Source organism: Crocodylus siamensis, chromosome 1, assembly GCF_052110815.1.
Source record: "Crocodylus siamensis isolate JL-2025a chromosome 1, ASM5211081v1, whole genome shotgun sequence".
Lineage (NCBI taxonomy): Eukaryota > Metazoa > Chordata > Crocodylia > Crocodylidae > Crocodylus > Crocodylus siamensis.
This window is the reverse complement of record NC_143395.1, coordinates 398,620,768-398,739,063: the sequence shown is the minus strand read 5'-3', so window position 1 is coordinate 398,739,063 and position 118,296 is coordinate 398,620,768. Positions and strand designations below refer to the sequence as shown.

Here is a 118,296-nt window from a genome sequence, read left to right as displayed (position 1 = left end):
TGTGGACTGACTTGGGACTAACAATAACCACACACAGTGTTAATGTGCTTCAATGCCTGCATGTGTAGACCCTGGCCTATTCCCACTTACTGCGCAGTAAATTTAAGCCAGAGTAAAAGCATGTGTAGACACACCCTGAGAAGTAGAGGTACAGTCTTTCTCTCTACTTTCATTTGGCATTACTAGGTAATGGAGAAGTGTACAGGTAGTACAAATACTGGCAAAGCACAGGTAAATAGCAAATGCCTAAAAGATCTAGAACTTGCTGATGATATTCCACTACTGAGCACCAGCTCTGAAAAGCTACAAAGACAGACAACCTGGCAAAAACAGAAGGCAGGATAGATTTGCACCTTACAGATCAATCAAAGTATGTATGTATGCATGTATGTATTTCTATACATACATCACAGCTTTTTTGGATTGAAGCTCACTTCACCAAGTGCTGTGAAAGGACTTACACAAAACAGTGTATAAAAAGGAAAGAGAAATTTGAATACAAAAGGCAGAAATGAGGGGGAGAAAGGGAAGAAGGGGTAGAAAGAAGTATTGGGAAAAGCAACAAGCAAGCAATAAACCCATAGGAACAAAGAAGCCACAAAAGCTAATGGGATAGGAATCCATAATACCTTTAAATCCAGTCTGTGGATGATTTGTTGTCCACATTCCTTGTTCAAACCAGTTTTTAAAGGTTTGCTGCCTAGGAACAGCTATCCTTAGGCCATTGATGGAATGTTCAGGGAGGTTAAAGCGTTCACAGGCCTGCCAGTCTTCCTGTAGCTGATTTCAGAATAAAATAGAAGGGCAAATGGGGCTGTGAATCAATTATACGAGAATATACATCTTTGAAACCCAGATGTCTAATGGTAACATGACAGAGGGTAAAACATCAAGATGAAGAATTCATTTAACTTGGCAGTACTGGTCTTGCCAGGAAAAGTCTTGAAAATGAAGTGACATCACTGATAGGAAAGACATCAACAATATTTACAAACTTCACAACATATACACTTTATAACTAACAGTGCCAGAACAAAACTCAGAATTTTGAACTCTTAAGTAATCTTAGTCTAAACATTTATTTGTGAGATCTGAAGATTTACCAGTGCAGGAGACTTACCAGTGCAATAGACTGGAAATCAGATGCCTATGAAAACAAATGTTCATGAAGGTTTTTAGTTAGTGGGTAGAAATACCTAGGAATGTGCACCCCTATCAAATTTATTTGAAAAGTTGCCAAGCAACAGCTTGCCTCCACCAGAATGAGAAGGAAGCCCTGGACATTTGGGGGTAGGCACTTATTTCAACACAAGGTCTCCCACATGAACCTGTAAAATGGAATCCAACTCATCTGAGGAAACAAGGATGATAGAAACCGTAAGGGCTAAGGGCAGACATTCAAAAACCCTGAGCCTGAATTGATTCAATCTTTGCAGGTTAGTCTAATCTGCCTCGATTGAACCAGTTTGCAACTGCACAGACATTCTCTCTGGACTGAGGAAATGTAGGCACTTGTCTGCAGTGGCTCAGGCCAGAAGCTGGGGGATGCTAGAGCAGCCCTTTATTCCCTTCCAGAGTGCTGAGTTGACGGGGTGGCCAGGACCCGGTAGGAGCTCTGATTAGGGATGGGTGTAACCCCCGCCACCCCAGCCTGCACCATCCCAGACTTTTGCCCTGCTCGCTGCTCAAAGGGCAGGAGTGTTGCCAGTCCCCAATCCTGGGCTACCAGTCTGAGGCAAAGGAAGGAGTGTTCAGTGCGTTCATCTGTTGATATTGAGCTTTTCAATTTTCTTCTCCCTGCTTCTTCATACTGTCTGCAAACCTGACAGGCAAGGGAGCTGGCAAAGAGCTGATAACACAGTCTTGCTTCCCCCTGGGTAGGGCAGGGGGAAGCCAGGCAGACTCTGCTGTGCCTGCAGTCTCCACTAGAGCTCTGGCTAGGATGCGGAGGGGAGGGGCCAGCCCTGTTCTCTGGAGCAAGCAGCCCAACCTGGGCTGCAAAGCATCTGGGGTGCTGGGGGACTCTGATTTAACTTAAACCAGGAAGGGGTCTGGGACAGACATTGCATAAACTGGTTTGACCCAAATCAATTCAGTATGATAGTACATTCAACCAGGTTTATCTTAAACCAGTTTCAGCCATTTTGAAACTGGTTTATGCGCACTGAATTTATGTTCTGTTACAGGTTTAAATTAGTTTCTGATCACATAAATGGCTTTATATGTAATGTCTGTCCCTAGTGAAGAAGAACACTTAATAGGAAAGATAAAACAGTACAGAGCAGATGCATGCAACAACAAATGAGAGGGAGGAGTGGAAGAAACTTCTTTCCATACAGTGTGCCAATATTGGCATTGGAAGGATGAATAAAAGAATAAATGTGTTTCTAAATGCAGGACAATAATTCCTGCTTGATCAGGAAGTTAAGTATTTAACAAGAGGTTAGTTTGTATCTCTCTGCAATCTCCTGTCCTCTATCTCTTCCCTTGCAACTTCCCCAGCGCCCCAAAGGACAATTTACTTGATGAAAGTTGAAGAAAGATATCAAGCCTATTCAACTTCAAAAGCCCAAGTTGGGCCACAAGAAATCAAAACAACAAGATATTAATAATATTGCTCAGGCATACAGGGATGAAATCAGGAAGGCCAAAGAACAACTGGAGCTGCAGATAGCAAGGGATGTGAAGGGTAACAAGAAGGGTTTCTATGAGTATGTTAGGAATAAGAGGAAGGTCAGGGAAAGTGTGGGTCCCTTACTGAATGGGAGAGGCAACCTAGTGACAGACAATGAGGAAAAGGCTGAAGTACTCAATGCCTTTTTTGCTTCTATCTTCACAGGCAAGGTCAGCTCCCAGACTACTGCACTGGGAAGCACAGTCTGGGGAGAAGGTAAGCAGCCCTGAGTGGTGAAAGAACAGGTTAGGGATTATTTAGAAAAGCTGGATATGCACAAGTCCATGGGGCTGAATGCAGTGCATCTGTGGATGCTGAAGTAGTTGGCTGATGTGACTGCAGAGCCACTGGCCATTATCTTTGAAAACTTATGGCAATAGGGGGAGTTTCCAAATGATTGGAAAAGGTCAAATATAATGCCCATCTTTAAGAAAGGGAAGAAGGAGGATCTAGGGAGCTATAGACCAGTCAGCCTCACCTCAGTCCCCAGAAAAATCACAGAGAAGGTCCTCAAGGAATCCATTTCTAAGCACTTGTAGGAGAAGGAAGTGATCAGGAACAGTCAGCATGGGTTCACCAAGGGCAAGTCATACCTGACTGACCTGATTGCCTTCTATGATGGAATAACTGGCTCTCTGGATATGGGGAAAGCAGTGGACATGATATACCTTGACTTCAGCAAGGCTTTTGATACTATCTCCCACAGCATTCTTGCAAGCAAGTTGAGGAAATATCGGTGGGAGGAACGGACTGTGAAGTGGATGGAAAGCTGGCTGCATTGTTGGGCTCAATGGGTAGTAATCAATGACTCAGTGTCTAGTTGGCAGGTGGTATCAAGTAGAGTACACCAGGGGTCATTCCTGGGGCAGTTTTGTTCTGCATCTTCATTAGTGATCTTAAAGATGGGATGGAGTGCACCCTAAGCAAGTTCATGGATGACACCAAGCTTGGGGTTGTAGTAGATATGCTGGAGGGTAGGGCTAAGAGTCAGAGTGACCTAGACAAATTAGAGGATTGGGCCTAAAAAAATCTCCTGAGGTCTAACAAGGACAAGTGCAAGGTCCTTGTGCATTTAGGATGGAAGAATACCGTTTCCTGCTACAGGCTTCAGACCAACTGGCTAAGCAGCAGCTCTTTAGAAAAAGACCTGGGGGTTACAGTGGACAATAAGATGGATATGAGTTAGCAGTGTGCTCTTGTAGCCAAGAAGGCTAACAGCATACTGGACTGCATTATAGGAGTGTTGCCAGCAGATCGTGGAAGGGCACTGTTGGTGCCTGCCACTCAAGGGGTGGAGCTGGCAGCACCCAGGTGCTTGAGAACAGTGGCCATTTTGAGACCCAGCATATATATATAACATGAAGCAGCAGTTTGCTGCTGGCAGCCATGAGAGAGACATCAGCTGGCAGACCTGAGGCTGAGGAACAGCTTGGAGGTTTATAGGCAGGGACTATGGGGATGGAGGAGGCTCTTGGTCCTGGGCATGACCTAAAACTGCACCCTGCTGGGGGTTGGTGACCTGGTGGGGCTGTTCGTGGTGGGACAGCCCCCAAGAAATGCCAGGACATTTACCATCCTGGTGAAAGGTGGGTTGGGGTGCCTTAATAACCCCAGCTACCACAACCAGGTGGGTAACCCCCTAGTAGGGCCCGAGAAGGCAGACCCGTGTAAGAAAGTATGGGCTAGTTGCTCAGAAGCCTGACTTAAGGCACCCTCAACTGGTCAATGCTGGGGCCAGGGGCCGCTGCAAGGGACCCCCATAGCTGAGGGCCTGGGCTTCCAATTGGCTTTGGAGGTGAAGCCAGGGCCTGTGTGGCCAAAGGTCCTGGGGGGGCCACACCTGAGAGGCAGAAGAGTACAAGGAGCTTGGGATCCCAGAATGAGGGTGGAGTAGGCTGCCTGATTAAGAAGGGATCTAGCTGGGGTCCAGACTAGAATGTTATGGGGCCCAGTGTGGGGCCAGAGATGGTAAGAACTGCGATGCCATCTGTGAGGCATGGGCTGCAGTGTAGGGGAGGTTTCGGAGCTGCAGATAATGCCCCCTGGCATCAGGGCAGGAAATGGGCAGCCTCCCGCCTATGTAAAATCCTAATCATTTTCCAATAAAGTGTGGCAGGCTAGAGGGGCTGGTGGTTAGCCCAGAAACAGGTGGGTGGGCCAACATCAAACTGGCCCTGGGAAGACCCCTGTTACACAGATCAAGAAAAGTAATTATTTCTCTCTATTCTGCACTGGGACAGCCACATCTGTGTCCAGTTTTGGAGCCCCCACTATAGAGAGAATGTGGACAAGTTGGAGAGTCCAGTGAAGGGCAATGAAAATGATTAGGGTGCTGGGGCACATGACTTCTGAGGAGAGACTGAGGGAACTGCACTTATTTAGTTTGCAGAAGAGAGGACTAAGGGGGGATTTAATAGCAACCTTCAGCTACCTGAAGGGTGGTTCCAAAGAGGATGGAGCTAGACTGTTTTCAGTGGTGGCAAGTGACAGAACAAGGAACAATGGTCTCAAGTTGCAGCAAGGGAGGTTTAGGTTGGTTATTAAGAAAACCTTTCTCACTAGGAAGGTGGTGAAGCACTGGAACAGGTTACCGAGAGAGGTAATGGAATCTCCATCCTTAGAGGTTTTCAAGGCCTGGCTTGACAAAGCCATGGCTGGAATGATGTAGCTGGGGAAGGTCCTGCTTTGAGCAGGGGGTTGGACTAGATGACTGCCTGTGTTTCCTTCCAACTATAATTTTCTGTGATTGTGTGATTTATGTCATTAATTCTTTTGTATTATTAAGATCAGTCTACTAATATTGTTCTATTAATGAACTCCTTTCATTCTCAAAAAGAGGACGTGGATACAGGATTTTAAAAATTTAATTTTGAGACAGAGGAAGGAGTCAAATTGCTGACAATCTAAGCACAGAGGAGTCTGAAAGAGAATGGATGTCATTTTATAAGATGTAAAACCTGCAAAATATGTGTTTTTTTAGATAATTAAGTTTAGGTGAGGTGATCCTGCTGAGCTCCACAAAGTATTTAGTGAGGTAGGTTATGCAAAACGGCTTCCTTTTGCTTTACTATCAGTTTCTATTTTTCATCAGACAATGTGTGTTTAAGCACTGCTTGAGTAATATCTTGCACAAGGAGATCAAAACACCTCATCCAGTGGTGAGAGGTAATGAAAAATGCCAGGATTTTTTTTCACCTCTTAGTCATTGTACATTCTACATATCTTAATTTAATTCCTTGCTCTGAATTATATTTCTTGTACTATACTAAATAATTCCTTCCCACACCTCAATCTTTGCAAACTGAAATGAAGATTGGCACTGTCTTGGGCACTGATTCTGTAAAATAGTGGGACTTCACAAGCATGTGCTGAAGGTAAGCATGTGCTCAAGTGCTTTGTGCAGCTGGAGCTATCATTTGGAAAGTAGAAAGAAAACAGAGCCATGTATATTGTCTTTGTCATTTTTAGAGTATGTGATTTGCCCAGCAGATGGCATCTGAACCCCACACACTGTAAACTAATACCCACATAATTCTAGCATATATTATTTTTCATTGCCAAAGCGATTGTTAGTTAACATATACCACTATGTTTTTATTAGTACTGGCTAAATGAGGTCACTCTGTCCTTGATTAATAAAGTGTATAATCCTTTTGGAAATATTTAGGCAGATACTTGTCAAACTGCTATTTTTCTTTTCCTGAATTGCACTCTAATCAATAACTCAGAATTTAAATTGCAAATCATGCATGTTCTATTGAAATTTATGGTTTTTTCTGCATTTTGTACATTCTGAAAATGATTTGCAGTTGTCAGTATAGGGATGAGAAAATAACAAGCTTAACTTGCCTTTTCTTTTTACTTTTCAAGGAGAATAAGCAATTCAAATGTACTGAAAATTATTACTGCTACAAAATGTGGCATTAATCAAGCACCTACCAATTCCGTTCGCTGTGCTTTGGTATGTTCCCTACCAAGTTGGTTGACTCAGCCTTCTCAGCTTAACATTTCAGAAAGTAAGATCCAGGTAGGTTAAGGAATCTGAACATCAAGTACATTTGGTGCAATTGCTCTGCTGTACCTCCAGAGTGCAATGCTTACTCTGTCTTATACATGCTTTGTTAGGCTAGTGTATACAGTGCTGTAAAAATAGGATCAAATTCTCTGCTGTTGTAAAGTGTCTTTAAGGCAATGATACTATACCAGTTAATACCAGAAAAGCTTCTGGGCCCCAGTATTTTATTTAATATTAGATAATCTTATCACAAATGGAAGAAGTGAAGGATTGACATTGCACAATACACTCTTGGACAGCATACTCCTTTTGTTATGCATGTGTCTATGAGAAAACATTCTAAGTCTCTCTTCTTGTTCTGGATTAAACTTATAGACAGACTTGTTTCCTTCTAAACAATCCATTAATTTTCTGCATTGTACCTGGTGAAGAGAAACTGAGAAGCAAGCTTTTTTGAAAAATGATTTTAAGTGTTCTATATCCCACTGTCTGTGTGGGTTTAACTCACTATTTCTATTATTGTGAAAGAAGTAGATAAATCTAGTAACCTGCTAGTTGTGTCTGTTTTTCCCCCCCTCTGGAATTTTCCATCCTCCTTCATAAAAGTCAAATATCTGTTTAGATTAATTATGAATGATACACCTGAAGATTAGCTCCTTGATCGTTCCTGAAATTCCACAGTATAGTGCTTCTGTGGCTGGTTGTATAACTTTTTTGACTGTGTGCTCGTCAAAGCATACAGGTTAATGATAGTTATGTCTACATCTTCAAGCATTTTAGTACATTTGACTTTAGGCATATGAATAGTTCCACTGAAGTCAACAGGAATAGTCAACTATAAGTTTAATTACAGGCTCATACATATAGGCTTTAATCATTAATAGATGTGAATCTGTGAGATTTGTGTGCTGTCATCCCTGCTTTATGGTTAGGGAAGTAGACTACATATATTAGGCACAAAAAGAGACTAAACAGCTTCCACATGAGATGTCTGTGTAAGATCCTGAAAATACAGTGGGAAGACAGAATACCAAAAGCAGAAGTACTGGAGCACGCAGGACTGATGCACTTAGAAATCGCTATCAAGAACAGGAGGTTGCGATGGATTGGACTTGTCAGGAGAATGGGAGGAGACCACATCTCCAAGCATATTTTCTATAGTGAATTCGAGACAACTCTAGAAAGTGGGTTCATCCTCTATGGCTGGTGGTACCAGAATGTGTCCAAAATGATATGAAGTCATTCAACATCAATGTAGAAAACCAGGAGGAGCACACAGAATCCCATCTGATCTGGATGAAACAGTTGGCACTAGGTGCAGCTCAACACAAAGCAGCTTTGATTCAGAGAATGTAAGCAAAGTGAGAAAAAAGAAAGCAGCATGCTGTAAACTTGGACTCCAACTCAGACAACATACAAATCTGTGAAAATTGTGACAAGCTGTGTCACTCTTGAATTGGGCTTGTCAGTCACAAATGGATTCATCAGGCATCTAACTAGACCTTCTCGTGTACACCATGATCCAAAAGATCAACATTTGTCTACTATTAGGAAGCTTCCCAGAAAGACCCAAGGAGTCAGGTTGGTAAACATTTTGGTAAGCATGAGTCAATATACTCTGGATTGAGACCCTAATCCTGCAGCACTAGAGTTACCCCGCACTGAAGCCTGCACCTTGTGGACACCTACGAGGTTCAGGGATCCATGCTAGAGGATTCTGCCAAGATCAAGGCAATTGTAAATTTGTGTTTCTCCAGGAGATTAACAGGGATTCTACTGCTAGCAGGTTATAACATTATATAAACCAAAGTCTTTCTGGACCTCATGTTGTTACTGGAGACCCTCCTTGTTAGGATCTGTGGCTTTAAAGTTCATGCTGTGCCAAATTTCCTTATGGATTTCTATGCCTATATAAATTCCCCCTGCAGTTTCCATTTTCATTAGATTTTGTAAACTGATCAGAGTAGAAGTCAGTCAACAGTAGGTGTGTCTACATGAGACACTTAATGCCTATTCGATTAATTCTACTGCGTGTTTGTGCAGCTGGCAAAAAAGCTGTGCCAATGCGCAGTAGAATTTGCCTAATGCACATTAACATCACATAAAAAGTGTTCATCTATGCTAATGTGCAGTAGTGCTGATTGTGATGCATTAATGAACATGTAGATACACCCCAGATTCATTTAAGAGGATAATCGCTACACAGTATTGAACCCCACATAAAATAAGTAAGGAAGAACAGCAAGAACTTCCTTTGTAACAGCACCTCCTAATGGTTTTATTACATTTTCTGAGCCCCATTCAAACATGCCTTTGACCTGAACATTTGACTTAAGTGCATATTTCCCACTTCAAATCAGAAGTTTTGGACAAAAAATAATCCCTCGTTTTCCTTTCTCTTTAATAGTGTTACAATCTTTGCTCTGTTAAACAGCTACTCTCTTCTACTTCAGTAGTTTGTTTCAGTGATCTGTGAAGTGATTCCTGTATATTCAGGGCTGAATTCTTTTATTTCACTGTCACAGAGGTGTAAATCTGGGTAGAATTTGTGAAGTAATTTGGAATCCTTCAAGGTTGAAAGCAGTATGAAGGGCTAAAAACAGACACACTAAAGCAATTATAAGCATTTTCTGATTCCAAAGAAATTAGTATTTCAGCATCTTATTTTCTCTTCTTTTCTAACAAGGCCACTCATTTGACTGATACTACCTCAGAGAGGTGTTATAAAACCTGTTTGTGACTGTGAGATGCTATGGTGACGAGGGCCGGGTGAATATCTGATAGAAAAACAACAGGATAGTTTAGACTGTCTCATGAATCTATGCATCAAAAATAAATTGCATTAACATTAAAGTTGATATTAAACTGACACGCACAGCTAATTTGTACAACCCTTCATCAGGAAGCATGGAAGTACTCCCGAGGAAAGTGTTGTGTGGTTACTAACCTAAAATGATCTATCACCCAAGAACAGTTTGCTGCTGCTATGGTCAACTAGCTCCCAGTCCATCTGGGAAAAAGACACTAAGGCTGTGTGTAGACGAAACGAGAGGCTTGTGTGCACACCACTTTAAATGGTGTTGGTGTTTGCATGCCTAGGCGGTGTATTACACATTAATTTCAGCCTCTGTAGGAAATTTGGTGGCATAATGTGCCTTAAATGATTTGGGGCACAGCAAACTCCTTCAAGGAGTTTTAGCTTGCTGTTCCTACAGCTGTGGAGCAAAGCGCTGGGCTCTGTGCAGCTCCACGCTGTGCAGGAAACCCTGCAGGCAGCAGCCCAGAAAAGCAGGCTCCACGTAAGAAAAGTGGCGAGCCTGATCTTCTCCCCTCCCCCCTGGAGCCTACCTGCCTGCCTGAGCCGTGGGGTGGAGGGAGCTGCTGCTACCATGTAGGGAAACACCAGCCCCCCCGCAGCCCAGGGACTGCTCTGCCCACCTCTCCCTGCCGGAGAAGCAGGTAAGTCAGTGTGGTGTGTGTACGACACAGGGGTTTAATCAGCTCTAAATTGAAGTGGTGTCTTTTAAAACCCACTGCTTCACTTTAGGGGCCCTGTTTCATCTACACATGCCCTGAATTTGGGATCCCAAAATTCTCATATCTGCATATTACTGGTACATTGTTGCTATGTTACCTAGCCAATGCTCATTCAGAATATATTAGCACACAGTTTATTTTTTTGTGTTCTACTAGTTCAGGCACATATATATGCATCTACATGCTGCAGGTCAATGATATGCTGAGACATTTTGCGGCTGTTCTGTGTGTGCTTGCTCTCAAAGCTAAAATTTGGGACTTAAAATCCAGGTTTTGGGGGAATGCAATTAAGTGACTTGATTTTTCAGAACTGTTAAGTTACAGAAACCAAGTTTGAAAATTGAGTAATTGATTCAGTAATGTTTAGAACTTACCCAAGAAACCCGAGAGAAAAGGTACTATCGGCTGAGGTACATACAAAGAATTATTTTTTAACTTGATGGTGCTATTAAGGTGTCTAAGCAAGAAAAGAATATTCTAAAAATGACCTGCTACCGAAGTATTAGACTTTTTTTAAAGTACCAAAAAACACCTATCTAAAGTAATCACAAAATGCTACAAAACCCTATTGAAACATAATGATAGTGTTATAAACCCACTTAGAAGACAGCTCTGCTAAAACTATAGTGACATAGCCAATAAGATATGCAAAGAGTGACTTCAGGCTGATTCAAGTTTATTATAGTCCTGACTAACTCATCCACAGAGAGTCTCACTTTTCTGGCCCACCTGGTAGATCTGCTGTCTGTGGACTACAAAATGTTACAGATCTCATCTCAGCTGCTCTTAATGTACATTTTGCCATCACATTGGGGACTTTGCTAATTGGTTAAGTATGTTCTAGTGCCTGGCCACCAGCTGCCAGACACAACATTGCCTACTGCTGCCTTAATGCTGTTTGTTACAATAGTTATTTTGTCTGTCTTATGGACTTCTCTGCCACCAGGAAGAAAAAGGCAGTCTGAGATTATTTTGACCCTTCTGCTCTTCTTTCCCCGTCAAAAGTCTAAATTGCAATTAGGAATTTCAGCAACTTTCATGGATTCAGACAGCAGTTGAATAAATTTCCATAGAGATTTTTTTCCCCTAGTAACAGAGAGATCAGTAGTCCCCAGGAAACCAGTGTTTACCAGAAACTAGTAGATTGTGGTATTATTGTTGTTTAGTCATAGATGAGTAACAAAACTGCAACAAAACTTGCAACAAAACTGATCACTTAATATGTACAAATGGCTAGATCAGGGGTAGACAGCATTTTTGGCCAGAGTGCTGAAAAAATGGTTATGTGTACCTTGTAAAGTGGTGGAGTGCTGGCATGCCAGAAAAACAAAACCAGGGCAGGGGGTACATGGCAGGACACACTGCATATTGGTATAGTTAACACTCGTAAATGCTGCTTTTCTATGGTAAATACCAGGTTTTCTAAAAATTCTAAACCTGGTGACAGTAAATAACACTTCATATATTACCTTTATTCTTGGGTATTATTTTTTGTTAAGCATGTTGTGATGAGAGAGAGAAAAAAAGAGAAAGAAGAGGGAAAAGGAGAGGAGAGAGAGGAAAAAAAGAGAGGAGAGCAAAAAAAGAAAGAGAAAGAAGTAAAGAAAGAAAAAGGGGAAAGAAAAAAGAAGAGAAATAGAAAAGGAGAAAGAGAAAAAAGAAAAAGAGGGAAAGAGAAAAGGAAAGAAAAAATGAGGAGAGAAGGAGAGAGAGAGAGAGAGAGAGAGAGAGAAATGGAAAAAGAGAAAGAGCGTACGTCCCTCTCTGCCACTGTTTCCCATGGCTATTGGCTATGGCTTGGGCCCACTGGTTCAGCACAGTGTCCAGCAGATGGAGGCAGCGACACCCCAGAAGCAGCCATTGGGGTGCTCAGGCCTCCCAGATGGTCCTGGAGCAGGGGAAGCCTAGGGCCAGGACTGGGAGAGAGGGCCCAGTCAGGGCTCAGGCAGACAGACACCCCATCCCACCTGGGGGAGGGGGCAGTACTAGGGCACCAAGCACTGGGGCAGGTGCTCAGGGCAGGGTCTGGGCAATGCAGGGAGATGCAGGTGCAGGAGGAAGGTGCTGCAGGCAGGCTGGCCCAGCTGGGCCCTTGAGAAGGTGGCAGCTGTAGGAGAGAGGGGACTGCCCTGGGACTCTGCAGACTCGGGCTGTGGCAGGCAGGCAGGGGCACCCAGGAGCACCTGAGGTGGGACCCAGCCTGGACTGGCCATCCCCACACTGCTCCGTGGGGATGGGCTGCAGCCGCCCTGCCCTTGAGGGAACACTCCCTGGCCGAGACGGGACATTCAGGGGGCTCCCAGCTCCGGGCTCGGCCTCCCTGTGCACTGGGCACAATGAGAGCAAGGCGGAGCTGCCCCCGGTGCAGGGGCCTAGCTGTGGGAGCCCCCTTGGCCCTGGGAAAGGCCGCCGCAGGCAGTGCTGAGGACTGAGCTGGCTGGGAGCCTGAGCACAGCAGCCCTGTGCAGCACTTGCCTCGGCCCCTGGAGAGGAGCTGTGGGTGGGCAAAGCTGGGGCCCAGGCAGGCTGGGGCAGCTGTGGCAGTTGTTCCTGGGGCCTGGGAGGCTCCCACAGCCAGGCTTCTGCACTAGGGGTGGCTCTGCCCCGCTCATGCTGTGCCATGTGTGCAGGGAGGCTGAACCCGGAGCCAGGAGCCTCCCAAATCTGGTGTCCTGCCCCAGCCAAGCAGACCGTCTGCACCGCATCTCTGTGGAGCTGCACGGGCTTGGCTGGGTCCCACCTTGGGTGCTACTGGTCACCCCTGTTCACCTTCCAGCTGCAGCCTGAGCCCATCCATGGAGCCCTGGGGCAGCCCGCTTCCTGCCCAGCTCCTTTGTTCCCAAGGGGCTGGCTGGGCCAGCCTGCCCACTGTGCCTTCCCCCATTCCTGCTTCTCCCCATGCTGCTGGACCCAGCCCTGAGTGCCCAGCCCTAGCACTCGGTGCCCCAGTACTGTCCCGCCCAGGTGGGATGGGGCACCCTTCTGCCTGAGCCCTGACTGGGTCCAGGGCTCACCCACCCGCTGGGAGCCTCCAGCGCTGTGGCCCTGTGCAGTGACTGCTTGGGCCCCGGCCCCACCCACCCGCAGTTCCCCTCCAGGGGCTGGGCAGTGCGGGGTGGCCCAGCCCAGGGACAGGGGGCAGGTCATCCAAATGCAGACGGTGACCCTGCCTGAGTTCTCCTGACTCTACCTTGGTGCCTTCTGCAGTGGTAGGACCTGTGGCTACTCTGGAGAGCCTGGAGCAGAAACTTAAAAATATTTTTTTTAAAAAACAATTTCCTTGCACACATCCTGGCGTGCCAGGGAAAATGTCTCTGTGTGCCACTAATTGGCACATGTGCCAGGGTTTGCCTATCCCTGGTCTAGATTGTGCTTGTATGGGCTGGTGGTGAGTTACAATACCTCCAGGGGAAGTCAGAAGAATTTTTTTTCCCCTCAGGAATGCATAAGCCCTCTCCAAATTCTGTAGTGCACAATCTTCACAACTACATGATCAATCCCTGGCTACTGTAGAAGAGGGGCTGCCACCAGCGGACCAGAATGACACTCCTGTTTTGCCTGTACTCATCCTATCAGGTGCTGACCCCCTCCTGAAAAGTCTTCCATTTCCTCTGTTCCAGATTACTTCCACTGAAGCCAAAGACACAGCCATAACCAAGAGACGCTCAGCACCTTTTAGACTCTGGCCCTCAGCTATTAGCTGTGCCATTCAGTATATAGCTTCCAACTCCAATTTTCTATGATACTGTGTTTCTCTTAATATCAGTATCAACACAAATTCAGTTTTAATTCAATATTAACCAGTTGTATAAAACATTATTTTTAAAAGTTAAAATGTAGGGACAGATTTTCAAATGGGGCCTCTGTCTGACCATGAACTGGAAGCTCCTGGGTGCAAACAGGTGTTCCCTGCACCCTGTGTAGGTTTAGGCATCTTACTTTAAACTGCCTAAACCTAGACTGGGAGCAGTGTTTGAAGCTCCTTGCTGCTGTGGGGAGCCCAATGCAAGTTACTTGTCATTGAGGTAGGGGCTGGCTAGACTGGGGGGAGGGCTGGCATGTGTGTGGGGGGGGATGGCAGGTCTGTGGGAGAGGGTTAGTGGTCTGTGGGGAGGAGGAGGGTTGTCCAGTTGGGGTGGGGGTTGGAGATATGCGGGGAGCTAAAAATAGGCCACGCAGGGAGATGGGAATACCAGAGCCCCAGGGCTTGGGTGAGTGGCTGAGGTTTCTCAGCTCCAGGGCTGGGCTGCAAATGTGTACAGGTGTTTGAGAAATCAGGTTAATCCCTTCCTGGATCTTAATGTAATACCTGTACATACCTCCATGAAAGATAATTGTAGGAACTATCAAAAGTAGGTTCCTTTAGATGTTGATCTGCCTGATTTGTAAATACAATCTAATAATTGGATGTATATGAACTTTTAAAAGTGAGTAGGGATTTTTGGGTGGTTCATTTTTATGTGTTCAAATTTTAGCCATATTAAAAGTCTCTATTTACCATGCCCTGACTCTCTGAAAAGCAGGCCTCCCTAAGTGGGCAATCAAAAACTGGAGAACCCAAAATCAACTTTGAAAATCTTAGCTCTTTGTTTTATTTTGTTTTGTTTGTACCTCCTTTTATTCAGCAGAAAATTGGAAACACTGAAGAAAAAATTAGGCGTGTAGTGTGTATATTACAGTAACTGTATTTCAATATGCTATCATGACATTTTTATTTATATTTTTATTTCAGAAGAGTTGTAATGACAAATTAGTAACTTTCTAATGGTTAAATGGCTTGCCATTGCCAATCAAAACAGGCTACCTAGTCTATTGAGCTTGTAATTGCTATATGTTGAGCATTTCATAGCCTGCTTGGTTTTCTGTTAGAGTTCCCTGAATGTTCTCATCTCTGATTTCTTCCAATCTAACACATTATTTTAATAAATGTTTCAATACCTGTATAGTGGATAAATAATATTTACAGTAATTCCTTAAGAAGAAATACATGGCCTAGGGACAAAGGCTAAAGGGACTGATTTTCATTGCTAAATCCAAGTCCAGCACTGGTCAATAGCAATGGAATAGCAATTGCCATCTGGTTGTAGGCCGAGGTTCTCTATGAAATGAATTGGTAGCCTCATTTAATTCGAAGTAGGCAAGTCACCTATATCCTAAAGTCACTGGTACAGAGCTGGAAATGGCTCTAATGAGCACAGAAATTTCACAGGCAAAGTGCTGAATGTACCAGGATACTGAACTACTGTTTCATATCTAAGGGGGGCTCCCCCTGGATAAGGATAAAGAACACTGTTAAACAGCAGCTGTGTTTCCATTGCTGCTGTATACTCCGTTTTGCAGGAGAACCCAGTTGCTGGGCTAGTGATCAATCTGGCAGTTTTTAAAAATACCAACTTCTGTCTACATGCACCATGCCCTATTTTGAGTTAAGTGGTGCATCAAAATTCAAACTAGAGATAGTGGGCCTATTAGACAGGGGGCTAAAGCTCAAATGATGGTGACAATGGAGCCAGTAATAAAGAGGAGAAAACAGTACATCAAGTTATGACTGCAGTTACTCTGTGCTGTTAATCAAATCAGTCTATGTAGACCAATACTGTGTCACAATTGGTGTGTTGACATGTGCAATTTGACGCGATAAACTTTGGAGCACTTTGAACCAGAATGCACTGCTCCTGGGCGCAACATCTATATGTGCTCCCAGGATAGCAGCCCTTTGAGCTGGGGCAGAACAGCCACACGCTGGCGGGGGTCACAGGGAGTCAACCCCAAGCTCCAGATGGCAGCATCAGGCAGTGGAGGAGCTGGCTGGGGCACGAGGGTGCAGAACCTGCAGGGCTGTGTGGCTACCTGGCAGGTAGCCCCCACACTTTAGCACTCTCATGCCCCAGCCAGCCCCTATCACTGTCTATATGTGCATTTCAGTGCAGTTACTTACTCTGCCATACGGTAGTACTGTCCTAATACGGCACATGTGTAGGCAGTGACACTACTGCGGAGCTAACTAGTTTACTCCATGGTAAAGTGCATATGTAGATGCACCCAGTGTGATTCACATTCACCTGAGGTGGGCTAATGTGAAGGGAGGAAATTGAATTTACTATCTTGAGCTAACTGTAACAGTAAAGACAACCCAACAGAAAAAGGTTTGGTATTAATCCTGGGAAGTCAACAGAGCTGTTTACAACTGGATGTTGAGAATGGGAGGGGAGGGGGGGAAATGCTGTTTGTCATGCTTAGTGCTGGGACAAATTTGTGAGTTACAAACCATTTAAATCGATGGGAGATCTGTAGTCAGACGGAATAATAGGTATTAAAAATAAAATAAAAGAGAAATCTGAAAACAGTCCAGGAGAGTAAATGCTGTTGGCTGTCAGCCATAATTTGTTTAGATAGAAGAGGATATGTCAAGCAGAGATAGGTGAGTTCTGTAAGCAGTCTTTTCAATTTCTGAATAAATTCACTTTGTGTTCACACCTCACTTGTATTTGCTTTCCACAGCTATTCTAGCCATGGGTGTACAGACAGCAACATTCAATGAAACAGGGAGTTTTAAGCAAAAATTGCAGAACATTGGCAGAAAGTAAATTAATTTGAATATTCACAACAGAAAATGGGTTTTCAGGATTATTCTCATTGAAATATGGAACAGAAACTTGCCATGTGACTTAGGTCTATTCAGATTAGTTCACATTTCAATAATAAACCATACTGAAAGAATTCCTGATCAAGTAGATGAGGCCCTGGAACAAGGAGATGGAAATTCCTGATCAAGAAGATTCATAGATTCATAGATTCAGACTATAAGGCTGGAAGGGACCTCCAAAGATCATTGAGTCTAGGCAGGAAAGACAACCGTCCAGTCCCCTCTTGAAGATTTCCAGGGTAGGTGATTGCACCACCTCTGACCGAAGCTTATTCCGCAGTCTGGACACCCTGACTGTGAAGAAGTTTTTCCTAATGTTGAGCTTGAAACAGTCTTCCAGGAGTTTCATATATTTCATAGACATTAGGGCTGGAAGGGTCCTTGCAAGATCATTGGGTCCAGTCGCCATGAGTTTGTGGCCATTACTCCTGGTTTTCCCCAAGTGTGCCCTGGTGAACAGTTGTTCACCAAGTCCTTGATGTACTCCCCTGATGTAGTATCAAGCTGCTACTAAGTCCCCTCTCAGCCTTCTCTTTTTCAGGCTGAAGAGTCCCGGGTCCTTCTGAGACTTCTAGAAAAAATAAGCAATTTCACAGTTTGATTTTCTTTAGGTAATGCTGCAAAGGCATGTTTTTTTAGAAAAGCTGTCCAGTATTGTGAGAATGACATTTGTAGTACTGACATGGTTATCTACCCAACATTGTTAATTGGGTAGATAATCCTCTTTCTTCCATAAAAAGCAAAAAACAAAAAAACCCCCAAACCCACACAACCCTAACCATGAACAAATTCATCCAACAAAAAACCTCTACCCCAAGCAGAAAGAAGAATCAATGGCTCTGTTAAGCCTGTTAGGGACTTCACTGTTGCTAATGTACATGGAAGATCCGCTGATATTGTGGAAAGGGATGGCAAGATCCAGTCCTAATGGAGACAGATCAAAATTTATTTAAAGAAAGTTTGGCAAACTCTTTCAAATATGTCTTACAGGTTCATAGTTTCTTCGCAGACAAGAAAGAGTGAAAATTCATCAATTCAACTATGCAACACAAATTATTCTTTCAGCTTTAATGTCCTTTAAAGTTAGGGGATGCCACATATAAGCTACCACAAGACAATATTGGAAAGCAGGTCAGATCTGTCCATTTTGTTCTACATCTCCTCTCTGGCTGTTATTTAGATAATCACTTAAGAAACTACCTATGAACTTTGCTGAATAAGCATAAACTTAAGCAAAGTGTGAAATACTTGCTTAAGTTTTTTGTTGTGTTGACACCTCAGATATTAAAGAAGAGAAACACAGATTGTGCTTTGGCTTTGCTGCTTGCTATTTGACATTGCTCTTGAATTCTATTCATTAGCCAATATGTTGTTTCATATTCCATCCTCAATATTACTAATGGTATCCAAGTGATCCTTTTGCCTCTGAGCCAGTCATAATTAATGCCATCACTACAAAATTTAAGGCAATGACAGGAGACATGAACTTCCAATTGCACAACTTGGAATTGGGAAAGGAGTGGTTTGTCATCTTATCCATTCCTTGAGGATTAATATAGGATTGTTTCTGGAATATGGTTTTGAGCATGAACAACTCATGCCTCCTGAGGCTGGGGGAGCATGGCGACTGCCCACAGGTGGCAAGGGTCATGTTGGTGGCAGGGGCATGGTGGTAGTGAGTGGGGCTGCCTGCTGGCAGCCATGATGATGTGGGTGGCAATGGTGGGCCGAGTGGGGACTGCCTGCAGGTGGCCGCGGCGGTGTTGGCAGCGAGGGGGCGGAGGGTGAGCGGCAACTGCCTGCAGATGCTGGCAGCAATGGTGGCAGCAGCCAATCTCAGGAGGTGTACACGCTCCCCCATTCCCCCCCACCCCCCATGTGTTGCCTGTGGTTTTGAGTGTTTTCTTTCATCCATGCTGTGACATGCCCCAACCCCAGATGTGGTTGTTTGCACCTCTGGGACATACTCCTCGGGTTCTCCCACACCTTCAGGATTGTCCTTCTGCCCCAAACCTCTCCCTGTTGTCACTGCTTGACCACTGAGAACTGGCTAGGGTATGCCAGACCAACTCCTTGGCCTTGCCCGTCTTACCCAGCCTTGCCAGATCTTAGTAGAGGGAATTTTGTTTGGTCATGTGTTTAAAAAAAAAAAATCCTTCCTTCCTCAGATGAAGCTTGTCCATATGGTCAAATGCTCTGGAATCACAGTTATCACTGACAATAAATGGGTTAGAAAGATAACACAAAAATGTATTATGAAAAACAAGAACAACCATAAGAAATCAGTAACTGTATTTTGAGATATAGGCAGATATATAAGAATAAACAAACAAAAGAAAATGGCAGAACAATAACTTGTTCTTACCTTGCAACTTAAATCCAAGATTGCTGTTCTTAGCTCAACAGGTTAGCAAACAGCCCCTGCCCCTCCTAGTAGCTTGCTTTACTCAGCCCATGGTTGACAGCCAACAGCCTTCCCTGTGCCCAGGAAGACTAGACAGTGCCCTGCTCTCAAGGCAAGCCTTAAGTACAATTTCCTTTCTGGTCATTTCTATAGCTCCCTCATTGGATTCTCAGGGCCCCCAGTATACATATAACTTCCTGCACCCCCAAAGGTGCATGTTTATCAGACTGAAAAGTTTTCCCAATCTAATTAAGACCAGGAGAATATGTGCATCCTTTCAGATGTGGAGAAAACTAAGCAAGCATCCCTAAGATGCCATCTCTCATTGAATTTCCTCCTCATGAGAAGTGTTCTTCCTGTTCCAAGGTGCTGCATATATTAGGGTTTCTCCTTTTAAAATGTAAATTTGTCATTGTCTGGAAGGCATATTTCTGAATGAACACATTCCTGTCAGATGCTAATTCTTCAGCCATTTAAGCTTTCAGCCTTTCCTAGGAAACTCATTGTTTATCACTTGAAAGTCATTATCATATCTCGCAATCCTGGCCCTAATATAACATATAGGAAATACATTTTAGGATGCATATAAGGATGATATACCTTGATGTTACCTATCTGTAGAGACTACTCATGCTGTATCAGTGAAACAACCCCAAGTAACCATGCAAGACACCCCACAAACTCCTCAGATTCATGACACATGCCATTTTTAAACTACTTAGGCAATAAGGCTTCCATCATTTCCCTTGAGAAAACTCCTGCATAATTTAATAGATCTCACTCTTTAAAAGTCTTTTCTCACCATTTTGGCAACACATTAATTCTACAGCTAGCACTATCAGCAGCAGCTTCAGAATGAAATAGAAAGAAGAGACAAAATGGGAACAGTGAGCAGAGAAAATTGGTTCTTAATTTTGCTCTCGGCAGCCTCTCTGCTAGCATTTCCTCTAAATAGAAGGGATTAACCTGCGGCCATTTCTCTTTAAGACACAGCAAAGGTAAAATGTGAACTGTACCTGTAATGATTCTGAGACTGTCCATATTAAGATATCACTGCTGCCAGCTAAATAATCAGCTTGTGATACAGATAACAGAATTTAGGACTTCACTCCTGGTGGGAGTAATATTTGGACTAGACACTAGACCGCTGCATAACAACATCTTGGAGAAGGCAAGAGGAGGGGGCGGTGGTATACATATGTTTGTAACATATGCCGGGTCATCTAGCCCAGTCTCCTGTCTCTGACAGCGGCATATACTGGATGCTTTACAGAGAGAATATAGGATGGAATGATCCTTCCATCCCTTGTCCACACCGTTCTGGATATTCTGAGTAGGTTATTTTCCTAACATGTGTTTAGTGCTTCTATCCTCCATAAATTTGTCTAATCCCTAATTGAATCCCATTATACTATTGATGCCACAGTTTCTGATAGCAATTCATTCGATCTACTAATTATACTTTAGGTAAAAATGTACTTCCTTTTTTTGTTTAAACGTGCTGCCTGATAATTTCATTGAAACATTATAAATAACAATTCCCTACCCCCTTTCTCCACATCATGCATGATTTCATAGGCTATGATCATACCTTTCTCTACTAGCAAAGGTATTTCTCCTTCATTAAAGTCAATGGGATTAGTTACATGCTTAAAATGAAACATGTTCTCATGTATTTGTCTTTACTGTGCTACAGTTCTCAGCATTTTGCAGGTTCAAAAACTCAAGGCAAAATCCTACTCTTAGAGTGCAATAACTTACTGCTCAGTAGAGTTGGTGGGCACTAACCATGATGTGACGCTACTGTGCAGTAGAGTCTGAAAAAAAAATGGGAATGGTACTGAGCAGTAATACCAGTTACCATGCAGTCATTTAGTACTTGGTTATGCAAGTAATAAATGACTGCACAGAAACAACTGCAAAGTCCACTGCTTCTGTAGACATGGCCCTAATTAAGTAAATGCGCATTGACTTCAATAAGAAAAGGAGTAATTCCCATAAGCAGTTTATGGCTGAAGTGCCTAAATATGAAATATAGTAATAATAAAAACAAATTTAGATTATAATGGTGCCCCAAACTTGGCAGGAACTTTATAAATGTAGAGGAAGATACCATTGGAAAGAGCTTTCAGCAGAAGAGGAAAAGAAATATGAAGGAAAACAGAAAGGGATCCAAAAGGCAAGCAAAGTGTTCGCTATATGGACAAACACAGGGCCAGTGAGTTCCAGTTTAAAGTAAGTGGGTTCAGATCCGTGGTGGGTATAAGTAGTCATGGCTCTGTTGGAGTTAAGGAAGTCAGCAGACATCAGATGAGAATATGTCTCAAAAACTGTAATATAATTAGTTTATAAGTTATAAAAGATAATTCCTGTAAGTATTCCTTTCAGAGGTGTAGTTTCTGTGCCAAATGCTAGAACAGCCCTGGATGACAACTGCTGAATATATTGTATACTCCAATATGCACTGAAGTTAATCTAATGGTGGCACATATGCTATGAAGGAGAATCGGTATGGGTAAGAACACTCTAGAAACACTCATTGACTAGTATTACTATTGATCAGTGTGGGGACCAGAATTTCCATTTCACAGGGATTTCTGATATTTTGAAATGTGTTTTTGTTTTGAATTGGAATTTTGAAATTTTATATAAAATGAAACTAGTAATTTATTCTTTATTTTCAGTTTCAGTTTTCTCATTTTTTGTGGAGAAATGAATTTTGAACAGTAATTTTGAAAAGATAATATGAAACGTTTCAAATATTTAGACCTTACTAAAATATTATTTCAAATTTTGTTCAAATTGACACATTTCTGCAGAATATATTGATTTCAGTAAATCATCAATTTCCAAGAGAAAAAATTCTCCATCGTTTTTAATTATCTACATTTATTACAATTTTTACTCAAGAACATTAATTATACCCTACATAAGTTGAAACTCCTCCAGCGTTTCCACAAATCTTTCTATAATCGCTGCTTGTTTAATAGTTATTATTTTTTTTAATTTTAATTTTTATTATTACCACCCTGGTTTTACAAATGTAAAGTAAATGTAAATGGTACGTCAGCTATAAAGTCAACATTATTAATTTAATTCATGCTCACTGTTGATAGAAGCACATTTATATTTCATGGTTTCTAAATTCAAAGTACTGTAATATCCAGATCTGGATGGTTGCTTTCAGGGCAAAATGATAAACAGCATTGTCTCTTGCAGTTAGACAGCAATACTTGAGATCAGTCCATTCAGCAACAAATCAAAAGATTTATATTAAGTAGGAAAGTCATATTAATCTTGCCTAGGTAGCACCAATGTAGGAAACTTGTTTAAAACCAAACCTAGAAACCTATGAGAGAAGCAGATTATATTTCAGCCTGGAGAAGTCATATTAACATAATAATGTAAAAGGAAGTAAACTGTATGTAATTTTAGATTTTTTTTTTGCTTGAAAACAGAAAAATCTGTAAGTACAGTAGTGACAAAAATAATGTGGTTAGCTGGTATTCTGCAGGTTCGCTACCCTTGTGGTCTTGACAGAACACATCTGAAAAGATGTATTACAGTGCATAAAAAGTCTTTGTTATAGGTATAATGCTTCTCGACCTAATATTTTATCTTCTGTAAATTTTTATATAGTGGAATTTTAGATATTATATGGTATAGTAGCTTGCTTTACTTATAGTGAAGAAAAATGAGTATTTAATGCAATGTGATAAATGCTGCAGAGATGTTATATATATATATGCATGTTGGGGGGGGTGTGGGGGTGTGTGCGCACACACGTGTGCGTGTTTGTATTAGGGTTGCCAACTCTGTCTGAATCTATTTCAGGAGGTTTCATCACATGACATAATGACATTCATACACAATGCAGTGTAGCTTAGTAGACTAAAGAGACAACACCAACATGCCTGTGACATATAATGCCAATATGCCTGTGAGAGAGAATGCCAACATGCCCATGACACACAACATGAACATGCCTGTGTGCTTGCGTACATTATGGATTATGGGGTGTAGACTACATCAGGAAGGCAAATGCACATTGCTATTACATTTTAAAAATGCACTGGACCACTGTATAAATTGGATTCAACATTTAATGTTTATTTTAATTAGTGCCCTGTCATTTATCTCTCAGGTGACTCTCAGCAGTTTCCTGGAGATTTATTTCTAATTTCTGAAGACTCCAGGGAGATCCTGGAGGGCTGGCAACCCTAGGGTGCTTCCAGACGAGCATGATTGTGTGGTATGTGGCACTGCAGACCTGTCAGGTGTTCCCTGTGCTGTGAAAAAAAAGTGGGGAGGTGCACAGGGGAGCAGCTTGCACCACCCAAAACCAGAGCATGGCCAGCTGGAGCCACAATCCAGCTGGCGGACAGGCTGTAAGCAGCAGGATCACCACAGCTGCAGCACCCTGAGTCCCCCAGGACTCTGGGTAAGGTTTCTGGGGCCTGCACAGTTGCTGGCCCCAGCTTCCCCTCCCCACCTGGGGTAGCCTGCTGTGCTCCACAGGGTGCATGGCACAGGTGTTCCCCAGGGACAAGCAGCAGCAGCAGCAGCAGCACAAGGTGTGCCACTGCTTTTTGTCTCCAGGGAAACAAATATCCACATTCATGTGGATGTGGCCCTAGTGGGTATGTACACAGCTGGCCTTAGGGAAAACGGCTCCCCTGGAAAAATTATTTTGGTGCCCCCACAGTGTCCCACACCCAAGTCACCAGTGCTGCTGCCCTGCTGCAGAGGGGCCCCATCTGATGGACTGGGGAGCTGGGCAGGGCACCTGCTTGTGGGCAGGGACTGCCATCTGTAACTTCATGGAGCCAAAGTGCAGGGAGCAGGAGCCTGCAACGAGTGGCTGTCTGGCATGGGAGGTCTTGTGCCCTGTGGCTGCCATGGGGCTCCTCTAGGGCCCATTGGTGATGTGTAAGGGCTGCAGGCGGGTACATTTGCACCCCATGAGTGTGGTGGTGCACCCCCTATGGAAAGGTGCGCCTGTGGGCAGTTGCCACTTGCCACCCGTCCCCCCTCATTGCTGACACCACCGGCAGTGTCTGCAGGTGGTTCATGATCGCCACTGGCCACCGCCAATGCTGTCGGCAACATCTGTGGGTGGTTGCTGACTGCTGGTTGGCACTCGCCACCCCCCACCGCCACCGCTGACAGCACCACAGCTGCCTGCCACGGCTCCCCACTTACCATCGCCACGCTCCCACCCCCAACAGCGCTGCTGCTTGGCATGCAGCATTCATGCTAGGGCCTGGCATGCAGCTGGATGCATGCAGGTGAGAGACTACTTTGCTAGAGCCCTCCTCTACTCTCCCAGGCTGGAGGCTTCCTGCATACGCCAGTCCAACCCACCCTATCCCACCCTGCCCTGCCCCACCTAGGTGGAAGCAGGTGCTACTGCCATCATAGGTGATGTGTAGGGGGAGCTCCGGGGGCACGTGCCCCCCTGAGCTTGGCCTCCACTGAAGATGCTGCTGGCTTCTGTGGCTGGTTGACACTTCCCTCCCCCCCTGCTGACAATGCAGTCACCAGAGGATGCGGGCAGTCCCTGCTTGCCACCCCTACCCCTTGCTGCTGGCATCATTGGCTACGGGCAGTTTCCGCTCAGTGCCACCAATACCACTGGTGGTGACTGTGGGTGGTCCCCGCTTGCCACCATGGTGCCCCCCAGTTGCAGGAGGCACCAGTCATTCATGAGTGCCATTACTACCCTGGCACATGGAATTTTGGGCAGTCCGCTCTGCCCCACCAAGGCCCCCGCATTATGTAGGCCTCTGAGCAAAGGCCCAGGCCAGCACCACTACCTGCCACTTGCAGCACCCATGTGTGTTGTGTGTGTGGTGGCACCCTGACCGTGGCATCCTGAGCAGTTACCCACATCACCCACAGCTAATATATATCTATATTGATATCCATATTGCTATCAATATATATCTATATATAAAATATACTTGTTCATGAACTTACAGCTCTCTCTCTCTATAATATACATATTATATATTATACTTATACTTGGAGCTCTGTATATATCGTATACTTATTCACAGACTTAGAGCTTTTTCAAACTACATATATGCATAGAGGATTGGATAAAAAGAAATATGACTGATATACAGATATCTTCTTTATGCTTTCTTGCTATAACAGTGGCATGTTTTAGAGAATTCTTTGTGGTTTTTTTGGTTGATTTCCTTATAAGTTTACAAGATAAATCAATTAACAACAAGACAGTTTGGAAAGAATCCAGCACAGAGCAACAAAAATGATTAGAAGCCTAGGAAACATGACTTATGAGCAGGGATCCTGGTTTTCTCTGATAAAAAAATCCCCAATTTTCAGACTAAAAAAAAGTAACTCAAAATCCACATTTGTCTATGATTAAAATCAAACACCACATATTTTAGTATTATAAAAGTCTAAGTCTGTCCGTCTGTCTCTAACGCTTTATTCACACTCTGACTGGCTGATGTAAACAGCCAATCAGAGTGCTCCCACCATGGGGGACCACCGCCATGATTCCGAAGCTGCGCTGAGGACTGGACGGGGGTGGGGTAGCTGAGGCCAATGTTGAGGCCCAGACAGGGGTGGGGGAGCCAGGGTCAGCGGCGCTGGCCTTGGGTCCCCCACCCCGCTTCCTGCAAGAGGCAGAACAGCAGCATCGTAGGGCGTTAGGTGGTGGCTCTCCATCCCAGCCCTCTCCCCCTGTCATTCTTGACAGGCAATTGGCTAGTATATCTATACCAATCACAGAATCATAGAAGTTGGGTCGGAAGCGACCTTGTAGATCTTCAAGCCCGACCCCTGCCTGGCCGGGAGAAAAAGACTGGACTTAGATGAGTCCAGCCAGGTAGTCATCAAGCCAGGGGGCACTAGGGGAAACAGTGTCTCCCCTAAACCCTTCTGGTCCCCCCTAGTGAGTTTATAGACAGTCACCAGGTCCCCCCTCAGCCTTCTCTTGTGAAGGCTGAACAGGTTCAGGTCCCGCAGTCTTTCAATGTAGGGTCTGCCCTGTAGTCCCCGGATCATGCGTGTGGCCCTCCTCTGGACCCTTTCAATGTTGTCCACATCCCTCCTGAAATGGGGCGCACAGAACTGGACGCAGTACTCCAGCTGTGGCCTGACCAGTGTTTCACAGAGGGGGAGGATCACCTCCCTGGCTCTACTTGAGATGCATCTATGGATGCATGACAAGGTCCGATTAGCCCTGCCAACTGAGACCTCGCATTGTCGGCCCATGTTCATCTTGGAGCCAATAATGACTCCAAGATCCCTTTCTGCCTCCGTGCTCTCAAGAAGGGAGTTTCCCATTCTATAAGTGTGCTGCTGGTTTCTACTGCCTAAGCGCAGCACTCTGCACTTGCCAGTATTGAAACGCATCCTGTTTATGTCAGCCCACTCCTGTAACCTATCCAGGTCTTATTGCAGTCTTTCCCTCCCTACTAGTGTGCTTACCTCACCCCAAATTTTGGTATCATCAGCGAATTTAAACAGGTTGCATTTCACCCCGTCGTCCAAATCGCTGATGAAGATGTTGAACAGCGCAGGCCCAAGGACCGAGCCCTGGGGAACTCCGCTGCCCACTTCCCCCCAGGTTGAATATGACCTGTCCACCACCACCCTCTGAGTATGACCCTTCAGCCAATCTGCAATCCATCTGACTGTGTAGGCATCAATGCCACAGTCGCCTAGTTTTTTAATGAGGCTGGGGTGGGAGACGGTGTCAAAGGCCTTGCTGAAGTCCAGAAAGACTACGTCCACAGCAACACCTGCATCCATTGCCTTTGTGACCTGATCATAAAAGGCAATCAGGTTGGTCTAACAAGACCTGCCCCTAATGAAACCATGCTGGTTGCCCTTGAGCACCATCCCTGAAGCCGGCACATCACAGATGTGCTCCTTGAGGATCTTCTCAAAGAGTTTCCCAAGGATAGAGGTAAGACTGATGGGCCTATAGTTGCCCAGGTCCTCTCTCTTCCCTTTTTTGAAGATGGGGACCACATTAGCTATCTTCCAGTCATCTGGCAGCTGGCCCACCAATCTTACTATATATTAGATATATAAGTATTAGATAAACATATCTATATATCTATATCTATAGATCTATATCTACTTATGTATATCTATAGATATGTATAAGTGGTGTTTTATTTTAATCATGGACAAATGTGGATTTTGGGTTACTTCTTTTAGTCTGAAAATTGGGGATCTTTTTATCAGAGAAAACCTGGAATCCTGCTTATGAGGAAAGGCTGAGAGAGCTAGGGTTATGTAGTCTGAGAAAGAGAAGATGGGGGTGGGGGGTAGGATTTGATAACAGTTTTCAAATACCTGAAGGGCAATGAAGAGAGGATGGAGGTGGGCTTCTCTGTGGCTGTAGGAGATAAGGGTAGGAACAATGTCCTCAAGCTGCACCAGGGACAATTTAAGTTGGAGGTTAGGAAGAATGGACTATGGGGGAGGTCAAGCACTGGATGAGGCTACGTAGAGAAACTGTGGAATTACCATCCTTGGAAGCAGGTTAGGCAGACACTTGATAGACATTTGGTTTAGTTAGGGATGATCCTGCCTTGAGCAGGGGGCTGGACTAGATGACCTTGTGAGGTTACTTCCAGCCCTACTTTCCTGTGATCCTGTATTGTGCAGAAATATTAGCTAAGGGACATGAGAGAAGTAGTGTTTAATTCTCACAGTCAAGGGTGGATCCAGAATTTTGACAAATGAGGTGCAAATGGTATGGCACATTATCACATAAAACATTTTTCCCCAGTTAAAGAGAAACTAGATGCTTTTCTAATACGCTAGGGGTTAACACTATAGTATTCAGTTTAAGGTTAAAGCAAAAACAAATATAACTACTGGAATGTGCACTCAGTTGCTAGATTTTACACAAAGTTTAAAAAGAAACATAAATTAAGCAAAAATAGTCAAAAGACATTGCATCATTAGTCCTGTAATCATTATAGTTAAACATCTACCTCATTCAGATCATTAAATAAAATCTAGCTTTTTCAAGTGTCTTGAGAGTACCTCCAATACGTCACTATCAGTCATTTCTATACCTCAGTTAATATTACCATACCTGAGTTAAGGTTTTCTACTTAGAGCTGCGAACAGTCTGCAGTGCTGTGAAACAGAACAGAGATATTACCAGAAATGGCTAACAGACTAAGTTTCAGAGGAAAGGATAGTTTGAATAGTAGAACATCAAGACCACTGAAAACGATAGAAAGTTGTTAACACCTATGGTGTAGACAGAGATGAATCTGAATCAGGGAGATGACAATGAGCCATGAAGATAATTGACTGCATGAATTGAATATGAGCCGGCAGTGTGATGCTGTAGCCAGTAGGGCAAATAACACTCTGGCATGCATCCATTGATGCATCTCCAGCAAAGCCAAGGAGGTGATTCTTCCACTCTACTCAGCACTGGTCAGGCCACAGCTGGAGTACTGCGTCCAGTTCTGGGCACCGCACTTTAACAAGGACATGGACAAGTTTGAGAGAGTCCAGACAAGAGCCACCTGTCTGATCAGAGCCTTACACAGCAAGCCATATGAGGAAAGGCTGAGGGATCTGGGACTCTTCAGCATGAGGAAAAGAAGGCTGAAAGGGGTCCTGATAGTAGCTTACCACTACATCAGGGCAGTACATCCAGGGCTCAGTGAGCAACTGTTCACCAGGGCACCCGAGGGGAAAACCAGGAGTAATGGCCACAAACTCCTGGAAGATCGATTCAGGCTCAACATTAGGAAAAACTTCTTCACAGTCAGGGTGTCCACTGTGCAATAAAATCCCTCCAGAGGTGGTGCAGTCGCCTACCCTGGAGATCTTCAACAGGAGACTGGAGAGTCACCTTTCTGGGGTCACCTGACCCCCAGTTATCTTTCCTGCCTGGTGCAGGGAGCTGGACCCGATGATCTTCCAATGTCCCTTCCGGCCTTACAATCGATGAATCTATGACTCTCTCAGCATTGTCTAGCAGTAGTGCAATGGCACCTTTGCACTCGCCCCGCCCCGCCAAATCTTCCCTCACCCACTGCTGCCTTAGGCTTTCTGTGTGCTCCAGGGCAAATGACTAGTCTTCATCACCTCAGTGTCAGACCTAGAAATACCACTGAGAAGCCACCACCCACTAACTTGCTTCCACTCTGCGTGCACCAAATCCCAGAAATGAGGCAATGTCTTATCGTGGCTTAGAGTGAACACCTAGGTTGCTCTTAGGTTGTCTCTCTGGGGGGTGCTTACTGGCATGTGTTCAGCCGCTACTCCAAGGTGGGGGCGGTTTTTGGGGGGGTGAGTTAGGGGGTTTGGAACATGCAATGTAAATGGCCAGGGAGTGCTTTTTCAGCCCCTCATTTCAATGTGTCCTTTTATAAAATGAGGATAATTATAATTTCTTCCCTTTCACTGTCTCATACTTACACTGTAAGATATGCAGTGTATCAGCGATCTCTTACTATGTGTATATGCAGTTCTGTCAGTATGGGGCCACGATCTCATTAGACACTATGTAGGTGTCACTATAAAAATACAGTAGGGATGCCCATTTATTATTATTAGCAAGCCACATAGCAGTTTCTGCTCAAAAAAATGTAATCACCTCAAAGAATGAAGTTTTCTTTGGGAGAGTGAGAGAAGATTATTGCTTCAAAACTGAACAAGTGCAGAAATTTTGGGGATGAAAAAGTGGAGGCTGAAGAAAGCTTTCTAGGGGCTAAATCATTCCTTTAGTTAAGCTGCTCTAAAGGGCCCTGTGCTCATTGTCATTGCATCTAGAAAAATATGTTTTTCCCTGCTACAGACCAAACAGTCTGTTCTTCAATATGGTGAACTATTGCATCTCCTTTAGAGTTGTTAGTAGTCTTGAGGAAGATGCATGTGAAATGTTTCTAGTGTGTGGCACACATAATGTGACTGTCATGATGAAAGCCAGCCAAGGACCTCATATTTTTAGATCTCCTTAGTTCTACGTAGGAAACCCTTAGGCCAATGCCATCAGTTTAGATTTACTGATTTTCATTCTGGATTTCACCAAGGGGTATCCAGATCAGAAAACTTTGCTCGTCCCAGTACATGCTTGCTGCAATTACTGTCTTCAGGGATGTTACCCTAGGAGGGAATTTAGCTCAGTGATCTTCACTCAGCTTGCTAGCTTCAAGTGGAACCTAGCAGAAAGATTTGTACTGTATGATATAAAACAAAGATTTTTTTTTACATAGAGTTCAGCATATCAGAAGAGGAAGAAAATAGACTTTAGTGGATGATTTCTGGTCCTGCCTTTCTAATCTCCCCTGTTCTATTTACAGTTTTGTCTTGCTTTCTCCCAGATTTATTCTTTCATTCATCTGTACTTTTTCATGGATTAGCTGCAATACATACTTACAAACCAGAATGCATTAGTCAACCCTTGACTCAAGAACCACAGGTAGGGTAACTGGCAGCTTTCAGTCACTGCTGAGATGCTACAGCAAGGAAGCAGGGTGCTTGCTTCCAGCAGCTCCAACAGGCTTCCCGATTAGCGACAGACTGCAACAGTGTAGGCTTTTCTGGTCTGCAGCAATCAAATGTATCAAACCCCAACCCCCACAAAGAGGCTGAAAGGCTACCCTCTGTGGCAACCAAAAAGGCAAGCAACAAGCAACAGAGTAGGCTCCTGCAGCAATCAGCATGACCCAAGCACAAGCTCAGGGGCTCCATCCATGACATTCAGCTGCAGAATAAGGGACAGGACTGAGTCCCCTCTGGGGCAGTCAGTGGCAGAGGATCAGCAGCACAGGCAGCTCCCAGGGGTCGTTTCTTTAAACCCCTGCTCCAGATGACTGGCCAATCCCGCTCTGAGTGCTGGCCTTCGCCCCAAGCTCCCAGGGGCCCTCGTCCAGGCACTCTGCTGCTCCTCAGGATCCCAACACCTTGCCTGCTGCTGTCCCCCTTCCCCAGGGAAGGGAAGGAGTTTCCTCAACTCACTGGCCCATCTCCCTGCTCCAGATAAGGATGCCACCTGCACTCCTGGCCACTGCTTCTTTTCCGCAGTGGAGTCTGGGGGGGGGGGCGACTGCCACCTCTAGCCTCCAGGACACCTGGCATGTCCAGCACACAGCAATGTGGCCTTGGGGCACCAGCTCTCAGCCCCAAGCCCTGGCCGCTGTTCCCTCTCTGCTGCAGGGCTGGAGGGACGGCTGCCTGCCGCCTTCTCTCTGGGCCTTCAAGGCCTTCAGAGGGGTCTCTGCTCCCTCTGCTGGGTTAGCTCACCTCAGCTCTTCTTAGGCCTCCTGCATCCTTCCCCGGAGTCACTGTCAGCAGCCCCCACGCCAGTTCGGCTGCTACTTTTATCCCTTCCAGCTTGCAGACTGGTCAACTAGGGCTCCAGGTAGCTGGCCCCCAACTCCAGCCATCCCCCTTCCATGCGAATGAGGGCATTGAAAACCCCTTCTTTCGATTGGCTTCTCCTTTTCCACAGGGCAGGGGTCCCTGCTCCACCCTTGGTGTAACTCAGAGTTCACAGGCACTGTTTCTAGCCCAGGGTAAGTATCTCAAGCCAATCTGGTGAGCCCACGTTGGCAGTCTCTTACAATAAAAATACTGAACCAGTGTTATATGGACATGGTTTAGCTGTAGCTCTGAAAAAACCAGATTTTATTATGCAACTGATGCAAAAAATAAAGTGAAAGTCATTATTAAAGTACTGTAATTGAAAAACTCCCATTGACTCTGGTTTAGACATTAAAAGAATGTTCTGCTGCATTTATGATGTTCATCATATTTTTATTTGTGTTTAATATACACATTGCAAAAATGGATGAATGGCAGTATTGGGGGAGAAGTTTGGGGACAAGGGACCCGCCTAAGACCCTCTTCCTTCCAGGCCAGTAGTTACCTCATTGAATAGCACATCCTCTGGCTTGCTCTCTTTCTCCTAGCTCCAGATATCTCCTACATACCTCATTCTCTCCCTGGCCCTCCCATCCTCTCTCTCCAACCTGTCTTCCCACCCACTGTTCATAAGGTTTCGTTTGATGACATCCCAGGTGGCTGGGAGGCTGCAAGCTGTGCTGCAAGCAGCCCAGGCTCAGCTACAGAGAGCCGGCGCTGGCTGCAGCCGGGGGCTACAAACAGCTGCGCTAGGCTCTGGCGCCATGCTATCAACTCTGTACCAGCATGTGCACACGTGCCTCGGAGCGGGTGGTAGGGGAGGGGTCTAGGCAGTGCAATCCCAGTCTCTCCCCTGGTCCCAGCACAGAGCTAGAGACTGGGCTCCAGAGTCCAGTGCAGCCTGGGCTCTGGGCAGCTGCAGCAAACAGCAGGCAGGCTGCAAACAGCTGTGACTGGGCTCCACAGCTCTGGCGTCAGCTCTATGCTGGCGACGACTGCACATGCACCTTGGGGCAGGCTGTGCTGCCCTGCTGTCTGCCCCAAGCACATCCTGCCATGTACCCCCTGCCCTCATTTTGTTTTTCTGGCATGCTGGCACTCCGAGCATGGCACATGAGGCCATTTTGCCTGGCACCTTCCAAGGTAGGCATTGTGGGTTGTTTCGGCACTCCGGCCAAAAAATGTTGCCTACACAGAGCATAGGTAGAATGACCATATATGTCTTGTTTTATCCAGGACAGTACTGGATTTTGGAGGCCAGTCCCAGCCCATTCCAGAAATGTAGAAGGAGGGAGTGCAGATAAATGTTTTGGTACTCCTATTTTTCTTTGCAATTTTTTCTATGTTCTCTTTATAGGTTCTATCAGATTCCAGGGTTTTTGGTGATATTTTCTGAAGCAATTTGAACTTATTGATCTGCACAGGTTTAGAGTCTGTGTTTGCACCTGACACATGTTTCTAAAGCATTTTTAGAAGGAATGAATCAGTGGAAAGATCACTAACCAGCAGTTGAAATTGCATTTTGTAAAATAAATCTCTTAGAAGATTAAATGAGGCATTTTTTCTAGAGAGCAAAATGTAAGGAAGAACTTTTCTACTGAAGGATTTTTTTATTGTACAATTGTTCACCTTTGTGAAGATGGCTAGTATATTAAATGGCACTCAAATGTATTATATTATGGAAATATGTTAAAAGGTGTTTTTGGGCTGAAAAAGTCTAGAGATGAAACAACTATGGGGGAATAATACTCACTATTGTGCAAGGAGACTGAGTTGCACATTTCCCATTGCAACTAAATCTTTGCCTAATGTTATGAAGATTTACCTTATTAGGTCTTGGGGAAGCAAGAATTTATGTTACTCAATGATCACAACGAAATAAATACAGTAGTTTAGAGATATATCATATGATTAGTGGGGGCTAACCCTTTGGTGGGCATACCACAAATTAGCCCCATATCATCTGCAAGTGCCAGTTTGGTGCCCTTCCCCTGCCTGATTGCTTGCTCTCCTTTCTTCTCTTTGCCCTATCTGTTGTTGTGCTGCCTACCCTCTCCATGTAGGCCTGGCTGCTTCCATACTGTTAATACTGAAATAATGTTCAGTTGTGCACATGCACACTGAGGGTCATTCTAAGATCTCTCTCCAGAAGAGGTGAACTTTTGAGCCAGGAACCCACTTAGGGATGTTGTTCATGTGCAGTTGTGTGTACAAAAGTGGCAGGAAAGTGGAGAACGAATCTTGAGGTAAATGTGAACAACAGCTTTGAGTGGCAGAAAGTGAAGCAAAGTGAGACTGGAGATGATTGGTAACGTACATGATGGACTGGTGGTAACCTGAGAAGCTTGGTCAAGGAAGAGTGGTGTGATATGGAGTGAAAGAAGGTATAAAAGATAGCTGCGAATGCCTGGGTGTTGGCTGTTATGGGGTGTGTGCAGTCTGGTGGCATTTTGTTGTGGTGTGTGGGTTGCTGGAGAGTTTCATCATGGAGCTGGTTGGCAGGTCATTTCTTGTTCTCACCCTTGGAGAGTGGTGATCTCCTGGGCTGCAAATGTCTTGTATCTCCATGGTGAAGAGAAGAGCCTCTGCCCCATTCAGTTGTGGAGCTGCTGAATCTTCAGAGGGCTCCATAGCGCTGGTGAATGACAGACTCTTTGTGTGTGCTTGGATGTATTTGTATGTGAAGTGCAGCTGCAGCACTTAGTCAGAGGAGTGTGACCCTGTGGTGTTTTGGTGTGTTGTCAAAGCTCCATATGACCATCTCATTGAGACTGGCCATCCTCTCGTCAGTTGAGAGAGTCGCTTCATCTTTGTTGTCTTCGCTGTTGATGGATAAGGTATTTTTTATAGTGTCCCATTGTTCTTCCTCATTTCAAAGTTGTGTCACAACCCATTGTTGCTGTTTTCCTTGTTTTATGTTGTTATTTTTACATTCTTATGTATTTTATTTTTAATTCCTTTCTTTTATCTATCTACGGAGTGAACCAAGCCAGGCCTCCGGGTCAGCGTTGCTAACTGGCATTGCTGGTCAGCTTGGCTAACTTCATTCTTTTGTCCACCCCTTTCTGGGTTTGATAGAAGAGGGGTTCGGACCTATCTGAAATCCACCCCTCAACATCCCTGGTCTGCTGCATGCCACACAGAGAGTGCCTGTGCCAAGTATGGTATGCATGCCAGTTTGGCCACTCCTGCTGAAGATGGTAATGACTGTGTTTCTTTGCCAGTTCAGACAAAATCAAACAATTTTCTTTATGGAGGGTGCCAGTTGGAATATATAAAATGAGGTATTTGCATGCCTAAGCCTGTTGATTCCAGGAACAAAATGATCTGGACAAAAAGATCCTTTCTATCAGAAGGTTCGATTGGATTTATGTTCTTCATTCTGATAAGAACAAAGGGGTTCACCTGCATACACACACCCCTGTCCTTAAAATTAAATCGGTGTTTATTAACTTTCATTGACTTGTAAAAATACTTCTAAGCAACTAATGCACTGACAAGAGCTTTGCTAAGCAACATGAAGTCTGAGGTTGCAAATCTACAAGAACTAGAGAATTCAGAGTTAAGGTTGTCATGACAACCTTACTTCTACCTGCTCTTTACTTTGCATATACTCATTAGAAGAAAAGGGTAGAATTAAAGGGTAGAGTTAAAGTTTCCATAGGAACCTTAACTGAAATCCCTAGCTTTTTATGGATTTAAATTTCAGTCTTAAAGTTCCATTAGTATAATTCTTGGCCTAGCATTGTTATTAGTCCTATAAAATCTCTGTTATATGATCATGTAATACATGATCATGTTTCGTTTCAGGACAGTATGGACAAATTAAATGCATATTTGGAAAAATTTCAAGGAAACTCAACAAATCCCGGAGTTCTTGCTGCTACAAAAATGTACATACTGTAACTGTAAAACCCTAAGCAGACCTAATATAGCAAGTATAGGAACCTTAACAAAACCTCTTATAGGAAATATTTCAGTAGAAGGTAGAGGCAAGTATTTTTGTGGGCAATATCTTTTATTGGACCAACTGTGTAGTCAGGAGAGACATAGACCAGCTTTTGGGTACCACTGTACCCTGCCTTATGTTTCTGAGAAAAAAACAAACAGATAAAGCCATGTTAAACAGCAGATACAACAAAGCTTTCTGCAATAGTCAGTATGTAAATAAAAACAGGATATAAAAGGGATTATCAGGTTTCTAGGAGACAAGAGAAATGTAGTAACCTGAGAGTGACTTGATTTGTGGAAGATCAAGACAATTCAGAAGGGTCATTATCACCTGTGGAGAGAAGAAAAATATTAGAGGGGATCATTTATGTCTGTGTTAAGTCCTTGGTTCTTAGGGACAGATCCAACTGTCTGGCAAGGGTAGTCGATTTTCTGTCCAGGCAGCAATGAAGGAATCACTTGACTTCATGGCCCACTATCTCCTACCTGATTCCTGCTAATCTCTCATTACTCCACAGGCATTAACAACATTAACAAGGAATCAGTGTCCTTGATGTACCATTGTTCAAACTATTTTTTGTTATGCAATGTTTCTGTCTGTTAGCCATTCCTGATAATTTGTCTCTTCTACTTCACAGCGCTGCAGACTGGTTTTAGCTCCAGCTAAATACCCTAACTCAGATGTGGTCATATTAACTCAGGTATAGTAATGACTAACAGTGAAGTATTAGAAGCACTGTAAAAGCACTCAGGAAGGCTAAATTTTAAGAATGTCAATAAGAGATGTACATACAACCCTAATGACTCCAGGACTAATGATACCATTTCTTTTGACTTTTTGGACCATTTTACCTAGTTTATTTGCTTTATAAATTTGCTATATAATCTAGCAAATTAGTGAATATTCTAATAAAATTTATTTTTTTGCTTTGATCTTAAACTGAATAATATAGCATTGGATCCCTGGCATGTTAATAGAGCCATTTCTCTTCAATGGAAGAAAAAATATATGTCATGTTTATATGCAATTGTGACAAGGTGGTGTTGGATGTGGAACAACTCCTCACTCTCAGGCACAATTCCCCCCTGCCAATGTATGTTTCACTTGCCATACCTTGATGAATTTATTGGAGGTTGGAGAAAAATTGTGTCCTGGAAGGATTTCCTAGGGTAATCTTCTCTTTGGTCCTCAGCTGTCTATCCCGCTCCCCCTTCACTAGTAATGAAGTGTATTTTGTCCAGGGCTCCTCCACCCCTACACCCTGGGTCTGTCACTCACCCTGCTGATCTTGACAATGCTGACTGTCCCGTAGAGAGCATAAATCTGTCTATCTCCTGCTATGCCCCACAGTGGGACCACAATCAGAGACAGTTAACCGATTCATTCAGTTCATAACACATAAACTGAACCATGTACTGAAAATAAACAAAACAGTCTGACATATGCTTACTCATGTTCTTTTTATGCCCTCTGTCTATGTGGATCTTTTTCCCTCAAAGGACCATCTTTGATTTGACTCTGTCTTCAGTTTATTAGGTCTTCAGTGTTGTCTCTACCTGACTGTGGCTTGGGATTGGGTCCTACCCTTTTGCCTCTTCCCTGGGCCACAAGTATTTGGCCAGGTACAGGATGCCTTCCCCTTAGTCAGACTGTCACGGGTGGACCCGCGAGCGGCCGTGAGCTCGCGAGCGCCCCTTTGCCGTGCCAATTAGGGTGATCTGACACCCTCTACTCGCCCGCCACGTCTTAGATCTTATTGGTTCAGTATGGGAGGCTGCCTACTCGCACCTAACGGCACCTCAATGATCTCACTACCGCTCCAAAGTGGGGTCCTCTCCCCCAGCCTTATGGGCAAATGCGTGCCTCCAAGCCTCCCCCTTAGCACGCCCCAAGCCTCGCAGCTGTCCCGGGGGACGTTGTCTGGTCCCCTTCCTGTTCTGCGCCCTCTCCGGGCCTCGCCCTCTCTCTGGGGCCTGTACCGCGCTCTCCGCGCTGCGCCCTCTCTCTGGGGCCTGTATCGCGCTCTCGGCGCTCCGCCCTCTCCGGGCCTCGCCCTCTCTCTGGGGCCTGTATCGCGCTCTCGGCGCTCCGCCCTCTCCGGGCCTCGCCCTCTCTCTGGGGCCTGTATCGCGCTCCCTCGCTCTGCGCCCTCTCCGGGCCTCGCCCTCTCTCTGGGGCCTGTATCGCGCTCTCGGCGCTCCGCCCTCTCCGGGCCTCGCCCTCTCCGGGGCCCGTACCGCGCTCTCTTGGCGCTACCCCCTCTCTGGGGCCTCGCCCTCTCTGGGGCCCGTATCGCGCTCTCCGCGCCGCGCCCTCTCCGGGCCTCGCCCTCTCTGGGGCCTGTGTACCGCGCTCTCCGCGCCGCGCCCTCTGCGGGCCTCGCCCTCTCTGGGGCCGGTGTACCGCGCTCTCCGCGCCGCGCCCTCTGCGGGCCTCGCCCTCTCTGGGGCCGGTGTACCGCGCTCTCCGCGCCGCGCCCTCACGCGCTTGGGGCTCAGGTGGCCGCAGCCGTGCCTGGCCCCCTGGCACTGTGCCCCTACTGGGCACCCGGAGCCCCCAAACTGCTGGGGAGCCCCGCTGAGGCCTCCTCGCTCCCCTACAGCCTCACCCGGTCCTCCGGTGTAAACTGTAACTTAAAGCCAAGCCCGAACGGCTGTAACAAAATCAACGAAGAGCCTACCTGCTCGTAAAGCCAATGCTCCGTCCTACCTCTCATCAGGGCGATCTTGTTCCCTGCATCATTGCAGCCTGTTAGGGGTAAGGCTGCAACCCCCGACTCTGGCCGCTCAGCTCAGCCGCAGAGCTCCTGCTTCTGCGGCAGCCAGAAGGGAACTGCTCCCTAGGCTTTGGCCTAGCTGTTTATAAGGGCCTGGCCCTGCCCCTCTCTGGCCACATGACCTGCCTGGTTGCCCTAGCAACCCCCATCTGTGTTGCTTCAGGCCTCTCCTCTTCCTGGTCTCTCCTTAGGAGCGGGGCGCGGGAGTGCCCCGCGACACAGACATTGCCCTTGAACATCAATTTGTGGGCAGCATGAGATTCTCTCCCCCGTAAAGTTCACAGTTCAAAGTTCACAGGCACCTTTCTGCTGTTCACGGCAGCTCTGTGGGCCATGAACACTGCTTTAATTATAGTTTGTACAGCCTCCTTTGCCTGACCTTGTCACAAGGACTCTAATACCCCTCTAAGTAGATAATTTTGTCTCCAGATATCAGCTTCTCACCATTACTCACAGTTTCTCCCCCCATCTCTGTGCACTTCTTTGTTTCTATGAAAAATTCTGCAGCACATGTGTTCAGAGGCTCATGAACTGCACATCCCCCAAAGCCAACACATGCACAGCAGATGAATTTTCTTTTGACCGGCTGGTTCTCTCCCCCCACAGCCAACACATGTGTAAGTCTTCTGTGAATATCTCCTTGACAGAGCTTATTCAGTAGCACTAGCATGGAGAACTTCCTTCTCATTATTCCGAAATTTTCATGGCACACAAGGGAACTCATTGCAAAAGTTGTTATTAAAACTATTTTTTGGCAAAGTGGACATTTTCACTAAAAACTACTGTCAAAACAGTTGTAACCTGCAGTACCTATTACCAAGACTATTTGTGTCAATGGAGACACATAGAGCACAACAAAAAAGAATTGGCCTTTTAATTGACCATTGGGAGTTGGACTAGATGACCTCCTGAGGTCCCTTCCAACCCTAATTTTCTATGGTTCTGTGGTGAGTGCAGCTATGCTTGGTGTGATGGTGGACCTTGCCTCTCTGTATCCTTTTATAATCTCCCAAAGAGCTGTAAGTACCCCGACTTTCCCTCCTGCCACGTCTTGGATGTTATTATAACATGTTCTGCTTTATGATGTCACTTGTCGGGAGGGTTGTTATATATATATTTGTTGTTTTATTTTGCTCTTTGGGTGTCTCTGTTAGGAATCCCGGTTTTATAGAGGAAAACTTCACTCGATTATTCCCACACATTTGCTGATATATATATTCACAATCAATGCAGATTAACACTTGTCTTTATCTTTATAACACTATACAAACTTTCGTTATCTTTAAACAGAAGTGGTCCTTTTTTTTTAACAATTATATCAACTTTGTAATTCTATCTACATACTGTTATTATTTAATCTTTATCAGTTTGGTTGGACTGAAATTGGTGTTAATAAACAAAGTCCCTTTAACTCTGGTTTGTCCGTTTATTTCCTTTTTTTTTTTTTTTTTAGAGCAGGCTTTTCTCTTCAAGCCTTGTTATTTCTCTCTCTTTACTCTTGCTATGCTAGGCTGCACCTTTCATCTGGTGGGTGCCTGAAGCCTTGAATCCTTGTGGTCAGCACTCAGTTGTTTTCACTAAGCTTGTGGGAGTGAGTCAATTCACTCTTCTCTTTTTTTCTTTGTCTGTTTACTTTTCAGCGCGTCTGCCAGCCATGTCTCTGGTGTCACTTCAGGGATTCGCCCCTCTTTCTCAGAGCTCTGCTCTCTCCAGCGGCGAGAAAAATCCTGAGGTAAGTGTCTTATCTCCTGGAGATCTTCTTTCTCCCTCACTTTCTCCTTCAGATGCTCTTTCTTTCTTCTCCCTTTCTGAGACTCCCTTCTCCTCTTTCTTTTCTTTTTCTGGAGTGTCTATCCTAATATGGTAATAGCTCTGGAAGCAGCGTTCTCCGGCTCTTTTTGCCGTGTTGCTGTTTACTCTTTCACACAACTTCCCCCTTAAGATGCCACTAGTCCCTTTTTTTGTTTATCTTGATCCTCATTGCGGAGGGAGTTCAGATCTTCCTGAGTATTTGAGGCCTCTAGGGAATGGGTACCAAGATGACATCGAGATAGGAAGTCTGCTAGCACGTTGGCATGTTCCGGCCTATATTTAATATCAAAGTGGAATGTTTGTAAGGCAAGTGCCCATCTGGTGATTCATATATTATCTGTTTGGATTGTCTTTAATCACTTCAAGGGCACATGATCAGTAACCAAAGTGAATTTATGGCCCAGGAGATAATACTGAAAATATTCTCCTCCCCACTTTATCGCTAGGCACTCGCGTTCAATAGTGGCGTACCTTTGTTCTGATGGGTTAAGTTTCTGGCTAGCATAGGCAACCGGGCAATTCTATCCCATCCACTTCCTGCATCAACGCAGCGCCCACAGTATAACTTGATGCATCCTTCTGTAAAATGAAAGGATGGGTGAAGTTGGGTGTATGAAGGACTGGGTCATTACATAAAGCTTGTTGAGTCCTACGAAAAGCTTCTAAATGTTTTTCTTCCCATTTTATAGGCCCATTGCCCCGTCCTTTTAATAAGTCGGTGAAGGGGGTGGTTATCTCAGCAAAATGCTGTATGAACCTGCGGTAATAGCTGGTTAAACCGAGGAAAGCACGCATTTGTTTTCTTGTCCGTGGAGGTGAATAATCCTGTATCATTTTGACTTTATCTACCAAGGGGCGAATGTGTCCTTGTCCTACTAGGAAGCCAAGATATTTAGTTTCTGCCTTACCTAGGGCAATCTTCCCTGCGTTGGCTATGAGGCCTGTTTGCCTGAGTTTTTGGAGAATGGCATGCAGAGCTTTTAAATGTTGTTCCCATTCGTCTGTATAAATTATAATATCATCTATGTAGGCTGCTGCATATTGTTGGTGTGGTGCTAGGACCCAATCAGTGAATCTTTGGAAAGTGGCTGCAGTCCCATGCAGGCCAAATGGCATTCACTTGAATTCATACAAACCCCATGGTGTGCCGAAAGCAGTTTTTGTTTGGTCTTCTCCTCGTACAGGTATCTGCCAATACCCCTTTGTCAAATCTAATGTATATATGTATTTGGCTTGTCCTACTCTCTCCAGTAATTCGCTGATTTGGGGCATGGGAAAAGCATCGAATTTTGAAATTGCATTTAATTTATGAAAGTCAATGCACAAACGGAGGGACCCATCTTGTTTTGGAACAATTACCAATGGGCTTCTCCATGGGCTCCATGACTCTGTTATTATTTCTTGCTTTAACATCCTGTCTATCTCTGCCTTCACTACTTCGTATCTATGATACAGGATTCTCCACCACCTTTCCCTTATTACCCTTCCTTTTGGTGTAACAATGTTCTGGCTAATCCCTGTAGCACAGCCATGATTCTTGTTAAACACGTCTCCAAACTCTCATATCAGCAGTTTTAATTGATCTCTTTGTTGCACCATCAACCGGGTCCCTAGACAAACTTCTTGACTTTTTGGCTGGTTTTGATGTTCCGTATTCATTGTACCCTCATTTTCTGCTTGCCCTCTCACAGAGGAAGCTACTAAACCTTCTCGCTCTTTCCACAGTTTTAATAAAGTAACGTGAAAAATTTGTTTTTCTTTTTTTTGTCCAGGGCGAAGAACCTCTTAGTTGACAGGTCCAACAAGCCTGGATATTTTGAATGGACCTTGCCAACAGGTTAAAAATTTACTTGTAGTATCTGGGAGTAAGACTAACACTTTTTGTCCCGGTTGTAAGTCCCTTTCACTCGTATTTTGATCATACCTAGTTTTTTGTTTCCCTTGGGCTTGTCGGAGATTTTCTCGGGCTAAATTTTCTTCCTTTCGTAACCGTTCTCTCAATTCATTGACATATTCAGATGGCCTCACCCCTGGGGTTCCTTCTTCTTCTCATCCCTCTCAGACCACGTCCATCAGGCTTTGGGGTCAATACCCATAAACCAACTTGAATGGGGAAAACCCTAAGGATGATTGTGTGGCTTCCTGTACCACAAACAACAGAGGGGTATGACCAAGTCCCACTTCCACGGCTCCTCTTGTGTACATCTACGCATCATATTTTTAAGGGTTCTGTTTAATCTCTCCACTAACCCATTGGTTTGGGGGTGATGCACCATGGTTCACAAGTGTTTTATTTTTAATACCTGGCACAGATTCCGCATAACCTGGGACATAAAATTCGTCCCTTGCTCCGTAATGATCTCCCTAGGAATACCAAAGAGGGATACCCACTTAAGCAATTCTTCTGCTATTTGAGGCCCAGTGACTGTTCTCAATGGGATGGCATAGTCAGAAACCGGGTGGCATAGTCTATCAAGACGAGTACGAATTGGTAACTCCTCACACTTTTCGGTAACGGTCCAACCACGTCCAGGGCTATACGAGAGAATGGCTCTCCTATCACTGGCATGATTGTAAGGGAGCCCGTGGGGGTTTTGAAGGCTGACCCTCTGGCAACTTGGGCAGGCTCTGTAATAGTCTTCAACTTGTTCATATAGTCTGGGCCAGAAAAACCACTTAGTTAGCCTGGTTTCCATTTTAGCTCTTCCCATGTGCCCTCCTAATGGATTCATATGTGCAAGTTCCAAGAGGGGTTCCCTGCAGTCTCGAGGTGTCACCAGTTGCAGGTACCTCTGTCCCTTCTATATGTCCTGCCTTGATCCTATATAACAAGCCTTTCCTCAACTCATACCTGAGGAACGTGTGGCATGTCTCTGGGCAAATTACCTGATCATCCTGCTTGGCCAGCTCCGTTTGTCTTATTGATCAAAACAGGTCCTTGCTTTGTTGAGCCTCTCAAAAGCAGGCGCTGCTTGCTAAACTCTCCAAATCCAGCGTATTGGGTTCAGTGTAATCTTTGCTGTTCTCTCCGGATAAACCTTCTACTTTGACTTCTTGTTTCCTCACGGTGCCTAGGACTTCATAAATCTCCTCCCAGTCTCTGCCCAGTACCATCGGGTAAGGTAGGTCATTGGCTAGACCTACTGGCATCTCTCGGGTGGTGCCCAAGATTTCCACCTGATATTTCCTTTGGGGGTACACCAACAACTGGCCATGCATACAAATCATTTTTACTGTGCTTGCCCAGCCTTGGGGAACTATGCTGGTTCTAATCAACATCTGGGCACATCCAGTATCTACTATAGCTTTTATTTTCTTCCCTCCAACTCGGGTCCACACAGTGGGTTTTTCCTTTGATGCTTCCCAATGTGTTTCCCCGATGTTGCAGTCCATCATCTCCACCTGCCCCTTGTCACTCTTCTCACTTCTTTGTATCTGGGTTTTGAATGGTATTTCCCTTGGTTGCGGACCCAATCAAGGATGACTGGCATGCTCCCTTGCAATATGTCCAATTCTTCCACACCTGAAACATACTGTAGTCGGTCTCTTACCTTCTTGAGTTTCCTTTTGTTCATTCTCTTGTCCAACTTGAGGAGTTTCAGACTTTGGGGCTTTCTCTCGGTAGTTATCCGTTTGAGCACTATCAAAATCCTCAGCCAAGCATAATGCTTCTGCTGATGACTTCGGTCAATGACACCGCAACCAATGTTGGGTATTTTCCTCTAAATCTATTAAGAATTGTTCCAACAGGATCTGGTCACATAACTCCATCTTGGATACCTCCTGTGGCTTCAACCACTTTTCTAACAGATCAGCCAATTATTGCAACAGAATTCGCAGGGATTTAACTCTTCTTTTTTCTTTTTCATGCGGAAGTCCCATTGATAATTTTCTAGGTTAATATTTAAACAACACAGAATCTCTTTCTTGACCTTACCATAGGCCATCGCTTTGCCTTGTGCCATCACCTGATAAGCCGACTTGTGCTCTTCCTATCAAGAGTACATCTAAATGGTTGGCCCACCTGCTGCGCTCTAACCCAGGTGCCAACACTGCTTTTTCGAAGCTTTCAAGCAAGGCCTCTGGGTCATCTTGCGGGGTCATTTTCGGGACTCTTAATTCGACTTGGTGTAATTGAGCCCATGCCTGTTGCTGTATCCGTTTTTCTTCAAGTGCGATTTGTTGAGCGGCTTGTGGTTGTTGTTGTTGTAGTAATTGCCCTACTAGATACATGGTTTGTTGTAGAGGCTCTAGACTCCCCATGGGGTTTGGTTGTCTCTCCATGCTGTCTTCTGATTAGGCCGTCATTACTTCCTGGCCAATGCACCACTGTGATAGTGGACTGTGCCTCTCTGTATCCTTTTATAATCTCCCAAAGAGGTTGTAAGTACCCTGACTTTCCTACCTGCCATGTCTTGAATGTTATTATACATGTTCTGCTTTATGATGTCACTTGTTGGGAGGGTTGTTACATATATATTTGTTGTTTTATTTTGCTCTTTGGGCGTCTCTATTAGGAATCCCAGTTTTATAGAGGAAAACTTCACTCAATTATTCCCACACACTTGCCGATATATATATTCACAATCAGATGCAGATTAACACTTGTCTTTATCTTAGTCTTTATAACACTATACAAACTTTCATTATGTTTAAACAGAAGTGGTCCTTTTTTTTAAAACAATTATATCAACTTTGTAATTCTATCTGCATACTGTTCTCATTTAACCTATATCAGTTTGGTTGGACTGAACTTGGTGTTAATAAAAAAAGTCCCTTTTGCTTTGGTTTGTCTGTTTATTTCCCTTTTTTTTTTTTACAGCAGGGTTTTGTCTTCAAGCCTTGTTATTTCTCTCTCTTTACTTTCACTCTGCTGAGTGTGTACCTTTCATCTGGTGCGTACCTGAAGCCTTGAATCCTTGTGGTCAGCACTCAGTTGTTTTCACTATGCTTGTGGGAGTGAGTCAATTCACTCTTCTCTTTTTTTGTTTGTTTGTTTACTTTTCAGTGCGACTGCCACTCGCATCTCTGGTGCCTCTTCAGGGATCTAGCCCTCTTTCTCAGAGCTCCGATCTCTCCAGTGGCGAGAAAAATCCTGAGCTAAGTGTCTTATCTCCTGGAGATCTTCTTTCTCCCTCACTTTCTCCTTCAGATGCTCTTTCTTTCTTCTCATAGTTTCATGGCCTGAATCATCTAGTCCTACCCCCTGCCATGGCAGGAAAGAGTACTGGGGTCAAGTGACCCCAGCAAGGTATACATCTAGCCTCCTCTTAAAGACCCCCAGGGTAGGAGCCAGCACCACTTCTCTTGGAAGTAGGTTCCAGATCCTAGCCACCCTGACCGTGAAGTAGCGCCTCCTGATATCTAGCCTTAATCTACCCTCTGCCAGCTTGTGCCCATTATTCCTGGTCACTCCTGGCAATGCTAGGGGGAACAGGGACTTCCCCAGTGCCTGCTGGTTCCCTCTGACTACTTTGTAACAGGCCACTAGATCGCCCCTCTTATGGAGGCTGAACAGGTTCAGGTCCCATAGCCTCTCCTCATAGGGCCTGCCCTGCTGCCCCCGATCATGTGAGTGGCCTCCTCTGGACCCTCTCCATGTTGTCCACATCCCTCTTGAAGTGCGGCGCCCAGAACTGGACACAGTACTCCAACTGTGGCCTGACCAGTGTTGCATAGAGGGGGAGGATCACCTCCTTGGGCCTGCTTGAGATGCATCTGTGGATGCATGGCAAGGTGCGGTTGGCCTTCCTGATTGCATCCCCACACTGCTGGCCCATGTTCATCTTGGAGTCAATGATGACTCCAAGATCCTTTTCCGCCTCTGTACTGACAAGAAGGGAGTTCCCCAACCTGTAGGTATGGTGCCGGTTGTTCTTCCCCGGGTGCATCACCTTGCACTTGTCAGTGTTGAGTCCGCCCACCCTTGTAACCTGTCTAGGTCTGATTGCAGCCTATTCCTTCCTTCTAGTGTGCCCACATCCCCCCACATCTTAGTGTCATCAGCAAATTTGAACAGGGTGCTTTTTACCCCATCATCCTAGTCACTGATGAAGATGTTGAACAGCGTGGGCCCGAGGACCGAGCCCTGGGGGACCCCACTGCCCACTTCCCTCCAGGTCGAAAATGACCCATCCACCACCACTCTCTGGGTGCGGCCCTCCAGCCAGTTGGTGACCCATGTGACTGTGTGGGTGTCAACACCATAGCCCCCCAGTTTCTTAATGAGAACGGGGTGAGAGACAGTGTCGAAGGCCTTCCAAAAGTCCAGGAAAACTATGTCCACTGCTACCCCTGCATCTAAGGATTTGGTGATCTGGTCATAGAAGGCCACCAGGTTGGTCTGACAGGACCTTCCACTAATGAACCCGTGTTGGTTGCCCCTAAGCATAATCTCCCCTGCTGGCCCCTTGTGGATATGCACCAGACTAATTTTCTCAAAAAGCTTGCCCAGGATTGAAAAGCCATGCCAGGAGTCCTGCAATGACCTCAGCCAATTCCCTCAGTACTCTGGGGTGGAGATCATCCGGACCAGCTGACTTGAATACATCCAGTCCCTCCAGAAGCTCCCTAACTAGTTCCTCACTAATCCTTGGACTACGTGCGCCTCCCCTGGGGCATGAGGTGGACCCAGCAGGGGGGTGACTGTTCTGGTCCCTGCTTAGGAAAATGGAGGCAAAGAAAACGTTAAATATGTTGGCTTTGTCATCTGGTGTGATGACCACATTTCCTAACGTGTCCTGCAGGGGCCCCACATTACCCAGAACCTTCTTTTTACCCCCTATGTATTTAAAAAAGGACTTCTTGTTGTCCTTGATCCGGGAAGCTAGCCCCAGTTCCATCTCCGCCTTGGCCTTCCTAACTGCCCCCCTGCATCTCTGAGCAACTGCAGTATAGTCCTCCCTGGTGATGGCTCCTCCTTTCCATTGGGTGTACACCTGCCTTTAAGCTAGGAGGCATTCCCAGATGCTTTTGGTGAGCCATGGGGGCTTGTGTGTCCTCCTGCTCCCTTTGATCTGTATTGGGATTACCTCCCTTTGGGCTTGGAGAATAGTCTCCTTAAGGAGCGACCACTCTCCTTGGACACCTGGCTCCCCTCCCCGCCCAGGACCTCGGTGCTTCCCCGACTATTCTCCTTAGCTCATTGAAGTCTGCCCTCCTGAAATCTAGGGCTGCTGCCCTACTGTAGGCCTTTGCCACCCTGCACTGGATGATGAATTCCAGCAGGCGATGATTGCTGTCACCCAGGTGGTTGAGCACCTGCAGCCCCCTTTCTCCCTTTCTGAGACTTCCTTCTCCTCTTTCTTTTCTTTTCCCGGAGCTTCTATCCTAATATGGTAATAGCTCCGGAAGCGGCATTATCCGGCTCTTTTTGCCGCATCGCTGTTTATTCTTTCACACTAGGGTATTGTAGAATTCCTGAAATAACCACACGAAGTGCTCAATACTCAAAGAAGTAGTAGTTTTGAGATGACTTCCAATTCCAAAGCCTACATTATAGGAGAGAATTAATTTAACTAGCTGTTACAGTTTAGTTGCTGTGTTTGTTACTGCTTATTTCCTCATACACTGAGGACAAACTCCTGGAGGCTGTACAATTTAGCTGGTGCTGAGCTTAAACCATCAGTTGACCCAAGCAAGGCTAGGACAGAAGTTATGTGGATGCCAAAAGGTGAACATACATTTGACACTTGACTGCCAACCTTCCTCCTCTCTTCCTCCCCCTTTTCTATCATTGTATTCAAATCAATCTCTCCATTTTATACACTGGTCTGTGTTTCACAGTATCTGAGGAAGTGTACTCCAGCTCACAAAAGTGTGTGCTATAGAACTATAATTTAGCTAGCATATAAGGTGCAGATCTACTCTGCCTTCTGCTAAACTTAAGACAGGCAAATAGATGGCTTTTGATATAAGTTTTGCCTCGTTCTTAGGATCCATCTGTGCTATAAATATGGTTTGTTGTTGACAGCATTGTCATAATGAGTGCTAAAGCAGGCAGAACCTTGAAGCAATCTCTTCAGAGTAGGTTTAAGGTGGAGTGTCAGGGGAAACTTTTATATTGTTGTCCATCCACCTTTTATACGGCTAAAGGATTTCAATGTCCTGCAATGTTTTGTAAGCAATAAATCCACTATATTGTGAAAGACGCCATATTCGCTGATTTAAAACAGATGGAAACTTGCTCAGAATTATTTAACAACCTAGAAAAAGTACTGATGAACAGAAGCAGGACTGTATTTTGCATCAACCTCCTGGGAAAGACAAGTCAAAGGAAAAATCCTGAAGATGTCTGAAAAGTTGCTGTCTGTGTCTGAGGGGACTAATAGGTGTGACAATCTGCAGGCAGAACAGCTGTTTCAGGAACTGTGAGAGAAGCACAATCTGGAGAATGGAAGAAAAGTCAATTGACATGCAACAGCTGTCAGCTGGGAAGGTGAAACTGCTGGATTACAACCTGAAGTTTATGAAATTTTTGGCAAAACTCTTCACCTTCTTTTGCACTGTGGATTTCCTGTCCACAGGGCAGATCTCTGCTGAATGTTCTGTTCTGCATATGAAATTCCCACTTAGATCAAAGGAGGGTCCAAGCATGGGACACAGAAAAAAGATAAGAGGGGGCAAGTCTAAATGAGATGACTTAATGTGCAGTGGACTGTTCCACTGAGCATTAGCGTGGCATGGCAAAAACCATGGCAATGTGCTAATGTGCAGTAGAATTAGTCTACTGAGCACTAAGCATCGCAATAAAACATTCGCCTTTGCTACTGTGCATTATCACAGCTACTGCACCTTGATTAGATGTACTAAACAGATTAGAGATACTAAACAAGGGATTGGAGATGCTCTGTTTACCAGGGCGCCTCTTGGGGTAACAAGGAACAATGGTCACAAAGTGACAGAGAGCAGATTTAGGCTGGATATCAGGAAAAACTTCTTCATGGTACGGGTGGCCAATATGTGGAATGGGCTTCCAAGGGAGGTGGTGCTCTCCCCTACCTTGGGGGTCTTTAAGAGAAGGCTGGATAGGCATCTGGCTGGGGTCACCTGACCCCAGCACTGTTTCCTTCCTAGGCAGGGGGTCGGACTCTATGATCTGTTGAAGTCCCTTCTGACCCTGCGAATTGATAATGTGTGGTAGAAAAGGTGCATTAATGAATGCACCTAGGGTGAATTAGAGGGGAGACTGTTCTCTACCTAGAATATTATGTAATGGGTTGAGAATTTTATATGAGGAGTTTATAGAAAAATTAATTTTGAGTGACTACCAGCCTGTGATAACTCTGGAACTTAGATTTACTTTAATTTTTTAAGTACTAAAGGTCTCTAGTTACCTGAAGAAACATACAAGAAATGTAATTAAAATAAATTAGACAATTTGTATAGAGCAGGAGCAAAGCCAACAAACTACTATGAACTAATTCCCAACATATGGTACAATTAGAGATGGCCAGAAGCTGCAAAATTAAATCTGACTATTGAATGTTTGGATGTTCTGCTTCCTCTCAGGATGAAAGGCAGCCTAATGTCACAGCAATGGATACTGTAAAAAGACCTAGTCCCAAATGCCTTCCAGACATATTCTCTCCCTCTGTTTTATTTATATGGAATAGTCTGACATACAGGTTTTATTGACATGATTTTTATGATGGCTATATAACTCACAGGGGAACAGTGGGCAGAATTAATCACTGCTACTCTGAGTCATGCAGGAAAGGAATTAATCTAAGGTGGTCTCTATAGAAATTGCCATTCAAGGCCAAAATAATTGGGGTATACACTGGTAAAAAAACATAACTGCTGGCAACCTGTTCTACGTACTACTACCTACTTTAGGGCTTCATACTGCAAACTCTGGGTAGGTGCGCTGACTGTACTTGCCTGAGTAATGGCTAGCAGAAACCTTAATTAGATTTCATAGACATCAGGGCTGGAAGGGACCTCGGGAGATCATCGAGTCCAGCCCCCTGCCCAAAGGGCAGGAAGTCAGCTGGGGTCATAGGATCCCAGCAAGATAAGCATCCAATTTAGTCTTGAAGGTGTTCAATGTAGGTGCTTGAACCACCTCCGCTGGCAGACTGTTCCAGACCTTGGGGGCTCGGGCAGTAAAGAAATTCTTCATTCAGAAAAGCTATGCCAGTAGCAGCTATTGATACACTTTTTTAAGCAGAAGAAAAACAATCAAAACTTCATGCATGGCATTCAAACTCATGTTCACACAATTTGGCATGCCTGTAGATCATAGTTTCGTAGAAATAGGGTTGGAGGGGACCTGAGCAGATCATCTAGTCCGACCCCCTGCTGTGGGCAGGAATGAATACAGGGCTCTTATGGCCCCTACTAAGTTTAACCTCAAAGGATCCCAGCTAGGTACTTATCAAGCCTCATTTTAAAGACACCTAAGGTAGGAGCCTGCACCACTTCCCTTGGAAGCTGGTTCCCAATCCTGGTTGCCCTGACAGTGAAGTAGTGCCTCCTGATGTCTAGCCTGAACCTACTCTTAATCAACTTGTGGCTGTTGTTCCTTGTTACTCTGGGAGGTGCTTGGGAGAACAGGGTCTCACCCAATCCCCTGTGGTCCCCCTGGTAAGTTTATAGATGGCCACTAGATCCTCTTTCAGCCTTCTCTTGTGAAGGCTGAACAGGTCCCATAGCCTCTTCTTATAGGGTCTGCCTTACTGCCCCCTGATCACGCGAGTGGCCCTCCTCTGGACCCTCTCCATGCTGACCTCATCTCTCCTGAAGTGTGGCACCGAGAACTGGATGCAGTACTCCAACTGCGGCCTGGCCAGTGCCGCATAGAGGGGGAGGATCACCTCCTTGGAGTTGCTTGTGATGCATCTGTGGATACATAACAAGGTGCGGTTCGATCTGAGGATGAACTAGTGAACGCACCTTGTTTGCATTTTACAACCTTTATATTCAAGTTCTCCCTCCTTTTTAATTCTTTGTATATTCTATAGCCGAGCAGAACAAACAATTATAACTAACGCAGTCCTGGCTTTTACGGTTTATAAACTTACACAGATGATCTGTGAACTAAGCACTTGAGAGGGGGGACCAAAGTGTCGTGTATAATTTGACCATTTAAGCCATTAGCCCTTTTTTCATGCGGCTGCTTCTGTATCATCTTTCTGCAGTTGAACTGCTACTTTAGTAATGTGATGCTATTATTTTCTGCATTTGCCCAGGAGGAGATAATTCAGAACTTCGCTACACACTGTTCTAAAAAAAGCCATTTGGCATTTGTAACTGATTGACAGGTGGAATAAAATGGATTTGGATGTTTCTCAGATTGACCAGACTGACTCACATATTGGTCCAAGTGCATCCCTGGTGCAACTCTGCTAAAGTTAGTGGCTGATCCAGGATGGCTGGTGAGCCATCAAGGGTGGATTTATTTCTTGTCTCATACAGAAGCAGGAAACATTAAACCACAGTGGTCAGTAGTCTAAAAACTGCTGTGCCAGGGGATAAGGTCTGTCTCTCCCATTTTCTTCCTGCACAATTATGTTAGGTCTGATTGTGACATCTGATTCACCGCATAGAGGGTGCGCCCTTGGGAAGCTACTACTTCCTTAGTGCAAGTAGGCTGGAAGAGGCACAGAAGGGTGGGAGTGGGCAAAGCTAGGTGCAAATCCCTGGTACAACTCAGCTAATAGAGCCTGAGGAAAGATAAAAGTTGCTGCATTTTTAGGATGGCAGTAAAAGTGGAAGGAGAGAAGAGCATGAGAGAAAATGTGAATGAGTCATAATTCCCCCAGAGGTTTCTTTTTGAAATGACACCTTTATTGTTAGCCCTTGTTTTGAGCTGTGGCTAAATGTCATAGTCTAGCCATACAAAGCTAATACAAAAGAAAGAGTGAGTAATGTGCTTTTATGTCCCTGTAGTATATTAATTGTCTGATATAAAGCAACACAAGCTAAAATTTCATCATTAGACTGAAATTTTGCCCTTGATTCATGTCTTAGATTTCTTTTTCATTTCAAGATAAAGTATTATCCATAACTGAATTTCCTGGATTTGTCAGTTTATTGTAGAACAGACAATTAACATTTAAATCTATGGTTTTTAATATATATATCTTCTTATTCCTTATTAATGCAATCAGTCAGAGTTAAAAAATGTCATTGATAACGAACTTCTTTAAGACAGCAGTTCCTTTCTGAGAATATAGGTTAGGCTTATGAAGATTAACTGCTTGCTCTGGAAACTGAAGTTATCTATTTTTATAAAGGCTAGATAAAATATGGGCAACAGTATTGCAGCTTCTTTACATTAATACTTGAGAACCCAATCCTACCAGAATCTGTTGCCTCACACTACATGTTTTGCAGGAGATGCTCAAAGTCTCACAAGATAGAGCCCTCTGTGAGGAGAATTTGGGAAATAAATTGATAAGCTAAAAATTAGTAAATAAAGAACTTGGTTCTAGTATCCTTTTGCTGACTAAACCCTTACTCTGGTGAATAGCTGCATTTATTGTAGTAGGATTGCCTGAATGAAGGTAACAGCATTAGCCAGGTAAAATTAGAGAAGTTGTATAGTCCTGCAAAGTATCAAGTACCTTTCAAAAAGTTTTCAACAGCCTTAGTGCCTATTAATTAACAAAAAAAAAGAGCACATACTGAGAGGCACACTTTTCACGACAGAGCTGAGAAGCTTGGCACCTATCTCATAGCCAATCCTGTTTTTATGGCCTTTTCATCCTGAGAGGGTTAAAACCCACTTCATCCACTTCCCAGGAGAATGTCTTAAATACCAGGCTAAAGACTAAGCTGGATTGGAGAAAGGGCTTTTCCCTCCTCTCCCATTGCAGGTAGGTCAATGTATAGGAAGAAATACAAGAAGAAAGAAGATTCAAGGGGCCAAGTGGGGTGCAAATAACAGGGAGAGTGACTCTTTAACCCAGCAACATGGTCACCCCCCTGGGGACTGAGAGACTTGGTTTCAGTTTCTGGTCCCTGTTCCTGGCTGTAATTTATGAATGACAGAATAGCATAAAATGCATGATTAGGCATGGGAGCAGGGACCAGAAAAGTGGGATTTCAGCCGCAAGCTTCTCTAAATTGTTTGCCATTGGTCCTTGTTCCCATCCTTTACTTCCCTGCATTTAGTGTGCTGGCTTCTGCAATGTGAGTGGTACCTCCCAGTGGTGTCCCTCAGGGAGCAGCCAAGAGAGCCACAGGAGGAGGTGGCAAGGCTCAGAAGCATCCTATGCCATGAAGAATTAATTGATTCGATGCTGGAGGAGACCTCTAGGACAACGACAATGCTAGAGAAAGAAGAGGATGTGGACTCCCAGGAAGGTGGAAACTGGAGGCTTGTGACTTCTGGAAGCAAGCAGAAGCCTTCATCTCCACCTGCAGAGGTTTTCTTGAAGAACAGATATGGAGCCCTAGCAATAGAGGAGGAGGAGAATGTTCCATTGGTGGAAAAGGCCAGGCCAGGCCTGGCCTCTCCAAGGGTGGGAGGATCAAGCCCACTGCCACAAAGAGGAAGCAATGGTTGTTGGTGCTTGGAGACTTCCTTCTGTGGGAAAAGGAGGCATCCACCTATCACCCTGACTTGTTGTCTCAGGAAGTCTGCTGCTTGACCAGACCCCAGATCTGAGATGGGATTACTGACACTCATGCAGCCCTCTGACTACTACCTCATGCTGCCTATTCATGTGGGCATCAATGATACTGCCAGGGGTGACCCTGAGCAGATAAAAAATGACTACAGGGCTCTGGGTACAAGAGTGAAAGGTATGGAGGCACAGATGGTGTTCCCCTCAATCCTTCTGGTCAAGGGGCAGGGAGGAGTGGATGCATCCTGCTGATCAATGCATGGTTGCACTGATGGTGTTGCCAGCAGGGCTTTGGCATCTTTAACCGTGGGATGCTGTTCCAAGAAGAGGAATTACTAGGAAGAGATGGAATCCACCTGATGAAGAGAGGGAAGAGCTTGTTAACCTAGTGAGGAGGGCTTTAAACTAGGTTTCCTGGGGGGGAGGTGAGAGAGGGTGGAGACCAAAGTCCTGAGGTAAGTGGGAAAGTGGGTGATCTGCAAGGAGTGCAAGCAGAAGTGGGCAACAGAGGAGACCTTATCCTTTCTGAGAAAGTAGATCAATTGGCTTGTTACCTCAATGTCAGTATATGAATGCACAGAGCCTGTGAAATAAACAGGAAGAATTGGAAGTCTTTGCACAGTCATGGAACTATGATGTGATTATAAATACAGAGACTTGGTGGGATGGCTTGCATGATTGCAGCACTGTTATGGATGGTTGTAAACTGTTCAGGAAGGACAGGCAGGGGAGAAGAAGAGGAGGAGTTGTGCTTTATGTAAGAAAGCTTTATGATTGTTCAGAGCTCCAGTATGAAACTTGGGACCAGCCTATTGAAAGTCTCTGCATTAGGGTCAGAGGGGACAGCAACAATGGTGATGTCATTGTGGTTGTCTGCTACAGATCACTAGACCAGGAGGATGAGGTGGATGAGGCTAGCAGAAGTTTCCCAATCACAGGCCCTGGTTCTCTTGGGGGACTTCAATCACACTGACATATGCTGGGAGGGCAATATAGCAGTGCACAGGCAATCCAGGAAGTTTTAGTGTTGGGGACAACTTCCTTGGAGAGGCCAACTAGAGGCCATGCTCTTCTTGACCTGCTGGTCACAAATTGGGAAGAATAGGTGGGGAATGTAGTAGTGGATGGCAACTTGTGCAGTAGTGATAATGAGATGAATAAGTTCAGGATACTGAGGAAAGGAAGGAAGGAGAGCAGCAGAGTAAGGACCCTGGTCTTGAGAAAAGCAGACTTTGACTTCCTCAGGGAACTGATGGGGAGTATCTGCTGGGAGGCCAGTCTGAGGTGCAAAGGAGTCCAGTAGAGCTGGTTGTATTTTAAAGAAACCTTACTTAGGGTGCAGGAAGGAACCATTCCAATGTTTAGGAAGACTAGCAAAAATGGTAGAAGACCAGCTTAGCTGAGAAGGGAACTCTTCAGTGCTAAAACACAAAAAGGAAGCTTACAAGAAGTTTACAAGAAGTGGAAACTTGGACAAACTCCTAGTGAAGAGTATAAGAGTATTGTTTTTGGGCATGCAGGGATGCAATCAGGAAGGCCAAAGCACAATTGGATTTGCAGCTAGCAGGGCATGTGAAGGGTAACAAGAAGGGTTTCTACAAGTATGTCAGCAATAAGAAGAAGATTAGGGAAAGTGTGGGTCCCTTACTGAATGTGGGAGGCAACCTAGTGACAGATGATGCAGAAAAGACTGAAGCATTCAGTGCTTTTTTTACCTCAGTCTTCCAGGCAAGGTCATCTCCCAGACTACTGCACCTAGCAGTACAGTTTGGGAAGGAGGTAAGCAGCCAACAGTGGTGAAAGGACTATTTAGAAAAGCTGGATGTATACCAGTCAATGGGGCCAGACACAATGCATGTGAGGGTGCTGAGCCCCTGGCTATTATCTTTGAAAACTGATGGCTATTTGAGATGTCCTGGATCAAATGTAGTGCCAAACTTTATGAAAGGGAAGAAGGATGATTCAGGGGACTACAGATCAATCAGATCTCACATCAATGCCTGGAAAAATCATGGAGCAAGTCCTCAAGGAATTCATTTGTAAACAGTTGGAGGGGAAGAAGGTGGTTAGGAACACTCAGCATGGATTCACCAAGGGAAGTCATGCCTGACCAAGCTGATTGCCTCCTATGACAGGGTTTTATTTAGCCTATGCTGGTACAGTGATCATAAAGCAAGAATAAACATATTTCCAATTTTATGTCTAAATTTTTGAGCCAGCTGATTGCCTGGGGTGTTGTATTGTGCAGATTCAGTAGAGTTCCATTAAAAGCATGAAGAGGGTATTCAGAAATGATGTGATTCAAACTTTGAAAATGGGAGCTACAGTCACAGTTTGGTGAGCTAGTCCAGCCCTATCAACGCAACAGAAAACAATATATTCTATGTCCTGTCCTGATTCAGTTTTGGTGAAGACCAAAGAGGTTTAGGGAAATCAAAACCAGCTAGTCTAATGGTTGGATTTGTAATAATTATTTCTGTATTAGGGGGTGAATTGAGCCACTTTTCCATCTAGGCATCTTGGACGTTAAGTGAGTCTTGCTCAAGCTGAATTGCTGTTCTCCAAGTGGGATGTCTACATTTTAATCTCAGATGCAGTGGGTTTAAGATATCTTTGTGCATAGGCAGCTGCAGGTTATTTTTTAGTTTAGTCCATATTTTTTAGTTTAGTCCATAATTTAGTTAAGGCATTTTTTCTTCTTAATGGGGGAGGATGTATGTTACTAAGAGTAGGGAGCCCTGCTTGCTCTAGCAGAGGTCCTGCTTCTCAGGCTGCCAGAGGGGAACTGACTCTGGCCTCAGCCTTCTCTGTTTATAAAGGCCAGGCCCTGCCCCCTTCTGGTCAGCTGATCCAATCAGTTGCCTTAGCAACCCCCACGTGCGCTGCCCTAGTGAGTGGCAGCTGCGCCCATATTCCTGTTATCCAGTAGCAGGCACCCTAGTGCCCTGCTACAGCACCACACATTGGTTTTATATTAATTCATAATTACTATTCCTATGGGGTTACCCTGGACTATTCAGGGCCTTCAACTAATTGAACAAGAGGCAAAAATAAAATTAATGAACTGCAAAGGTCAATATGTGACTTTCTGACTTGTATAATTTAGTGTCAATACCAGCTAGGGATAACTGCAAAATAAAAGCATTTTTACTTGGCCCTTATTTGGCCAAACAGGCCATATATAAAATTAATTTTAACACATTTCTGCAGGAAACATTTCACAAGTGTGCTTGTGAAGGGTTCGTACTGTTGAGTAAACATCAAGTCAGCAGAGTGCCATTGAGTCCTTGCTTGCCTCCAGCATTCTGTGAATATCTTCCAAATCTACTGATTGGATGAACTTTTCTGAACATTCAAACTAGGGAAACCCTTAGCTACAGGTCAATGAGTCAGAAACTTGGAGAAATTTGGTAGGTAAAAGATTTTCCAAAGGAATTTGCCAAGGAAATATGGCCCTAACTTATATATATGTACCTTACAATATTTGATTTCTATGGTTGTTGCTCCATTGGCCAGGAGGCCATTGAGCATTTGGTCACTGTTGTGATGACTTTAGTTGTGGATTTTCCTGTTCTGGATTTCCACGTAGCAGGGTGGGTCACAAGCGGGCAGTCATTTTTCACCCCAGGTCAAAAGTGGCTTCTGCACCTATATTTAAACATGATGGAGAGCAGGCCAAATCCCTCAAATCTGGCCAAATGGTTATTGCTCTGCTGAAACCAGGGAAGCCAGCCAGTGATCCCAGGAGCTACAGGCCAATATCATTGCTTTGTACAACTTACAAACTACTGGAGTGCTCATCCTCCAAAGGATTAGCCCAATTGCCAAGGCATCCATCCCCCCCAAGAACAAGTTGTTTTATGCTGCACTGAAGCTGCTGTGACCAAGTGCTTGCCCTCACCATGAACATTGAGGCTGGCTTCCAGCACAACCTTAAGGCCAGCACTGCATTCATGGACCTTTCTGCAGCATATGATACTGTTTGGAAGCACATCTGTTGCTAAAACTGTCCTGCCTTCTCCTGTGTGCCAGACTGGTCTATCTTTTGTGGACATTTCTGGGCAATTGACTGATGCGTGTCTACCTTCTGAGACAAAGTGAGCAGACCAAGGACTCTAAATAACAGCCTCCTGCAGGGAAGTGTTCTTGCCTGACACTCTTCAACATTTATATAAGTGATATGCCTGCTACCTCTTTGAGGAAATTTCTGTTTGATGATGACCTGGCACTAACCACACAGGCAAGGACCTTCAAAGAGATTGAAGACACACTGATGTCAGACCTGTCAATAATGGCAGAATATTTCTGCAAGTGGAGGCTGTGACCAAATCCAACTAAGTCTGTCATCTCAGCATTTCACCTCAACGACTCACAACACATGTTCATCTCAACTCACTTTTTGCAGAGAAAAATTACAACATGATCCAACTCCATCCTACCTAGATGTGACACTCGACTGCACCTTAAACTTTTCATAATCATCTTTGAAAAATAGCTGCAAAGATTAAGAGTTGGGTGAACATAGTGTAAAAACTCACTGGAATGAGCTGGGGTGCCACCATGGGAGTACTCCTGCACCTCTGCTATGGCATTGTCTTCTCAACATTGAGTACTGTAAACCTGTCTGGGCTGCTAGCACTCATACCAAATGCATGGATGTCCAGTTAAATTTTGCAATGAGTGCTATCACCAGAACCCTGAAATCTATACCAATTCAATGGTTACTGGTGCTGGCCATTATTGCTCCTCCAGACATTCACTGTGATGAAGCTACATACAGAGAGGTCATCCACATGAATGACAACTCCAGACCTCCCCATCCATGGAGATTTAAAGAACCTCCCAGCTCACTGCTTGGTCTCCCAGAAACCTTTGTGGACATGTGTACAAGCCCTTGTAGGACATGACAGTGCAGCATCTTGGAGGAAAGTGTGGAATGAAACCATCATTTGGAATAAAATCTAATTTCTGACCCAACAATAAAGCGCCTGGTTTTGACCTGCCACAAAAAACATGGAAGGTTCTAAATTGGATCTGGGCCTGGCAGCCTGCAGTCACTTGATGCACAAATGGTGTATTAGGAGTTCTGCAGAATGTGACTGTGGCAATAAGAACACCTGATCAAACTACGGACCACATAACAACACTCTGCTCTCTACACAAATTTGATAGTAACATTGCAGAGGTACATTCCCTTTTCTCAAGCCTGAAACGGTCTTGCAGCATTACACTGGTTAACTTACCTTAACCTGGACTTATCATTGTTGCTTCCAAGTCAACCATATGAAAGAAGACTTCTTTACTCCAAAAAGTGGCGTCTTGCTCAACAGAATTAGTTTTTATCTGTATTCTGAATCACATCTTCTTAAAACAGGCACAGAAATACATTTGAACTGCACCTTAATATTATTGAAAAATCGTCATGGCTAAGAGCTGAATTTTATGAATAAAAACAACAGAATTGCTTAGTACTATATTGTTCTGCTTATAAGTCAACCTTTTTCCCTCAGAACCATAAAAATCACCCTCAACTTATAAGCGGAGTTCACCTACTATCAGAAATTGATGGTACTATTATACAGAGCAGATGAGCTTAGATTCCACCCTTAAGAGCTAGCCATTGCAGCCCTTACAGATATTGCACAAGGTCATCTGCTCCATTTTGATAGTGGCAGAGCAGGTGACTATACACAGCACCCTTATGAGCTATAATGGATGGCTCTTAAGGAATCCATATAGGGCCATCTGCTCCTTCTTAATGGTGGTGGAGCACATGACCATAGCACAGCATACTGAGGACCACAATGGCTGGATGAACCATATAGAACACCACCTCACAGTTTCTAGGGATCTTCCTGGTCTGGTCTACCAGTGTTACAGACAGAAATCAATCCTCTCTCAGGAAGTTAAATGCTCAGGAGGCCTAAGAGCCTTATTTCAAGCTAAAGCTCTTTGGTTCCATTGCAGGGAGCAGGAAGACTTTGATCTCCAGCATGAGGACAGTCTGTGGCAGGTCATCAATGGAGCCACAGAGCCAAGGAGCAGCCCATGAGGTGAGCTTGTAGAAAAATGTGCAGACTCCTCCTGTGCCTTGCCTATGTTTTACCAGAAGTTGGTCAGAACTGAGTGAAATATTTTAGATTCAGCATTATAGCATTTTCCAGGACAACATACCACACTGCACCACATCACACACACAATAGGAGCAGCCATAGACCTAGCCATTTCTTCCTTTCCCACAACCCTGAAGTTATTAGGAAAATTTGTATTTTGACCCCCTAAAATCAGGGTGGTTTGGATCTAGGATTTTGTTCTGCATGTCAGTGAAGTTTGAATCCAGACCTGTCATTCAGATCTGGGTTTTTAATGAGGGCCTGTCTTTGTTTAAACCTATAAACAGTTTCCTTTAACTGACAATATTTTTATCGATATGTATTACAATAGAATTTTAGGGTGAAGATAAAATAATGAGACCTGGGGAAAAAGTGTTTGGTACAGAGGATGCCTTTTACATCTACATTTTATTTTAGTATCTTTAGTGTATTTAAACTTTCCTTGGCTATTTGATTGTCCTGTGGAATTCTGTAAGGGCAATAGCAAATCAAAGACTTTATCTCTAGTTATAAGCTTATATTGAGGGAAAAATGTATTTTTCCTGCACTTGAGCCTTAAAATATGGGGTTGAATTACATGTGAGGTTGATTTGTAACCAGGATGCTATGCTACGTTCCAGTTTACACTGACTACAGGAAAAAAGATTGTCTTACTATCATCTGAATGAATAATTTGCAGACCTTATGGGGAGAAGATGAAATAGGCCTTAATTTAGTATGTGAAAGGGTTTTTACTGAGGTATAAAGCCTGTGACATAAGAATGTAGCTAGATACCCATAACCCAGGCTAAGTTTGTGAGACTATTATAAAAAAATAACAGCTTTTTACTTGTAAACTGAGAACACTTTATATGGAAATTAATGAGAGATATTAAAAAGGGAACCTCATTGTTAATAGTCATTTTTCATAGGAAAACTGCACGCGAAAAGACTGAGAACAGCACATTTTAAGGCTTGACATGGAGAGGCACAACACAAGCTGAGAAACCCAGAAGGGTAGAATCCCTTCCTCAGAACCTAGACACAGAAAATAGGGCCTGGTAGGTATATTTGGTCTCGACTGAAACTGCTTACTAATGCCAGCTGTGATGGTGACCATTTGTCTACTGGAATGTAACCAGCCATTAGATGTTAATAACTTCTGATCACTAATGACCTGTTCAGGATCTGAACCAGCAATCTATGGGTGAATGACTGCATATCCCATTACCTTTATGTATATCCCGTGTCTGACACTAATTAATTTAGAATACCAGAAAGACTTAGGAGAACTAGTAAATGCTGGTAGCAGAGTATTAAAATCACAAGCAAGATTGTTCTCAAAACTAGGCACCTGTGAATTCTTGTTGACATTTTCAAATATGATTGCCAAAAGAATACAAGTCATGGGGGCCAGACAGAAACATGCCTTTGTAACCTAGTGATCAGTGCCCTCAGCTGGGAGATAGAAAGCCTGTGGACTGCTCTCAGGATTATGATTTTTTTTAATCCAGTGTCTATTTAGCAGTAGTTTATCAAAAAGGGAGGGGGGAACACCTGTAGCAACAGCCCTGGACAGCACATAAAAATAGCAGCAGCTGTGCTGCTGGCCTGGCCACTGCCATTGCTGCTGGCAAGAAGCTGCTGATGCTGCCCCGTGCATTACTGTCGCCCAGGGCACTCAAGCTTCCAGTTATGTCTCTGCTGCCTTGTATACAAAATGTGTAAAGAATCCAGAAGGCAGAGTCCAGGATTAACTCCTCCCAGATGAAAACCCTAACCATTAGGTTGCAGAAGCAGACTTTTTCTTGCTTATTCTCTTTCCAGCCCTGTGAATCTTGCATTCTTTGCCATGCAGAAGCCCTGCTTCAGCAGAAAGGACACTGTAGCTTGGTGGTTCAGGCACTCTCCTGAAAGGTGGAATATTTTGAATCCCTTCACTCTGAGGAAAGCCTATAATACAGCTCTCCCATTTCTCCCAGGAAGAGACCCCTGGATTCTGGTCTCTGCTCCAGACACTCTTTATGTATTTTATGCAATAACTGGTTAATCCAAAATGCACTGCATGCTGCTGCTTGCTTGCTTGCTTTCTGATTGGCTTCAGTGGGAGTGGTGGAGAGGGCTCATCTCACAGTCTGGTGGGTCTCTCTATTCAAGGTATGGAAACCCAGGACACATCACTTGTTATTTAAAATTCTAGCTGTGAACACACGCTTGTATTTGAAATACTGCCCCCTCTCATACATTCTAGTTGAAACAACACAGAACTGCCATAACTGGATGTCTTTATAAACGTGGGCCGAAGTCTGATTTTCATAGTTTCATAGTTTCTAGGGTCAGAAGAGACCTGAGCAGATCATCTAGTCCGACCTCCTGCCATGGCAGGAAAGAATACTGGGGTCAAATGACCCCAGCAAGATGTTCATCTAACCTCCTCTTAAACACCCCCAGGGTAGGAGCCTGCACCACCTCTCTCAGAAGTTGGTTCCAGATCCTAGCTGCCCTGACTGTGAAGTAGCGCCTCCTGATATCTAACCTAAACCTACCCTCTGCCAGCTTGTGACTGTTACTCCTGGTCATTTTAGCTCTAATGACTTGCCAAAGAGTTCTCAAAAGTCTGTGCTGGAGCAGGGACTTACTCCAGATCCCAGACAAGTAGAAACCTACCAGGGGACTTGAAAGCCTTTGGTGGCAGCCATATATGAAGCAGTGTCAATGGTCACTTCATCGGTGCAGCTGCTGCTCTTTTTGTACCCTTACTTCCCCACTACCCACCCAGGGTCAACACCTGGGGCTGGTTTCCCAGCCGTGCCCCCCTTTATTATGGATTGCAGACAAGCATCATATGCAGCCATCCTTCTCCTTAAACAGCTTTCTCATTTAACTTCAACCAGTACTAAACTGTGGTAAGACTGTGGATCAGCTAGTAGCAAAGTTATGTTGTGGAGTTCATTAATTTAACACAATCTTTAAACATATAATGCTACCTCTTGTGGAATGGCTTTGTCAGGATATTTTACTAGTTTAATTCTTGTCTTTAAAAAAGCATCACATTGACAAAACTCCTGACATTTTGATATAAGCAAGAAATAAATTAAGGCTTCAGAGATGAAGCTTATATATCTATATCTATATCTATATCTATCTATAGTGTACTAATGCAGACCTAATATTATGAATGAGATTGCTAAATTATGGTACCATGGTTTTATGAGATGTAATTATAAGGCCAAAGGTATTTTGTGAGGAGAAGAAAAAAGCTTACTGTACACTATTAAAGTGTTTTATGTTCAGCTATGACTGACACAATGCATTATGGGGCTTGAATAAGCATAATTGTCCAAGAAGAAATAATTGAAAATAATCCTTTAGATGTCAAAATAAAGCCATACCTCATATGACTCTGTCAGTGATTACTGCACATCTCTTCTAGTAAAGAGAAGGTTCCTTAGGGGGTCATAAGTTTCTAGGTAAATAATACTTTTAGTCTTTAAGATACAATGTTTGGTTCTGTATGTCTGAATAAGCACTGCACAAGCACTAAGGGATGATTCTGTCTTGGTCAAGGGGTTGGATTAAATGGTTTCCTAAGGCTCTTTCCAGCACTATTTTTCTGTGATTCTAAGGGAGCAAACCTCTTGACAATACCCTGACTAAGTGCTAAGAATCTCTGCTGGAGGCTTGATGGGAGAAATTATCCCTCACAAGCCACTTTACCATTCTGCCCATGCATTTGTACTGTACCCGTCACAATGGTTTTAGCAGATGTGCCCTGCCTTTGCTAATCTATCCTCAGGGCTGGAACAGTTATCAGTAGTCCTATGGGAACAAAGACCAATATATAGAAAGGCCAGTACAAAGCTTGTGCTCATAAAACATATCCTGGGAAGGGAGCCTTCATTGATCTGGATTTGATGGAGGTTGTATGAGCCTGCAGTTCATGTAGCTCCTCCACAGCCCGATGCCACTACCTGGAGCTGACCTCACAACCCCCCTGCCAGCCTGGGGCTGCTCTCCCCTGGCTCAAACTGTTTCTGTCCAGGGCTGTGACTGGAAGCAGTTTCCTTTGGCTCAAACAGCTCTTGGTATCACTGTTAAGTCTAACAGTTCTGATGCTGTTGCCTGTGGGACTCTTGGCTCCTGTGGAGAAGAGGCAGGATTGCCCCTTAAATTTATTGCTTTACTTATTTTTTTAAAGGAAAGTAAATATATGAAAATAAAAAATCCCTTAGTACTTTTCCAAAGCTGAGCTTATTTTCATAATAGGTGTATTGCGTAAGGGTTACAGTAATTACTTCAGTATGCTTAATGCTAAATTAACAACAATTTTTGTTTGAGAATAATAATATGCCCTGCAGGAGCACAAGGAGAATTAATTAAAACTGGTTAAATGGATTAATATTCACTATACCAGAGTGAATTATTATTAGTAGGATGATGCCTCAGGTTCACACTGTGTACTGGGCTGTATACGGAATATGGTGAGACAAGCCATGTCTATTTGGTCACAGAGAGGAAGATTTGGGGACAATCTATAGCATCACGGGAGCATACATTGTTATTTGCTCCATGTCTAGTATCCACAACCATGGGTGCATCTACATGTGCACTTTACTACAGGGTAGACTAATTAGCTCCATAGTAAAGCATCACTGGTTACATGTGCACTAGTATTAGGGCACAGTAAACTAATTAACTACACCATAAGATAGTACTGCTGGAGATGGTACTATCTTACAGTAGAGTAAATAACTGCGCTGAAATGCATGTGTAAATGGTGACAGGGGCTGGCTAGGGCATGACAGCTGAACTGTGAGGGCTGCCTGCTGTCCAATGCCACCACCTGGAGCCTAGGGTTAATGCTACAGTTCCCCTGCCAGCCTGGGGCTGATCTATCTTGGCTCAAATTGCTGCAGTCCCAGGCTGTGCCTGGAAGCAGTTTTCTCTGGCTCAAATGGCTCAGGAGTTTATTGCATTGCGTTAATTGCATGGGTAGATGCACCCCTTGAGAATTAATTAACATTAGAATAACTCCATTCATGAGCAGCAAACCTATTACACTCAACTTCCTAAGATAACAAATTGCCTTAACTTCTTTAGCAGGGTCATGGTACCTTCTTAATTTCTTTTTGATGGTGTGTTATACGTATTATTATTATTATTATTATCATCAACATGTCTAATAATATCAATGATGATCATAATATAGGAAAGCCCCTAATACTGTTAGTCACCCTGAATAATGACTTACTTCACAGTACCCCCATTGAAATGAAGCAGATTATTTGTAGGTGAATAGATTTCTCAGTGTTAATAAGTGTACCGGGATTTGTCCCCATATTACCCTATCTGATAAATTATTAATACATGTTCAATATAATGTCATTAAAGAAATGTCAGACTCATTTTTGCTCATAGCAAGTGGGTCTACACACTATATATATGCATACATACACTTAACTTTGAATTTCATGAATCTCCTGTTTTGATGTGATGGTTTACAATAAACCATTACTCTAATATTGTCCATATGCATTCTCTGTTATCCCTATTATTCATTATATTGCAGTATATATCACTCTACCTGTAACATCTTACTTTCAGTGACATCCTGTATATACACTTACAAAATGTCTTGCATGGAAAACAAAACATTGTATTTTACTTTAAACTACAATATTAACTAACTTACGTAGACATGGAGGGAAAAAGGTTGGACTTCTACATTAAGAACATATAAACTTGCTCTGAAGTCCAGGAAGAGGCAGACCTGTTGGGAGTCTCTGGCTGAAGATAACAGGGAAAACATACAGGGGCAATGTCATGAGAGTGGTCTGCTATAGTACCAGCAGCATCATGGTTAGTGTAGATGTGCTGCTGATCACCAAAAACTGAAGTTAATAACTGTAGGAAAGGAAGCTGTGTGAACAACAGACTTATGACAGTGGATTTCAAAAAGGCAGATTCAACAAACTCAGGGAACTGTTAGGAAATGTCATATGGGAAGAAATTTTAAGGGAAAGAGTTGTTTAGGAGAGCTCACTGTTTCCAAAAAAGACAGAAAGATAGTAAGAAACAAATATGGCTGCCTTAAGAATGCTTTAATCATTCAGAAATCATAAAGAAATGGAATAAAAAGTAGAAGCAAAGACATATTGTTAAGGCTGAGCATAAGGAATAACACAAGTGTGTAGGGACAAAGCCAGAAAGACTTAGGTGTAAAATGGGTTACATCTAGCAAAGCACATAGAATACATTCTATAAATATGTTAGAACAAGCACTCTGGAGGACCCGATTAGAATTCAGAGTGATCTTGATAAATTGGAAAAAAGGTCTGAAATCAATAAGATGAGATTCAGTAAAGGCAAGTGCAGAACACTATATGATTCGGGGGGTAGGGGGGAATCAAATTCACGAGAAAATGGGAACAACTCATTAGGCAGTACTTCTGCAAAAAAGGACTTGGACTGAATATAAGCCACAAATATGATACTCTTGCAAAAAGGGTAAACCTCAATTTGGGGTGTTTGAACAGGAATGTCATTGGTTAGGTACTTATTAGGTAATTATTTTGCTTTACTGAGCATTGGTGAGGCTTCAGTTAGAGTTCTGTACTTAGTGTTGGGATAAGAAAAATACAGAGAAATTGGTGAGAGTCCAGGTGACAGCAAGAAGGGGAGAAGGTTGAGAAAATACGACCTACAAGAAAACAAAAGGGTGGTGGGGGTGTATGGGAGAGTTGAAGGAACTGGGTTTGTTTAGAAAGGAAAAACTTGATGAGGGCTGTGGTGACAGTTTTCAAGTATATTATAAAGAGGACAGTGATCAATTTTCCACTGGAGGGGAAGGACAAGAAGTAATAAGCTTAATTTGCAGCAAGAGAGATTTAACTTAGACATTAGGAAAACTTTCTAACTATATGGATAGTTAAGCACTGGAAGAGATTGCTTAGGGAAGTTGTAGAATCCCTTTCATTGGAGTTTTTTTAAGAACGGGGCAGATCCATGTCAGCAGTGCACGAGGGATACTTGATCCTGTTGCTGAGCAGGGGGATGGACTAGACCAGGGCTGCTCACCCTGGCCCATGATCCAGATCTGGCCCCTAGAGCCTTGTCATTTGGCCTGTGGGGCTCCCCATAGGTCCATGGGAAGTCCCATTGGCCATGACCCTGCATGCTCAATGTGGTGTGCAGGGTGGCACAGGGTCCAATCTTGGTATGTGGGGCCAGGTGGAAGCAGCACAGGGGCCGATTCCTGCATGTGGGGCTCAGAGGAGGTGGCATGAGGCCCTGATCCTAGCATGTGGTATCCTGAGCCTGGTGCACAGGATCAGGCAGTGGTGGAGGTGGCACGGGGTCCTGGGGTCCTGGTCTGGGGATGCAGGGCTGTGTGCAGGCACTGCAGGGTTCCAGCACCCTGACCTTAGTTTGTGGGGCTGGGTGGAGGTGATGCAGTCTGGACTCAGGTTTGTGGGCCTGATTCTGGGGGGCAGAATCTGATTTAACACACTAGCCCAGCCCTGCAGCAGTCCTTGGAGTCAAAAGATTGAGCACCACTGGACTCAAAGACCCCTGGAAGTCCCTTCCAGCCCTACATTTCTATAATTTCTATGTCATACATAGTGTCATGTACATACCTAATAGCAGCATTACCTCCTAAGAGTTGATGTTTCTGAGACTGATTAGCCATCATGTTGAAAAGGGACATCAGTAAAATTTACTTTTCAGTGCCTAGAAGTCCTAAATGTGTGACTGCACAGAGTAGGAAATGTGGCACTTGTTTTCAGTAGCAATTCTGGGAATTTCAAGGGCTTAGGCAAGTGCCGAATAAGCCCAAAAGGAATGCAAAACTCTAGAACTCTTGGTTCAGAGATGAAAACTTTTATTAGACCAACTAAGAAATCACAAAAAAACCCTATCTTTTTCTGCAAGCTTTCAGGCTTATGCACCCTTCATCAGGCTCAGGGAAAATTAAAGATGGTAAAAAGGCTCATAAAGGAAAAAGCCCAATGCATTTTAAAAATAATTCAGTGGGTAAATCCATGCAATTCCTTTAAACAATTCTTATGGGTTCATATTCGTTTTGCAGAAATTAATATGCAGTAAAACATTGATATGTTCTCTCTCTATTACATAGGAGAGATGGAGGTAGGGCTATGTGCCACAAGCATTCTGTAATACATTGGTTTGCTTACCTGAAAACCACTTTCCAGTAAAAATAAAGCAACAGAAAGAGACATCTTCCTGTATCATGTATCATTACTATAAAATGTCTTCTTCTTAGATGAATTGCATACAAGAGCAACACATTAATGGAAATATGCCCAAGATTGATAGCCCTGCCTTCCTAAGAACCTGATACAGAAATTCATGATGTGTGGGTCAACTACATCATCTGCAAGCAGTGAACTGTAGGGCTGGGACCTTTTTATAAATATTAGTTTTTTCTCATTGATACCAGAAGCTGACCTGACCCAGATATGTCCTCAGATAAAAATCTGATGAGGAAACCTGCAGCATGAAATATGGTATTTACTTGGACCCAATGCATGTTTTTCCTTCCAGTTGACATGGGGGAAAAAACCCTTCATTTTGGATTCAAGTACAAGGCAGAGTGCAGCAGGGGCAGCTGTGCGTGGAGTTGGATATAATTAATTGGTGGGTGCCTACTTGTGAGTCACATCCAATCAGCTGATGGGCCAGATCTGGACCGTGGATCCTATTTTGCCCAGCCCTGAGTTAGTGCCGGGGTGGAGCAGCCCCAGGGCTCTGATGGTGGCATCAGGCAGTGGAGGGGCTCGCAGGGGCACAAGGGTGCTACAGGGTGGGGCTAGCCAGCAGGCAGCTGCTGCACTTTGGCACCCTCAAGCCCCAGCCAACCCCTGTCACAGTCTACATGTGAGTTTGATTGCAAGTGCTCCACTGTAAGATAGTAGGGTCCCAGACAGTACACAAATTAGTCCTAGACTAGCCCCTGAACCTGATCTAGCCAACCAGGCCATCCTATCTGGCCCCCAGGGCCCCTGGAAAAGACAGTTATTACTGGCCCCTCTGAAAGCTGGCAGGAGGCATGGGCTTTCAGAGGTCACATGCCATCAGGCCAGGCTGGCCTGCCTCTGTGCCTCCACCTCCATGGGACTTCCAGTACTCCAGTCAGGTGCCATGGGGAGCTATGTGTGATCAGGCCGGGGCAGCTCCATGTCACCACATGTAGCTCCTGGCACTCCATCTAGGATTTGCATGCCATCAGATCAGGATGGCTCTGTACCTCCATGTGCAGCTTGCTACTGGAGTGCTGGGAGCCCTATGTGGAGATATGGAGCCAGCCTGGTTTGGTGGTATGTGACTCTCTATAGCTCCTATCACTCCAGCGGGGAGCCAGGTGCCATTGAGTCGGGCCAGCTCTGTGTCACCACATGGGGCTCCCAGCAATCTAGCTGGGAGCCATGCCCCATCTGGCTAGGCTGGGTCAGGCCAGCTCCATGCTGCCATGTGCAGCTTCTGGGATTCAGCTGGAGCCATGCACCACCAGGGGCTCCACCTGCCACAGGCCATGAGTGCACTGACGGCCCACCACCTGCTGCTGCTGCCACCAGCAGTGGGGCTGTGCATCATGGGGGGTGGGGACAGGTGTGTGGCAGGGGGCCCAAGGTACACAATCCCACCAAGGGAAACACCTTGTTGGACCTGGTGCTGGTCATCGGTGATGACCTGGTGAGGGGACTGCGGGTGCTTGACCACCTTGGTGACAGTGTTCATCGCTTGCTGGAATTAACCATCCAGCGCTAGGTGGCAAAGGCTTGCAGCAAGGCAGCAGCCCTAGTTTTCAGGAGGGTGGACTTCAATGAGCTAAGGAGAATAGTTGGGGAAGCACTGAGGTCCCAGAGGGGAGGGGAGCCAGGTGTCCAAGAAGAGTGGCTGCTCCTTAAGGAAACGATCCTCCAAGCCCAAAGGGAGGCAATCCTGACATGGATCAAAGGGAGCAGGAGGGCGCAAAAGCTCCCATGGCTCACCAAAAGCATCCAGGAATGTCTTCTAGCTAAAAGGGAGGCACACACCCAATGAAAGGGAGGGGCCATCCCCAGGGAGGACTATACTGTGGTTTTTCGGGGATGCAGGGGGAAGTCAGGAAGGCCAAGGTAGAGATGGAACTGGGACTAGCTTCCTGGATCAAGGACAACAAGAAGTCCTTTTTTAAATACATAGGGGCAAAAAGCAGGTCCAAGGAGGTGATCCTCCCCCTCTATGTGGCACTGGTCAGGCCGCAGCTGGAGTACTGCGTCCAGTTCTGGGCGCTACACTTCAGAAGGGATGTGGACAACATGGAGAGGGTCCAGAGGAGGGCCACCCACATGATCAGGGGGCAGCAGGGCAGGCCCTATGAGGACAGGCTACGGGACCTGAACCTGTTCAGCCTCCATAAGAGAAGGCTGAGGGGGGATCTAGTGGCCTGTTACAAATTAGTCAGTGGGGACCAGCAAGCATTTGGGGAGTCCCTGTTCCCCCGAGCATTGCCAGGAGTGACTAGAAACAATGGTCAAAAGCTGGCAGAGGGTAAATTCAGATTAGACATCAGGAGGCTACTTCACAGTCAGGGTGGCTAGGATCTGGAACCAACTTCCAAGAGAAGTGGTGCTGGCTCCTACCCTGGGGGTCTTTAAGACAAGGCTAGACAATCACCTTGCCGGGGTCGTTTGACCCCAGTACTCTTTCCTGCCATGGCAGGGGTTGGACTTGATGATCTGCTCAGGTCCCTTCCAACCCTACTAACTATGAAACTAAGAACTATTGTGTAATTGCCTCTATATACTCTACATGAGTACACATAAATCAGGACAAAAATATTTAAAAACAATTAAATTAATGTAATTAAAAAATTAAAGGAGTCTATATAAAATATGTTATTGTAGATGTTTGACTTTTAGTATATGGTCTGGTTTTTTTCTGGTTCCAAGATGGTAAACTCTCCCCCCCACCCCAAAAGGAGTACTTCTTGGGGCAAAGGCGGTGGGGGGTTGCTGGCAAAAGTCAGAGGTTAGGGGCAAGACTTCTAGTCCAAAGATGGCAACCAGGGGGTTGGGCATTTATCAAGGGGTGGAGCTAGTCTTGTGGCCCCAAAACTTATGAAGTGGCCCCCTGGCTGAAATAATTGTCCACCCCTGATTTACAAGATAAATGCAGAGATTTCAAACAGGAATCTATGTTGTTAAAAAACATTTTCACCTGTTGAGGTTTTTTTGAGTTCACTGCAACAGAAGAATTCCTCTATTATTTTTCTGTGGTTATAAAGTGAGTGAAGACTAAGAACTTACATTTTTGGAGGGGTGCCTTGAGCCTAAAAAAGTTGAGAAACACTGATATATATATATATATATATAAGTCTATACACACAAATAAATATATATGGCTATATCCATACAGAGTGGTATCCCTGTTCTACAGGTGGAGGAAACAAAGGCAGAGAGATAACAATTCTGTATTAGTCAATTTGCCCAGCTCTTAGTTCACTCTAGAATGGATGGAACAGCTTTCCTCAGTCCCTTGAGCTTTAAATTCAAATTCACTTTCTGCACACAGAGTCTGGAATGTAAAGTACGGAAGAATAAGGCATAGAACAAACCCTTGAATGGTCTGTAGTATTCTGGCTATTTACATTGCAACCATGAGAGAAAAATTGTGCTGAATCTTGGGAAGGAACTTGAATGGGTAGTTGCTCAAAGAGATTAAAAGATTCAGGGCAGTTTCTATGCATCTCAGTTAAATGACTTCCTACTTGATTGTAATAATAAAAGTGTTCTGCTGGATTAACCGTGTGGGGGGTGAACTGTGATTTCTCTGTAACACACTTGCACGCTCTGACCTCCTAATGACTACTAATCAAGATAATGTTAATTGGGAGAACTGGCCCCGGGGGATTCCAGAGTCCTGAGAAGTGGAAGACTTTTATTAAGCCTCAAGGGCTCATTGGCAAAATCTTGTGTTTTCTTTCAGGGAAGTTCCTCTGAGCACAAGAAAAGAGGAATTTTTAAGTAAAATGAAAATCAAAACATTTTGCCAGTCACTGCATCTCGCACCACCAGCTCTCAGTCCAGCCGATTTTCTTGGCTCCCTGTCACGGTGCGGGGACCTAGGAGCGGCCGTGATCTCCCCAGCACCCCCTACCATGCCAAGTAGGCGATTCAGCACCCTCTTTCTTGTCCGCCACATCTTTGTGGTTGTCTAAATTTTATAAAGGAGGCTGCCCTTTGTGCCCTTGGACACGGTGCTGTGTTAATCCTGTCCCCTGTTCTATATGGAGTGATAGGTGCACCCCAGCCTTATGGGCTACGCATGTCTCCAACCTTCCCTGTAGCACGCCCCAAGCCTCGCTGATGTACTGGACGTTGTCTGGTCAGTTTCCTTCCTGTGCCCTAACTGGTGCTGCTGGGCTTGTCATGCAACTGGCACCCTGGGCTTGTCGTGCAACTGGCACCCTGGGCTTCTGAGCCCCGACTGGTGCACTGGGCTTGTCACGCAACCAGCGCCCCTACTTGTTAGCCCTCTTGGGCCTGCTCAGTATGTCTGCCCCTCTTAGGCCCGCTCAATATGCTCGCCTTTCCTGGGGCTTCTCTCTGAATGCGCCCCCTCCTGGGGCTTCTCACCCAATAGGGCTCAGGCGGCCGTACCTGGCCCCCCCTATTACTCGCCCTCGGGTCTCATCACCCGCACTTCTCACGGTTGGGGCTCAGGTGGCCGTAGCCATGCCTGGCCCCCTGACCCACCATCTAGGGTCTTACACCCTGCTCAGGCTTCTCCCAATAGGGCTCAGGCAACCGTAGCCTTACCTGGCCCCCTATTCCGTATATGTGTGCCGTTGCTGGTACCTGACTATCATACTACGCCCTGCTCGGGCTTCTCCCCAGTAGGGTTCAGGCGGCCATAGCCTTACCTAGCCCCCTATTCCATATGAACGTGCCCTCTCCGGCACCTGACTATCATGCCCTCACTGGCACCAGGAACCCCCACCCCATTGGGGCGCTCCTATGAGGCCTCCTACCACCCCTTATACCCTCATCCGGTCCTCCGGTGTAACCACAACTAAACAGAACCATAAGCCAATTGGCTGTTACACAACAATAAGTCTCCTGGCTATAACATACAATCTAGGCCCGCCTGGCTTTCCTGCCAAACCTTCCAGTCAGGGTTCTCTCACCCCGCACCATGGTGCAGCTGCTGGGGCTGCTCTGCTCAACTCTGCTGCGGGGCTCTGACTCCTGCAGCTGCCAGAAGGGAACTGCCAGCCAGGCTTCAGCCTGGGCTGTTTATAAAGGCCAGGCCTGGCCCCCTTCTGGTCAGCTGACCCACTGCGGTTGCCGTGGCAACCAACACCTGTTCTCTCATCATAGGAACAGGGCACCAGAGTGCCCCTGTGACACTCCCCCACTTCATTGCAGTGAGGGGCAAATCAGCAATTGGATTTACCTTGCATTGCAAACAAATCTGCAGTCCCTCACCCACCTTTTGCTAAGCAGCCCTAAGAATAGCCTTAGGTGGCTAGAAGGTAAACCTAACTCTCTGGTATGGTAGTTTCTCTTTCATACCCTATCTCTGAGCATAGGACTGAAAACACAGTGATTGTTCATCTCAATCTCTAATACACTCTCTGAAGAGAGAAGGTAATCTCAGTAGGAGAGTAAATCCAGGGGCTGAAGGTACATATACACAACATGTTTGGATGAGGAAGGTCCATCTAAGCCTAACAACCCGTCAGACTAGTGCGGTTAAGGTAGACAAGCTTCTTAACAAAATAGCACAGAAAAGTGATGTGGCAAACATCACATCTAGTTGCTTTTAATTTCCCAGCCTGAATGACCAGGTGCCCATTTACAGCTGGGTCAACTGAAGCCAGCCTTTTGCAGGTGTCCAGAGCAGGCCTTTCATATTTGTCTCCCGAGCCATAGAAGGATGCTAACTGGTCTGCCCCATAACATGTTCACTTTGAAGTAATTTGACTTTACTCCAGGATAAAAAAAAAAATGAACACAAGGCACACAGCTTTAAACTGGTCTCAGTCATTCCAGCTTTACTGTGAAATTATCCTTCAAAAGGTGAGAAGGAGCTACATACCTGTGTAATTTTTACCATTACATCTGTACACAGTTAGCTTGGGAAAGCTTGTCTTGCATCTGGTCTGCGAGTAAAATATGGAAAATGTGGGGTAAATTACTGTGTAGTGATTGTTTCATGTATTCATATCTTGAGAGTTAGTAGACAGAGAGAGGGGTGGGATGGGGAGAGAGAATAGCTCTGTGTGGCTCAATTTTGAAATGTATCGTGGTGAACTTCTCACAAAGTGATGGGGTGGGAGTATCAGTACTACATTGCAAACATTCATTTAATGGGTTTTGGAGTTAGCATTTTGGACTATTTGCCTGCAGGTGTCAGGGCTTTGTCCAGATTGGCTTTTGCACTTGTGAAAAGTGGATGTTTTTCTGCTTGTGTAATATTCATTTTGCACTGATGTAAATGACTGCACAAGTGATGAAACCCTGGAGAACAAGAATCATGATATGAATCTAGGCCAGTAATTGTCTATTTTTCTTCTGTCCTGCAAGCAGGTAAGATTAATACCAGTTTCCTTAGAGATGGGGCAGTTATTTGCTATTAGTAAAAGTTAATGTACCAGGGGGAATTTATTAAAAAAATGCATTTAGTGAAGAGTTCATGGCTGTTGAATCCACCCACCCATCACTCAGTGTAAGTGAATGCTGGCAACAGAGGTTTTATTATTGCCATGGCTCTGATAGATGATGATATTTATCTAAGTAAATGCTTTTTTTTTTGACTGAGAGGTTGGTTCATTACTATTAGGAGATGATTCAGTCGCAGAGATAGAACAGATAGCTTAGCTCTCATGGAAGTAGTTATGATTTTAGATGTGATAGGGAAAGCAAGGTTAAAATCTCCCAGTACTAAGGATTTACTCAAGGCTCAAATGAAAGAGCTCACATGCTATCCTGCCTTTGAGGCCTACTCTCTATGGTATTTCTCTCTCCCTAGAACAAGCAATGTACAGTATTAAATGCACACCAAGGAGCACTAATTATTTTTTGCTACATTAAACATTATTTTCTGTATCTCACTAGTGGTTTTTATGAGTATGCAACCAAGTTCAAATACTACGGCAACTTCATCACTATGCGCAATATTAGCCTGCTCAGTTATGATATCTGCTTATGCTCTTCTAATGTTTAACTAAAGCTCAGTTAACTGAAACTCATGGTTAATAGGACAGATACATACCCCCAGGATATATATATCCCCCAGGATACATACCCCCAGATACATACATCCCCTAGGATTGTGCTGTGCTGTGCTCTATGCTTCAGATGTCATCTGGTTTTGGATCTGTAACTCAAGAGCAAAACTAAAGCTTGTAAACCAAGTGGATTTGACTTGTCATTTGTTCATACTTTAAAATCTATGAATGTATTTTGTACAGTGGTTTAAAATAGTAAATATCAGAGTCCCCATTAGAGAGAACAGAGTGGCAGGGATAAGATACTTGACCAAGATCCAATAACCAGAGAGTGGCAAAGCCAAGTCCTGGGACTCCTACATCAAGCCTTGCTGCTCTGAATATGTCAGCTCTTGAGCTACCAGCCCCTCCAGTTTTGCTGGGAAATGCAACTCATGAACTATTTCTCTAAGAAAACCTCTCATATCTATTCTACCATGGGACAAGCAAGGTAGCAAAAGGATAGCCTTTGTGTACTCCTTAGCTATTTTCCAGCTCTTCAGTAAGCTCTGGGAGCTCAATTTAGATCCCTGTTAAGTACTAAGCAGCCATAATTTACCATCCACCTGTCTTCTGTGTCCCGATTTTCCCCACTCACTGCTTTTACAGCATTGAACTTTATCTACTTCAGTGAAGTTGCTCTTGACTTACATCAGTGTAAAGCAGATTCTGATTTCCCCTGCACCAGTGTGAATTGAAATGAATACTGCAGACAATTTACAAAGGTGTACAACTGATTTGAGAAAAGAATCAAGTACAAAAAACATAGTAATGCTTGTGTATACCAACAAGCAAGTCATGTCAAAGAAGATGATGAAGTACATTTGAAAGTCCAGATGTTTTTAAAATCCTTTTTTTATTTGTGTTACAACAGGTGAAACACACATTTCTCTCCAAAATTGCAGCACTAAGTCTGAAACTGACTACAGGTGCAAGTCAAATTGACATTATTGGTTTTCATCATCTAAGCTGAAGGAATGGAGAAAAATAAATACAAGGCATAAGTTAGGGCAAGTATCTTTTTAAAAAAATGATTCACTTTAAACTGTAAAGTAATGTCAATAATGTAAATCAAGAAATATGTTTATTATAGGGAAAACAGACAATCTCTCTTTAAAATTGGCAGTGAAAGTCAAAATGCTTGGAGAAGAAATTTAAAATCATAAAACAAATAGAGCATACTTTTTTTCTCTCCAATGTGAACTTTTCATGTTTGTGTGTTAGACATACTGGACTAAGCAAGAAAATGAACAAACTTGATTAGTGCTTTTTTCCAGTTGAACATAATAGCCTTGGGGCAACAGTTAATTGCAGAATAATTAACTTTGTTATCTATGCTGTCGGTCTAGGTTGGCAGCAATGAAGCCTTTAATACCACAAAGGTACTGGAAAGTTCACTATCTGGACCAGGGGTGGGCAATTATTTCAGGGGGAGGGCCGTATACTGAGTTTTGGCAAGCCATCGAGGGCCACATGACAGGCAGCAGATAAATATTAATGTTCTAAATTTTTTAGGGCCCCGCGGGCTGGATAGAATGGCCTGGTGGGCTGCATCTGCCCTACAGGCTGTATTTTGCTCACTCCTGATCTAGATAACTGCCTGGAGAAGGTTGCATTTTATGGATTGGTAGTTTATTACAGAAAAACCATGCATCTGGTCAAATGTGTTGTATTCTGCATTAGCCCTGGCCTGAGCCATTTAGTAAGTATTCAAGTATGATGATAAATGAAGACATATGCCGGAGGCTGAATAATCCCTTCACTGGTAAGGACAGTTGGGTCTCCCATACTGATGGTATCGACAGCTATTTTTCACTTAACCATCTGTCTTAATCCAGGGTTCTCACAGCCTTTTGCCAGGGTGGACAACTTGTATCTCTCACAGGGTGCATCTACATGTAGTATTTAGTGCAACACAGTAAACTCCAGCACAGTCGTGCCAGAGTTTATTGCTCCCAGGTGCAGTGTTTACACATATGCCCAGGACTAGAGCATGTTGAGCTGGAGCAGCACAGCCCTGGCTGGCAGGAGATCTGGGTGGTCAGTCTGCCAGCCTGGAGCAGCTCTCCCCTTGCTTAATGTGCTGTGGAGGAGCTGGATGGGGCATGAGCGTGCTACAGTGTCAGGAGAACCAGCAGGCAGCCCCCACACTGTAGCACCATTGTACCTCAGTCAGTCCTGGTCACTGTCTACATGTGTGTTGGGATTAGGTGCTATAAGGCCAGGGCTCTCTTTCACCTGGCATCATCCTAGTGGGTGATGCCAGGTTGGGAGGGAACACTGTGATCGCCCAGCCACTGCTAATGTTATATTTTCCCTTTTTTTTTTTGTTTTGTTCTTCTTTTATTCTCACCTGCCATGACTTTGATCTTATTCTACTCAGAAAGCTGGTCCCACTGGGGCGATAACTCCAGGCCTATTGGATGGATCTCTTTGTGGTGCTACACTTCCCCTGTACCCTACCTTACCACATCCTGGATGTCTATCAGCACTCGTCACTTGGGTGCTGCCCCCTTCCCTTTGGGTCGCATGTAATGGTCCTCTCTGGGGGTGTTTGGCATCTATGTCACTTTCCTTTTGTTGAGCCTCAGCTAAGCCATTCACAAGGCAATCCAAGTCTCTATCAGTAGTTCAATTAGATCTCCACACATCTTTTCTTAGTAGTTCTGAATGCAAACCCAGTCCCTCAGTGTGCATGTGTTCCTCCATTCCTCTGGGGGGGGTGGGAGGCTGGGGGTGGGGAGGGCTAACTGAGAGAGGCTGCAGACATGCAGCTCCTTCTGGATTGGCTCCAGTGGAGCTTGATTCTCCACTCCCCACAAGCCAACACTGAATATCTGTTGGGTAAGGGGGGTTGCTGTAATTCATGATGCTTTCTGTGAAGTGCCATGAGTTACAGCGAGGAACTGCATGTCTGTAAGCACCCACAGTGATGGTCAGCCCCAGATGCCAGGATTCCTAGTTCCTGCTGTACAATGACATTCAATAAATAATGCTGCCTTTTAGGTAGAGGTATTTTAATCATTATGATATATAATTAGGGCTAATCTTATTCCTACTTCTGTAATTATAATCTCTGCACATGGTTCTTATCTGTATTCAGATAAGTTATTTCCCAGGCATTCATCAGTTTCCCAGGTTTGCAGAATACATATGTTTAGGAGAAAGTATCTTGATCCACTGTCTTAATCCATGGACCATAGGTCTAGAAAACATGAACTATGAAAAAAGATCAAAAGAACTGGATTTGTTTAGTTTAGGGAAGACTGAGTGTGGTCATCATGTTCTTCAAAAATGTAAAAGGTTACTTTAAAGAGCAACGTTATAAATTAAGACATGATCTTAAATTACAACAAGCAAGATTTAGATTTAAATTTAGATTTTTTTAGGAAACAAGCCCCCTAACTGTAAAGATAGTTGAATGCTGTCTTAGATTACTTTAGGAGATTGTGGAATTTCCAGCACTGGAGGTTCATAAGAGCAGGTCAGGCAAAAGGCAGGGCACCATGGCACCTTAAGACTTGTGTGTTCAGAAACATATTTCTTCCACACCTATTTTCTATGGTTCTTTGATTTACAGTTAGCTCTGAAGCCCTCCTTTCACTGTTTTGGGGAACGAAGCTTGGTCTTCCCTCTGAAACAGGCTTCTTGAACTTCCTAATCAAGAGTCTAAGACTTAAGTGAACTAAATGAAAGCAAGGTTTATTATAAGTAGGGAGAAAATACAAGTATAAAGCACAAGAAATTGTCTGCCTAGTGTATCTAGTCTTAAGCCTCATCCACACTACATTGTTTTACTAGAACAACTACACTAGATGGGATATGCAAAAAAATTATATACCTTCATGTGCCACTACCACCCTTCTATATAAATGCAGTTGTGCTGACAGAAGAGAGCTTTTCTCAGTTTAACTTACTTTGGCATATACTGGCTGTATCTACATGAGATGCTGACTGCTCAGTTGCTACTGTGCAGTCATTTAGTACTTGCATACACAAGTACTAAATGGCTGTGCAGAAGTTGATGTTACTGTGCAGTAGCACCCCTGAACAGCTTCTTGGTGATGTTGACTTCACAGTAGCTTGTTACTACTTCACAGTAGTGTTGCATCATGCTTCATGCCATGTGATGCTACTATGCAGTAGTAATGAGCTACTGTGCAGTCAGCATCTCATGTAGATATGGCCACTGTCTCCCCAGTAGGCAGCTCTACTAATGTAACCATAATAGCAGAAGCTCTTGTAATGTGGACAGTTTCTTAAGTTCCATGTCAGTCCTGTTTGGCTCAGGAGCCACATGAGCAGTTGCTATTTACCAGAGAACCACAGTGTCCTATAAAGTAATATATTCTTATTCAAAAGAAAAGGCTGCAGTCCGGGTACTATGATTGATGGAGCCAGTGCATGAGTTTCTTTATTTATGATTGCAAAAAAGTCATATCTAATTTTCATGCAGTAAAAGAAAAAGTCAAAGCCTTTGATAATATGTTCTGTGAAGAGCTGCAGGTGATAAGATGAAAAGCCATTTGTGATTGGGAGCTGTTGTATGACTATCATTACTTTAGACTCTGCAAAAGCTAAGTTAGCTTGGCATGGTGCATGGAGGGTCTAGTTAAAGCTGATTAAAAAGACCTATTGGTATTTCTCCTTTTCTGCCTGAACTTTTCAGCATCCCAGCCTGTCAGACATGTACAAAGTGGCTGTAGCCTCCCCTGTTTATAGACCTGTTAATAGCTTTCACCTGTCTTTCATGTGTCTGGCTTAGTCCAGCTGAGGATCTGGTCCATGGTGTGCATGTGTCAAAGAATCTCACCAGCAGAGCTACTGTTTTGGCTTTGAAAGGGAGGTGTAGTACATTGGTGGTATTTGAGTTTGTTGCTACACTGCCAAACTGAGGGCCTAGGCATCAAGTACAGTTAAAGTATTTTTGCTTTTTCATATGCCTTGTGATTGCTTGTTGTCACTCCGGGAACATTTATCTCAGTAGGGGTTACAAGATCTCAACACTGTGAAAACCAGGCTATTTTAATACTTGAATATGGATTTAGGTGCTTAACTTCAACCACATTTAAAAATGCTGGCCTCAGTGTAACTTGGTAACAGTATTTATTCATTATTAAGGTAGAACTCGATCTGTTCTTGAACGGGATTATGTGACATAGCTACCTGAGATAGCAGGGACTGGATTTGATGACTGAGACAGACCCTTCTAGTCTTGTGTTCCTGTTTCCTGAGACTGCAAAGCTCAGCAGCTTACTGTGTGAACCTGAACTGAACATAATCTCATGCTACAATAAGTGTATATACATAGCAACAGCAGGATGAACATCAGGCTGAAAGTGTAGTTTCTTTCTAAACTGTATATTTTCATTGTTCTCCTTAAACTTCATTGCCTTTTTTTACAATTCCCCAACCTTTGTATAAAAGGGCGGATGTGTAGTGCAGAGCTGCAAAACAGCATGCATCCCTCCTGATTCCTATTTCTTTTATATATATATATTCATCCATAAAAGAACTCTAGTTATTCCAAGCTTGCCTTGTGAGGATGAAATAACACCTTTTCTATGGAAAAATAATAAGATACAGGGAGATGCGAAGCTCTGTTATAAAGATCACATACTGAGCCTTGATAATTTACCGAAAGAGAAACATACTCTCATAACATTTTTTAAAACGAGGTACAGTGGGGATAGTAGGTGGAGGAAATTAATAGGAAATCAAAGGAAACTAGAAGAGATTTCTTTCTGGAAATTCACAGCTATGCACTCATTTATTTTTGTAGCTTTTTCTTAATAGTTCAGTAGTTTCTGCCATACAGCAATTTCATTAAAGCTTTGATCATACTAGTAATATAAAACCAAGCTTACTGAAAAGGCTTCATTGCCCTAAAGAGTCTGTAATTGGCCAAATGTCTTAGAAAGTTTTGCTTGGTTTCACCAGAGTACAAGTAAAAATTAATTACCCCAGCAGTAGCTGCAATGCCATAATACAAGGGTATCAAAACTAGTCTTTCCAAATGGCATAGTCTAGCATAGCACAAGATATGAGACTTGCCATAAATGTGATTTGTGAGGATCATTAATAAAGTACTAGACCTAATTGACTTCTCTTGGCTTTATGACAGCATAAAAAAAGTTCTGCACTAGCAATGAGATTTTTAAAAAACTTCTTGTGTTGAATTCCTGATGCTGCAGATCTCTACTTAAAGCAAGAGTTTCATAGTTTAATAGTTGGTAGGGTCGGAAGGGACCTGAGCAGATCATCAAGTCCGACCCCCCCGCCATGGTAGGAAAGTGTACTGGGGTCAAACAACCCCAGCAAGGTGATTGTCAAGTTAACTTGGATTTAAGTGTAATCAAGATTAGGACTGGTTGGAATCCTACATTTCCATTTTGTGAAAAATATCGTAGCTTCACAATTTGTTTCATGATGCTAGAGAATGAAACTAAGATCTTTCCATTTTTTTCCAGGAAAAAGACATAGGAGAGAGTTCTACCTCTAGTGAGTCTTATGGTTAAGCAAATTTGAACATGGGCCTTCCATATCCCAGCTGAGTGTTATCAGGCTATTTTGGGTGAATTGTTCCCCAGTTGACTTGGAGCCTTCCTCAAAACTGCTGTGTTTCTTCAATACATTTTGGTTTCAAAGAAACTAGGATTTTTGTTCCACCCCCACCCCAAACCCGCTGTACTGCAGTTGTGTCTCAGATGAGGTTTGCTATAACGAACAACATAATTTTCATGAGTACTTGTTGTACTCTGATACAATGTTTATTATTTATTAGTAGTGTTGAACCTAAGTAACACAGACCTATGCAAAGCAAGTGCTTCCAAAAATGCTTGTAGTTCCTTTGGTCACTGGAGGAGATGTTTAAGGTACGGTCTCATACAAAACTGAAGCAGATCTTGCACAAGGCATGCATCCAAACACGATCTATGGAATTCAGTTACTTACATGCTTACCTTCTGTAAAATGACTATATTTGTGGAACTAAATGATGTGGCTGAAACGTCACCAGAGATTTTGGCTTTCTTAGGTTTGTTGCCGGCACAAGGTGCCCGAGGGAGGCAACAACTGGGTTCATTGCCCGGTGTGCATTGCGCCAATAAACACACTGGGGGGGAGAAGTAGACAGAGTTTATTTGAGCTCAAGTAAAAGGCGCAGGGAGACTGTATGGTCTCAAATCCCGCGCCCCTAGCCCTGCAACAGTGTATATTTATACCCTGGTCATTTTCTGCAGTAGTTTTCCACTAGCTGCCCCCCACCCTTTCCCTCCTCCCCTCTCTCTCTGAGCGGTGCCCTTGCATTCCACAGATAACAGTTTTTAGGGAGTTTCAGCTTGCTTGCTACTCATCCTGTTTTCCAGTATTACAGGAGGTTACAAAAGTTTAAAGAAAGGGTTACAAAGGTTCGGCGGGGGGGGGCCTGGCTCACCTGGGCCTAGAGCAGAGGGGCTTCATCGGCACTCGTGGTCTTCCATCCCTCTGAGTTACCTAGGGTTATGCCCAGTGACACCAATAGGTTGGTAAACCATAAATGGAAGTAGCTCAAATCACCATTTACCTTTGGAAGATCTTGGCCAAGTCATAGCAGAAGAAAGTACAGCAGCTAAGGAGAACCTTGATATAATTTCAAGTCTTTACAAAAACTGGCTATGGTAACCTGTTTTGGGTGCATCTTCATGAGACGCTTACCGTTTATTAGCCTAATAACACTGTGCAGAAGTGTGGCAGTTAAAAACCACACTAATAGCCCACTGTGCAGTGTTATTAAACTAATATGCAGTATGCATCACTAAATAATCATGTCCCAGTGCTATTGTGCAGTAACCCTAGTTACTGGGCATTTACTTAGTATTTTATTAAGCAAGTACTAAACTGAATGTACAGTATCTAAGGTGCATAAATGAATGTGTAAACATGCCCTCTAATTCTATTCTGCTCAAACCAGGAATTCAAGCATTCAAGAGGAAGAAAAAGTTATAACAAAGTTTCTTTAGGTGCACCTTGGATGAATCATTTTGGAGCAGTGAAGAGAGGAGAAGCAAATAGAGAATATTTGCCTCAGGAAGGAGCCAGAAGGCTTGTTTATTTAGTTATGTTTGCCTCCTTAGCAGGTATGGAGGAGTAAATAATAGAATCTGTGAGGAGACAAAGAGGCAGTAATGGATAGTGGCCAGCTGTTGCAAAATGCATAGATTCATAGATTGTAAGGCCAGAAGGGACCTTGGAAGATCATTGGGTCCAGCCTCCTGCACCAAGCAGGAAAGTTAAATGGGGGTCAGGTGACCCCAGCAGAGTGACTGTCTAGTCTCTTGAAGATTTCTAGGGCAAAACATTGGCCCTTTTCCAGTCCTCAGGGACTTTTCCAGAGTGCCATGAATTGTGGAAGAGTTTTGCCAGGGGTTCAACAATGACTTTGGCCAGCTCCTTCAGCACTCTCAGATGAAGATCATCTGGTCCTGCTGACTTGTATACATCTAATTTTATTAACTGGTCATACACCAATTCTATGGCAACAGTAGGAAGGCAATTAGTCCTACCCTGCTTAGCCTCTACTCTACCTAGTATGGTTCTCCCCTTGGTCCGGTGAAAGACTGAGGTGAAGTAGTCATTCAGGAATTCAGCTTTCTGCTGGGTGCCAGCAACCAGCTCTCCTGAGTTGTTTGAGCAATGGCCCCACACTCCCATTAGTTTTCCTTCTGTTCCCAATATACCTAAAGAAGGACTTCTTGTTGTCCTTGATTCTGGTTGCTAATCTAAGTTTGGTTGCCACTTTAGGCTGTCTTATCTGTTCCCTGCAAATGCAGGCTGCCATGGAATAGTCCTCCTTGGGGCCTGCCCCAAGCTTCCATTGTTTATAAGCCTCTTTCTTCTTTCTTAAGAGGACCGTGATTTCCCTGTTTAGCCAAGAGGGCTTCCCAGCCCTTCTGTTACCTCTTCTCCATATGGGAATGGACTTTCTTTGTTATGTGTAGCATTTGTTTTCTCCAGGAGAAAGAAGACTTTGTGTATGTAGTGGGTTCATGGTTAGCTAGCTCACTCACAGTCCATTTACATGCTGACAGCCTCTGATTATCATCTCTATTCCTCCCCCAGGAAGTTCCTTCCTGGCAGGAGTCAATCAACAGACACACTAGCACTTGCAAACAAACCCCAGGTGGTCTTTTCTTGGACCACCAGTTTACTCTAACCATATGTACAGTCTCTGATGCAGTCACACTCTTTGACTGATTCTGAAGGGAAGGGCACTCCAGGCAGGGTCCTCATCTTTGCTGTGCTGACCCGCCAGCTCTCTCCCTCTCAGCTCTCCATCCCTCAGGCTCTGTCTCAGCTCTTGGTCTCTCCACTCTCAGCTTTTGGCTCTCAACTGTCTCGTCTGTCTTGGGCTCCTCATGGCTAGGGAAGTGTACCAGTATATATCTAACACAGAAAGCAGTTAGCAAGCATTTTGGGGCTTTTAGCAGAGCTGCTAATGCTGAGAGTGCTTCACATGGAAGGGTGCTGTTACACAGTCCTAGAGACTGGGATTCTACATGGATTTTTCCCTTCTAAGGTGAAAAAAGGAGCAGGCAGGGATGATTGTATTGTAGTAGTAGTAAACATGTAGCTATGAAGATGTTGCTGAGAGAACTTTAGGTTCTTGTGCAATGGGTGGATGTTCTGTTATAGAGTACTACCTTGCGGGGATGAGATCCATCAGAGGAATTGGGAACAGCATCTTTGGACACTGTCTGGAAAGGGAGGTTTTTAAAGTAGGTCTAAATGTGGGATTATGACAAAAACCCATTACCAATATGCAGTAAAGATCAAGGGATAAGAACCAGTGGAAGATGAGAAAGGATGAGGAACCATAACAGGGATAAAAAGAAACACAAAGAGAAAGAGTAGAGCAATCTACACAAGATTTCTGATGCCTATATGTATATACATTAATGCAAGGAATGGGGGGTGGGGAAGGGAAGCAGGGTAAACTGAAGGTCATAGTCTGTAAAGGGAATTCTGATTTCACACATTTTGCAGAAACTTGATGGGATAGTCCTAGATTTGGAATATCCCCACTGAGAGGTGTATTTTGCTCTGGAAGGATAGAAGGATCATGGGTGGGAAAGATAAGGAGCATGTCTCAGTGGGGTGGGAACTGACCTGAAAATGTAGGGGCCCTAGATATATGAGTTTTAGGCCTAAAAGGGCAGAATCTACTTCTGTCGATCCATTTTATCCAACAACCATTAAATGTAAGCTGTAGAAACACCACTGGGAGAAGAATCAGAGGCCAGAATCCAAGACCCTGTCTAATGCACACCTCACTAAGCCATGCTCTTTCCAGTCTGACATATCTGCCCCTTTAGGTTTCCAAGTCAGGCAGCTTCAACAGGATGGGGAGGGTGCTCAGTTTGTATTCTATGATCTGTGGGTTAGTGGACTTTACTTGGAAGTGGAAGATGTTGGTTCAAAGCCTCTTTGTTAAAGGGAAGGGAGGAACTAAAACCTAGGTCTCCCATTGTCTGAGCAAGTGTCCTAACCACTAGGTTGCTTGGCTAAAAGAATGGAAATATCATCCTCATTTTCCTCCTTTTTTGCTACTGACATGGAATGACATGCCTTCCTCTGGGCTATGTTGATGCATAAGTGTTACTTACTCATCTAATGGGGGATTGGATTTGCTCTAAAACCTGCAGCAATTGTTTAACATAAGGACAACTTCATCCTAAGAAAGTGAAGGAACCAATTAGGAAATCATCTATCCTGGATTTGGTTCTGACAAAAAGGGAATGACACTCTGTTCATTTTTGTTCCTTTTTTTATTTGTTGTTGAGAGGTAGAAGACATAATGTAGTTCCCTTGACTATTAGATCACCTCACTATTTTACGGGGATTCAAGTCAGATTCTTATACTGTGCCCTTCACCAGGGTCTTTAACAGTCTTCCAAAATGTAGTAAGCCATATGACTATTGTTTGACTCATTTCTTTTCTTCTTCACCTCAGGGGCAAAGTAATGCGAGGGCTATATTTATATTTTACTTTATTTTGTTAAGTATAATACTGAAACAATTTACTAGAATGACAGAAATCTTTACAAATATTCAGCATCTGCTGATTGATTTACATTAAATAGTATCTGTTAATATTCAGTTCTTCACTATTCACTTAGCTCTCAAATAATGTATTCCAAAATACTAGCAAGCTGACAAAAGTCAATATTACTTTCTGGAAAGAATTACAGCAGTAACCATCATTACAGTGTAATCATGCATAATTTTAAATCTATATATTATCATCCAAAATATCTTTCCATTTACAAAATTATGTTAAAATGATATGATTAACTAGAAACTTTATTGTAAAAGACAGAATGGAATCAAAAGAAACAAAAAGCCATTAAATAATTTTTGCTTATGTTTTTATTTACATACAAGGGAAACGTCTAAGTTTCAATACATGTCTCTAATCTCTCTGGGGCACTTGTACATGTGATGTCACGAATATGTACACTTGATGCAAATGTCACTTTGTGTGGCTCAACAGCATCACAATGTATATGTGCAAGACTTTTGGGAGGTTTAATGACTTTGCACCATTGCAAACTAAACTACATCTGGATGTAGTATAGTTTGCAATATTGCAAATTGCAATGATGTAGTTGTCATAGAATCATAGAAGTAGGGTCGGGAGGGACCTTGTAGATCTTCAAGTCTGACCCCCTGCCTGGGCAGGAGAAAAACTGGGCTTAAATGACTCCAGCCAGGTTGGCATCAAGCCTCTTCTTAAAGACCCCCAGGGTAGGAGCCAGCACCACTTCCCTTGGAAGTTGGTTCCAGATCCTAGCCGCCCTGACTGTGAAGTAGTTCTTATGGATTTCTAATCTAAACCAACTCTCCAACAACTTATGGCCGTTATTCCTTGTTATGCCAGGGGTGCTAGGGGAAACAAGGTCTCTCCCAAACCCTTCTGGTCCCCCCTAGTGAGTTTATAGACGGCCACCAGGTCCCCCCTCAGCCTTCTCGTGTGAAGGCTGAACAGGTTCAGGTCCTGCAGTCTCTCATTGTAGGGTCTGCCCTGTTGTCCCCTGATCATGCGAGTGGCCTCCTCTGGACCCTCTCAATGTTGTCCACATCCCTCCTGAAGTGGGGCGCCCAGAACTGGACGCAGTACTCCAGCTGTGGCCTGACCAGTGTCAGCTCACCTCAGGCTGTGGCAGAGGCAGGAAGTTTCCACAGAAAAAAAGAATTGGGCCCCTTGCCATTTCTGCCTTTAGCAGGTGCCTATTCTATGCCCCCCCCATTTCAATTTATTTCATAGATTTCATAGACATTAGGGCTGGAAGGGACCTCGGGAGATCATCGAGTCCAGCCCCCTGCCCAAAAGACAGGAAGTCAGCTGGGGTCATAGGATCCCAGCAAGATAAGCATCCAATTTACTCTTGAAGGTGTTCAATGTAGGCACTTGAACCACCTCCGCTGGCAGACTGTTCCAGACCTTGGGGGCTCGGACAGTAAAGAAATTCTTCCGTATGTCCAGCCTGAAACGGTCTTGCAGGAGTTTGTGACCGTTCAACCTCGTCATCCCATGGGGCACTCTGGTGAACAGATGTTCCCCCAGATCCTGGTGGTCACCCCTGATAAACTTGTAGGTGGCCATCAGATCACCCCTGAGCCTGCGCTTTTCCAGGCTAAAGAGTCCCATGGCTCTCAGCCTGTCATCGTAAGATCTGTTTTCCTGACCTCTGATCCTGCGCGTGGCTCTCCTCTGGACTCTCTCAAGCTTCTCCACATCCTTTTTGAATTGTGGAGCCCAAAACTGGACGCAGTACTCCAGCTGCGGCCTCACCAAGGCCGAGTACAAGGGGAGAATGACGTCCCGGGATTTGCTCGAGAAGCATCTATGGATGCACGCCAGCATTTTGGTCGCTTTACTAGCCGCAGCATCGCATTGGAGGCTCATATTCATCTTGTGGTCAATGATGACCCCCAAGTCTTTTTCTTCTGTAGTGCTAACCAACATAGCACTGCCGAGCCTATAAGGGTGCTGCAGGTTTTTCCTCCCAAGGTGGAGAACCTTGCATTTTTGAGTGTTAAACACCATGAGGTTCTCGTCTGCCCATTTGCTGAGCTTGTCCAGGTCAGCCTGGATCACCTGCCTATCTTCTGGCGTGGATGCTTTGCCCCAAAGTTTGGTGTCATCGGCGAACTTGGCCAGTCCACTTCTGACTCCAATGTCCACATCGTTAATGAAGATGTTGAACAGTATGGGTCCCAGGACAGAGCCTTGAGGGACCCCACTGGTCCCAGGGCACCACGATGAGTGACTGCCATCAATCACAACCCTCTGGGTCCGACCACGAAGCCAATTTCCCAGCCAGCGGATCGTGGTGGAGCCAAAGCCACAACTGGGCAGTTTGGCCAAGAGGTGATCATGGGATACCAGATCAAAAGCTTTTTTGAAGTCAAGATATATGACATCAATCTCTTCTCCCTTGTCCAGGTGATAGGTCACCTGGTCATAGAAGGAAATGAGATTGGTCAAACAAGACTTACCCGCAACAAACCCATGCTGGCTGTCCCTTAGAATGTTAGCCTGGGCCAGTCCCTCAAGGATGGCCTCCTTAATAAACTTTTCTAAGATCTTCCCCAGGATAGAAGTCAGGCTAATGGGCCTGTAGTTAGCCGGATCCACTCTCCTCCCTTTCTTGAAGATCGGCACCACATTGGCCTTCTTCCAGTCTTCGGGCACTACACCAGAGTGCCAGGAGTTTTCAAAGATCCGTGCCAGGGGCTGGGCTTTGACGCTCGCCAGCTCCTTGAGTACCCTGGGGTGCAGGTTGTCAGGGCCGGCTGACTTGAAGGTATCCAGCTTCTCAAGGTGTTCCTTCACGAGGTCAGCATTGATGGAGGGTAGGGGATCCCCCTCACCCAGATTTCCCTGTCCCATAGCAGGCATGGGCATCCCGTGTGACTGATGAAAGACTGACGCAAAGTACCTATTTAATAGGTTGGCTTTTTCCTGGGCGTCAGTTGTCAGTTGCCCCATCTGGTTTAGCAGGGGTCCAACATTGCCCTTGCTTTTCCTCCGGCTCCCCACGTATCTGAAAAAGGACTTTTTGTTGTCCTTGATGCCTGAAGCTAGTTGGAGTTCAGTTGCAGCCTTGGCTTTCCTGGTTTGCTCCCTGCAGGACCGGACCAGCGCGGAGTAATCCTCCTTGGAGGTGAATCCCGTCCTCCATCCTTTGTAGGCTTTCCTTTTTAGCCACAGTAGGTCCGCTAGGTCTCTGGAGAGCCAGGGGGGCTGCTGTGCCTTCTTGCTGCCTTTCCTCCGTGTTGGAATAGATTTAGATTGTGCACTGAGGATCGCTTCCTTGAGAAGCAACCACTCTTCTTGAACTCCCAACTCCCTGTGGTCATGGTCCCTGAGGGCCTGACTGACTAGCCTCTTGAGCTTGTCAAAGTCATCTTTTCTGAAGTCAAGGACTTCTGTGTTGCTGACTGACTTGCCAGCTTTACGGCGGATGGTGAAGGTGATCAGCTCGTGGTCACTGTCACCCAACTTCCCATCAATCACTAGGTCGCCGATTAGGTCGTCCCCCGTAGCCAGTACCAGGTCAAGCAGCGCTTTGCCTCTCGTTGGCTCATAGACTTCTTGAGTCAGGTAGGGGTCATCCACGCACGAGAGAAAGCTTTGCGCCCACTCAGATTTAGCTGAGTGATCTTCCCACGAGATGTCCGGGTAATTGAAGACAACCAAGGTCCTGGAGCAAGCGGCCTCAGTCAGTTCCCGGGCGAACTCCTGGTCAAGCTCGGGACTTTGAGTGGGAGGTCTGTAGTAGACTCCCACCGTTGTGTCCCCTGTGCATAGGGGGCATAGAATAAATCCTTGGGGATTAAACCCCTGTCACATGTACAAGCACCCCAGTTCTCACTGTCAGAGGTTATGAGCACCTTACAATTTTTAATTTGTCTTTAACAAATCCTAGTGAGGTAGGAATTATCTACATTTTACAGATGGGGTACAGAGGTAGCCTAAGTCCAGCTTCACCATCAGACACATAGGTGGCAGTGTTGACCTCAGAACTAATTTGGAGTCTAATTAGTGCTATGCCAAAATAGCAGGTACAGGGTCTGGTCAACAAAAGGGTGGAACTTTGCTCCTTAGACCATTTACAGCCCAATTTCTTGTATCTAATCACCATGAGATGGGACCAGAGAATTAACTGAGGTATGAATTACCTCAGTCCACAAGAGTACAAGTGTTAAGATTCACAAACAAGATGGTTTATTTAACTGAAACTTACACACTCAATACAGTTAAACACGTAACCCTTAACCCTTAACTAATTCAATAATCTCAGGTGAAGGGGACTCAAATTTATTTAACGGGTTGGGGAAACTTTATTCAACAGCTTGACACCATAACATTCTCTTCACCTGATTCTCTGATGTCAAGGAATCACCAGGCCTCAGGTAAATCTCAGGGCGGGATAGGAAGGATAATGGTGATAAGTACAAGGGGATAGAGGGCCGTTGCTACGGTGTGTGCACACTCAGTGGGTAATGCTGAGGAGCCAACCCTTGCTATCCCAGTGAGATATCTTATGGTGAAGGATGTCTCCTTAGCTCTTGGTGACCAGGCTGGAACTCCATACTCCAAACTGTGATCGGTCCGTTTGCACACACCAAGCCTCTCGCAATCCTATCGCTATTTCTTTTCTATCTCTCTCTCTGTCTCTCTGAGCATCACGCCATACCAACGCCAGCACCCGCTCACTTACTCGCTTATGCACACACACAGCTGTCAATCCCAGCACTTTTTATAGGCATTGTGCACTCCACACTTCAGAGGCACTGGACATGTTCCTCAAAGTGCACACGCCACGGTATTCTGGATGGTCTCAGGTGATGACATAATGGTATTAACATATAGTTCATGCAGAGGTCAGACAGTGACCTACTTAACAGCATCTTAACCATGGACCACGTAACAAATCCACCTTGGCCTCTACAGCAGTTACTTGGTTGATTTAGCCATGTAAATAGCATTTGGGGCCCCTTATGTGGCATTTAGGCCTCTGACACTTGGTACACTTAAGATGTGATTAATGGTTAAGCACATGTTAAGCAGTGACTCAGCCACATGTTTATTCAATTAATGGCATAACAGAACCAGGAATAACCAGGAAAATATGTGTAATAACTTTGTTGCTGGTCTGTATGACCCCTTTAATTGAATGTGTGGCCAGTGCTCCCAGTCTCCAGAGCATGGTGAGTCCTTTCCTAGCTGGGACCCTCAGTCAGCTGATGGAGCTTCCAGATGTGGGAGGGTGCCATCCTGCTGCTGAGAGCTGATGGGGCTTCCAGCCATGGAGGTGCACCAGGCACCCCCATGGCTTGGAGTCCTATCAGTTGATTGGAGCTCCCTGACAGGGGCACATCACACATTCCCAGATATAGGAGCTAAGATTGCTGGTTCAGGGGGAGCCCAGCACTGGCAATATGGGGTAATGGAATCTGATGCTGGAAACCATAATTATGCCTCCTGTCATGCTCGTACAGCATGGCAGGAGGCGCAAGTGTCGGGATTGTGTATCGGACCCAATCGCACCTTCTTTTTAAAGTCTGCTAGTGGCCTTAGATCCTGCTCCTAGGAAGGTGCATAGCTCCATGCAAGTTGCAAAACAAAGGGGGACACTCCAATTATTAGTATAGTGGATGGCTCTTCTCCAGGCCCTGGGAGGCTCAGATTCTAAGCATCTCTCAATGATAGCGAGCTTGAACCTATCTCTGCCACTTCTGAACAAAGGGCTTTACTGACCAGCTTATGGATTGGGCCCATGGGCTGCAGGTAGCCCACAAAGGGCTAATCTGTGTCCCTCAGACTCCTGCCCACAAACCATTCCTCCTATCAATCCAGCTGCAGCAGCCAGACGTTCTGCAGGGGGGTACCTGTGACAGGGTGTTGTTGGGCCTGGATCAACTCCCAATCTTGGGTCAACACTTTCACCTGCCAGTGTATATCCTTCTTGCCATGCCTTGATGGATTTATTGGAGACTGGGGAAAAATGTGCCCTGGGAGGACTTTTCTTTGGGTGATCTTCTCCTGAGTTCTGTGCTCTATAGTTAGTCAATTCTCCACCGATCATAGCGTGTATTTTGTTCAGGGCTTTTCCACCTCTATACCCTTGTGTGTCACTCACCCAGATGGCCAGATCATCCAGTAATGGTTGTCTAATGGGAAGAATGGATCTGTCTGTTTCCCCATATGCACTCAATGGGTTGTGCTCGGGAATGGTTGATAGTCCCACTCAGCTTGTTGTGCACATACATATGGCAGAGAACAGGTTGTAGCTGCTACTTTAAGAGGTTTCAGGAGGGCTTTGAGTAGCAGGCAGTTGTGGTTTGGCCCAATTAGATGGCCCCATGACCAAAAGGAGGCCACTGGATTGGAGAAAGGCTGGGCAGCCACAGTATAAGCCCAGGCTCTAGGAGCAGACCTGGCAGTTATACGTAGGGAGCCAGAAGAGCAACATCACTCAGCCTGCAGACTGCAGCTCCCAGAACACTGGGACTAGCTTCCCGGATCAAGGACAACAAGAAGTCCTTTTTTAAATACATAGAGGGTAAAAAGAAGGTTCTGGGTAACATGGGACCCCTGCAAGACACATTAGGAAATCTGGTTGTCACACCAAATGACAAAGCTAATCTATTTAATGACTGCTTTACCTCCATGTTCCTGAGCAGGGACTGAATCAGCCCCCCAGTGGGCCCCCCTCAGGCCCCAGGGGAGGTGGACTTAGGGCAAGGGTCAGTGAGGATCTAGTCAGGGAACTTCTGGAGGGACTGGATGTATTTAAATCAGCTGGTCCAGATGAACTCCACCCCAGAGTGCTAAGGGAATTAGCTGAGGTCATTGCAGGCCCCCTGGCATGGCTGTACGAGCACTCGTGGTGCTCTGGTGGGGTACCAGAGGACTGGAAGAGGGCCAACGTGGTTCCCATCTTCAAAAAAGGGAGGAAGGAGGACCTGGGAAATTATAGGCCAGTCAGTCTTACCTGGGTAAGCTTTTTGAGAGAATTATCCTGGCACATGTTCACAAGGGGCCAGCGGGGGAGGTTATGCTTAGGGGCAACCAACACGGGTTCATCAGAGGCAGGTCCTGTCAGACCAACCTGGTGGCCTTCTATGACCAGATCACCAAATCCTTAGACCTAGGGGTAGCAGTGGATGTAGTCTTTCTGGACTTTAGGAAGGCCTTTGACACTGTCTCTCACCCCATCCTCATTAAAAAACTGGGATACTGTGGTGTTGATACCTACACAGCCAAATGGGTCGCTAAGTGGCTGGAGGGCCGCACCCAGAGAGTGGTGGTGGATGGGTCATTTTTGATCTGGAGGGATGTGGGCAGTGGGGTCCCCCAGGGCTCAGTCCTTGGGCCTGCACTGTTCAACGTGTTCATCAGTGACTCGGATGAGGGGGTAAAAAGCACCCTGTTCAAATTTGCTTATGACACTAAGATGTGGGGGGATATGGGCACGCTAGAAGGGAGGAATAGGCTGCAATTGGGCCTAGACAGGTTACAGGGGTGGACGGATGAGAATAGGATGGGATTCAACACCGAAAAGTGCCAGGTGCTACACCTGGGGAGGAAGAACCAGCAGCATACCTACAGGCTGGGGAACTCTCTTCTCATTAGTGCAGAGGCAGAAAAGGATCTTGGAGTCACCATTAATGCCAAGATGAACATGGGCTGGCAGTGTGGGGATGCAGTCAGGAAGGCCAACCATACCTTGTCATGCATCCACAGATGCATCTCAAGCAAGTCCAAGGAGGTGATACTCCCCCTCTGTGCGACACTGGTCAGGCCACACCTGGAGTACTGTGTCCAGTTCTGGGTGCCGCACTTCAAGAGGGATGTGGGCAACATGGAGAGGGTCCAGAGGAGGGCCACTTGCATGATCGGGGGCAGCAGGGCAGGCCCTATCAGGAGAGGGCTCCCCCGCCGATAGGTGGACAGGCTGGTGTCATGACCAGCCACATAGATTCCTAAATTTAAAGGGGTGGAAGGGACCTCGTAAGATCATTGGGTCCAGTCCCCCTGCCCCAAGCAGGAAAGAAAACTGGGGTCAGATGACCCCAGTGAGGTGATCATCCAGTCTCCTGAAGATTTCCAGGATAGGTGATTGTACCACCTCTGGAGGGAGTTTATTCTACAGTCTGGACACCTAACTGTGAAGAATTTTTTCCTAGTGTTCAACCTGAAATGGTCTTCCAGGAGTTTGTGGCCATTACTCCTGGTTTTCTGCAAGAGTGCCCTGGTGAACAGTTGTTCTCTGAGCCCTTGATTTATTCCCCTGATATAGCGGTAAGCTGCTACTAAGTTCCTTCTCTTTTTTAGGCTGAAGAGACACAAGTCCCTCAGGATTTTTTCGTATGGCTTGCCTTGCAAGTCTCTGATCATACGGCTGGCTCTTCTCTGGACTCTCAAGTTTTTCCACGTCCTTGTTGAAGTGCTATGCAGTACTCCAGCTGTGGTCTCACCAATGCTGAGTAAAGTGGAAGAATCACTTCCCTGGTTTTTCTTGAGATGCATCAGTTGATGAATGCCAGAGTATTTTTTGCCCTGCTGGTTACTTTATTACTCCATGGTCCCTTTCAGTCATGGTGCTAGTCATGGTGCTAGTCAGTTTGGCGCCACTGAGCCTGTAAGTATGTTAGGGATTGTTCATCCCCAGTTGGCTCACTTTACACTTCTTAATGTTGAACTTCATCTGGTTCTGATCTGCCCAACTTGCCAGACTGTCTAGGTCCACCTGTATCTGCAACCTATCTTCAAGTGTGACCACGCTCCCCTATAACTCTGTGTCATTTGTGAACTTGGCCAGTGAGCTCTTTTCCCCACATCCAAGTAATTGATAAAGATGTTGAAAAGCACTGGACCAAGCATGGACCCCCAAGGGACACCACTGGCCACTTCTTGGCAGGATGACACAGATGCGTTCATTAGAACTCTCTGGGTCCTACCCCATAGCCAGCTCCCTACCCACCTAACTGTTGAGCAGTTAAGCCCACAACCCTCCAATTTTCCCATGAGACCATCATGGGATACCAGATCAAAGCCTTTTTGGAAGTCTAGGTATACAATGGCAACCTCCTCTCTCTTATCCAGGTGGTGGGTTACCTGGTCATAGAAGGAGATGAGATTGGTAAGACAAGACCTGCCCACGATGAAGCCATGTTGGCCATCATTCAGAACCTTACCTTCTGCAAGTCTACTGCATAGACTCCTTGATGAATTTTTCCAGGATTTTCCCTCAGATAGGTTTCATAGATTTTTAGGGTTGGAAGGGACCTCAGTAGATCATTGAGTCTGACCCCCTGCCCAGGGCAGGAAATAGGTTTGGGGTCAGCTGACCCCAGCCAGGTGTCTGTCCAGTCTCCCTTTAAACACCTTCAAGGTAGGGGACAGCACCATCTCCCTTGGAAGCTCATTCCAGATTCTGGTCACCCTTACCATAAAGAAGTTCTTCCTGATGTCTAATTTAAATCTGCTCTCTGTCAGCTTGTGGCCACTGTTTCTAGTTACCCTGAGGGGTGTTCTGATAAACAAGAGTATCTCCTATTCCTTGCTGCTCCCCCCGACAAAGACTTTATAGATGGCCACAAGATCACCTCTCAGACTTCTCTTGCAGAGGCTGAAGAGGTCCAGACCTCTCCATCTCTCCTTATAGAACCTTACCTGCAGGCCCTTAACCATACGAGTAGCCCTCCTTTGGGCCCTCTCAACGTTATCCACGTGCCTCTTGAAGTGCAGCGCCCCAAACTGGATGCAGTACTCCAGCTGCGGCCTTACCAATGCCCCACAGAGGGGAAATACCACCTCCTTAGATCTGTTCATGATGCACCTGATAATGCATGACAGAATGCAGTTAGCTTTACTTATAATTTTGTCACATTGATGACTCATGTTCATCTTGGAGTCAACTGACTCCAAGATCCCTTTCTGTTGCTGTGCTACCAGAAAGTCATCCCCCAGTCTGTAAGTGTGTTGTTGACTCCTTCTCCCTGTTGATTCCTTCTTCCTTCTATTAGCCTAATAGAAGTTAGGCTAATTGGCCTATAGTTGCCCGGGTCCTCTTTCCCCTCCCCCCCCCCCCGCCCTTAGTGCCACAAATTTTGGAAGAGTTTTGCCAGAGGTCTCGTGATGACTTTGGCTCTCATAATGGCCTTCTGCCACAATGAGCAAGAAAAAAAATGGTAAACTAAAAGTAAAATAAACAATCTGGTGTAGGCCCAATTGCTTTCTTCATACACCCTTTCCTCATATAGGACTCTCTGTCCTCAAAGGGCCACTACCTATTTGCTTGCTCTCAGCCTTTTTGGATTTCACAATTGCCTCTGCTCACCCCCAGTCCTAGGACAAATTGACATTTCTGCCTGATACACAGGCTCTTTAATAATTACAAGCCGCCTTCTCTCCAGGCAGCTGACTCTTTGGGCAATCAGTCTGCTGGCCATGTGGGTTTTCTTCAACTCATAAATTTCAAAATCCTTCCCTCTCAGCAACTTGGTGTCCACAGATGCCTTCTAGTTTGCTGCAGTAGCTCTGCAGTCTATGGATGCTGGTGCAATTAAAGCATGGACCGCATCCTTCCGCCTATCTGGCTACAGAGAGTAACTCTGATTGCCTGTAGCAGGCTATTTCTCTCTCTTCATGACAGGGCTCTTATTACTCATGAGTTCTCTGTATCTGTCTTTTCTTCCTTTGTAAGGACAGCAGCTGTATCTAACTCTCACAGTCAGAGAAGGTGGCAATGCATAACAAATGCCTCTCTCTCTCTCGGCCATTGCAGATCCCCCTGCCTCTGTCTCCCAGACTATTTTCCAGAACCTCTATACTGGCATAAGGTAGGTCTCCAGGTCACTTCCCCCTTTCCATGGTAATTTCCTTCCTGTACCCTTATAGGCTCTTTTGTCTCCTGGTGGCCCAGAACTCCTGGGACCTCCTGGAGTTCCGCTTCCCCTGGCCGGTCCAGGAAATGCTGGCTTTAAAGGGCCTGTGTCTACAGCATTAACTTTTTGCTACCAGACTTTTGGTGCTGGCTTGTCCATGGGGTGAACATAGCAAAATCAAGACCCGATTCCCTGCTATAGTGCCCATGCATACACAGTGGATCTGTAACAGGGGCTTCCCATGTATGCTGTGCAGTGGTGGAGGGCTGACCATACACAGGTGTAGGAGGGGGGAGAGGGAGAGGGCTCCTGTGTACATGGTGTTGCGATGGTGGGAGGCCACCCAGACAGGGTATAGCAGTGGGGAGATGGGTGTCTGTTCATGGTACAGCTGTTCAGCAGGAGGAGCTTTTCTATGCTGCTGGTTTTTGTATTTCCCTCAGCAGAGTAGCTCCTCTAGCCCCACAATGGCTTAATGTGGGGAAGGGAAAGGAGGTTGTAATTGCTCAGGAGAGAGAAGCAGGACAGGGAGTGCCTCCTCCTAACTGGTGTGCGTGCAAGTGTGGGTGTGAGCATGTCCTGACTCCCACAGGGATGAGAGACAAGATGTCCAGTCCTCCTGCCCTTCCTAGCAGATGACACTATAATGAAATGAAAAAGGTTGGCCACCACCTACACATTGGACATTCTTGGCTTCATGGGATATTTGACAGTTTTTGCCTGTAGCCAAAGAACAGGAGGTCAATTCACCAGTCAGTTGACATTGCCAACACAGCACTGACTCAGTTTCTAGTCCCTGCTACTGTCACCAGTGGGAACTGTCCATAGTCCCACTTCTGGCCCTGCGTAGCTCCTTCCATACACAATGAGCCCCAGGTTTGGTGGCTGATTCAACTTCCCAGGCCTTCCTGTGGACTGGCTGGGTTCTTTGTGGATTCAGTTAAACAAACCAAGGCTGAGCAAGGTGCAGGGTGAGATATGGAAGAGATGAATGCCACTCTGCTCTTGTTGGGCTGAAGTCAGTGATGTTCTCTGAGGGGCAGATTCAAAACCTTTTGATATTAATAAGAATCTTTTTATTGAAATAACTGGGCTTTGGATCAAGCCTAGTGTATAGTGTGAGTTTATCTTTTCCTTCCTCAGTTGATGAAGCCCATAGGGTAAGAACTGAGTCAATAGCTGCCAGTTTATTCCTTAGGAAGAGCAGAATGTGGTTTCATGCTAGGAAATCTGCTGAAAGAAATATCAAATAACAATCTGCTCAGTCCAGTACAAAATAACTCATGCTTCATTAGAATTATAGAAAAGATTATGCAAGGCATAATCTATGTGTTTTTAGCACATAGGTGACTCTTCTAATACAGCTCAAGCAGAGGGGGAGCAGAACTGTTAGGAGGGAAGAATTTGGAAGAGGTACTAAGAAGTCAGTCAGCTGGCACATGATTGAGTGCTAGCTACAGCTGTGGCATTTTTGAAAATAGTTTTCTTCATAAAGAGCCAATTTAGAATTTAGAAGCATTGAGTCTGCTCAAGAGGCCCCTCTTGTAACCCAGCATGTAGCACATGAAGCACTACAGCTGAGGCAATGGCCTTGTCTCTCTCTATTTAGAAACCACCTTTCTGTATTTTGTACCTCTTGTTTCTCCATCTCATGATGGTAACCATGTAAAATCCTTTTGCCCTTTCCTTTATTTCTTAATCCTATTCTTGCTGTGCTAAATTATTTATTGCTACAGGCTCATCCACTGGACACTGAGTCAGCTGATAGAAAGTGAAGAAAAAAACATTTGAGGAAGAACACTTATAGCTAAGATGAAAATATAGTGAGGAGGGGAATTCATGGGTAACGTGTATTCCAGAAGGCAGGAACAGCAAAAGAGGAGGCTCTTGTATCAGTTGTGATGAGACTCTAAAAAGGGACACAGTGCTGAGCAAGTGAAGAAGGGAGTGGAAAGGGACAAGGTTAGCCAAGTAGCCAGAAAATGTCTTTTAAAATTTTAATTTAAAGCCAAAGGGCATGATCTTGTTCCCAATGAATTCAATGAGAGCTTTGCCTTTGGCTTCAACAGGAGCCAGTCCCATAAATGGCCATGTGGAACCAGAGCCATAACAGGGCAGGTGGGTGCCTAGAGCAGTGGCAGTGCAGGGGTGGCAGAGGTGATTTTCAGCAGCTGGTGCAGCTGGGGTAGCTGCACAGCTGTGGTGGCAGCTGATATTTTTCCCCAAGTCAGCTCCCAGAGCTGCCGTTTCAGTCACCCTCGCTTAGTTATGATACTGTATGGAACTGATACCTGAGTTAAAAAGGAGGAAAGTGAAGTGGTTTGAAGGCTACAACAGTGGTGTTTGATAATCAGTCAGTGCCTGTGGTACTGGCAAGACATCTGCACACAGTTCCAACCCCCTGTGTGTGAATACAAGAAACAAGTCACTGCACCTTGCCCTGTATGTCCTAGATGCATGAGAATTTGCATTTTTAGTCTTGATTAGCTGTACCCTTCTGTAGTAAGCTTGTTCAGTTGGTGATGGTGGTTTAAACCTCAAGTGCTTTCCCTGTCTCAAGCTAGACGTGAATTATTGAGTTTATCTTGTACCTGCCAGGTTCGAAGGATCTGTTGGGGTGGTAATACATACACGTCTTTTACCCCTTTGACTTACGTGAAGATCAAAGATAACAAAGATTTCATTTTTTTTTGTGTTATTCATGGGTGGCCAAAGCAGTGTTTGGAATTTTAACTGGGCTGATTTTGATATAAATGATTGCACTTCTTTTCATTAAATGGATTTTTAAACTGAGGCTTGGATTGTTTTTTTCCCCCTTTCATTTCAAAAGGAATTTAGAAATTCAACATGTATTGAATTAGGAGTCAGGATGAGTGGTTGTTCCTAGCTACTATTATACTTTTATTTAACAACATTGCCAGAGCATGATACATGCCTAAGTCATCACAGCAGAGAGTTTCATCTCAAATGTACGATCAAATAACACTAGTTTATTCCCTGATTATAAAAGTATTTACTAGATGGCTCTCCTTTGTATTAAACAGAATAGGTGATGAATAGTGTTAAAAATGGCATTGCTGTGTTTTTTTAAACCATAATTTAAATGTTTGTGAAGAAACACTTTTATTATTCATTTGGGGTTTTTTAATCCATAACATTTTGTCTTCTGTACTGTAGGTATAAAACAAGGCTCCTTATGCTGTCAGCCAGCATTGTGCACACCCCACTGTGGGAGGTAATTTTCTGGGCTTTGTGCAACACCCCAGAAGTCTCTCTGGGCTGGCCCCTGACTCCTGAACTATGGAGAGGCAAATCCCATGAAGTTTACTGTACATGAAACTATAGCAGGTTCTTTAACAGCTGGTCTGTTAGGAACAGGCCTTTGGACCTGCACACCTCACAGGGCTCATCTACACTACATATCAGAATAAGTACATTTGCAAAGCTTCCTAGTGGTATTGTTTATACAGTTAAGTCAGCTCCCCAGGCAACAAAAGCTAGTTGGTGTAGCAATCATCAGGTTCAAAATAAAACAACAGGAATACACGGTCGAAAAAGAAACAACAACCTTTAACAGCAAACACAGAATCCTTTCTTGAGCTTTTGTCTCTGTATCAACCTTCCCTCTAGGGAACCATCTTTCAATTTCTTCACTTTTCTAAATTAGGGAGTATCTCTAAATTATACCTTTTATTCCTAGAGAGGGGAAGGAGGACCCTTTTTTCCGTAAAAGCTGTTTCTACTTGGGAGATTTTGACAATAGAGATGTGTCACCTGGGGAGCTTCTTTTTTCACGTGGTTAACCAACATAACTGCACCAACACAACACTGCAGTATTGACTTGGTGTTACTGTTTAAACCTAGGTCCAAGGCTTTCCGAATGGCTGTAGTTCTTGGAGGTAACATGGGACCCATAGGCTGATAGCAAAGTCTTCTGAGACTTTGAGAGACAAATGTAGCCTTTTCCCAGCGTGGAGAGAACAGCTGTCTTCCAGTGTGGGGCTCTCAAGTGATTCTCAAGTAGGCTGTATGTCAGAAATGTGGAAGAGCAAATATAGTGTTGATGAACTTAAGTCATTTTAACCTGCCTGCACCCTGACTGTATTAATTTTTTCCCCAGGAATGTTACACTGCATTTACATCTTCTTCCAAATACCAAACAACATCTTTGTGTTTTCCACAATTTGCGTCGCTCAATGTGCTGGCTTTTTTGTGGACTCGGACTTGGCTCTGCATGCCTTTCTGTCTGACATCTCTCTCATATTATTTTGGATTCTCTGTAATGTCTAAAGGGTCAGAGCCCTGCCCACCCTCTACAAGCTTCTCTCTGCACTTGGTGACTTCCTTTGCTTTGCAAATTTTCATTGCTTCCTTAGGAGTTTCCTTTGGTCTTTTTCTTTGAGCATTTTGTCCTAAATCTCAGTCATAATCTGGTTTCCTGTCAGGGATTTAGTTGGATTCCAAACATTGCAAGATTGGCTTTTCTGTGTCTAAGTTATTCACAAACTCTTTTATGTTTTCATCTTCTTTTTCTACCTTTTGTTCAGAATACAATATTCATACACTTCAGTTTTATGTGGAGTGCAATACTCATCACATTTTTAAAATGCAATGTCATAGTTTGCCTCCATGCCAGAGATAAGTTAAAACATTCAAGATATCCTTTAGTACCTCTTACTCTTGTACCAAATGTTGATCAAAAAATGACCGAGTCAAGTAATCTAATAGATGTCTGCTTCGTTGAGTTTCTGAGATCTAACTGATCAGAATGCTGTAACATGACATTGCACAATGCAACCGTAATCTGTTACCATCCAGTTCTTGTGGGACCCTCATAATGGTAGAAGACCTCTCAGGCTCCAGGTGAGGCTTTACTGAAGAAGCTGTTGGGCCTGAGTCTGTTGTAGAGAAGGACATGGGTTCCCTAGGTTGTGGCCAGATGAGTGCAGCCATGCGGTATGGGGTACCACAGGCCTGTCTGTGGCACCACACACTGCACATGCAGGTATTCCCCACACTGCTACCTTGCAGCATGGTTTTTTTTTGGTTGTTTTTACTCTAGGAGGTCCCAGGGTAAAAAACAACTATACCAAAAATAATTGGGGTGGCACACGTGGCAGCAGCATGCTCTGCCCCAAACCAGAGCCTTTCAAGCTGTAACCATGCTTTGGCTGCTGGCCTTGCTCTCAGCTGCAGGAGCACCGCAGCTGCAGCTTTCTGGCCCTCAGGACTCCAGGTAAGGCTGCTGGGGCCAGCAAACAAACTTATCACTCTTCACACTTCTGAACAATCATCATCCACTCTACCTCAGGGAACAGTTGTCACCACTTTTAGTGCCAAAATCCCTGTTACCTGTATCCCTGTATCTAGGTCAGCCTCTCCCCAGAGGTAGGAAGTTCCCTGCAGACCCTTGACCTACTGCACATGTGCGGGATTTAACATTACATCACCATGATCAGATATGCCAGGGGATGTGGCAGCACTGTGCACTCTACACTGCCACCACTGACAACAGTCTGGCTCCATCCTCATTGGAATCAGCTTTCAGTAGTTGAAGGTTGCTATTAAATCACACCTCAGTCTTTTCTCCAGACTAATAAGTGCAGTTTCCTCAGCCTGTCCTTGTAAGTCATGTGCCCCAGCCCCTTAATTATTTGCATTGCCCTGTGCTGGATTCTCTCCAATTTGTCCACATGCTTTCTGTAGTGAGGGGCCCAAAACTGGACACAGTACTCCAGATGTGGCCTCACCAGTGCTAAATAGAGGGGAAGAATCATTTCCCATGACCTTCTGGCAACACTTCTACTAATGCAGCCCAGGATGCTGTTACCTTTCTTTGCAACAAGGGCACACTGTTGCACTATTCACATTTCTGTCCTGTAACACCCAGATCCTTTTGTGCAAAGGTGCTGGTTAGCAAGTCAGTCCCCAGTCTGTGCATGGGATTGCTCCGTCCTAAGTGCAGACTTTGCACTTGTCCTCATTGAACTCCATGGGATTTCTTTTAGTTTAACGCTCCAATTTGTTGAGGTTTCTCTGAATCCAAGCCCTACCCTCCAGATTATTTACTACTATCCCCCATCTTGGTGTCATCTGCAAACTTGCTGAGGGTGCACTCAGTCCCAGGGTTTCTCAACTGGTGGGACACATCCCACTGGTGGGATGCAAAGGCCTTCTAGGTGGGGCTAGAGCTTTTTGACTGGCCTCTGGGGGACCCCCCCCCACCCGCTCATTGACCAGTGGGACCAGGAGTTTTTGACCTTACATAGGTGGAACGTAAGGTGCAAAAGGTTGAGAACCGCTGCTCTATCCCATCGTGTGTGTGACCTGACATGACTTCCACTGGGAAGATCTGTGGGTGGTAGGCACCATTCTATATATATATATATAAATGGCTTAGTTCATCTGTCTGTGTGTCTGTTTGTCTGTCCATAATGCTCTTGGATGGTGTGGCTCCTGGTGGGGCAGGGCTCCAGCCAGTGCTGTGCACTGGGCAAATTGCCCATCAAGAATGATGTCGGGGACAGAGCACTGCCATGACAGTGGAAACAGAGGGAATGGAGGGGGCGGAGGGGATGGAGCAGAGGCTTCGGCTCCCCCGCCGGCCCTGCTCTTTGGAGATGGTGGTGGTGTGGGATGGAGGTGGAGGGGGATGGAGGGGATGGAATGGGACAGCGGAGTGCCACCATGACAGTGGGGACAGAGCTTGCCTTGCCCCCTCCCCACCCCTGGCTCTGCTCCTTGGAGGCGGTGGTAGCATGGGGTGGTGGTAGTGCAGTGCTGGCCTTGCCCCTCCCTGCCCCCACTCCATCCCTGCCATTGTTCTTGATGGGCAATTCACTACAGAATCATAGAAAATTAGGGTTGGAAGGGATCTCAGGAGGTCATTTGGTCCAATGTCCTGCTTAAAGCAGGGCCATTCCCAACTAGATCATTCCAGCCTGGGCCTTGCCAAGTTGAGCCTTAACAACCTCCAAGGATGGAGATTCTAGTGCTTCGCCACCCTCCTAGTGAGGAAGTTTTTCCTAATATCCAACCTAAACTTCTCTTGGTGTACCTTGAGACTGTTGCTCCTAGTTCTGTCATGTCACCACTGAGAACTGTTTAGATCCATCCTTTTTGTAACCACCCCAGAGGTAGTTAAAGGCTTCTATCAAATCCCCTCTCAGTCTCTTCTGCAGACTAAATAAACCCAGTTCCTTCATATAAGAGACAGTCAGTACTAGGAAAGACTGGGGCTGAGAAAGGGAGGAGAGAAATCCTTCCCATTCACTGAAACAGAAAATGACCTTTCTAAAGGTCAGTTTTGTTGACAGCCTTTTGCTTCAAAAAGTGTTTGCATGCGCATGTGTATGAGGGTGTGTGTGTGTGTGTGTGTGTGTGTGTGTGTATGTATGCATGCATGAATGTGGAGAGAGGAGAAAACCATATAATTGCTCAAATGTGTGGCCAAATTTATTTAAAATTTGTTAAACTAATTTTCTTTCTAGTTTCCTAATAACTTTAAGTAATATTTAAAACATTTAAACAAAATGGCTCATCTATGCCAGCTTAAATGTATTCATATGATAATGTCTCCAGGTAGCTGCTGTTCTCTTATATTTCATTATTTGGAAAGGGAACTTCTGTCTAATGCCTCATTTAAGATTCAGTGGAATCTTTCTTGCTTCAGTAATTTTCCTATTAAATTACAACTATTAGCACTAGTTCCTCACCCTAAAGGAAACCAATAAAATCACCCATACTAATGAAGTTGTTTTCAGCAGCAAGCACCTCGTTACAGGGGTACTTCTAATTATTGTTAAAATGAACTGGAACACAGTGTCTTCGGAATGGGATGTCCCAGAGCTATAAACCAAAACCATAAACATCTGTGCAACTCCTAATCTATTCATTTAACCTTTGTAATAGCAACACAACCTCAACTAATTTTTAATGCTGGTAGGCATTAACATAAATAGAAATGAAAATGTCACTGAAACGTTAGAAATAGAATTCTAATTTATGAGCGTTGCCCCCCGGTGAGGAATTTGTTTATTTTCTTTTAAAAAATTACAATGCCACCTGGAGTTCATCTCTCTTTACTTTATCTACTTTGGTCCTGATCTTTTCTCTCTGCACTAATTGTTATGTTTAGGCAGTACCCCATGCAATACTATACTGAGGAAGGATTGTGATATAGCTTATATAGCAGAATGTGTGAGCTAACTAGAAAAACAGAGCTCCAGATCAGATTTAATTAAGATAGCTTCCTCTCTCAGTGAAGCTTTATGCCTAAAGCGAGAAAACACCAAGACTGAGGGACAGATTTGGAAAAACAAGGTGCGTCAGCTAGATTCTGAAATCTTTAGGTGGAGTAGCGTTTACTCATCTCTCTAATCCTGCTGACTTCACTGAAGCTACTTACCTAAGTAAATATATGAGTAAATATTGCATAAACTGGCCTATTTGAGAAGGCCCTACTCTGGGCAAGCATCACTATTTCAGTCTCACTACTGGTAAGGACCACTTGCATAAGTAACGGTTTGCAGGATTAACCTTTTTATTTTTCCAAAGTAAAAGACTGATACTGTGAAGCTCAAGGGAATGAAAGTGTCGAAAATCACAACATGATCTTGTTAAAATGCAGCGCTTCTGTGCAAATTGTATTTTGGAGTTCTGTGTTCATTGCCTTAATGACTTTCATAGCAAGTCTCCTGTCCTTATAAGAAGAAAAGTGTTTTCCAGACTGCTACCAGCACCACCACCTATCAGTAATCGGTTTTTTGATACCTCGTAGATCATCTCAATTGTCTTTAATTTATTATTTGAATTACAGTAGCCAGCTAGAGGCTCCAAATGTGTTTGGAATCAGTAATTAGAATGGAAGCCCATATTCTTTAATCATTAAACCTACGAGTAGTTTTTGCAACTTAAGTACATATATACATTTACTCTCATTTATACATTATCTCTGATTTGGCCTTAGTTAAGCACATTCTTCATGAAGCACAAACCAAAATATATTCCATCTCTTCTTAACTTTGAGTGGTTCTATTTTGAGAACAGGAGTAGAAGGTAACAACTAACTCCTGCTGGTAATGTAGACAGATAAACTCTATACACACTGGGAGCGCATGTATTGATATCATTACTTTTTCAGAGAGAAACTGTGCTTTAAAGCCTGTATCTATGTCTTGATTCTGGAATTCCCCTAGCAGAAAATATTTTTTTCTTTCAAGGTTTTAGTGTCTTGACATTTCCTTTTAAGTGCTACTTAGTGAGTGGAAGTGTTTTGATGCCTGATGAAGGCAAGAGGGGAACACTGAAGTAAATGCCTTTTAACAAATGTATATGCCTCAGCCAAGTGTGGTCAAGGAATATGTCTTGAAAAGGTTTGAAAGAGAAGACATCCATAGCTTGACAAATTGATGCAGGTGACGTCACTGTGGAGGTACAGAAGAAACTATGAACACTCTTGTGTGTGAAGCAGATAAGTGAATGGTTGAAGACACGGTAATTGAAGAAAACCGTCATAACATGATATGACAAAAGACAAGAGTAGAAACGCAGGGAAAGGCAAACTTTGTACCTTTGTCATGCGCAATTGATAATCTATCTTTGTATTTCCGTGTAATATCCAAGTAAGAGCTCTCTGACTAATATAAAATCAATAGAAAGTCACTTGTGGACTTTATGAGTCTCTGCTCAGCCTCCCTTTTTAGATAACATCTCTACATGGAAAGGATGTAATCAAACATGTAATTAATTTAATTTTAAGAAACCTTTTAATTGACTATCAGTTGATTCGTTTGGGGTTTATTTGAGTGAGATTGTTTGGAATGCTTCTGAATAGAAGGGAATTATGATGGTGTTACAATGGCATTTTTAGTTGAAAAGGCCTTTTGAAGCGGAAGGATTTGCAGTATATCCTTAAGATAGTCAGACTCCAGATTCACTAAATATCCTCATGAAGCTTGCTGGACACACATAGCTGAGAATGGTTTGCCCCTTCTCACATGTTTTGATTTGGGCTGTGTCTGGTATTGTTCGGGATAGATGTATGTGTCTTGGTGACATATACCTGATTTTGGTTTTAACTGTCTATTAATTGCTTGAAGACTAGTACCAAGGCCTTCAACTGACACTGGAAGCTGTCTAGGAACCAGTGGAAGGATCTGGGCTGGAGGTACTCATCATGACCTAAAGCACAAGAAGGAATAACAGCTGGGTTCTGTACAAGCTGGAATCTTTGCATTGCATTCATATTAAGCTTCAGACACAATGATGCATCATAATCCATTTTGAAGATGATGGTACATGGATTGCTGTGGTCAACTTTCTGTTCATCAGGACAGGACAACATTCCCTAGACTAAAGAAGGCATCCCTGTGGTCTGAGCAGTCAAAATGGGACGCTGACGTTTTGTATTACTTTGAATAGTGACTGTCCACTCTAAATGGAAGGTGGGAAGATATTCTTAGATTTTCAAAATATTGCATCTTTTTAACCATTATTGCTTCAACTTTCTCAGTTCAACTTCAGTAAATGGCTGTTCACTGAAAAGCTGAGCTTTTGCAGATATTCTAACACCTTAGAAGAGCCAGTAGTTCTACCTGATGAAAATGAGAAAAATAGTTGAGTATTGTTGGCACGTTGTTGATAACTGAACTCACAATGGAGATTTTTCCATTATTTTCCTTAAAACTTTGATCAACTAACTCTACTTTTCTCAGTGTGTAGTGAAGCTGTGAAAAGCCTGTATTCTTCTTAAACTGGATACAGTTTCTTAATTAGTTTGAGAATCTAAGGAGTCCATTTCTGAAATGTTGTTAACAAAACTTAGTTTTTTTATATTACTGGGTGACATAAACACCTTTTGATGATATTGCTTTGATGTTATGACATTGATATTTGTCTGTAATATTAGTCTTCTCTATACTTGTGTATGGATAATTTATCTTATATTTAATAGATTGTATGTATAGGAGACTTTTCTATTTATGTACACTGTTTTATTTACGTAGAAGAATAATGGAGAAAAAAACCTTCTTTCCTGTGGAAACAGTGTCTTCTATTTTTACTCCAAAATTCAAAGTGAAGGCATCCTACAAATGAAAGCATGAAAGCAAGTTGTTAATTTTTTTTGACAGCAGCGAGAATTTCCTTACAGAGCTTTTACTGGGAATATTAATCTTAACTATGACAGTGATTTTTTTTCACCTCTTTATTCATCCCTGGTATACATTTGAGCTATTCTGGAACAACAACACATTGAAATTTTAGAATATAACGTTTCTAGACAATCTTTAAAAAGTTTGCAGTATGTCAAAGGAGCCTAATTTCTTCCTGGATCCATTAAAAATATAATAAAATCAATAAATATAACTAGTAAATGCAAGAAATTATCCAAAGCCTGGAGTTTTTTAAGTATGGTCTCTGTAGGACAGCACTATGTGCCTGTTCCTTTATGGGTAGAAACTGCCTGGCCAGAGGACCCTGGAGGCTAAACAGAGCTCCACAGCTGCAGGTTGCTTGAACAACAGCTTAATGAGCTAATTGGCCAGCACCTGCAGGTGGTCAGTTCACTGGAAGAAGGTAAGACTCTGGGGACACATAGGCTCAGGGCTGGAGCTAGCAGTTTCATTCTCTCTCTGGAGACTGCTAAGGGAATGAGCATGGCCTTCAAGAGCTACCCAGAGACCTTTGGTCCTCTGCTTTGCTGCTTAGAAGGACTAAGTATCTAGGAACCTATTAGGTAGCCAGGATGAGGAGACACTATCCTAGGGTAGGAGTTTTATCTTCTTAAACGACACAGTCTTCACTATCAGGATTATGTTATAGCCCAGGGGGCTTATGTTTGTGTTGCTGTATGTACTGGTGGACTGGGATGAGGCTAATAGTGGGGTAGGAGGAGGCCTCATTGGGGCAAACTAGTGTGTAGAGCCCCAGGTACCTGAGGGAGGCACAGAGCCAGGTGTCCGAGGGAGGTGCTGAAAGACAAGTGTCTGAGAGAGATACAGAGGCAGGTGTAGAGAGACAGGTGCCAGAGAGCTAGGTGCCTGAAGGGTGTGAAGACACAGGGGCTGTAGGGCCTAGCACCCAAGGGGTTTACAGAAATGACCATAGTGGTAACATCTGTGAGGCATGGAATACAATAAGGGAAGGTGAGAATCATGTGTACACATCTAGACACTGGAGTCATAAATGGGCAGCCTCCTGCTTTATTACAACCACTCTTATTTAATAACGAAGGCATGGCAGGTGAGACTGAGAAGACTGCTTGGGAGCTTGCCCCCGTCACAGTCTCAACAGAGACTCTGGTTTCTTATCCCATTACCCAGACTAGCTTTTGTAACACGTGTGCCTCGATGACTTAACTACTTTGTTTATGCCTTTTAATCTTTCCAGTCAACCTTCCCCTCTCAGCAATACTCCCTCCTTCTCTCCATTTTCCCTATCTTTGTATCCTTGTATTTAAATGACTTGAATTCTTTTTATGTAGTATCCCTCCTTTCTTCATGTCCATTCATATCACATAGTTTCATAGTTGGTAGGGTCAGAAGGGACCTGAGCAGATCATCAAGTCTGACCCCCTGCCATGGGCAGGAAAGAATGGTGAGGTCAAATGACCCCGGCAAGGTGTCTATCTAGCCTCCTTTTAAAGACCCCCAGGGTAGGTGCAAGTACCACTTCCCTTGGAAGTTGGTTGCAGATCCTAGCCACCCTGTGAAGTAGCGCCTCCTGATATCTAGCCTGAATCTACTCTCCGTCAACTTATGGCCATTATTCCTTGTTACTCCCAGTAGCGCTCAGGGGACCAGAGACTCTCCCATTGCCTACTGGTTTCCCTTGGCCAGTTTATAGATGGCCACCAGATCCCCTCTCAGCCTTCTTTTGTGGAGGCTGAACAGGTTTAGGTCTCATAGCCTCTCCTCATAGGGCCTGCCCTGCTGCCTCCTGATCATGCAAGTGGCTTTCCTCTGGACCCTCTTGATGTTGTCCACATCCCTCCTGAAGTGTCCCAGAACTGGACACAGTACTACAACTGCGGCCTGACCAATGTCACATAGAGGGGGAGGATCACCTCCTTGGACCCGCTCGTGATGCATCTGCGGATGCATGACAAGGTGCGGTTAGCCTTCCTGACTTCATCCCCACATTGGCGGCCCATGTTCATCTCGGAGTCTATAATGACTCCAAGATCCTTTTCTGCCTCTGTGCTGACGAGAAGGGAGTTCCCCCACCTGTAGGCCTGCTGCTGGTTCTCTCTCCCTTGGTGCAGTACCCTGCACTTGTCAGTATTGATTCCCATCTCATTCTCATCCGCACACCCCTGTAACCTGTCCAGATCCAATTGCAGCCTGTCCCTCTCTTCTAGTGTGCCCACTTCTTCCCACATCTTAGTGCCATCTGTGAATTTGAACAAGGTGCTTTTCACCCCCTTGTCCAAGTCACTGATGAAGATGTTGAACAGTGCAGGCCTGAGGACCGAGCCCTGGGGGAACCCCATTGCCCACATCCCTCCAGGTCGAAAATGACCTGTCCACCACCAGTCTCTGGGTGCGGCTCTCCAGCCAATTGGTGACCCATTATGAGGAAGTAAACTGTAGTCTACAACGGTCATGCTTCTCTGAACAAGTTAATTTATAAGGTGCTCCCCCCCACCAACTTATGCTTAACTTCAGATTAACATAGATACCTACCTCTTTCTAATAAATTTGACAGTTAGCTGTTTATGGACAAATGTAAGCATATAAGACACTCTGTACTTCGGATGACTGAAAGGAAGTCAACAAAAGGCAGGAATGCATTGAGTTTGTAAAGTGCAGCACTTACAACATGCTTTTCCTTAAGAATATTTATTTACAAGTGTGCCACTTCTCACCAGCTGGTTATATTGGTTTCTCACTGTTGAGATTTATCTGCAATTACAAATTATGACCAGCAGTGTTATAAACTGATAAGCACATCTAATTTGGATGCTGTTAGAGCATTAAATGGAATTAGCGACAGCACCATTTCATCTCATTTGGGGAAGGTTATTATTAGCTACATTTTCCTCCCATGAAATGGGGCCATAACCACTAAAGTGACTATAATGAAGACACGCTTGCCGTATCTTTGTTTCTGTCCTAAGGTAGGCTATGGGATTAACTAATATTCATCATTAGCCATGTGTAAATGGCCTAAAGGAGATTAGGGTATATTGAATGATGGTTCAAGAAAGCTTTACTGATCTTTAAATCTGGTAGTGAAATCACTTGGAGATTACACTGGTATCTGCTTATTGGGGCAAGGAATTCAAGGGTATTCTGCTAGTAGTGGGCAGGATAGATCAGAGAGGCCAAGGAGAGTATACTCTCAAGTGCATATAACTGGAGCTCTGAAAAAGAACAGCCCGTGACTTCCTAAAATATCCGTTGCACCACATGCTTAGTGGGTCTGGTCACCCCCCTAAGTTTGCACACTGCTTCTGCTTATATGGAGGTGGCATATTAACTTCATTCCCTATTTAGAATCAAAAGCACTCAAAGGGAATCCCGTCTAGTTATGGGGTGGGCTCCCAGCATTCCATTCCTCCGATAAATTTACTTGCCAATAGGCTTCTATCATAATTATTTAAATTCTAACTGTAATCACTAGAGATGGACAGATATTAGGGGTGAAAGCCTGGTCCTCACTGAAAACAGTGGAAATTCTTCTACTGATTTCTGGAGGATGATATCCTGACTCCAGGTCTGCTTTGAAAACAATGCAAATAGGTAGATTGGCTTGAGTAGCTAAGGTAGGTGGATATTGTGGGGGCAATGGGATGAAGAAAGGAGGATGAATTCTTCCTTGTAGCCTCTGTAGGTCCTTAAACACAACTTTCCCTTACTGAAGGCATGGTGGAATGATTTGTTTAGTGGTGCCCTCTCCTCACCACCTTTGTCTTGTTCCCATTCAGATGAATCACACCAGTTTCCCTTCCTAGGGGAGTCTCTGCAAGAGCAGAGAAGGTTGTTTAACAAAACACTGTGGGATATACTGGGATGAAACAAGAGAAGACATCGTTTTTTTAAAGAGAGACTGATTATGTTTGACAGTATCAAACTATTGTCCACTTTCTACCTGTTCTAGCAGCTGAATGATATTGATTTCAGAATTAAAGTGGTAGAAAAGATAGATGAATCTGTGAAGGGATCCTAAAGGAGGCATGTCCTCAATTTGTGGATTATCAGAGCATTCCTTTGATTTACTGGAAGTTAAACTTTGCAATGGCCTACTTGCAAGAACTAGAAAGGATTCAAATGTCATCTGTGAAAAATCGGAACAAACATGTTTTCATTTAAGGTTCACTTTTTTCTGAAGTGTTTTTTTAGGCTTCCTTGAATCAAATCTACTAATTGGATTATTTATGCTGCATTTGATAAAGTAATTGAAATAAATTAGAGGACTAATGATGATTCACTATTTCAGTGAACCCACAGAATAAACAACCATCACACTGAATTATCCTGTTTCATGTAAATATGTTATGGATTTATGGTCTTTGATCAGCACTCCCACAGAAAATTGACAGCGTTCTTGTGATCATAATACTAACATGCAGTGACAGATGCTTGTTGGCTTTTTCAGTGGAATAAGAGAGTGGTTGGTAGATCTCTATAGATTATGTAAGTCTCTTGCAACCTCTTCTAAATCAGCTAGTAGATTTCTTTTTTTTCTTCCATGAGATGCAGCTATAACTGTAAAATTATTATGACGAAGATGCTGTTACTGTTTCACTGTTGCTGCTCTAAGGTGAGCTTTGGACTATGAATTCCTGTCTTAATGAGCACCTACATCCACAGGCACCTGTATTATGAGTCTGATACTCTTGGCTGAAGAAAGACTGGATGAACCCCTTCTTTTGGCCAACAAAAGCTCATTCATGCATGTTTAGTACTCTCCAAATTTGTATTGCCTTCAGGATCAGGTACTCGTATTGTTATTACTTGTTCTGTAGGGTAACCAAAGAACAGGAAAAAGTGCTCATTCTCTCCTCTTCAAAAGCTGCTCTTTCAAACAGCAGCCTAGTGGTGCTTATTAACAGTAATTGCAATTTACCTGTAATGTCACATATAACAGATGGGATCCAAAGGGAGGGAAGAGTATCTTCACAGACTGGCTCACTAACGTACTGAGGATGGCTTTAAACTAGGTTTGCTGGGGGGGTGGAGACCTAAGCTCTGAGGTAAGTGGGTGACCTGGAGGAAGCACAAGCATGAGCGGGCAACAGGGGAGGCCTTCTTTCTTCATGAGAAAATAGGGTAATCGGCTAGTTACCAGGTGCCTGCACACAACTGCACAGAGCCTGGGAAACAAGCAGGAGGAATTGGAAGTCCTCAAACTGTCCCAGGACTATGATGTGATTGGAATAACAGAGATCAGTGGAATAGCTTGCATGGCTAGAGCACTCTCATGGATGGATATGACAGGCATGGATGGGTACAATTGTTCATGAAGGACAGGCAGGGGAGAAGAGGAAAAGAGTTGAGCTGTATGATTGCTCAGAGGTCCTGTATGAAACTGGACATAGGCCTATTGAAAGTCTCTGAATTAGGGTCGGAGGGGAGAGCAACAAAGGTGATGTCGTGGTGGGTGGATGCTGTAGACCACCTGACCAAGAGGATGAGGTGGATGAGGCTTTCTTCAAACAGATAATGGAAGTCTCCCAATGACAGGCCCTGGTTCTTGTGGGGGACTTCAATTACCCTGGCATCTGCTGGGAGGGCAATACAGCAGTGTACAGGCAATCCAGGCAATACTAGGAGAGTGCTGGGGACAACTTCCTGTAACAAGTGTTGGAGAGGCCAACTAAGGGGCATGCTCTTCTTGACCTGCTGCTCACAAACTGGGAAGAATTGGTGGGGGATGTAGAAGTGGATGGCAAGATGGGCATCAGTGACCATGAGATAATTCAGTTTAGGATCCTGAGGAAAGGAAGGAAGGAGAGCAGCAGACCCTGGACTTGAGAAATGCAGCCTTTGACTCACCAAGGAAACTCATGGGCAGGATCTCCTGGGAGGCCAGTCTGAGGGGGAAAGTAGTCCAGGAGAGCTCGTTGTATTTTAAAGAAACCTTCTGAGGGCAAAGGAATGAACTATCCTGATGCACAGGAAGACTACCAAGTATGACAGGTAACCATCTTATCTTAGCAGGGAATTCTTCAGTGCTAAAACATAAAAAAAAAGCTTACAAGAAGTGGAAACTTGGACAAACAACTAGGTAGGAGTATAAGAGTATTGCTTGGGCATTCAGGGATGAAATCAGGAAGGCCAAAGTACAATTGGAGTTGTAGCTAGCAAAGTACATGAAGGAAAATAAGAAGGGTTTCTACAAGCATGTCAGCAACAAGAAGATCAGGAAAAATGGGGGTCACAGATGGTGTTGAAAAGGCTGAAGTGCTTGATGTCTTTTTCACCTCAATATTCACAGGCAAAGGCAGCTCCCAGACTACTGTACCAGGCAGCACAGTTTGGGGAGGACATGAGCAGCCAGCTGTAGTGAAAGAATAGGTTAGAGATTATTTAGAAAAGCTGGACATGTACAAGTCCATGGGGCTGGAGGTGATGGACTTGAAGGTGCTGAGGAAATTGGCAGATGTGATTGGATAGCCCCTTAATATTATCTTTGAAAACTCCTGGCAACTGGGAGAGGTCCCAGATGATTGGAAAAGGGCAAATATAGTGCCCATCTTTCTGAAAGTGATGAGGGATGATTTGGAGAACTACAGACTGTTGCCTCACCTCAGTCCCTGGAAAAATCATGGAGCAGGTTCCTCAAGGAATTCATTTCTAAGAACTTGGAGGAGAAGCAGCTGATTAGGAACAGTTGGCATGGATTCACTAAGGGAAATCATGCCTGAACGACCTGATTGTCTTCTAGAATGAGATGACTGACTCCCTGAATGCAGGAAAAGCTGTGGATGTGATATACCTTGACTTGAGCAGGCCTTTTGATATGGTCTCCCACAACATTCTCACAAGCAAGGTAAGGAAGTATGACTTGGATGAAGGGGCTGTAAGGTGGATAGAAAAGTGGTTGGATCATTGGGTTTAGAGGGCCTTAGTCAGTGACTCGATACATAGTTGGTAGCCAGTCTCAAGTGGAGTGCCTGAGGGGTCACTCCTGGGGCTGGCTTTGTTCAGTAGCATCCACTGACCTGGAAGATGGCATAGAGTGCACCCTTGGCAAGTCTGCAGATGATACCAAGCTGGGGGGAGTATTAGGTACACTAGAGGGTAGGGTTAGGATTCAGCAAGACCTCGATAAATTCAAGGATTGGACTAAATGAAATCTCATGGAGTTCAATAAGGACAAGTGCAAAGTCCCACAGTTAGGACAGAAAAATCCCATGCATTGGTACAGGCTGGGGACCAACTGGCTAAGTAGCAGCTCTGCAGAAAAGGACCTGGGGGTTACAGTGGACAGTAAGTTGAATATAAGCCAACAGTGTGCCCTTGTTGCCAACAAGACTAACAGCATACTGGGCTGCATAGTAGAAGCGTTGTCAGCAGATTGAGGGAAGACCTTCTTCTCTATTTGGCACTGGTGAGGTCACATCTGAAGTACTATGTCCAGTTTTGGGCCCCCCACTACAGAAAGGATGTGGACAAATTGGAGTCGAGGGGAGGGTTAAGAGGCTATGGCACGTGACTTCTGAAGAGAGGCTGAGGGAAATTTTGTGGAGGACACCAAGTTATGGGGGAGCATGGTCATACCTGCAGATAGGTTGCAGATACAGGCAGACCTGGACAGGCTGGGCAGCTGGGCAGACCAGAACCAGATGAAGTTCAACATTCAGAAGTGTAAGTGTAAGGGGCAAGCAATCCTCAACATACCTACAATTTGACTTGTACCACGGCCAAAAGGGACTTTGGTATAGTTATTGACCATTGCATGAATATGAGCTGGCAGCATGATGCTGTGGCCAGCAGGGGAAACAACACACGGGCATGCATTAAACTGTTGCATCTCATGCAAAACTAAGGAGGTCATACTCCCACTGTACTCTGCACTGGTGAGATGGCAGCTGGAGTACTGCATCCAGTTCTGGGCTCTGCACTTCAACAAGGACATGGAAAAACTTGAGCGGGTCCAGAGAAGAGCCACCCGTATGATCAGGGACTTGTAACACGAGCCATATGAGGAGAGGCTGAGGGGCTTGGGCCTCTTCAGCCTACAGAAGAGAAGTCTGAGAGGGGACTTGGTAGAAGCTTACCACTACATCAGGGGAGTACATCAAGAACTCAGTGAACAGCTGTTCACCAGGGCATCCATGGGGAAGACCAGGAGCAATGGATACAAACTCCTGGAAGGCTGCTTCAGGCTCAATTCCAGGAAAAACTCCTTCACAGTCAAGGTGTCCAGAATGTGGAATAAACTCCCTCCAGTGGTGGTGCAGTCACCTACCCTGAAAATCTTCAAAAAGAGACTGGACAGTTACCTCGCTGGGGTCACTTGACTCCAGTTGTCTTTACCTGCCTAGCGCTGGGGACTGGACCTGATGACCTACAAGGTCCCTTCCAGCCCCTGACAAACTATGAATCTATGGACTGCTCTTTGTTTTGAGCAGAATCAAAGAAAATTAGTGTTGGAAGTGACCTCAGGAGGTCACTAATTTTCTATCATTCTATGATTCTGTAATTAATAACAGTCATTTGCTGTTCAACATGACACATACTGGAGCATTTTAACTCACCTATAACACACCCTGAGCAACAGAACGATACAGGTGGCTATGTCTATCTTGGTGTTTAAATACTAAAATTCTGTCATTCATTATGGCAAACCATAGTGAATATAGAGTACAAGGAAATTCAAAATGCTGTCTGCTTCAAGTTTAACTGTATTTTTAGTGAGGAGAAAGTATTAAAACAATCCCCTGTCTCATATTATGCGGTTTACACCATTTGCACTCAGAGAAGGACTAATAATCAGGAAGCTATTCTACTACATCAATGAGCCTGACAAGCTAACAAATAGCGACCAAATTTCATGAATATCTTTGTGCAAATTGCATTTAAATTAATGTCAATGCTTCCCGCTCTGTAGATTCTAAATTAGTGTCTATTCTGCTGTTAATGTAAATTTAACTTTTCTGTTGTTGTTTACTTTTGCACCAGTTCTATTTTGGTGAAAAAAGTGCATACTTCAGAAAGACATTTCTCAAAGAGTCCAGATGGCAACAATAATTATTTATTATCCTTAGCTTCAGTGATTATGTTGTCCAGTCTGTGATATTGTAAATCAGTTTTCCTGTGGCCATAGTTGTGAAAACTGTAGAAAGACTCCTTTTAATATCTTTGGTTAGAAGTCAGTGGTTATAGGGCAGGAATGAAGAGATACACCAGGGTTGAGGTTCTGCATAGACCCATGGTTCTGAGAACAGGATTTGGGGTTGCCAGAAAATGCAATACATCACTGATGTAGCTTGAAGCCCATCTCCTATCATGGTAGAGTGAATTTCCTTTCATCTGTACGTATCAAATAGAAGATATAAAATGAGAACAGTACCTCTATTCCAAAACTGATTGGTTAGATTGCAGTAGCCATAATTGCAATTGCAACCCCATATTGCAGGTGCTACATGTGGATTCCTTTTGCATGAATTTGCATAGTCCCTGGTTCCAAAGGATATTTTTTTATGTTAACCTAATTCTATCCAATCTGTCATATTTCTTAGCAATGCTCTACAGCCACTATTTTCTTTCTTTTTTTTTCTTGCTGGAAAAATTAGTTTCGAGCATTTTCTGCATGCAGGATAATGGTACCATCTGAAGGAAGGAAATGACATGTTGATTTTCAGGTAGGCTTTAATAAATCTTTTGCTTTGGTTTGTAATGTGTCACCTGATTTACAGCTTTCCTTTTTTTTGAGTGCTCTTATTAGTTTATGCTTCAACAATAACCCTGTTCCCTTTCTTTAGCTTCTTTAGAGGTTAAAGTAGCACATCTTTGCAATGTTATTTTAAAACTTGATAACTCAATAGTCACAATGCTGCATCTCTTCCAAGGATAATGTTTCTTCAGTAAGATACTGATTTTTCTAGATGTCTAAGCCCTACTGGACTTGAAAAAATATGTTTCACCCATCTTGAATAGTTTAGAAAACACAGCTATCATTAAAAAACACAGTTAAAAACTCATAGGATGTGTGTAGATGAAACAGGGGCCCTAAACTGAGGCAGTGGCTTTTAAAAAAC

At 44.4% G+C, this 118,296-nt stretch overlaps 1 long non-coding RNA gene across 1 annotated transcript; it reads left to right on the top strand.

Annotated features, from left to right (window-relative positions):
- The first annotated feature begins 10,037 nt into the window (after positions 1-10,037).
- Positions 10,038-117,904, top strand: LOC149875272 (uncharacterized). Its single transcript, XR_016440016.1, has 6 exons — positions 10,038-10,148; positions 36,250-36,312; positions 40,029-40,120; positions 59,742-59,827; positions 60,799-60,927; positions 117,832-117,904. It is a non-coding gene; the product is annotated as an uncharacterized LOC149875272 (long non-coding RNA).
- The last annotated feature ends 392 nt before the right edge of the window (positions 117,905-118,296 follow it).